This window comes from Podarcis muralis, chromosome 13 (assembly GCF_964188315.1).
Source record: "Podarcis muralis chromosome 13, rPodMur119.hap1.1, whole genome shotgun sequence".
In the NCBI taxonomy this organism is placed as follows: domain Eukaryota; kingdom Metazoa; phylum Chordata; class Lepidosauria; order Squamata; family Lacertidae; genus Podarcis; species Podarcis muralis.
This window is the reverse complement of record NC_135667.1, coordinates 1,182,738-1,320,483: the sequence shown is the minus strand read 5'-3', so window position 1 is coordinate 1,320,483 and position 137,746 is coordinate 1,182,738. Positions and strand designations below refer to the sequence as shown.

General features: G+C 52.0%; 8 protein-coding genes and 2 long non-coding RNA genes across 10 annotated transcripts; 3 read left to right on the top strand and 7 right to left on the bottom strand.

The window, feature by feature from the left end:
- Positions 1-675: 675 nt before the first annotated feature.
- LOC144325041 (uncharacterized) lies at positions 676-1,711 on the bottom strand. The gene is made up of 2 exons (XR_013390325.1): positions 1,518-1,711; positions 676-958 (listed from the first exon to the last, which is right to left on the bottom strand). It is a non-coding gene; the product is annotated as an uncharacterized LOC144325041 (long non-coding RNA).
- A 3,986-nt stretch (positions 1,712-5,697) lies between these two features.
- LOC144325213 (diacylglycerol O-acyltransferase 2-like) lies at positions 5,698-7,915 on the bottom strand. The gene is made up of 3 exons (XM_077917801.1): positions 7,785-7,915; positions 7,227-7,431; positions 5,698-5,873 (listed from the first exon to the last, which is right to left on the bottom strand). Exons 1-3 carry the CDS (start codon positions 7,833-7,835, stop codon positions 5,698-5,700), a joined length of 432 nt encoding a protein of 143 aa, XP_077773927.1. The 5' UTR covers positions 7,836-7,915.
- Positions 7,916-35,834: 27,919 nt separating this feature from the next.
- Positions 35,835-42,339, top strand: LOC144325040 (uncharacterized). Its single transcript, XR_013390324.1, has 2 exons — positions 35,835-37,772; positions 37,917-42,339. It is a non-coding gene; the product is annotated as an uncharacterized LOC144325040 (long non-coding RNA).
- Positions 37,898-42,779, bottom strand: LOC114582884 (2-acylglycerol O-acyltransferase 3-like). The gene is made up of 7 exons (XM_077916724.1): positions 42,646-42,779; positions 42,231-42,338; positions 41,061-41,131; positions 40,661-40,865; positions 39,833-40,004; positions 38,623-38,825; positions 37,898-38,067 (listed from the first exon to the last, which is right to left on the bottom strand). The coding sequence occupies exons 1-7, from the start codon at positions 42,710-42,712 to the stop codon at positions 37,913-37,915; spliced, it is 981 nt and encodes a 326-aa protein (XP_077772850.1). The 5' UTR covers positions 42,713-42,779; the 3' UTR covers positions 37,898-37,912.
- A 12,598-nt stretch (positions 42,780-55,377) lies between these two features.
- On the bottom strand, positions 55,378-67,111 carry LOC114583635 (2-acylglycerol O-acyltransferase 3-like). Its single transcript, XM_077917765.1, has 7 exons — positions 67,045-67,111; positions 65,694-65,801; positions 63,751-63,821; positions 63,191-63,395; positions 61,456-61,627; positions 56,212-56,414; positions 55,378-55,660 (listed from the first exon to the last, which is right to left on the bottom strand). The coding sequence occupies exons 1-7, from the start codon at positions 67,109-67,111 to the stop codon at positions 55,506-55,508; spliced, it is 981 nt and encodes a 326-aa protein (XP_077773891.1). The 3' UTR covers positions 55,378-55,505.
- A 9,769-nt stretch (positions 67,112-76,880) lies between these two features.
- Positions 76,881-85,573, bottom strand: LOC114583644 (transmembrane protein 272-like). The gene is made up of 5 exons (XM_028704930.2): positions 85,429-85,573; positions 83,181-83,290; positions 82,020-82,070; positions 78,483-78,674; positions 76,881-77,117 (listed from the first exon to the last, which is right to left on the bottom strand). The coding sequence occupies exons 1-5, from the start codon at positions 85,503-85,505 to the stop codon at positions 76,897-76,899; spliced, it is 651 nt and encodes a 216-aa protein (XP_028560763.2). The 5' UTR covers positions 85,506-85,573; the 3' UTR covers positions 76,881-76,896.
- Positions 85,574-85,699: 126 nt separating this feature from the next.
- On the bottom strand, positions 85,700-90,520 carry LOC114581658 (transmembrane 4 L6 family member 5-like). Its single transcript, XM_077916725.1, has 5 exons — positions 90,298-90,520; positions 89,555-89,620; positions 88,232-88,395; positions 87,003-87,192; positions 85,700-85,963 (listed from the first exon to the last, which is right to left on the bottom strand). The coding sequence occupies exons 1-5, from the start codon at positions 90,478-90,480 to the stop codon at positions 85,949-85,951; spliced, it is 618 nt and encodes a 205-aa protein (XP_077772851.1). The 5' UTR covers positions 90,481-90,520; the 3' UTR covers positions 85,700-85,948.
- Positions 90,521-91,987: 1,467 nt separating this feature from the next.
- On the bottom strand, positions 91,988-96,869 carry MBLAC1 (metallo-beta-lactamase domain containing 1). The gene is made up of 5 exons (XM_077917800.1): positions 96,692-96,869; positions 96,345-96,622; positions 96,118-96,201; positions 93,759-94,875; positions 91,988-92,491 (listed from the first exon to the last, which is right to left on the bottom strand). Exons 1-4 carry the CDS (start codon positions 96,867-96,869, stop codon positions 93,976-93,978), a joined length of 1,440 nt encoding a protein of 479 aa, XP_077773926.1. The 3' UTR covers positions 91,988-92,491; positions 93,759-93,975.
- Positions 96,389-115,118, top strand: TAF6 (TATA-box binding protein associated factor 6). The gene is made up of 14 exons (XM_028702057.2): positions 96,389-96,546; positions 99,053-99,227; positions 100,723-100,809; positions 102,499-102,652; positions 103,858-103,914; positions 104,208-104,327; positions 105,410-105,552; positions 107,173-107,250; positions 107,979-108,080; positions 110,013-110,195; positions 111,779-111,853; positions 111,956-112,081; positions 112,953-113,126; positions 114,115-115,118. Exons 2-14 carry the CDS (start codon positions 99,072-99,074, stop codon positions 114,715-114,717), a joined length of 2,058 nt encoding a protein of 685 aa, XP_028557890.2. The 5' UTR covers positions 96,389-96,546; positions 99,053-99,071; the 3' UTR covers positions 114,718-115,118.
- A 6,028-nt stretch (positions 115,119-121,146) lies between these two features.
- Positions 121,147-137,300, top strand: LOC114581660 (calpain-5-like). Its single transcript, XM_077916723.1, has 12 exons — positions 121,147-122,589; positions 124,133-124,264; positions 124,986-125,194; positions 127,992-128,184; positions 129,213-129,409; positions 129,929-130,006; positions 131,298-131,481; positions 133,007-133,132; positions 133,789-133,985; positions 135,205-135,326; positions 135,826-135,962; positions 136,851-137,300. Exons 1-12 carry the CDS (start codon positions 122,425-122,427, stop codon positions 137,028-137,030), a joined length of 1,920 nt encoding a protein of 639 aa, XP_077772849.1. The 5' UTR covers positions 121,147-122,424; the 3' UTR covers positions 137,031-137,300.
- Positions 137,301-137,746: the final 446 nt, after the last annotated feature.

The window sequence follows — 137,746 nt, the reverse complement described above, 5'->3', positions numbered from 1 at the left end:
CCGAGTAAGAGCTAGGCTTGCATGTCCAAATGATCTTTTCTCTTGCAGACAGCCTAGCTGCTCACCCGGAGGGCATGTGGGCAGCCCCCTCAAGCCAGCGCCATGGATTCAGGGCCTGTCAGGAGCTCAGCCTACACCCGAGTAGGACCCTGGCAGAGAAACATGCCCGACTGGCATGTTCTCTCCCTCCTGATCGATCGTCCGGGAGCTTCAAAAGCTTTCTTCAGCCCGGACCGATGCCAACCGACACCGCCACACTTAGGGATCCGCAGAGTATGCACATCATGCGTAACAGAACTCAGCATTTTGGCTAATCTACTTTATTTACATCTAAACACACACGGAGCACTGCAACATGGCTCCCTCTCTCTCCAGCATCAGACAGCAAAGAGAAAAAGAACAAAGGGCAATAGTCCCACTTCACGGAACACAAACATCCTGTCTCCGTCACTTCCCACTCTGTGGAGTCAAAACATACACCGTCATGTAAAAGACAACAATCCCATGACTGCAGTCATGGAGCAGGTATTCTAACAGGGCCACGGCCTGCTTCTCTGGCTGCCGGGCCCTGCAGACCTTGCCTTCATAATGCATGTGTGAATGAGACAACCAGCCTTGGGCTCCGCAGGCGAGCACAAAAAGGGGGTTCGGGCACCAAGGACCCAAGATCAGACATCAGGCACGGCGCCTTTTATTGGAAACAGTGTGTACAGACGGGGATGGGGGAACAAAGACTCCCGTGTGTCTCCCCCCATCACAACCCTGTGTCCCCTGATGCTGCTTCGGGTCAAGTCTGGGTCCCTCTAGGTGACGAGGAGCTGCTGGGAGGCCGGGAGGCCGCAGGATTCTTTATGGGCGTCAAAGAGCTCCTTCAGGGCCTCGACGTAGAGAGCGTGGAAGCTGTTCACCTCGTCCTCGGTGGGGCGCGGGCGGAGCGGGACCGGGATAGGCTTCCCCACTGCAGGAAGGAGAAGAAGCATGGGTGGTTGGGGGATCTGCTCTGCCCCTCGCCCCCCCACCCATGGCAGCCAGGGCCTCCCCACCCCAGCAGCTTTGCACCCTGGCCTTGGGTTTCAGGGGTGGCTTAAGTGCAGGAATGGATGGGACCCCAAGGGTCATTTAGCCCAACCCCTTGATTAATGGCCAACCAACCTCTGCTTAGAAACCTCCAAGGAAGGGGAGAAGGAAGTCGGTGTGTGTGTGTGTGTGTGTGTGTGTGTGTGTGAACACACACACACAATGGCAGCTCCCTCCATAGCAAGCCCCATAAAACGAGGCGGCTCGTTTGATTTCTGCAGAGGGGTTGGGCTTGATGACCCTTGGGGGTCCCATTCAACTCCACAGGTCTCCGATTCAGTTCGAAGAGAGGGCAAAAGGGAGATGCACCAGAACCTGCTGCTTTGTACGATGCTGAAGAGTTTATGGCTCTTTGCAATCAGGTTGGTGAGTTGGGGGGATTTTGGGGTGCAGGGCGAAGGCTAAGGAAGGGACGGGGAGCCTTGTGGGTCCTTGCCCACCACCGTGAGGGGGGCAGCCATGGGCAGGAGCCCCCAAGAGGTGCTGGAGAAGAGGCCCCTCCCGCTGAAGAGACAAGGGGCGAAGCCGATCAGCTGCTTGAAACCGAGCTGGAGGCGGTGAACGAAGCTGCCCTCGGGGAACCGGATCAGTCGGTAAATGTCAATCTCCCCAAAGGTGTAAACGGGCACCAGGTCAGCCCTGCGAGGAGGAAGGATTTACTTTCTGTTTTGAGAGAGGGAGAGACAGCATGTCGGTGCACTCTCCCGGGTCGTTGATTTATTTTGCTGCTGTACAATAAACCGCTTCTTAGATTAGAAGGAGCTGCGTATGAGGGTTTCTCTGCATGCCTCTGATTCCTACACACACACTTGCTATCTGTTATACTCTGCTGAAGGCAGGAGGAGCAGAGCGGCGCATCGGAAGAGTGCTGGACGCCAAAGCACTTCAGCTGTTCGCAGTCTAAACAGACATTCAACAGACAAAGTTATGGCTCATAACTCACAGGTTATGGAGTCAGCAGCCCAGGTGATTTGGCAGGCTCTTGAGAGGGTCCATCACAGAACCACAGCAGGAGCCAAGATCCATGTCACCAAAAGTTTGTTTGAGCTGAGGCTACATCCGGGGGACAGCATCAGAGAACATGTGACAAAAATGGTGGCTGTGTTATACTGACTGAGACAGTTAAACGTGAATTTTCCAGAAGATTTGAATGTTCACATTCTTCAGAGCTTACTAGACAAGAGTTATGACAATTTGTGCCTAACTCTAGAAGCCATGCCCCCTGCCGACCTAACGTTGCAGTTTGTCTCGGGTCGCCTATGCGATGAGGAGGAACATCGGCAGAGAGAGGGGCACGCTGGCCCGGGCAGTCCTGCTTCCAAGAGTGGGGGGGGGGCAGTGAAAGAGGACACCGTGAAGGCTTTTGCTACGAGATGTTATCGTTGTGGCTTGGAAACCCACCTGTGTAAACAGTCCCAAGGAAGCTGTACAGAATGCCTCTAAGGCCATTGCCCCGGGCAACCAGATTAGGGGAACGGACCGGTGTGGGAACGCAAGGAAAGGTCCCAGGGGAACTGACAGAGACGCAACGTCACATCATTTGGCGGTTTCCATGGGAACGGTGAAGGACAGCGACCAGAGCAATGTACAGAGCTGGGTGATCGAATGTGGAACTGCAGTTCCTGGATTGCAGAGCATGCAAGAAGGCAAAGGTAAAAATGAGCAGTTATCGTAGGTCTGACAGCGTAACCAAGAAACCTTTTGAGTTGGTTCATGCAGATATTTTGGCCTTATGCCTTTTTGCAAGTCTGGGTGCGGCTAAATAGGTTTTAACCTTGACAGATGATTACTCCAGAAACAGCTGGGTGATACCTCTGAAAGACAAGGGTGAAGCTGCCACCATGCTGAGGGAGTGGGTCACTGCAGTGGAACTCCAATTCTCACTGAGGGTTTCCAGTTTCCAGTCAGACCACAGTGGGGAGTTCACTGCATTGCAGAATTACTTTCGCCAGAAAGGGATACGTCACAGGTTGACGGTTCTGCACTCACCACAGGAAAACGGGGTGGCAGAAAGGCGGAACAGAACGCTCCAGGAAGCGGTGGAAGCGATGCTTTTCGACTCAGGCTTACCACAACGCTTCTGGGCAGAAGCAAAACTCTGTTGTAGGGGGCGCACCCTATTTTCTCTTGCATGGTAAGACACCAAAGGTACATTTCTTTCGTGTGTTTGGGTGTGAGGCTTTAGTTCTTGTGCCGAAAGCTAATGCAGGAAGGGTGGCCCCAGGTCCCAGAAAATGATATTTTGTGGGAATGAGCCAGGGACAAAGGGGTGGAGATTCGCTTATCCAGAGGGCAACCAGTCACAGGTTCTAGTCAGCAGGAGTGTTGAGTTTTGTGAGCAAAGTGGGTGGACAGGCATCCATGGGAATCCTGACATTCTCTCAGAGTTTGCTTGACTCTGCTGAAGAGGGAGAGTTAGTAACTGAACCTGCTGAGGATCAGGTCCCTGACCAGGAGCAGGAGAGGAATGGCCATCTCCAGTTCCTACCAGTCCAGCTAAGTTCAGAAGACGCAGTAAGTCAGAGGGGGAGTCTGCTGAGGACAAGGACACACATGCTGGTCCCAGTACCTCAGGGTGAGAGGGGGCATCTGACGTAGTGCCAAGGCGTTCTGAACGCTCTACGAAAGGGAAGCCGCCCAAAAGGTTCTCAGTCACTAGCGTGTGGGTTGGTTTGGCTCAATGTGAACCAGAAAGTTTTGAGGAAGTGCAAGAGTTGCCTCAGGCAGAAGCCAGGAAATGGCATGAGGCAATGGAGAACGAGTTGAACTCAATGAAGTCTCTAGGTGTGTTCTCCACCACAACACTGCCAGCAGGTAAACAGGCCATGAGCTGTCATTGGGTTTACAGAATTAAACCCATAGCAACAGGAGCACCACAGTACAAAGCTAGGCTAGTAGCTAGAGGTTTCATTAAGAGAAAAGGGCTGCATTACACTGAAGTGTATGCTCCAACTTCTAGGAGTGAAACTGTGCTTGCTACTAGCAGCTGCTGCCCAGAGGGGTTGTCAGGTACATCATTTTGATGTGGATGTTTCTTATTTGAACTCGGATCTGAAGGAGGATCTGTACATGCTACCTCCTCCAGGGTTCAGGGGCAATAAGCCAGATGTATTGTGGAAGTTACACAAATCCATCTATGGCCTCAAGCAATCGGCCAGAAACTGGAATTTGTGTCTGAATGAAACTTTGGAAAGTATGAGTTTCCGGAAGAGTCTTGCAGATAGCTGCCTGTACCTGAAGGGGTATTGGGAGAAAAGCAATAACAAACATCGACAGCATCTTAAAAAGCAGAGACATCACCTTGCCAACAAAGGTACGTATAGTTAAAGCTATTATTTTCCCAGTAGTGATGTATGGAAGTGAGAGCTGGACCATAAAGAAGGCTGATCACCGAAGAATGGATGCTTTTGAATTCTGGTGCTGGAGGAGACTCTTGAGAGTCCCATGGACTGCAAGAAGATCAAACCTCTCCATTCTGAAGGAAATCAGCCCTGAGTGCTCACTGGAAGGACAGATCCTGAAGCTGAGGCTCTAAGACTTTGGCCACCTCATGAGAAGAGAAGACTCCCTGGAAAAGACCCTGATGTTGGGAAAGATGGAGGGCAGAAGGAGAAGGGGACAACAGAGGACGAGATGGTGGGACAGTGTTCTAGAAGCTACCAGCATGAGTTTGACCAAACTGTGGGAGGCAGTGGAAGACAGGAGTGCCTGGCGTGCTCTGGTCCAGGGGGTCACAAAGAGGCGGACACGACTAAACGACTCAACAACAACAACAACAACCTGAAGGGTTCAGGAGAGACAGAGGAGCTAGTGTTGGTGTTTGTTGATGACACCATACATGTGGCTAAGACTGGTAAACAGCTGCAAGGTTTTGCCAAAGAACTTGAAAAGCATTTTAAACTCAAGAACCTAGGACCGTTAAAGGTGTACCTAGGCGTCCAGGTAGATAGAACCGAGCACGGAAGTTTCTTGCTCAGTCAGAACGGCAATATTGAACAGTTGCTTGTGAAGTTCAAGATGGCTGAGTGTGCAGGGGTCCGAACACCCATGGAAACGAGCTATGTGAAAGACAGTCAGCTCGGGGAATGTTCTGAGTTCGAAAACACTGAGATCTTTCAGTCAGCTCTAGGGAGTTTGTTGTATCTTTCCCAATGGAGCAGACCAGACATAGCATTTGCTACAAATCTGCTCAGCAGGGAAGCTACAAAGCCAGTGTGACTGCCTGGAATGGCATAAAGAGAGTGCTGTGGTATCTGCAGGATACCAAAGATTTCTGCCCAAAGATCTGTGGGGAGTGTTGCTTCCCCATCACCGTTTGGGAAGACAATCAACCCTGTTTGAAGTTGGCAGAGTCTGGACAGTTCAAGACCAGAACTAAACATTTAGACATACGTTTCCAAAATGTATGTCAGAGTGTCCAGACAGGCTTAGTAAAGCTGAAAACGGAGGGGAAATGTAATAAAAAATTACACAGCAAGGAAGGGCAGGGATCTTCAGTCCTCGCAATTGCTCATTGGGGCAAAATCCACTGGGAAGCACAGCCATGCTCACAAGGCCCGAGATATTGCTGACCTGCACCCAACACGCCCCCCCGGACCCCCGCTTGCCCCCTTGGTGCCCCTACCCATGTTGGAGCGCCAGGCGCACGAAGCCCTTCCTCCTGTGAAGGAGGATGCGCTGCTCTCCGGGGACGGTGTCCAGCATCTCGGACACGCCCCCCACCACGATGACCACCGCGTGCCCGGGGGGGCCACTCAGGAGGAAGTCAAGGGACCTTTTGTTGACCGGGACCACCCCTGGAAGTGGGAGAAAGCAAAGGTGCTTGTGAGTGTGAAACATCTCCAGGGGTTCCCTGCTTTGCAGAGGGTTGGACTAGAGGACCCTCGCGATTCTCCTCCAACTCTGAAATTCTGTGAGTTGGTTAAATGGCAACAGGGTTGCTGGCAAAGGATCAGCGTGTCTGGAAGTGGTTGGAGGAGAGACGGTGGCTAACCGATTGAGGCTGAATCCTGACAAGACAGAAGTATTGTTTCGGGGGACGGGAGACGGGCGGGTGTGGGGGACTCCCTGGCCTGAATAGGACAACTGTGCCCCTGAAGGACCAGATGCAAAATGCGGCAGCCAGACTGGTGACTGGGAGACCACATAACACAGGTCCTGAAAGACCTACATTGGTTCCTAGTACGTTTCTGAGCACAAATCAAAGTGTTGGTGCTGACCTTGAAAGCCCTAAACGGCCTCAAAGGCCCAGTAGACCTGAAGGAGCTTCTCCACCCCCATCGTTCAGCCTGGATACTGAGGTCCAGCACCAAGTGCCTTCTGGCGGTTCCCTCCCTACGAGAAGTGAAGCTACAGGGCAGAGGGCCTTCTCAGCAGTGGCGCCCGCCCTGTGGAACGACCTCCCATCAGATGTCAAAGAGAAAAACAATTACCGTAGATTATGGCGTATTAGGTGACTGGGCAGCTGCCAATTTGGGGGGTTGACTTATAGGCCCAGTCTTATACGGGGCAGCTTTGCTGGGCAGCAACAGTGGGTGGCAGGCTCCACTCCACACCAGGAGGAAGCCGCCCAGCAAAGAGAGCTTAGCATTGCAGAGCAGCTTACTCCCGGCGCAGAGCCTGCCACTCGCTGCCGCTGTGCAGCGAACCCATACCCATACCCATCAGCGTATAAGAGGACCTCTGACTTTTGGGGGAATTTTCCAGGATTAAAAAGTCATCTCATATGCCAGAATCTACGGTATCTGACTTTTAGGAGACATCTGAAGGGTGCCCTGTTTAGGGAAGTTTTTAATGTTTGGTATTTTATCGTATCTTTAATATTCTGTTGGAAGCCACCCAGAGTGGCTGGGAAAACTCAGCCAGATGGGCGGGGTATAAATAATAATAATTATCATCATCACCATCACCATCATCATTTGCAGAAACGCCCCTTTTTGTTTGCATAGGAGCAAGAATTGCAGGAAAAACAGACATTCTTGCTGGGGAATTCTATTCCCAGGGGCTCTGGGAGGGCATTCCTGAGACTGGGGTGGTTTCTCCCATTGGATGGGCCAGGCAGGGTTCTTGAAGGTGGTCCTTAGGGGAGGGGCCACCCCACTTCCCCACTTCCCCACCCCCCCAACCATTCCTCTCTCTGTTGGCCTCACCTGAGCTCATCATGTACTCCCGGTAGACGGGTATGCGGAACATCCCTGCGAGGGTGGCCAGGCTGGGACGGAGGCCAGGGAAGGTGCGGGAAAAGCCCGTGGCCTCGGTGCAGAAGGCGGAAAAGGCCCCCGCGCAGATGATCCCGTGGGGGTGGGAGCCCAGGACGTAGTTCCGCGTCGGGGGCAGCTCGGCCGTCTTCACCAGCTGCAAGGCAAGAGGGGCGAGTCCTTTGGCACTTGGACCCCCACCTGAATGTCAGAGGCAGTGCGCAGATTACATGGCCAGCAGCCTTTGACGGCCGCCACCTCCTCCTTCTCTGTGATCTGGTCTCCAGGGGTTCCAAAGACCCTGGGCATCCTTCGGAGGAAGGCAGACCCTCCGTCGCCCTGCCAGCCCCCTTCTCACACCTGAATGTCACCTTCAGAGGCAGAGCCCCGCTTTCCATTGGTGGGCATGCGCAGATTCCATGGCCAGCAGCCTTTGACGGCCGCCACCTCCTCCTTCTCGTGATCTGGTCTCCAGGGGTTCCAGAGACCCTGCCAGCCCCCTTCTCATACCTTGATGGGGAAATAATCCCGGTGGAGCTCCCAGACTCTCCAGCACCTCATCCAGTCACAGCGGCGCCCACCTGCGAAGGCAAGAGTCAGAGAATTGTGGGGTTTCAAGGGGACCCCCAGGGGTCATCCAGCCCAACCCCCTGCAATGCAGGAATTGCAGCTGAGGATTCCCTGGCAGGTGACCACCCAACCTCTGCTTAAAAATTCATTTATTTAGTTATGACTTAAAAGGTAAAGGTAAAGGTACCCCTGCCCGTACGGGCCAGTCTTGACAGACTCTAGGGTTGTGCGCCCATCTCACTCAAGAGGCCGGGGGCCAGCGCTGTCCGGAGACACTTCCGGGTCACGTGGCCAGCGTGACATCGCTGCTCTGGCAAGCCAGAGCCGCACACTTACTGATGCTTAATTTTACTGTTTATTATTGGATTCTAATGGATTATTGCATATGGCTTTACTTGGTATGTTATTTCAAAGTTATTCTGACTTTTTTATAGGATCTGATTGTTACTATTAATACTCTCTTGCATGATGTAGCTTAATCTGCAAGAACTTGGTTCTCTGCTTGCAACTCTCCGAGTTCAGCAAAGCCAAACAAGATCTATTGTCTTGGTACACTTGTATAGGACATTTCACAGAAACCCCGATGTCCTTAAACAGTTGCATCAACCATTCACAATCCATGAGTGAAAATGACAGAGCATTGAGTTCTGCTTCACAGGAACTTAGGCTCACTGTCGTCTGCTTCTTGCACAACCAGTCAAACAGGCAGTGGTTGTACATGTAGCATACTCCAGAAGTGCTTGTACCATCCGTGGTGTCACTTCCAAAACTTGCATCTGCAAAGATTTCAAGACCTCCAGTCTTCTGACTGGTGAACCTCAGCCTGTAGTGCAGTGTTTCCCAACCTTTTTTGGGCAAAGGCACACTTGTTTCATGAAAAAAATCTTGAGGCACACCACCATTACAGCCCCGTGACGTCAGCGCGCAGCGTCATGCCGGGAGGGACGCACGAAAGTGTAAGTTTCAATTTTTTCCCCTCCCCCTTGCCTTCCTTCTGTGCCAACCGCCAAAAAGCCAAGAAAAAAGCCAAGACTTTAGGGCAGCAGGTCGACACGGAAGAAGCTCCTACCTAAGGACAGGTGCGACGGCCGTGTCCTCTTCTGCCACACTTGGCAGCCCTGCCTCACGGTCGTGACTCCCACCCTGATTTCTCCCCGCAGGTCGAGCGGCACAGGCAGCCCAATGTGTCCAGCCCAGACACAAGCCCTGCTTCCCCACTCTAGATCCTGAATGCGACCAAGTGCTCTGGACTCCCGAGCAGGGTGGGAAAGAGGACTCGCATCTGGTAGCCTCCGGGCTCCTCGCCTGCTCGAGGGATGGCATTGCAGGCAAGCTATGTTGCGCCTGGTGCGGCCGGCACCCTTGGCACCCCCCACGCTACGCCACTGTTCCAACGTTCAGCTTCACTGGATGCCCACGAGTTATATTGTACGGAGAGAGGGATAAAAACTTTCCTCTCTGTCCACTCTCTCCTTGCCATGCCTAGTTTTGCAGGCTTCTCTCCTGTCGCCTCTTGCTTGCCTTTTCTCTAAACTAAAAAACCCAATGCTGCCGCCTTTCCTCAGGGCACCGGCTCCATCCCCTTGCTTAGATTCCCTCTACCAAAGCTGAAAGCAGCCTGAAGTTCCTCCTGATCGTGAATGGGAAACAGCTGGCGAAGCCGGCGGCCTGCCAGGGAAGGGATCTCTTCCTAACTCCTGCTCCACGGAGCCCGTTCCTTGCAAGCGCTCCCTGTCCCTCGGATGGCGAGCGCCTTTGGAAATGCGGAGCAGGCGCTTGCCGGCGAGCAGCCCCCCCCGCTCCTTCCCAAGCTAATCCTTTTAAAACCGAAAGCCCCTTAACCCGCTGGCGAGAGGCTTAGCCGGGCCTCGCCCGCCCACCGGCTTCCTCTCGGAGGTTTTTGGGGAGCGCGCGGCGAGGCCCCTCGGAGCTCTCCTCCCTCCCAGTCGGCAGAAGCAGCCGCCGCCTGGGGCTGGGCCGAGGGGATGGCGGCGCGTCGGGGTGCAGAGGCTGCCCGTGCCCGGCCAGGCGTCGGTGGCGGCGTCGGCACTGCTGCAACGGCTGCTCCTCCTGCGAGCAGTGAGTGGAGCGCAGCTGCGGCGGTGGCGGGGGGCGCGCTAGCGCTAGGGCGCAAGGCTGGCGGTGGCGGGGAGCCCGGCGGAGGAAGGAACTTGTCCCTTCCCTCTGGACTCGCGCCTCCCCAGATGTTGCGCCCGGTGCGGCCGGCACCCTTGGCACCCCCCACGCTACGCCACTGTCCCCATCGCCAGCCCCGCAAACTCGGGGGACAGCGGGAGAGGCACAGCGCGCCCTTGCCGCTGCCCCCCGACTTGGCTGGAAGGCTGGCAGGGGGAGAAGCCTGCTCCTCCCCATCGCCAGCCCTGCAAACTCGGGGGACAGCGGGAGAGGCGCAGCGCGCCCTTGCCGCTGCCCCCCGACTTGGCTGGAAGGCTGGCGGGGGGAGAAGCCTGCTCCTCCCCATCGCCAGCCCTGCAAACTCGGGGGACAGCGGGAGAGGCGCAGCGCGCCATCCCGCTGTCTCCCGACATGGTTTGGAGGCTGGCGGAGGGCTTCCTCCTCCCCCAGCCCCCCAGCCCCGCAAGCTCCCAGAGCGATGCCAAAGCTGCGCGCAGCTTCGGCATGGCTCTGGGTCCCGTTCTGGGGGAGGGGGAAGCTCGGGCTTCCCCCGCCCCAGCCCCACGCCTGGCGGTGGGGGAATAATTTTTTCCCCCTTTATTCCCCCCCGCCAATTTTTCCCGCGGCACACCAGGCAATGTCTGGCGGCACACTAGTGTGCCGCGGAACACCGGTTGGGAAACACTGCTGTAGTGCATAGTCCCTTTCAAATACCGGGCTATGCGCTTCAGAGCTTTCCAATCCTGAACAGTAGGATTGTTAGCATGTCTGCTAAGCAGGTTAGTGCTTACAGCAATGTCAGGTCTTGAGCATCTAGCAATGAAATTCAACTTGCCTAGAATGCATCTGTACAGCGTTGTGTCAGAAAACGCTTCAGCAGTACTATCTACCTGGTAACCTGTCACCATCGGTGTGTCTGCTGGGTTTGCATCAACCAAATTCAACCTGGTTAATACATCAGCAATTTTCTGTGTTTGGTGTACCAGAAAATTACCTGCTTGGTCCCTCTCCACCTGCAGAGAAAGATAGTTGGATACCTCACCAAGATCCTTCATGTCAAAGTGCTCCTTCAGCTGAGCTAGGGTGCTTTGGTAAAAAGCCTGATTCTTCCAAAACATCAGAAGATCATCAACAAAACATAAACAATACAATTTGTTTTGCCCCTCCTCCTTGACAAACACACATGGATCAGCTTTGCCCTGGTGAAAACCTAGAGAAAGCAACGTTTCAGTGAGTTTTGTGTTCCAACACCTAGCACTCTGCTTGAGACCATATAAGGATTTCCGCAGTTTACAGACCATTCCCTTCTGTATCTGCATCCCGTCAGGTGGAAGCATAAACAGCTCCTCGTTCAAAATCCCATACAAAAAAGCTGTATTAATGTCATGATGGGAAACATGCAGTTTCTCCTCCGCAGCGATCTTGAGCATCAGCCGAATGCTCTCATATTTGAGGGTGGGCGAGTAAGTCTCGTAATAATCCTGTCCTGGTACCTGTGAAAAACCTCTGGCAACCAATCTGGCTTTGTGTCTGACAACCTTGCCATTCTGGTCTGTCTTGGCCTTGAAGACCCATTTGCTGCCAACCAGTCTCATACCTGGGACTACCGGTACCAGTTCCCAAGTTTGGTTCCTGTTCAAGGAATCAACTTCAGCCTTCATGGCATTAAGCCAAGGCTCAGCATCTTTAGAGGTTAACTCCTGAACCTCTTTGAAGCTTGAAGGTTCCCACACCTTCTCTGAGCTACTAAGAACAGCAGTTGCCGTCTTAGCAAACTCATCAGCAAATCTCTTTGGACGTCTGCCTTTGGTTGCCCTTTCAGACCTGCGAAACAGACGCAAGTCTTCTGGACTCATCTCCTCTTTCTTAGGAGAAAAATGACCAATGGTGAACAGTGGTTCTTCTAGTTCATTGTCAGACGCATCAGATGGTCTGACTGAGGCCTTTGCGCTCTTGTAGTCTGCTGTGTCATCACTGTCACTGACACCAGCAGCAGCGCCGCCCACTGAACTGGAATCCAAACTCTGAGCATCATCATCATCATCCTCCCCAGTTTCCTCAGCTTTCTCAGCATGATCTGCTTTCTTCACATCACCTTCATCCTCCTCTGGGTAACTCTGGAAAATTCCCACATTTCCCCCCCACTTAGGATTGTACTCAACACTCCTTGTGAACTTAATGGACTTAGAGTCAGTCATCCATACCCTGTATGCACCTTTTTCGTACCCCATGAACAAACCATGTGCCCCACGCTTCCCAAGCTTGTTGCCCTGTGGGGAGTGTACCCACATGTCAGAACCGAAGATTTTCAAGTGCTTGACGTTCGGTTGTTTACCAAACATCTTCTCATACGGAGTACAACCAATAGGTGATGACAGTCTTCGATTAACGGTATAAACTACCGTTGACAGAGCTTCCCCCCAAAACTTATCAGGGAGGTTGGCATCATGCAACAAGGTTTTCATTCCTTGCAGCAACGTTTGATTAGCTCGCTCCGCAAGCCCATTCATCCATGGCGATCTAGGCGTTGTCAAGTCATGCTGGATTCCCTTCTCAGTCAGGAAAGCTTCAAACTGCTGAGAAGTGAATTCCCCGCCCCGATCAGAAAACAGACAGCCGATGCGTTTACCATGAGCATTCTCCAGCTAAGCACAGAATGCTTTGAACCTAGGAAATGCTTGTGATTTCTGCTCGAGCATAAACACATGAATGTACCTGGAAAAAGAATCAATTAGAACCATGAAGTACCTTGCTCCTCCCAAAGAGGGCGCAAGAGGACCAACCAGGTCTGCGTGCACTAGCTGGTAGGGTTTGGAAGCCTGCCTGCTAGACTCTTTGCCTTTTGGAGCAACCTTCACCTTGTTCTCTGCACAAGATACACATTTCATGTGATACTTACAAGGTTTGATGTTCAAACCTTCAACCAATCCAGGCATCTTGGCCAGCGCCTGCCAAGACATGTGACAAAATCTTCGATGTGCATCTTGAATGCATCCTGCATGAAGAACCTTGTTAGTTTGTGCAACACAACAAGAATCAGCATTAGACACAACAGCATTGTCATCATAAGTTATACAGAATAAACCATCTATAAACTTTGCATGCAAAATGTCCTCTTTGCCTTTCCTGATGACACAGACACTCCTCTTGAAGGAAATCTCAAAACCACGCCCAGTCAGCTGTGGGACGCTAAGCAAATTGTCCGCAGCTCCAGGAACATACAGTACATTACTGATGGTTGTATGCAAATTTGCAAGTTTCACAGTCCCTTCTCCTGCAATTTGCAACGTCCTTCCATCAGCCAGGTGGATCTCTCCTTCTTGAGGTGTGAAGGAGATAAACAGGTGCTTATCCTTCGTCAAATGGCGCGTGCAGCCTGAGTCAACAACAAATCTGGCTTTAGCCTTTGGAGCAGTCTTTGCAGCAAGCAAAACCTTGTTTTCCACTGGCGTGGGCTTTTGCAGCTTGCCCCCCTGCTCCTGGCAATCAGACTTGCCTTTAGCCTTTGGTGAAGCAATGCCAGCTAACAAAGCCTTGTTTTCCACTGGCGTGGGCTCTTCACCCTCCCTCTGCTTCGGGCCATCTGCAGGCATCTGTCTTTGTTTACCTCTGGCCTTCCGGCCTCTGCAAAGACGATGACCTTGTGTGATGGGATGGTGAGCTGCTTGTGCGTAAAATGCAAGTCCCTCAGAGTTTGATCAGGTTTTCAAACCTCTGCCTGTGACGGAGCCCCTCCAGCATGGCTGCGTCAATCGCTAGCAGAATCCGAAAGTGGTTGCTTTCGGAATCGTTTCCAACATAAAAGCTCCTTAACGGAAACACGTCTCCTGGACTCTCGGCGTGACAGTTTCCGGCGAGGAGTGGGTGTCCCTATAGGAGGTCCTGAGACCTCCCCACTGTTTTCGCTGGAAGCGTCTCTGAGCCATCCCTCCGACTCACTTTCCCTTGGAGTTCCTGATCTCCCCCTACTGGTTCCCTCTTCAGCTGCTACGTCTCTCTCAACCTCAGTGAGCCTTTGCACCTCCTGTCTTTCCGATGGCAGTTCCCTGACATCCACCTCCCCTCCAGGGCCCCCTTCACCCCCTCCCGTCTCCTCCCCTACGGGCTGTGAGGAGGTAAAACCCCTGAAAGAACCTTCCTCATCGTCCGAAGTTTCGAACACTTCCCTCCACTTGTTGCTGTCCCTGGTCTCTCGGTACTCCTCGTCATCGGAGTCCATTCCCTCTTCCAACTCCGACTCCGTGAATCCTTCCAGTTCCTCTTCCTCGTCGGTGGTGCCAAAATACTCCCTCCTAAACCTTGCTACCGGCTGTGGTTTCCTCGGGAATCTTTGGTGGAACGTTTCTGTTAAAACCTCGTCATTGACCTCCCCTGCAGTCACCCAGGTGTTTTCTGACTCCGGTTCCCCTTCCCACGCCACCAAATACTCCACCTGATTTCCCTTCCACCTAGAATCGAGGATTTCCGCTACATGATTGCTGCGTTCCCTTTCTTCCAAGGCTGGTCCCCTGGCGTGCTCCCCTTCACGTCCCCCCCTGTATGGTGACAGTAACGACCTGTGGAACACTGGGTGCAATTTCATGTGGTTGGGTAACCGGAGTTTGAAAGCCACTGGGTTGATCTGCTGAATGACCTCAAAGGGTCCCAATCTTTTGGGTCTTAATTTCTTACAACCCCCTTTGAACGGCAACCCTTGGGTTGACAGCCACACCTGATCCCCCACCCTTATGGTTTCACCTTCCCTTCTGTTCTTGTCTGCCTGCTTCTTATATTGTGCCTTGGCCCTTTCTAAGTTGAGCTGGAGCTGATGATGGATCGCTTCCATCTCTTCTACAAAATGTTCGGCCGCTGGAACGCTCCATCTCTCCCCTCCATCCCCTGGAAATGCCCTGGGGTGACACCCGTAATTAGCCAAAAAGGGGCTCATCCCTGTGGACACATTCTCCGCATTATTGTAGGCAAATTCTGCCAGCGCCAACTTTTCGACCCAATCGTTCTCTCTGCCATTGACATAACACCTCAGATATTGTTGGAGGATGCCATTTGCTCTTTCCGCCTGCCCGTTGGTTTCAGGGTGCCGGGCAGTCGAAAAATTGACTTTCACGTGCAGCAAGCTCATGAGCTTCCTCCAGAACCTGGAAGTAAATTGTTTGCCGCGGTCTGAGATCACCCTCAAGGGGGCTCCGTGCAACCTAAAGATGTGTTCTACAAACAACTTCGCTGTTTCTTCCGCTGTGACTGCATGTGAGCATGCTACAAAGTGGCACATCTTAGTTAACAGGTCTACTACTACCATGATGGCTGTTTTCCCCTTGGACTTTGGCAGATCTGTCATAAAATCTATTGATACCGCTTCCCAAGGCCGTTCTGGTGTGGGTAATGGTTCTAATAACCCTGCCGGCGCCCTTCTTTCCCCTTTGGCTCGCTGACATTGGTCACACCCTCTTACATACTCCTTTACATCTTCCCTCACCTTGGGCCACCAAAATTCCCTGGTAACCAACCACATGGTCTTGTGTTGCCCAAAATGTCCCGCCGTGGGGCTATCGTGCAACTGCTTGAGTACTCTCCCCCTCAATTCACCTTCTGGTATATACAGTGCCCCTTTGTAATACAATGCCCCATTTCTTTCCTCAAAACCTCCAGGTTTCTTGCCCTCCCCCCCGAGACCTCTGAGCTTATCCTGGGCATATTCATCATTTTCCGTTTCCTCTACCAGTTCTCGTTGCCCCACCAGCGCCGCCCCACACACCCAGCGGTCTTCAGGGATGACATGTCTCTCTTCGATTGCCCCTCCCCCTCCAAATACTCTGGTTTGCGTGAGAGAGCGTCCGCCCTGACGTTTTCTGGGCCTGGCACATAACAAATTTCAAAGTGGAATTTGGAGAATTCCTGTGCCCATCTCACTTGTCGTTGGTTGAGCACTCGAGCTGTTCTCCAATACTCTAAATTCTTGTGGTCGGTGCACACTTGCACCTTGTGTTGTGCCCCAATTAATAAATGTCTCCACCTCCGGAACGCTTCGTGAATGGCGAGTAGTTCCCTGTCATACACCGTGTAGTTCCTCTCGGATTTATTCAGCTTCCTCGAGAAGAAGGCACACGGTCTCCACTCCGACGTATTCCTCCCCGGTTGAAGAAGTACCGCCCCGATCGCCCGGTCGGACGCATCGGTTTCCACTCTCATGGGCTTTCGTAAGTCCACATGCAGAAGTTGTTCTTCCGAGGCGAAAGCCCTTTTTAGTTCTTCAAAAGCTCGCTCCGCCTCCGCCGTCCAAACAAATTTTTTCTTGCTGCTGAGGCAGTCGGTGATGGGCGCCGTCAAGTGTGCAAAGTTCTTGATGAACTTCCGATAAAAGTTCCCAAACCCCAGGAATCTTTGCACATCCTTCTTGGTCTTCGGTGTCTTCCATTCCAGTACCGCTTGGACCTTGCCTGGATCCATGGCCAATCCCTTGTCTGACAAGCGGTACCCCAGGAATTCCACCTCCTTGGTATGAAACTGGCACTTCTCCAGTTTCACCCACAGCTGGTTGGCTTGCAGTCTGCCCAACACTTCTCGAACGTCCCTCACATGCTGCTCCTCATTCTCCGAATACACCAACACGTCGTCTAAAAAGGCCACACAATTCTTGTAGAGCAAAGGTCCCAGGACGTGGTTCATAAAAGCTTGAAAGCACGCCGAGCCCGCTTGTAGACCGAAGGGCATAACGAGGTATTCAAAGGCTCCCAGAGGGGTGAACATGGTGGTCTTCCATTCATCCCCCTTCCTTATGCGTATCAGATTGTACGCCCCCCGCAGGTCCAGTTTTGTAAAAATCTTCCCCTTCCTCACCCTGGTCAAAATGTCATCAATTCGGGGCATAGGAAAAGCCAGGGGTTTCGACACTGCATTCAGGGCCCTAAAGTCCACTACAAGTCTCGGCTTATCTGTGTTTTTTTTGTCCACAAAAAACACTGGGCTGCCCCCCACCGCTCTGGACTCTCTGATGAAACCTCGCTTCAGGTTTTTGTCAATGAACTCCCTCAACTCCTGCATCTCCCTGTCTGACATGGCGTACAGCTTGCCCACTGGGAGTTGGGCCCCAGGGAGTAGGTTGATTTGACAGTCAAAGGGTCTATGCGGCGGCAGTTTGTCTGCTTCCCTTTCGCTGAATACGTTGCTCAGATCTGCGTATTGCGGGGGCACCTTCCCTTTGTCCGTTACTTCCGTCCCTGCCAGGGTGGCTCTGGCCCCTTCCGGAACCTTCCCCTCTTTGCAGTGTTCTAGGCAATGCGCTGACCCAAAGGAGACCACCCTCTGATGCCAGCCCACTAGCGGATCGTGTAGCGCCAGCCAGCTCATCCCCAAAATGATGGGAGCTCCTCCCAAGGTGGCCACGTTAAACGCTATCCGTTCGGTGTGCCTTGCCACCCTCATTATCATCGGGACAGTCTGTTGGCTAACTTCTCCTCCCAACAGCTCCCTCCCATCGATCGTGGTCACCTGCAAGGGGTTACTTAAAGGGATGGTCTGTATCTGGTGCTCAGCTGCAAACTCCTTACTCATGAAATTACAGGAGCTGCCTGAATCCAAAAGCGCCTTGATCTGTAGTGGGTGTCCGTTTGGCAGCTCTAGTAACACCTCTATCACTAAAGCAGGTCTGGGAGGTTCTGGCGTGGGCACTTTCACTGCTCTTTGGCCTGGCTGCTGTGCCCCGACGGTGGCAGCCAGGCGTTGGCTTTTACTTGCTCCTTGCTTTCCTCCTCCTTTTCCCCAACAGCTCCTGCCATCCCTTGCCATTCCTTTCTTTGTGGGCAGACTCTGGCAAAGTGCCCTGGCTGTTGGCAGAGATAACATTTCTTGGCGCTCTTTCCCTCCTTCTTCCGCCCTTCACTGGGATTTGAAACTGCGCGCGCCCGCGCTGTTCCAACTTCCATCGGCTCTGCCGGCGGGAAAGGTGGCTCTGGAATGTCTGGAATGCGGAAATCCCTCCAACGTTCTCCTTTCCCTTCCCGCCTTTCCAAAGCCCTCGCTTCCTGGCGCGCTCCTATGGCCTGCGCGGATTTGGTCAGCTGATCCATAGACTCCGCCCTGGGCCCCCGGGAAAGTTCATCTTTAACGGCCGAAGAAAGCCCCTCTTCGAAAAGCATCTGGATGGGTTCCGCCGATAGGTCCCACCCCAATTTATGAATCAACATAGTAAACTCAGTCCAGTACTCACGGACAGATCGGCTCCCCTGTTTGCAAGCCATTAACTGCCTTCGCACCACTCCCTGCTCAATGTCGCTGGAAAACATCAGGTCCATGGCACGAAAAAACTTCCTCGTGTCCTTTAGGATCTCATTATTCACTGCCATCAGGGGTCTAACCCAGTCCTTCGCCCCCGATTCGAGATGGCCAATTACAAAAGCCACTCGCGATTCCTCGTCGGGGAAGTCATCAAACTGCAGGTTGAGAGCGTATTGCATCTCTGTTCTAAAGGCATGATAGTTTCTGGGATCCCCCCCGAATTTCTGCACCAATCCTGGCACCTTTCTGGCGAGCGGGGTGGTTTTCTCCTTTCCCTTCTCTGCATCCTGAGCCCTCCTCTCCTCAAGCCTCGCCGTTTGCATGGCAAGCTGGATTTCCAACGCCCTGTACCTTTCTTCCAGGCTTGGACCCCCTCCAGCTGCTCCTGCTCCTCCGGTTCCGGCTGGGTCGCTCATGATGCCTCTCCCTGCACAATCTGGCTTTCGGGGACTTTCGGATTGCTGTGATGGGATGGTGAGCTGCTTGTGCGTAAAATGCAAGTCCCTCAGAGTTTGATGTGAAGTTTGGAACTTAACTGGTTAAGAAGTTCCCATGATGCCTCAACATTCTGACGTCAGTTTTTAGAAGCTGGGAGGAGCTTGGGAGGAGTTTCTGTCTCTTCCTCCTGGGTCTTTGAGGGGGAAAGTCGCAGTTTTTCCTCATGGCTGAGGTGAGCCCAGGAGATCCCTGGGGAATGTCGGAATAAAGAACTGAAAATGGACAAACCTGGACTCTGTGTGTGTTTGACAAAGGACGTGACAGTTTTTTTCCACCGCTGTGTTTATCTCTGCTAAGGTGTGACTGAGAGCTACCGGACTACGGAGCTGAGTGGCGCAGCTGAGGGAAGCGCGCCGGACCGGGCTGCCATAAATAGCTAATTGAGGACCAATAAATCAATTAGCGGGGTCCCAATATAACTATTGCCACAGGTTATGGGTACTAATCACCGCTTGTAAAACTGTCACTGGAGCTGCCGGAATGCGTTTGAAGTTCGGCAGGAGATGGTGGTTTTTTTTGCCTGGTGTTAAGAGGCAAGGAGTAGCTGCGGAGCTAAAAGCGGCTGACTGAAAGACACAAAGTGGTTGCCTGTGTTGCGGAGAGCTGAAGAGCAGCTGGAAAATCGTTTCTCCACGGAAGGGAGTGCCAGAGGAGCTTGTGATCTGTAAGTACAGCTTGGGGCCCCTTGGGAGAACGGAAGAGGATGGCAGGCTGCCAGGTCTTGGAGGACGTTCCATGCTCACTTTAAGAAGTTGGGCAACCTGGCTGCTGATCTGAAGTCTACTGTTCTGGGTGCCAGGAAGCCAGAGGCCGTTTGCCTAGTGCTCCAGGGAGTTTGTGAGGCTGGAGGCGGACAGCAAGGGCCGGGAGATGGCTGCTTCAGAACAGAAAGGCAAGATGGCGCTGACCACCTTCGTGAGAGCCGGTGCACGGCTGCGAAGGGCTGTGGGCCCCAGGGGGGGGCGAAGGGACTTTTGGCACTGTTGCTGTTGCTGCCAGGTTTGCAGAGTCTAAAAGGGCTGTCTGGGAGTGTGCTGTGAAGCTTCAGCAAAAGGCCAGAGCCCTGGAGAAAGAATACAAAAGCCTAGAGACGGCTGGAGCCCCTGTTCCTGATGCTTTAGCCTCAAGGAGTGCTGCTGAGCAGGTCGGGGGGGCGGACAATTCCAAAGGCACGTTCAAAAAGTTTTCCACTGTACGTGCTGGAATGAAGTGGAGGTTCAGAGGGGGCGGAGCTGGCAAGGAGTGCTTTTCCGGAAGAAGGAGAAGGAGGCCAGCGGGAGGAGCCCCAGGCAGTGTTTTTCCACTGGAGTTCGTCATTGCTACACGTGTAATGCAACGTGTCTGCGTGAGGAGCTTGGAGAGAGGCAAGCTGCTGGGAGCCCTTTACCTACCACTGGGGGTGCAGGAAAGCGTCCTGGGAGCCCTGGGAGCAGTGGGGGGGCGGTGAGCAGTAAAAGCACAGGAAAGCCTCTTTTTCCAAAGGCTGCCAAGAGATGTTTGCGTCGAAAGTCGAAGCCTGGGAAACAGGACACAGCTATAGGCTTCAAGGCCAGCCATCTGCTGCAGAGGGAGATACGTGCTGCAGAGTCGTCTGGGAACTCTGAGATAAGTCCAGTCTTCAGAGCAACGCAGGATGTTGCGGTTTCGGACGCTGCCAAGGACAGAGGCAGTGGGACGTTTGTTGCTTCTATGGCAACTGTGAAGAACAACTCCAGCCAGGACACGGTGACACGCTGGGTGTTTTGGATTCTGCTATCAGGCAGCACCTGATAGGCAAGCCTGCAGGCGGAATGCGGAAGCCTGCAGGGCTGTTTCAACAGGAACAATTGTTTTGTTCGCAGACGGAGCACAAAAAATCAGTCTGTGGTGTGGCTAACGTGTTTTTCTCTCCTTTACAGGAGGAGCAAGAGGTCTACGTTGTGCCGGGACTGAATTGTTGTCGGTTATCTGTATCTGCTCTAACGAAGCAGGGGTTCAAAATTTGCTTTGAAAATGACACCTGTTCCATTTTCAGAGGGGGCGACAACTGGTCAACATGGCGAAGAGCGAGAACAATTTCTTTGTTCTGGAGACACCTCTGGAGGGTGGTGGGAATGCTGGGAAAGCACAGGTGCAGTGTGCTAAGGTTCCCAAAGATGTGCAAAAGTTGCACAGGTGCACAAAAGGGTACAAACTCCGGAAATGTGGGAGGTCCCAAGGGTGCAGGGCATGCAAAGGTGCAAAGGTACTTGGTTTTCCCGGGTTTGGGAGGGTAGCCAAAGAAGCTTTTGAGCTTGTTCACACAGATCTGTCAGGACCCATGAGGTGTGAGAGTCTGGGTGAGGCCAGGTATGTGCCATCGCTGACAGATGACCACAGCCAGGTTGGCTGGTGTCTCTCTCTCAAATCACAGGGGGAGGCGGCGCAACTGATCAAGGATTGGGTTGCGGAGGTGGAACTAAGGTTTTCCACCAGGGTGCAAGGGTTCAAGAGCGACCGAGGGTCACAGTTTACTGGGTCTGCTCTGGAGGAATTTTTCAAGGAAAAGGGAATACGTCACCAGGTGACGGGTGCAAAGTCTTCTCAAGGGAGAAGGGAGGCTGTGGCTGAACCCGGTGAATGGGGATCAGGTCCAGAATCAGGGTTCAAAACCCGGTGATGGGGACCAAGTCCAGGGTCAGGGTTCAGGGCAGGTTTGGGCATCTCCAAGGGTTGTGAAAGGAGTGTCCAGGTGTGAGGCTTCATCTCCGGTAATGGAGAAAGCTCACGGACGGGTTGTCGAGTCAGAGGGGGAAGAGTCTGACGGAGAAGACACAACTGCTGGCTCTAATGGGTCAGTAGGGTATCAGGTCACAGGTGCGTGGAAAAGTGTCGCACAGTGTGATTCTGGGAGTGTTGAAGGGGTTCAACAGGTGCCTGGGAAAGATGCCGGGAAGGGGCACAAGGCAAAGGGGAAGGTGTTGAACTCAGAGGGTCTTGTCAGAATGGTTTCAGCAAGAGGGGGTGTGAAGTTTGGAACTTAACTGGTTAAGAAGTTCCCATGATGCCTCAACATTCTGACGTCAGTTTTTAGAAGCTGGGAGGAGCTTGGGAGGAGTTTCTGTCTCTTCCTCCTGGGTCTTTGAGGGGGAAAGTCGCAGTTTTTCCTCATGGCTGAGGTGAGCCCAGGAGATCCCTGGGGAATGTCGGAATAAAGAACTGAAAATGGACAAACCTGGACTCTGTGTGTGTTTGACAAAGGACGTGACAGTTTTTTCCACCGCTGTGTTTATCTCTGCTAAGGTGTGACTGAGAGCTACCGGACTACGGAGCTGAGTGGCGCAGCTGAGGGAAGCGCGCCGGACCGGGCTGCCATAAATAGCTAATTGAGGACCAATAAATCAATTAGCGGGGTCCCAATATAACTATTGCCACATTTGATCAGGTTTTCAAACCTCTGCCTGTGACGGAGCCCCTCCAGCATGGCTGCGTCAATCGCTAGCAGAATCCGAAAGTGGTTGCTTTCGGAATCGTTTCCAACATAAAAGCTCCTTAACGGAAACACGTCTCCTGGACTCTCGGCGTGACAGTTTCCGGCGAGGAGTGGGTGTCCCTATAGGAGGTCCTGAGACCTCCCCACTGTTTTTGCTGGAAGCGTCTCTGAGCCATCCCTCCGACTCACTTTCCCTTGGAGTTCCTGATCTCCCCCTACTGGTTCCCTCTTCAGCTGCTACGTCTCTCTCAACCTCAGTGAGCCTTTGCACCTCCTGTCTTTCCGATGGCAGTTCCCTGACACCTTGGTTCCCACGAGAAACAGAGCTTTCAGCTGCCGACTCCTTGGCTCCCCCTGGAGACTGGAATGCTGCCTGGGATGACATCACAGTCTGCTCCCCCTGCAGCTTGCAACCGGTGCCCTCAGCATCCCTGCATTCACTCGCATTCTGGGAAACAGCCAGGACCTCCGATGCAGTCAAACTCTGGGCATTCAAACTCTGAGCTGGGATGTCTGGCAGATGGGCAGCTTTCAAAGCATTCCACATCTCATGTGCACTGGCCTTGCCAGCCAGGGTGATTAACTCTTCAGGAGCTACTGAGAGCAAAATTATCCCAATTGCTCTCGAATCCTGTGCCCACCACTCATCTGTCACAGGGGCTGGGGGGTCCTCAGAAACGGTGTTCCACACTCCAAGCTTTCTCATCTGGCCCTCACAGTACCTTGCCCAGGTCTGATAGTTGTGGCCATTTAGCTTTAGTGGACACGGAGCTGCTTCTAAGGATTGTAAAAGATCCATCTCAGGTCTTTACTCGAGCCTGAGTCTTTATGCCTTCAAAGACTCCTTATCTTGGCAGCTCATTAATCACGATGCCTTTTGGCTCGGCTCCCAGGCCAATTAAGCCTTGCCGGACATCAAAAGCTCTTTGCATCGGCCCAACAGAAAAGCCTCTGCTCTCGCTGCTTTCGCTTTTCACATACCTCAGCAGTCTGACGCAGTTGTCTTACTCTCCTGTAAGTGCCGTGAATCTGGGCCCATAACCTTGTTGTTGGGATACTGCCAGGGAGATAACGTCCATCTGAGCCCCCAAGCCGGCTGCCGGACGATCCATTTGCCTCCCGTAGTCACGCAGTCAGGCAGTATCAGCATTTAGCGGCACGAAGCCTTAGAATCCACATTCCTAGGCTGGTGCACACTCTTTCAGCAGAATCCACGCAGCAAAAGATGCACAGCAGGAGAGCATATTTACAGTTTATTCAACATTGGTCAGAACAAAGGAAAGACATGTCCGTCTCCTTCAGCGTTCAAGCACAGACAGGCAAAACCGAAAGGAATAGCAAACATAAACATCCTGTAACAGGAAATACACAGACTCTGTGACTCACAGCCTGCTCCCTCTTAAGGTGGAACGGAAATATCCTAACAGGTGCGTTCTATGGGCCGGTGCATCCTATGGGGCGAAAAATACGGTAGATAACAGTAAATAGCATTGAGGAAAACAGGTTTGGGATGGTCGCAAGCTGCCCCAGGGGAAGGGGGTGAGTTGGAGGAGGAGGGGCAGGGCGAGACAGCAGCTCCAGCTGTGTGGGTCTGGGTGTGGGGCTCAGCACCCTTCTCAGACAAGGAGAGGCGCCTTTCACCTGACCTCCAGGTAGGGTTGGGGGCAGTGCTGGATTTACTTATAAGCTAAACAAGCTCTAGCTTAGTGCCCCACAAAAATTTAAAGGAAGAAAACCTGGATGTACATTTCCGAAATATAAGATAAAAAACAAATACAATAAAACCTACCTACAGGAACAGTGTTTTGTGTTGTGTAGGCTCCTGTGATGTAAGTCATGGGCCCCACCTGCTAGCCAGTTCCCTTAATTATCCCTGGTTTGCTCATTTCTATATATAGGGTACCTACGATCTGCATCTGGGACGCGGGTTGCGCTGGGGGTTAAACCACTGAGCCTAGGACTTGCCGATCAGAAGGTCGGCGGTTCAAATCCCCGTGACGGAGTGAGCTCCCGTTGCTCGGTCCCTGCTCCTGCCAACTTAGCAGTTTGAAAGCACGTCAGCAGGAAGGTAAACGGCATTTCCGTTCGCTGCTCTGGTTCACCAGAAGTGGCTTAGTCATGCTGGGCACATGACCCGGAAGCTGGACACCGGCTCCCTTGGCCAATAAAGCGAGATGAGCGCCGCAACCCCAGAGTCGGCCACGACTGGACCTGATGGTCAGGGGTCCCTTTACCCTTTACCTTACGATCTGCATGGACTGGTTGCATGGCTTGAGATACTTATTAGGTCCGTCAATTACCTTATAGCATATATTCAACACAAAAAACAGCACAATTTGTTGTGGACAAAGGACAGCTGGACATATAAAGGGCCCCATCACCTTCAGTGCTTAGGGCCTCATCAAACCCCAATCCGGCCCTGGTTGGGGGGAATCGAACTCACCTCTCTGTGGCGTATCCCAGTCGAAGATCCACCAGGCAAAATACAGGACGCTGATAGGCCAGAAGGAGGTGAAGAACAGGTAGACCAGGGGAACGGAGAAGAAGGGACCTGGGGGGGGGGGAGAGGGAAGAAGTCAAGGAGATTCTGTGGATTCTTGTTTTTATGTTGTATGCTGGATATGTGATTGCCAAATTCTGATTTGAAAAACCAAATAAATAAATTAAAAAAAAATATGAAACCAATATCACAATGTGGACTTCAAACTGGTTGTGGATGATATATCAATATATCGCCCAACACAACCCACAAGCAGCACTGGGATTCAGAGGCCCTGCCTGGGGCCACAACCCCAATTTCACGGGACCCCTGAGGATGTGATCTGAAGCCCCCCTAAACCGAAAAGAACATTTTAGGTTGGAAGGGGCACCCCAGGGCCATCTAGCCCAACCCCCTGCGGTGCTGACTCCCTAGTCCAGACTCACCTGGCCCAAATCTGCTTTGAAAAGAAGAGGGGGTTTGGCTTTTGGGGGAGGGGGGTGAAATAAAAAAAATTAAGGTCTTTTATATATATAATAAATGTTCATAAATGTACCAAGTAAACATGTACATAAATATATAAACCACATGTCTGAAGCAGCACAGGAAAACAGCCCGGAAACCATTTTGACCCCCAAACTGACCAAACAAATTCTCTGCAAGGTCGAAGGAAAATGGAAAAGCCTCCCCATTGTCTTTTCCTTCACAAATCCTGTCTGAAGGGTATGTCTGTGTATGAATAGGGTGAGCCTGTGACCTGGCCCAGGAACTAAGTATTTATCATTACAAAAGACTGGCCAGGCTCCCCAGGGTATCCAATCAAGTGAGCGTTAACAGGTAACCTGCTTGACAGGAGGTAAACTACGCACTCAGATTTCTGTTGTAGACCACCCCTTTCTGTGATGTAGTCATGATGTATATGGGGGTGGTCTTGGACTCCAGGGCGGCCAATTTAAAATGTCTATATAAAGGCGGGCACACCTTGGTTCGGGGTCCTCCTTTCCTCCTCCTTTCCTGCGTGTGAGGGGAGCACCCTGTTGCAACAGTTCAATAAAGATCAGGCTTACGAGCTGCTTTGCTTCTCAATATTCTCTGCTTGGCCTCTGTTCTTTTCTCCGACTGATGGAGAACCTGCAAAGGACTCTCTAAGGGCTCTTGTGTCCCCCATAAGGGAAGAAGGGCAGTTTTCCTTTTATTACAGGGGCCTGGCCTGCCAGAGGACCTCCCAAGGGCCATGGCCTCAGGAAGAGGAGGAGGCCAAGCTGCCCCTCTTCCCTGAGCACCCCCTGCCCCTCCCTCCCACCCACCCCAGCTCCCAACTTACCAAAGAAGAAGAAGGTGAGGACCCACTGGAAGACGCTAAGAGCCTCCAGGTGTTTCTTCAGAGCCATCTTCTGACCCTGGGTCTCAGGAAGAGATCCTGGGGGGGGGGATCAACAGGGGGGTTGTGGGGGGGGGAATCTGCAGCAGGACTCCAGCCAGGAGGGGCCCCTGCCTTGGCAGAAGGGAGAGCGTGAAGACACAGGTGTGTTCAGCACAGGTGGCCTTTGACCTGCATCCCACAGCCCAGCTGCTCCCCTTCAGCCGTGCCCTCAGGAAGGGGGCAGCATGTGGGGCGGAAGGAGGAGGAGGAGGAAAGAGGCTCACTTCTCCAGGAGAGGATGTTGTCTTGCCCGCGGCTGCAATGCACAAGTCTCTCTCTGCCGCCTGCACTTTGGTACCCAGGTGAGTCTGCGATAAGGATGCTGCTGGCACCCAGGTGAGGCAAAGGGGACCTGGCTGAGCTCTCCTCCTCCGAAAGGAGACAAGGTGTGTCATTTCATTCCTGACCTTAAAAAGGTCAAGCCCTGTGGCTCCCAAACTGGGCGTGCCCAGAGGACCTTCAGATTCTTTTGACTCCCAGCCCTGCCTGTCGCCTGCCTGGCTGGCCCTCGGCTCCCTCCCCTTGGCCCTCATTCCAGGGCCGCCCTGCCCTCTTGGCCCACGAGACAAAGGTTGGGGTGCCGGGATCGATTGCCCCATCTGCCTGCCTCCCTTCTCCAAACCACGGAGAACGGAGGAAGCTGTGCTCAAGGAGATCATCATCATCATCATCAAATTTTATTTATATCCTGCCCTCCCCAGCCAAAGCCGGGGTCAGAGCAGCATAAAATGCCACAAAAAGCAGGGAAGAACCGTTTTCAAAACAACAGACGCATTTCAAAAACAGTGGGACTTATGGTAGAACCATAAAGCGGTATAGTTGGAAGGGACCCCCAGGGGTCATCCAGCCCAACCCCTTGCAAGGCAGGAATCGCAGCTTTGGTGGCACTAGCTCTGGGGAAGAAAGAGTGCCTCTGAGCAGGTGAAGAGTGCTCTGAGGATCCGCAGCTGCAGCTGCCTCCCTTTCAAAGGGACCAAGCGCAGCTCTTCCTGATGGCCTTTAGGTGCCCCTGGAAGAAAGACAGGGTGAGAAATCACCGGGATTTCTGAAGCACCCTGTGGGTGGGGGTGTTGGGTGCAGTTAAAAGGTTGCCCCTCCTCCTCCTCCTGCCAGGCAGGGCAGTGAGGTCCAAGCTGACCTGAGCCTGGCGGGGGCAGAGGTAGAAATTACGCAAACCTTTTTCTGGCAAGGACATTGCTTCCTGCCTCAGGGCAGGGCAGCCTCTCTACAAATTAGCATTTATATATCCCAATACTTTCCTCCAGAAATCTGTAAGCATCAGACATTGCATAAGCATAGGCTTCAAAGAGGCGTATTCTCGTTTTGGCACCTCCAGCAACACGTCCTTGTAGATCATCCCTTTCTATACTGATGTATCGGAGCCCAATATTATTTTTGGTTGTGTAAGACGTAGTTTATAATCTAATGGCACATTAGGAAGGTAAAACACTGGTTTACAAAATATATATATATCAAAAAATCAAAACAATCCAATGAAAACATGAACACCCACAATTAAAATCCACAAATAAACATCAGGTGCCTGGAGGGCCTTCGGAATTCTGGGACTGTCCCTGGAAAATCAAGACACTTGGAGGGTATGGCAGGAAACTCTTAAGCTCGAGGTCGCGGGTTCGAGCCCAAGCTGGGCCAAAGGTTCCTCTTTTTCATTTTTTCATTTTCAATTTTACAAAGAATCAAAACTCAAACATCATATTTCCTTTGACTCCCCCGCCCCCCTTTGTGGACCCTTAGGTTACAATTCTTGTTCTGCATCTCCTCCCAGACTCCAGTTATTATAAGTCCTTACTCCAATCCATGATTCGAATTTTTAATAATAATAATAATAATAATAATAATAATAAATTTTATTTATATCCCGCCCTCCCCAGCCGAAGCTGGGCTCAGGGCGGCTAACAACAATCAAAATAATCCGACATTCTAAAACATTCATTATAAAATTAATTAAATCAAATTAAAATCAAATTAATGGCAACCATCAAGCCAAATTCTGTGCAGATTGCCGATTGCCAGAGGAGGGGCACTACACGTTTTCTGTCAAACCTTCAAGGGATTGTAGTTGCTTACAATAATTCTTTTCAAATGTATTTTAAACTCTCCCCATTCTTTATTGAAATTTCATTCTTCCTGGCTCCCAATTCTTCCGACGAATCCTGCATTGCGGGGCGGGGGGGTTGGACTAGATGACCCCCCGAGTTCCCTTCCAGCTCTACAATCCTATCAGTGTTCATAAGTTGCCCATATATAAAATAATAGAATAGCAGAGCTGGAAGGGGAGGGTCATTAGTCTACCCCCCCCCCTCCGTGCAATGCAGGAATATTTGGCCCAGCATGGGGCCCGAACCCATAACCCAGGAATGGGGAGGTGGGTTGGCTGGGGGTGGGGAGAGAGAGGAAAGAGACCCCAGCCAGGAAGAGCAGGGTTTTTAAGGAAGGGGGGGGGGAGGAGAGGGAGAAGACTGATTTCCACCTACCGTATTTTTCGCTCCATAAGACACACTTTTTTCTTCCTAAAAAGTAAGGGGAAATGTCTGTGCGTCTTATGGAGCGAATGCGTGGTCCCTGGAGCCGAATTGCCCAGGGGAGAAAAGCAGATCATGCTTATTTTTTTGAAAGAGGGAAGGGGGTGTTGAAACAAAGCCGCTGATCGGCAAGCAATCGGGAGCGAGATAAGGGAGGCTAGAGGTAAAGGAGGCTGCCTGGGAGGGGGGAGGTAAAAGCCCATGGATCCTCAGGATTTTTGCATTAAAGGTAAAGGTAAAGGTACCCCTGCCCGTACGGGCCAGTCTTGACAGACTCTGGGGTTGTGCGCCCATCTCACTTAAGAGGCCGGGGGCCAGCGCTGTCCGGAGACACTTCCGGGTCACGTGGCCAGCGTGACAAAGCTGCATCTGGCAAGCCAGCGCAGCACACGGAAACGCCGTTTACCTTCCCACTAGTAAGCGGTCCCTATTTATCTACTTGCACCCGGGGGTGCTTTCGAACTGCTAGGTTGGCAGGCTCTGGGACCGAGCAGCGGGAGCGCACCCCGCCGCGGGGATTCGAACCACCGACCTTTCGATCGGTAAGCTCTAGGCGCTGAGGCTTTTACCCACAGCGCCACCCGCGTCCCCTTTTTTTTGCATTGGGTCACCCCAAATTCACCACCAGATCACATAGCATGTCCATGACTACAGCCTGCACCCAAAAAATCACGCACCCACTGTTTTGTGGGGCCGCGATAGTGCAAAAACGTGGTTACAAAGCACAGATCCACATGGATCCTCAGGATTTTTGCATTGGGTTGTAGCCTTTCAGGCCTTTCCCACGGGTCGGGTGTGCATTGCTCCTGTCAGCGAGCCAAGAAAGTTGCAAGAAGGCTGATCAGCTGGATGCGCTGCTGGCGGCCAGGTCATCTTTTCCTGAGAAGAGGAGAAAGCTTTGTTCCTTTCAGCTACTTTGTGTTATGCTTTGTGTTATACAGCAGAGCTGATGCATTTTAGGTTTGCATCCTCAAAGAAAGAATTTGGGAAGTCTTGAGGCCTAGTTGGGGTGACCACACACTAATTGGGGTGACCACACAGTCAGGATTTGGGTATCCTGTCCCTTCATCCCCCCCCCTTTATTTTGGACAGCCTTCCGTCCCAAGGAGGCACTGGCTGATATTCTCGGGCTAGTGCTATAATCTGGGGCCGAACCATTCGTGACACCATTTTATGCATCATATTTTGCAAGCATTGCAAGAAGCAAGCTACACAGGAGCAGAAAAGAAGCAAAATTATCAATGGGCCTAGTAACGTCATTAAAAGTCCTCAAAACCACCCCAGGTTTGGAAGTCAATCAGTCCACCAGGACATGTCCCATCCATTCCAAGTAGGGACAGGGACATGGGCCACTTTTTCAATTTCTGCTGCCAAATTTCAAATAGCTTCAGCATGGTCAGAGATGTTAAAGCAACAGGCCCCTCCTGTCAAATTTAACGCAACACAGAATCCGCCCTGTCGCGCCAGGAGAAAGTCCAGCCCTAAGCGGAGCTGAAGGACTGGGTGGCGATTAACCGGAGGGCTGTGGCTGTGGCGACCATCTCTACTACCGCTTGGAGTCTTATTATGCAGTTTAAATTATAAATTGGCCCCCTTGCCCCTGTGATTTTTTTCTCCCCGATTCCATGAGGCCGGATCGTAATGGGCCACGATCCTTGCCCCAATTTTGGGAGCTGCCTCCTGCAACTGCTACTAGGTCAACCGAGCGTCTCCTCCGACGGGGTGCAGTGGCAATCGGCACACACCCAATACACATCATGTTCTTGAGCAGAGACAACACCTCCCCCTTCTGAAGCCCTTGCCAAGTGCGTCAGGCACGTAGTTAGATTACAGCCAGAAAGAGATCCTAGTGCGGACTCAGTCACGGTTGGCTGGGCTGGGATGGTGCGATTACAACAGGAGGTCCCCACATATGTCAGATTGTTACTGGCGCCCTCAGACTGGTTCACACAGAGCCATCCAGTAATTCGGTGAAAAGGGATAGAATGGTTCCATCAAAAAGAATAGTTTCCCAGAGGGCGGAAGCCAAAAATTGGGGGCGTAACTGAGGACTCATTCCGAGGCACAGGGAGGCGGGGCATTCCTCCCAAAGCATCTGTAGGTCCCAGAGTGCAGACCGTGCAATTGGTTCGGTTTGCAGAATAAGCCCCCATTTCAGCCATTTATTATTCGTGTTGTGGGCACCCCACTCCTGCATTAGCTGCTTGGTCACCTGAAGGGGTGTGGGCACGCTGACGGCCAGAGGCAGTAAAAATACCCTCATGGCCAAAACCATAGTCACCCACAGCCCTGTCTGCACCACTTGGGCTCAGGGATCTATTTATCTATTACCTAGTAGGTTCTTTGGGCCAGGGGGAGGCTTTAGGTAATTCCTGGAGGCTCCGGGTGGAGCTCTACCAGGTGGCAAGATAACGAATCGGGCTGGGGCGTAATTCCCTGATTGAATGTCCCACACAAATACCCTCCCCTGAAAGAGTGGCGTGAGTCTCGTTCTTGCAGGAGCAACTGGGTGTTCCATTGTGACTGGCAAGGTTTCAAAATCTCATGTTGGAGCAGCTTTTTGATGTGAGCTTGCCGCGTCCCTTCCAGAGTGAAACAGCACCTGGAGAAAAAAAACCTTTGACAAAGTTCCCAGAAAATTTTCACTTGCTTTTAAAGAAGTTACTCTTCAGGTCTTTGCTTAGAGGATCACTTTGCTTAGAGGACCATGCCCGGTTCCCTTTGCTCTCAAGGCTACGGTGGACGAACAACTGGACAAGCTGATCGCCCAAGGAGTTTTGGAGCCGTTTACCATGCCAAGTGGGAAACCCCCATCGTCATGCCTGTCAAGCCAGACGGGTCGGTGAGAATCTGCGCTGACTACAAGTGCACGATCAACAAGGCACTTCAGCAGCACGCTTACCCGGTTCCTGTTGTCCAACACCTGCTGCATTCCTTGGGTGAGGGTAAGGTCTTTGCTAAGCTGGACCTTGCCCAATCCTATCAACAACTGCCCATCGATGATGCCACTGCTGAAGCCCAGATGATCGTCACCCACCGAGGGGCAGTCCGTTGCCGCCGGTTGCAGTTCGGGGTGAGTGTGGCTCCTGGCATCTTCCAAAGCCTTATGGAGCATCTCCTGCAAGGGCTTCCGGGCGTGGTACCATACTTTGATGACGTCTTGATGTCCGCAGACTCACACCAGCAGCTGTTCGAGCGCCTCCGTGCCGTGCTGACCAGGTTCCAAGAGGCCGGGCTCAAGGTAAAGAGGGAGAAGTGCCAGATCCCCGTTCCACAGGTGGAGTTCCTGGGCTATCTTATCGACGCCTCCGGCCTTCACCCGACCACATCCAAGATCCGCGCTATCCAGCAGGCCCCCATCCCAAAGAACAAGACGGAGTTGCAGGCGTTCCTGGGACTGCTGAACTTTTATAACATGTTCCTGCCCCACAAAGCCACGGTGGCTGAGCCTCTTCATCGACTCCTCAGCACAAAGACGCCTTGGTCCTGGGGTCATCGGGAGACGGCTGCCTTCAACGCGGTCAAGGCTCTCCTTTCATCGGAGCGTGTGCTGGTACAGTACAGTGAAGCCAGGCCACTGGTCCTTGCCTGCGACGCCTCACCTTTTGGCATTGGCGCTGTCCTTAGTCACTGTTTTCCAGACGGAAGAGAAGCACCGCTCGCCTACTTTTCCAGGACGCTATCTCGTTGGCCACCCAGGAATCGTCAAAATGAAGGCGTTGGCTCGGTGTTACGTCTGGTGGCCTAACATGGACGATGCCATCACTGCCTGGGTGTCGCCTGTCAAGCGTGCCAAGAATCGAGGCCTGCACCACCGGCAGCTAAGGTACACACCTGGGAGACGCCAAAGACACCCTGGTCGAGGGTGCACATCGATCTGGCCGGCCCCTTTCATGGCTAGACCTTTATGGTAGTGGTGGACGCCTATTCCAAATGGCTGGAGGTGGCCCTGATGTCCTCCACCACTACCGAGGCCGTCATCCGGGTGCTGTGAGGCCTCTTTGCGACGCATGGGTGTCCTGATGTCCTTGTCTCCGACAACGGACTGCAGTTCACGTCAGGCACTTTTGAGCGGTATCTTTTGGGACTGGGTATCCGCCATGCCCTAACGGCACCATTTCATCCATCCAGCAACGGGCAAGCGGGGAGAATGGTGCGCTCAGCAAAAGAGGCACTGGCGCGCCTGGACCGGGGAGACTGGCACGAGCGGGTTGACGAATACTTGTTTGTGCAACACATCACCCCTCATGCGGCCACAGGGCGGAGTCCTGCCGAGCTGCTCATGGGCCGCTGCCTCAGGTCACCGCTCGACCGGATGCACCCGGACTTTGCCGTGGCCGAACCCCCAGGCTGTGCTAACGCGCCATGGTTATTTGTTCCAGGAAACCAGGTCTTTGCCCGGAACTATGTGGGGGACATTCCTTGGGTGACAGCCACAGTAGTGGGAGTCACTGGACCTCGCTCATACCAGGTGGCACTCGAAGACGGACGCTTGTGGCGCCGGCACATAGACCAGCATAGGCGCAGGGTTGGGGACTTGGACACTACCGTGGTGCCCCCAACTGCGCTTGTGGCTCCAGAAGAGACTTACGGATGGCGAGGCTTCACCTACACCTCCTTCGCAAACTGCCAGTGTGGAGCCGAACCAAGCCGCTTCAGAGGGTCTGCCAGACTTACCACAGACTCAGACCACTCCACTTGCGGAGGCTCCACCCACAGCAGCGGATCCAGGGGATTTGGTTTCAACGCCACCTAGGGTCGCACCACAGCCTCAGCAAGAATTGTGTGGCCCCCCGGACTTGGCTACCAGTCCCTGGCGGTCTGGCAGAGTTTCCAAGCGCCCAACTTATTTAAAGGACTATGTTGTTGGACATGTATCACTGTTGGTCTAAGTATGGGAAATGTAACCGATATGCTTTTGTGCCTAATTGAACCATTACGCGTAGTGCTGTATATAAGGAAACCATTACGATTGTAACTAACGCCTTATCTTGGTGGGGAGGGGTGTTATGTACTGAAGTTCTCACCCTGGGCCAGCAGGGGGATACTGTAGATAGTTTTCACTCAGGTCCACGTCAGTTATTTTAGGCGGGAAACCCTGGGTGGTTGTTGCTACAATGTTGACAGCCGGCTGCCTATAAAAGCAGGCTGCCTGAGCTGTTTGCAGTTCAGTTATGTCCAGCTTACAAAATAAAGAGCTGCTTTGGAGAAATCGCTGTGTCGTCTGCTATGTTCGCCCACAACTTAACAGAAGTGGTCTGTTGTGAATTACTCATACCAAAAAGTAGCTTAGAGCATCTAATATAGGAATTCAGTCAGTGGGCTCCCTTTATGGAGTTTTGCTGGCAAGCTCTGCATTTCGCTGGGGAAAGAGAAGGGCCCTGAGCAAAACGCTCTCGGCATGTATTGAAAAGTTTTTAAAAGCAGAGTACCTCTCAGCACGCCCAGAGGCCTTTGCCACACACCCTGAAAGGAGCGAAGTCAAAGACCTAAAGCCAAACTGACCCCCTTTAAGTGTAATTGGGCTTGTTCTCAAGGACCAGCTCCATCTGGGACGCAGGATGAGACCCTCCCTGCCCCTGGACTGTCTGGCCAGAGTGGTGCATGCTCTGGTTATCTCCCGCTTGGACTACTGCCATGCGCTCCATGTGGGGCTACCTTTGAAGGTGAGCTGGAAACTACAACTAATCCAGAATGCAGCAGCCAGACTGGGGACTGGGAGACCATATAACACCGGTCCTGAAAGACCAACATTGGCTCCCAGTACGTTTCCGAGCACAATTCAAAGGGTTGGTGCTGACCTTGAAAGCCCTAAATGGCCTCAAAGGCCCAGTATCCGTGAATGAGTGTCTCCACCCCCATCATTCTGCCTGGACGCTGAGGTCCAGCTCCGAGGGCCTTCTGGGGGTTCCCTCCCTGCGAGAAGTGAGGTTAGAGGGAACCAGGCAGAGGGCCTTCTCGGTGGTGGTGCCCGCCCTGTGGAACGCCCTCCCACCAGATGTCAAGGAAATAAAAAACTACCTGACTTTTAGAAGACAACTGAAGGCAGCCCTGTTTAGGGAAGTTTAAATGTGTGATATTTTAATGTATTTTTAATCTTTGTTGGAAGCCGCCCAGAGTGGCTGGGGAGACCCAGCGAGATGGGCAGGGTACAAATAATAAATTATGATTGTTATTATTGTTGTTGTTATTATTATTATTATGGAAAGCCCTATTTCGTTTTCTTGATTTAGGACGGTCGGTGGCAAAGAAAGGCAACAGCGCTGCAGAAACTCAAGGCCCAGTTTGGTGTGTTTCCTGACCCAACGTTACACGGCATCTTAAAATAAAAGAGAGCATGCACATCTGCAGGAACTGAAGCCTTTCCTCCTCTGTGGCCCCCGCAGGGAATCTGCTTAAATCACCAAATGAACAGAAAATGACAAAAATGTGTTCATTAACCCTTCCAGGTGTTGTGCAGCGGGGGAGAGGAATCTGACCCGCAGCATCTCCACGTGCATCTTGCTGCGCTCCTCTGTCCTGCTAGCTCTAGAGTCCAGCAACCCTTTGAAGGAGAGCAGCGCCAAGAGGAAGGAGGGGGGGAGAAGGACAGTTGGTACATTCCACGTCCTCCTGTTTCGACAAGTGACCCGAGTGCGCCTTCGGTCTCTATGCCAGGCCTTTGAAGCCTGTCTGGGCTACGACGGTTTCCTGAAGGAAATCAAGGAATGGCGCGGTCTGGCCTGGCCTCTCTCCCTCCTCCCCCGCTCCAGCAAGCAATGGTTCGGCCCGCAGCGGAGGCTATAAGAAGCGGCCGGACGTCCCTTTTTCCCGCGCGCGGGGGAAGCGGCGGTTGAGGGAGACGCTGAGGGCAGAAAAGCGCGGGAAGAGCGGAGCCAACCAAGTGAGTCAGGCTGGGGGGGGGAGAGATGGGGCTGATATGTGAGGCGGTTGGCCGACGAGGCGGGAAGCAGAAGGCCGAGGGGAGGCGCGGGCCTGGAGGGGGAGCGAAGGGAGCCGGATTCCCGCAGCCTCCGCCGGCTCGTCTCTCCCTCGGAAGAATCCCGGGCCCCCCCCTCCGCGGAGATGGTATGTCCCGGCTTTTAAAGGAGCCGCAGCGCCGCTGAGGGGGGAAGACGGCGCTTCCTTCGAAGGCCTCGGTCGGCGGAGGCTCCGCGCGGAGAAGCGCAGTAACGCCGAGGTACGAAAACTAGAGAAGCCCGGCGGGTAGAACTCAAGGCCCCGCCGCGCGCCCTGTTTCCCTTCCCCTGCTGGCCCCTGAGGGAGCTCCTCCTCTCGCGAGAACGGGCCTCTTCCCGCGTGGTCTTAGTGGGGGCGCAGAGGCCGGCAATGGCGGCGGAGCCTCGCGAGGAGGCGGGGTTGGCTGGGCTGGACGGAGCGGGGAGGTTTGGCAAAGGCACACGGGGCGCAGGGGCTCTTCTCCCGTTGTTTTTCCCTAGAGAAGAAAGGGTGGAGGTAGATGATGATGATGATGATGATGATAATAATTTATTTATGCCCCGCCCATCTGGCTGGTTTTCCCTAGCCACTCTGGGCGGCTTCCAGCACAATATTAAAATACTATAATGCATCAGACATTAAAAGCTTCCCTAAACAGGGCTGCCTTCAGATGTCGTCTAAAAGTCTGGTAGTTGTTCCTCTCTTTGACATCTGGTGGGAGGGAGTTCCACAGGCCAGGCGCCACCACCGAGAAGGCCCTCTGCCTGGTTCCCTGTAACTTGGCTTCTCACAGCGAGGGAACCGCCAGAAGGCCCTCAGAGCTGGACCTCTGTGTCTGGGCAGAATGATGGGGGTGGATTTCCTCCTTCAGGTATTTAATTAATTAAGTACTTAATTCATTCCGGAGGTCCATTCTTAACCTGAAACTGTTCTTAACCTGAAGCACCACTTTAGCTAATGGGGCCTCCTGCTGCTGCCGCGCTGCCGGAGCACGATTTCTGTTCTCATCCTGAAGCGTATGTAACCCAAGGTACCACTGTACAGGATGAGGTTTGGTGAGAAAGAAGCTATAGAGCAGCCCCCTTACAAACAGCCAGGCTTATTAAAATGCAGTATGCTGAGCTGCAGGAAATGCTAGTTCCTGTGGGGTCTGGGTAAAAGGTGGATCTACTTGGATCCTCCACTTTTTAAAAAATAACTCCAACAAATGCAGTGTCAAATCACACCTGGAAGGCACGCCTACAAACTGCACTATAAAAAACGTGGATCCAACACTTTGCCTTTGGCCTGAGACTCCTGGCACCCTCCTGCCCTGCCTCCACCCCACCCCGGCATGTCCAGCGTTGCTCCTGCAGTCAGAGAGTGGTCTTCGAGCCCCTCGGGCAAACAGATCCCCAAGCCCAGCTCCCCCTCCCTCTTTTTCCTGGCCCATAAGAGCAGGGCGAGGAGACTCTGGAGAGTCCCATGGACTGCAAGAAGATCCAACCTCTCCGTTCTGAAGGAAATCAGCCCTGAGTGCTCACTGGAAGGACAGATCCTGAAGCTGAGGCTCCAAGACTTTGGCCACCTCATGAGAAGAGAAGACTCCCTGGAAAAGACCCTGATGGTGGGAAAGATGGAGCGCACAAGGAGAAGGGGATGACGGAGGATGAGATGGTGGGACAGTGTCATAGAAGCTACCAGCATGAGTCTGACCAAACTGCGGGAGGCAGTGGAAGAGAGGAGGGCCTGGCGTGCTCTGGTCCAGGGGGTCACGAAAAGCCGGACACGACTAAACAACAAGAGCAGGGCCCCGTTTTCCAAGTAAGAGCTGGGCCTGCATGTCCGAATGATCTTTTCTCTTGCAGGCAGACAAGTTCCTGGCTGCTCACCCGGAGGGCATGTGGGCAGCCCCCTCAAACCTGCACCACGGATCCAGGGCCACGGCCTGCTTCTCTGGCTGCCAGGCTCTGCAAACCTCATCTTAATAATGCATGTGAGAATGAGACAACCAGCCTTCGGCTCCACAGGTGGGCACAAAAAGGAGGTTCGGGCACCAAGGACCCAAAGTCAGACAGCAGGCACGGCGCATTTTATTGGAAACGGTGTATACAGACGGGGATGGGGGGGCAAAGACTCCCGCGTGTCTCCCCCCATCACAACCTTGTGTCCCCTGATGCTGCTTCGGGTCAAGTCTGGGTCCCTCTAGGTCAGTGTTTCCCAACCTTGGGCCTCCAGCTGTTTTTGAACTACAATTCCCATCATCCCTGACCACTGGTCTTGCTAGCTAAGGATGATGGGAGTTGTAGTCCAAAAACAGCTGGAGGCCCAAGGTTGGGAAACACTGCTCTAGGTGATGAGGAGCTGCTGGGAGGCCGGGAGGCCGCAGGATTCTTTATGGGCATCGAAGAGCTCCTTCAGGGCCTTGACGTAGAGAGCGTGGAAGCTGTTCACCTCGTCCTCAGTGGGGCGCGGGCGGCGCGGGACCGGGATAGGCTTCCCCACTGCAGGAGGGAGAAGAAGCATGGGCGGTTAGGGGGTCTGCTCTGCCCCTCGCCCCCCACCCATGGCAGCCAGGGCCTCCCCACCCCAGCAGCTTTGCACTCTGGCCTTGGGTTTCAGGGGTGGGTTAGGTGCAGGAATGGAGGGGACCCTCGAGGGTCATTTAGCCCAACCCTCTGCAATGCAGGAATCCCTGAATGGGGCCAACCAGCCTCAGCTTAGAAACCTCCAAGGAAGGGGAGAAGGAAGTCGGTGTGTGTGTGTGTGTGTGTGTGTGCGCGCGTGCGCAATCGCAGCTTCCTCCACAGCAAGCCCCATAAAACAAGCCTGCTCATTTGATTCCAGCAGAGGGGTTGGGCTCGATGACCCTTGGGGTTCCCATCCAACTCCACAGGTCTCCGATTCAGTTCTAGGAGGGGGCGAAAGCACCACAACCTGCTGTTTTGTACGATGCTGAAGAGTTTGTGGCTCTTTGCAAGCAAGTTGGTGAGTCGGGGGTGTTTGTGGGGCAGGAGGCGGAGGCTAAGGAAGGAACGGGGAGCCTTGTGGGTCCTTACCCACCACCGTGAGGGGGGCAGCCATAGGCTGGATCCCCCAGGAGCGGCTGGAGAAGAGGCCCCTCCCACTGAAGAGACAAGGGGCGAAGCCGATCAGCTGCTTGAAACCGAGCTGGAAGCGGCGAGCGAAGCTGCCCTTGGGGAACCGGATCTGTCGGTAAATGTCGTTCTCCCCGAAGGTGTAAACGGGCACCAGGTCAGCCCTAAGAGGAGGAAGAGGAGGAAGAAGGAATGCCGGGTCAGGGAGAGCCTTTAATCCAACCAAGAACCTCGCGAGGGAGGCTAGGCTGGGGGAAGGCAGGGACCTTAGCATATGGAATTCACGGCCTGTTATACATTAAGAGAAAACTATCTTAAAATGCTGTACAGGTGATATTTAATGGCAGATAAACTGGCCAAGATTTATAAAAATGTGTCAAGTAAATGCTAGAAATAGTTAGATGGGTCGGTCTTCCATATGTGGTGGAGACCCAGGAAAGCGAAAGGCTTTTGGGGAAAGATATATAATGACACGGAGAAAATGTTTAAGTGGTTGTTCCCAAAAGACCAGGAGCTTTTCTTATAGGCATAATAGGGAGAGATGTAGCATAGAAGATGACTAAGCTATTTATTTTTGGTACAACAGCAGCTAGAATATTATATTCACAGAATTATATTAAATTATAATATTTGTTATAATATAATAAATAATAATAATTGGGGAAAAGAGAAGGTCCCAACGAAGGAGGAGTGGCCTTTGAAGGAAATGGACTAGGCAGAAATAGCAAAGCTCACAGCAAAATGAAGAAATCAGAATGATGAACTTTTTACCGAAGGATGGAGGCCGTTTGTGGATTACTTAAAAAACATTACAGTCAAATGAAATCGCGAACAGGACTCAAGATAAAAGCAGAAGAAGAAAAATGACAAAATAATTGTACTAATTTTTTTGTAATAGATGAAGATACAGCACAGTAGCTTTGAGTAAAAAACACTGTGTAGGTGGAAAGTCAGCGGAATTATTTGTTAGGAAGGTTACTGTGAAAATGTATGAAAGATTTGGTAATAAAAAATTATACAGCAAGGAAGCGCAGGGACCTTCCGTTCTCGCAAATTGCTTCATTGGAGCAAAATCCACCAGGAAGCACTGCCATGCTCACGCAGCCCGAGATATTGCTGACCTGCACTCAACACCCCCTCAGACACCCCCTTGTCCCCTTGGTGCCCCTACCCGTGTTGCAGCGCCAGGCGCACAAATCCCTTTCTCCCGTGAAGGCGGATGCGCTGCTCTCCGGGGAAACTGTCCAGCATCTCGGACTCGCCCCCCACCACGATGGCCACTGCGTGCCCAGGGAGGCCACTCAGGAGGAAGTCCAGGGACCTTTTGTTGACCGGGACCAACCCTGGAAGTGGGAGAAAGCAAAGGTTCCTTGCTTTTCAGGGGGTTGGACTAGAGGACCCTGGCGATTCTCCTCCAACTCTGAAATTCTGTGAGTCTATTAAAGGGCAGAAGTGTCGCTGGCAAAGGATCAGCGCGTCTGGAAGCGGTTGGAGGGCAGCTAACAGGTTGAGACTAAATCCTGACAAGACAGAAGTACTGTTTTGGGGGGACAGGAGGCGGGCAGGTGTGGAGGACTCCCTGGTCCTGAATGAGGCAACTGTGCCCACGAAGGACCAGGTGCGCAACCTGGGAGTCATTCTGGACTCACAGCTGTCCATGGAGGCACAGGTCAATTCTGCGTATTATTTGCGCAACCAAACACACCTTTTCTTTTGCACAGGAGCAAAGAATGGAAGGAAAAACAGACATTCTTGCTGGGGAATTCTATTCCCAGGGGCTCTGGGAAGGCATTCCTGAGTCTGGGGTGGTTCCTCCCATTGGATGGGCCAGGCAGGGTTCTTGAAGGTGGTCCTTAGGGGAGGGGCCACCCCACTTCCCCACCCCGACCGGCTAGAAGCACAAGAGGACGTCTCAGCCGCCTGTGGACTCCATGTGTCATGTTCCTAAGGACTTCCCTTGCCCCCCTTCCTTCTCCATTCCTCGCCCCGTTAGCCTCACCTAAGCTCATCATGTAGTCCCGAAAGACGGGCATGCGGAACATCCCTGCGTGAGCGGCCAGGCTGGGGCGGAGGCCAGGGAAGGCGCGGGGGAAGCCCGTGGCCTCGGTGCAGAAGGCGGAAAAGGCCCCCGCGCAGATGATCCCGTGGGGGTGGGAGCCCAGGACGTAGTTCCGCGTCGGGGGCAGCTCGGCCGTCTTCACCAGCTGCAAGGCAAGAGGGGCGAGTCCTTTGGCATTTGGACCCCCACCTGAATGTCAATGTGCAGATTCCATGGCCAGCAGCCTTTGACGGCTGCCACCTCCTACTTCTCTGATCTGGTCTCCAGGGGTTCCAGAGACCCCGGGCATCCTTCTGAGGAAGGTGGACCCTCCTTTGCCCTGCCAGCCCCCTTCTCATACCTTGATGGGGAAATAATCCCGGTGGAGCTCCCAGACTCTCCAGCGCCTCATCCAGTCGCTGCGGCGCCCACCTGCGAAGACAAGAGTCAGAGAATTGTGGGGTTGGAAGGGGACCCCCAGGGGTCATCCAACCCAACCCTCTGCAATGCAGGAATTGCAGCTGAGGAATCCCTGGCAGGTGACCACCCGACCTCTGCTTAAAAACCTCCACAGTAGGAGATCCTGCCACCTTCCGAGGGAGTCCGCTCCACTGAGGAACAGCCCTAACCCTCAAAAAGTACTTCCTGATGTGGAGTCGGAATCTTCTTTCTTGCCAAGTGAAGTCATGGGTTCAGATCCTGCCCTCTGGAGCTGCAGGAGACCTGCTAGCTCCACCTTCCATGGTCCTGTGGTGCCCTTGAAGGAAGGAGGTCTGGCTGAGGCTGGACCCCCCCCCCCCCCCGGCGAGACCTTCCTTCCTACAAAAGCCTTGGCATTGTTGTTGTCCAAATGTGTGTATTTTATTTTTAGGAACAGCAATGCAGTTTTAAGTTCTTGGATTTTACGAGTTTGTACACCGCTTGGAATGTAAGTCACGGAGACATTTTTGTATTTCAAATACTTGATTTATTATTGTTGTTGTTGTTGTTGTTATGTGTGTTGGAAGCCACCCAGAGTGGCTGGGGCAGCCCAGCCAGATGGGCAGGGTATAAATAAAATTATAATCAATCAATCAATCAACAATGAGGAGCAAGATGATGCTTGGGGTCCCTTCCAACTCTGATTCTATGTTATATTTTGGGGAGGGTTCTTTTGATTCGTGTCAATTACAGGATATCATGTGCTTTTTTATAGTAAAATTTAATAAACAATGATAAATACATAAATAAATGCAGCTGATTTTTCTGCCCTCCAGAGAGAGAGAGAGAGAGAAATGAAATGCCTTCTGCCATTGTGTCATTTATTGGAGGCTGTCTTGGAAAATAGAAAACAGTAAATAGCAGTGAGGAAAACGGGTTTGGGATGGTCGCAAGCTGCCCCAGGGGAAGGGGGTGAGTTGGAGGAGGAGGGGCAGGGTGAGGCAGCAGCTCCAACTGTGTGGGTCTGGGTGTGGGGCTCAGCACCCTTCTCGGACAAGGAGAGGCACCTTTCACCTGACCTCCAGGTAGGGTTGGGGGGAATCGAACTGACCTCTCTCTGGCGTATCCCAGTCGAAGATCCACCAGGCGAAATACAGGACGCTGATAGACCAGTAGGAGGTGAAGAGCAGGTAGACCAGGAGAATGGAGAAGAAGGCACCTGGGGGGGAGGAGGCCAGAGGCAGGTGAGGGGCAGGCCGGCCTCCAGGCTGAAAGCTCCCTGGGTGGTGGGGAGGTGTCTGAAGGGGTCCATCTAGGGCAGGCTTCCTCAACCTCTGCCCTCCAGGCCCCAGGAGGAGGAGGAGGCATAGCTGTCGACGTTCCCCTTTTTTTAAGGGAAATTCCCTTATTCCGAAAAGGATTCCTCGCAAGAAAAGGGAAAAGTTGACAGCTGTGGGAGGAGGCCAAGCTGCTCCTCTTCCCTGAGCACCCCCTGCCCCTCCCACCCACCCCAGCTCCCAACTTACCAAAGAAGAGGTAGGTGAGGACCCACTGGAAGACGCTAAGGGCCTCCAGGTGCTTCTGCAGAGCCATCTTCTGACCCTGGGTCTCAGGAAGAGGAAGAGATCCTGGGGAGAAAATCCACCGGGGGGGGGGGGCTGCAGCAGGACTCCAGCCAGGAGGGGCCCCTGCCTTGGCAGAAGGGAGAACGTGAAGACGCAGGTGTTTTCAGCACAGGTGGCCTCTGACCTGCATCCTTTCAAAGCCCAGCTGCTCCCCTTCAGCCATGCCCTCGGGAGGGGGGCAGGAGGAGGAGGAGGAGGAAAGAGGCTCACTTGTCCAGGAGAAGATGATGTCCTGTCCGTGGCTGCAATGCACAAGTCTCTCTCTGCCGCCTGCACTTTGGTCCCCAGGTGACTTGGCAATAAGGACGCTGCTGGCACCCAGGTGAGGTTGAGCTCTCCTCCGGGCTCCAGGAAACTTAAAAAGTCAAGCCCAGCGGTTCCCAAACTCTGTGTGCCCAGAGGCACCCTCAGATTCATTTATTTTGACCCCCAGCCAGGGCACTAGAGCCAATTGCTCCATCCCTAGCAGCCAATAGCTGCCTTGCTGGCCCTTGGCTCCTTCCCCTTGGCCCTCGTCCCAGTTCTGCCCCGCCCTCTTGGCCCATGAGACAAAGGTTGGGGTGGCAGGATCGATTGGCCTGCCTGCCCGCCTCCCTTCTCCAAGCTGCCTCAGATGGAGACCTTTGCCCATCTACCTTGTGCCTGGCAGCGGCACCAGTGCCTCTCCAGGGAGGAATTCCCTGCCTCGCCGGGAGATGCTGCCCTGGGGGCTTGGCAGCTGGGCCCTTCGCTACGGTCCTTCAGGAGCCGTGAGCCCAGGGGGAGGGCTGGCTGGGCAGATTTATGGGCCCCTAGCTGACAGTGGGACGCGGGTGGCGCTGTGGGTTAAACCACGGAGCCTAGGACTTGCCAATCAGAAGGTCGTGGTTCAAATCCCCGCGACGGGGTGAGCTCCCATTGCTCGGTCCCTGCTCCTGCCAACCTAGCAGTTCAAAAGCACATCAAAGTGCAAATAGATAAATAGGTACCACTCCAGCGGGAAGGTAAACGGCATTTCTGTGCGCTGCTCTGGTTCACCAGAAGTGGCTTGGTGCTGATGGCCACATGACCCGGAAGCTGTACGCCGGCTCCCTCGGCCAATAAAGCGAGATGAGCGCCGCAACCCCAGAGTCGGCCATGACTGGACCTAATGGTCAGGGGTCCCTTTACCTTTACCTAGATCACAGTGGGGCTGGAGAACCTTTGAGGGTCCATTCCAACTCTGCAATTATGTTCTATTATTCGTGGAATAATATCCCTGTGGAACGCCCTCCCAGCAGGTGTCAAAGAGAAAAACAACTACCAGACTTTTAGAAGACATCTGTATCAGCCCTGTTTAGGGACGCTGTAGTGAAGTTAGGAAATTTTGATAGACAAACTTTGGTCAAGCTGAAGAAAAGCACTGTGGGAAGACCAAAGGCCAAAGGATTTATGTGTCCTTGTTACCGTATTTTTCGCTCTATAACACGCACCTGACCATAACACGCACATCGTTTTTAGAGGAGGAAAACAAGGGAAAATATTCTGAATGAAACAGTGGATGTATCATTTTTGTGCTTCATGCTGTGGCCACAGACATGTGATCTGATGGTGAATTTGGGGTGGCCCAATGCAAAGATCCTGAGGATCCATGTGGATCCATGCTTTTTAACCACGTTTTTGCACCATTGCAGCCCCAGCCAACAGTGGGTGTGTGATTTTAGGGGGGCAGGCTGCTATGTGATCTGATGGTGAATTTGGGGTGGCCCAATGCAAAGATCCTGAGGATCCATGTGGATCCATGCTTTGTAACTACATTTTAAGTGGGGAGTGAAGGAAAAACACAGAAGGGACAAGAGAGCGGTGTGCAGAGAAGCAGCTGGCTAAGAATGCAGGAGAGGGATTTTACGGGAGGGAAGAAAGAAAGGCAAAAGTTTCCCCAAACCGAAGCCAGCTCTCTCTCTCCTGCATGTTTTCTGGCTGCCTGCGAGGAGCACGGAGAGGAATTAGAAGGAAAGACCTCTGCTTTCCCCTCTGCTTGCCTGGAGGGGAGGGGATTTGCCTGCTCTTTGTTCCGTTTGAGCAAACACAGCAACGAAACAGAGGAGGGTGGGCAGTAAGACCCTGAGGCAGAATGCAGGAAAGCAACCACTTCCTCTTTTCAGGTTTCCCTCTCGGACACAACGCACGATTGATTTTTGCTGATTTTTGTTCCTGCACTCCCCTAATCGGCTCCAGGGACACCCCCCCCCCCACATTCGCTCCATAACACGCACAGACATTTCCCCTTCCTTTTTAGGAGAAAAAATCTGCGTGTAATAGAGAGAAAAATACGGTACTTTAAGCTGCAGAGTAGCTGCTTCTGGGAGTGTGAATACTTATCGCATGCATCTGCAGGAAGGAAAACTTCTAGTTGATTAGTGGTGATTTAACACCTGGTTACTAAGTGTCCCCTGTGTGAATAAGGGCTATCAATCATTTTCATACTTTCTTTTTTTTAAAAAAAGTAATATTAATTAGAGTTTCAAATAGTACAAAAAAGAAAAAAAGAAAAAAAGCACAAAAAACAACAAGAAGAAAAAGATTCAACCTTTACAATCCAGATTTTCAATAACTTTTTTCCACAACTTCCCCTCACCTCCCCTTCTTGTATTCCATGTCCAAATATTTATCCAACAAGTTCTTATCCCTAAAATTTTAACCTTAATTTGTTATTATATTTAATTCAATTTATATATCAACTTTTAGCTTATATACATCAATCATTTATGCTTAAAAACTTTTTCTAAGGTCGACCCAGTTTCCCTTCCACGAATTCCCCATTTTTATACTAATAACAGCACAAAATTAAAAAAAAAAAATAATAGAAAAAATCAGACACCCTTTGGATTTCCAAACCCCACCCTCCCCTGGTTTCGATCCCCAAACCATTGTCCATTAGTCCAGTGTTTCCCAACCGGTGTTCCGCGGTACACTAGTGTGCCGCGAGACGTTGCCTGGTGTGCCGTGGGAGGGAGGCGGGCGAGTCGGGCGGCGAGAGGCGGGGCGGCGGCGGCGAGGATCCGCGTCGAGCCGGGGGCGGCTCCGCGGTGGTGGTGCCGAGGTTTCTCTCTCCATTCTCCCCTCTCACACACACAGAGGAAATAACACAGGATCAGCTGACAGGACCCGGCCAATGGGGTGGCGGCAGGGCAGGGCAGCGCACGCAAAAGGGAGGAGCGCGAGACAGCGGACGAGGAGGAGGCCGGCATGTCCGGGCAGCAGCAGCAACAACAGCAGCAGCAACTCCCGGCGACGGCTCCTCAAGCCCCGGGCAACCCTACTCCCTCACCAGCCTCGGCCGCCCTCCTGCTCCACCCGCCGCCGCCTCCCCTGCTGCCGCCGGCCACCTCGGCCCCGCCGCCGCCCCCTCCTCCGCCCGCTATCGCCGCCACCACCACAACAGCCGCTGCCGCCTCAGCTGGGCCCATGCCTGCCAGGAGCGGCGGCGGCAGCAGCAGCGCCCCGGCGCCCTTCCCTCCCGGCGTGACGCTGCGCGCTGACGTCACGGGGCTGTAATGGTGGTGTGCCTCGAGATTTTTTTCATCAAACAAGTGTGCCTTTGCCCAAAAAAGGTTGGGAAACACTGCATTAGTCCATCTACTATCAGCCTGGCAACCTCACGTCTGAGGCCCTTAAATCTCTCTCAGTCCCTCTCTGCCGGTTTCTTTGGAAGTCCTTTATATTTAACACCAAGTCTCGGAGGGGCACTATCCCTATAATGTCCATGTTCCTTCCAGCCAGACCTCCATGTTTAAAGGTGGAGCTCAAATCTTGTTTCTTAATCCTTTTAAGTCCAAATAACCCAAAGGCTCCAACTTCCACCTTGATCAAGTTTATAGTCCATAGATCTTCAGATCCCCACAAAAGGAGATCTTTCCACTCCTCATTTTTAAATTCAAACCAAATTTTCCTCTTCCAGTCCTTATTTTCTTTTATATCCGTCTTGACAGGCCTCCGGCTCTCCTTTGCCTTCTGCAGCATTGCAGCCCCTCCTTCCTGCTCCTCCTGTTCAGCATATATCTCTTTCTCCACTTCCTCAATTTTCTCTAATTTCTTTTCTTGTTCAGCTGCCTGGGTTTTGTATATCAAGTCCTTTTCCAGCTCAGTAGATACATTTACTGTTGACTTCGAAGTTATGGCACTTGTAGACAAAACATGACCTTGCTCATGCAACTTTCGCAACTTTCCCAAGAGAAAAACAACCTCGTCCAGGTCAGCTAGTATTTTCCGACCTATTTCCATTCTTGTAATGACCCTGAACCCCCTCTAGAGGGATTCTGGTTATTCAGTATTCCTTTCACTTCCAACCCAAAAGTCAAGTTAATTTGTTTCAGTCCTTCTTTAGGAATTGTTAATTTTATAGAGTTAGGAGGGAGCCCTGGGGAGATCTAGTCCAGCCCCGCTCCCCTCCCCAAACCAGGTGCACACGAACATAAGTTCAACTCCCTATACATAGACAGGTGCATACATGTCAGGGAGAGGCAAATGGGAAATGAGGAAAGGACAGAAATCAGCAGTTATAGGGAGCCTAGGGAGATTATCAGCAGCCAGTCGTCAGAGAGTCAGTCTGAAGAAGAGGGGGAGGAGGAGTGTGAGCCTGGGACAAGTCATGCTGTACACAGAGGAAGTAAGGGGAGGAGTCTTCGCAGGTTTGCATGCTGGGTAAAAAAAAGAAGGAAATAACTTTAGTGGGAGCAACTGCGCACAAGAGGAAGGAGGTTAATGGAAACGCTGGAGATGTACGTTTGAACTTTGTCAAATAAATCAATTGTTTGGAACTGGCTGGGAGCCCGGAGTCTTATCTATGGCCAGCTGGACAGCACTAAGCCTCTGACAATGCACAACATGCCAAAATATGGCGAGAAATCTCCATTTCCCCTGTAACCTGAAAACTGACCAATCAGGAGCCACTTCGTTTGACAGCCACCCAATCAGAAACAGCGCTGGCAGCCCCTTAAACTTCAAACCCCTTAATGGACAATGATAAGAAGAGCTGGGCAAATAGCAGACAAACTGTGCAGCGCTCAGAAAAACCCTCTGCAAAGAGCAGGTCAACATCTCACCCATCAAACAGCAGGGCTTAAAACAGAACCATGAAATCATAGAACTGTAGAGGTGGAAGGGACCACCAGGGTCATCTAGTCCAACCCGGTGCAACACGGGAATCTTTTGCTTTACAGAAAAGCTCAAGATACAGGTTGATCTGCCCACACTGAGTTGTTATCTCTGAGAAATGTAGAAAATAACAGGATATATTTACAGTGGTGCCCCGCAAGACGAACGCCTCGCAAGATGGAAAACCCGCTAGACGAAAGGGTTTTCCGTTTTGGAGGCGCTTCGCAAAACGAATTTCCCTATGGGCTTCCTTCGCAAGACGAAAGCCCATAGGGAAATCTCCGGGACAGCGGGGAAGCACAGCGCCTCTTCCCCACTGTCCTCGGACCTCCTCCGAAGGCTGGCGGTGGGGCGGAGAGACCTCCTCCCGCCGCCAGCCTTCCGAAGGCTGCTCCGAAGGCTGGCAGCGGGAGGAGGTCTCTCCGCCCCACCGGCAGCCTTTGGATGGCTGTCCTGAAGACTTGGGGTGGGAGGAGGGTTTTCCTTCCCACCGCCAACATTCAGCATTCTGAATGTTGGCGGTGGGAAGGAAAACCCTCCTCCCACCGCAAGCCCCAGGAACAGAGGAGAAGCGCTGCGCGCCTTCCCCTCTGTTCCCGTATCTGTCCTGAAGGCTTGTGGTGGGGAGAAAAGCCCTTCTCCGCACCGCCAGCCTGGCAAGCGGTCTCCATAGGAACACATTAATTGATTTTCAATTCATTCCTATGGGAAACTGCTTCGCAAGACGAAAAACTCGCAAGAAACTTACACAACCCTTTAAAAATTAGCTGATGAAGATGAATACGTCGAAACAGGGCCCTGTCCAGGTCTCTGATCCATAACTGACTTCTGACTTCTGCTCAAAGATTGAAACTAAGATCTTCACGTCGAATCTGACTATGGACTAACGTGAACTTTTCTCTACTCATGAACTCTTATCTCTAATACTGTAACGAATTATTGTGTTATACATATCCTTATGAGTTTGAGTTTGTAATCTTTGTTGTTTTTTTTATAAAATATTTATTGAATTTTTTTTAAGCAGCCAAATAACAAAATAACACATAAAAAACAGAAAAAGAATCAGAATAAGATTATATAAAAGACAAAGATAGAAATATAGAAAGAAAGTAAAAATAGAGTGCATATATTCATAAATCCACTTTCCATCAAACTTTGGACTTCCTCACATCACCCTTCCCTGCGTTCCCAACCAAGTAGTTATGTGCAGCAATTTGTTACCTTACTTCCATTTCTTATTTTATAAATCACCAATATTCAATTTCAACTTTAAAGTATGTTGGTCTTAAATTAAACTGCTTATAAGGAGCATAATATTACTTCAAGTTTCAACATTACCTTAAACATCACATATTCTCATATATCTTACAATAATTTTACTGCTGCCATGTTTCTTCCATTCGTGCATTCTCCTAACATTCATACAATTTGTAGTGTTTTTGTAAATAGTCCTTAAATTTTTTCCAGTCCTCTTCCATCGTCTCTTCTCCCAGGTCTCGAATTCTGCCAGTCATTTCAGCCAGTTCCATATAGTCTATCAGTTGCGTCTGCCATTCTTCCAAGGTGGGCAAATCCTGTGTCTTCCAATACTTAGCCATGAGTATTCTTGCTGCTGTTGTTGCGTACATAAAGAAAGTTCTATCCCTCTTTAACACCCCTTGGTCAACAATGCCCAGAAGGAAGACCTCTGGTTTCTTAAGGAAGGTATACTTAAATACCTTTTTTAATTCATTATAAATCATTTCCCAGAAAGCCTTAACCCTTGGGCACGTCCACCAAAGATGAAAAAATGTTCCTTCAGCTTCTTTACATTTCCAACATTTGTTATCAGACAGGTGATATATTTTTGCCAGCTTGACTGGGGTCATGTACCACCTATATATCATTTTCATAATGTTTTCTTTCAAGGCATTACATGCCGTGAACTTCACTCCGGTGGTCCACAACTTTTCCCAGTCAGCAAACATAATATTATACCCAATGTCCTGTGACCATTTTATCATAGCTGATTTGACAGTTTCATCTTGCGTATTCCATTTCAGCAGCAAGTTATACATTTTAGAAAGTACCTTAGTCTTAGGCTCTAACAGTTCTGTTTCCAATTTTGATTTTTCCACCTGGAAACCTAATTTTTAATCCAAATTGAAGGTCTCCTTGATCTGGGCATAATGTAACCAGTCTCGCACTTTACCCTTTAATTTCTCAAAACTCTGCAATCTCCAATTATCACCTTCTTTTTCTATTATCTCCCAATATTTCGGCCAATTGGCCTCCATATTGAGTCTTTTCGGGGCCTTGGCTTCCATTGATGACAGCCACCTTGGGGTCTTGTTTTCTAATAAGTCTTTGTATTTTACCCAGACATTAAACACAGCTTTTCTGACAATATGGTTTTTAAAAGCCTTATGAATTTTTACCTTGTCGTACCACAAATATGCATGCCATCCAAAAGCATTGTTGAACCCTTCCAAATCTAGGACATCAGTGTTCTCAAGGAGAAACCAATCCTTCAGCCAGCAGAAAGCTGCAGATTCATAATACAACCTCAAATCTGGCAGGGCAAACCCCCCTCTCTCTTTAGCATCAGTTAGTATTTTAAATTTTATTCGGGGCTTTTTGCCCTGCCAGACAAACTTAGAGATATCTCTCTGCCATTTTGTGAAACATTCCACTCTATCCACGATCTGTAGGGTCTGAAACAGAAATAACATCCTTGGCAATACATTCATTTTTATCACAGCAATTCGGCCCAACAAGGAGAGTTTTAGTCTCGACCAAGTTTCTAAGTCCTTCTTAATTTCTGTCCAACACTTTTCATAATTATCCTTGAATAAATTCAAGTTTTTAGAAGTCATATTAACCCCTAGGTATTTCACCTTCTTAACAATTTTTAAGTCTGTCTCTTTCTGAAACCTTTCTAATTCCTCAGTTGTCAAATTTTTCCCCAGGACCTTTGTCTTCTGTTTATTTAATTTAAAACCCGCCAATCGACGAAATTCTTGAATAAGTTCTAAAACTCTTTTCGTACTAGGGTCTGGTTCCTGCAATGTCAAAACCAGGTCATCTGCAAAAGCTTTAAGTTTGTACTGTTTGGCTCCGACCTGAATCCCTTCCACCAACCGGTCCCCTCTAATCATATTCAAGAGCACCTCCAGGACCGAAATGAATAACAAAGGGGAGATAGGGCAACCTTGTCGTGTTCCTTTCTGAATCTTAAAGTCTTCTGTCACCACATTGTTGACTATTAATTTAGCTTTTTGTTCTGAATAAATTGCCCCTATACCATTTTCAAACCCCTGTCCCACTCCCATCCCTTCCAAGTTTTGAGTTTGTAATCTTTGTTTCAGTTTGTAATCTCTATTTGAGTTTGTAATCCTTGTCAGAATACTTACTTTTGAATGGATTAGTTTTTGTTACAATTGACTGTTGATTTGCGGGTAGGGACCACTCTCACTATTGAAACTTATATTGGCCAGAGTTCGTGGTGTGCTTTTTTCTTGGTGTATTTAATAAGAAGAACTCCAACTTATTTAACGTCATTCTCTACTGACTGAGCTTTCCCAGGTTTGTGGAAATCATCATTTAAGTCAATAAAACCCTATTATATGAATGGAAAGCAATGGAAAAACACTGTAAATATCCAAACAAACTGTTTTATTTTGTACAGGAGGGTAGAACAAGAAATACAAAAGCATAAATAAAGTGTTTCTGAGCCGCAGTGCTGGGCAGAGCAGGAGTGGCCATGATCCCAGAAGCAGAAGAGCACCTACTCGGACCTTTTCCTCTCAGCTGTCAATGGGCAACACCTGATAAAGGGAAAGACAGAAAAATCATACTGTATACTCACAATATTGGCACAAGAGACTGGATGAGCAGAATTGAGCTGACATAACTGTAATGCCAAAAGGAATGTAAAATATTTGCTCCGAGAGGAAAAGGCAGGCAATACACTGACACCTTGACTGACAGCTGACAGGTAATGGACTCAAATGTCTGTCTGTCACTCCACCTGTTTTAAGGTGAAGAATAAGGTTTGTGGTTTTTTTAAAAATGATATTTATTGAAATTTTACAGACAAAACAAAGTTACAGAATAAAAAAGAAAAAATAAGAATAAAAAAAGAAAGTACAAAAATACAAAGAAAAAATACAAAATACATAAAAAACAAAAAAATAATAAAAACAAATCAATCTTTTCATGTCTTATATTTCGTTTACTTGTTTCCTGACCTCCTCACACCTCCCTTTTTTGTATTCCAGTTCACATGGTTAATTCAGCAAATCCTTTCCCTCTTTGTTTTTATCTTAATTCTATATCTTAACATATTAAAACTTCGTATCTTCATCTGATTATCAATCCATTTTTACATATTCTTTTTAACCTTGTTGCTAAAGCCGTTTCATTTCAATCCAACATCATCCTAACATTCATTAATTTTACAATGTTTCTGCAAATAGTCTTTGAATTTCTTCCAATCTTCTTCCACCAACTCTTCTCCCTGGTCTCGGATTCTGCCAGTCATTTCCGCCAATTCCATATAGTCCATCACTTTCATCTGCCACTCTTCCAGGGTGGGTAGATCTTGTGTCTTCCAATACTTTGCGATGAGTATTCTTGCTGCTGTTGTGGCATACATAAAGAGAGTTCTATCCTCCTTTGGCACCGATTGGCCAACCATGCCCAGGAGAAAGGCCTCTGGTTTCTTCAGGAAGGTATATTTAAATACCTTTTTCAATTCATTATAGATCATCTCCCAGAAGGCCTTAATCCTTGGGCACGTCCACCAAAGGTGAAAGAATGTACCTTCATTTTCTTTACATTTCCAACACTTATTGTCGGGCAAATGATAGATTTTTGCAAGCTTGACTGGTGTCATGTACCACCTGTATATCATTTTCATAATATTCTCTCTTAAGGCATTACATGCCGTAAATTTCATACCTGTGGTCCACAACTGTTCCCAGTCAGCAAACATTATGTTATGTCCAACATCTTGTGCCCATTTAATCATAGCAGATTTAACCGTTTCATCCTGAGTATTCCATTTCAACAGCAAGTTATACATTCTTGATAATATCTTAGTTTTGGGATCTAACAGTTCTGTTTCCAATTTTGATTTTTCCACCTGGAAGCCATTTTTTTTGTCCAAATTGTAAGCCTCCCTTATTTGATAGTAATGAAGCCAATCTCGCACTTTATCTTCTAATTTCTCAAAACTCTGCAGTTTCAGTTTGTCACCCTCCTGTTCCAAAATCTCCCAATATTTTGGCCGTGAAGAATAAGGTTTGAATGATGCTTCTCTGAAATGAATTGTAGGGGGAAAATGTAACTTCTAAAAGGAGTTACATGCCTTTGTTTGGGACTTATTCTTTCCGGGCTTAGAGGTTGAAATCTTATCGCAACAATAAAGACAAGGCTTAATAGCTGCTTCTTGCTTTCCTGTACCTGGCTGCGGTTTCTTGATTTATCCTGACTGGGGAAAGGACCTCGCGGGGTGCACTGCAACCAGGGGTACCCAGATTTCAAGTCACCTTGGCAACCACAAAAGGACGATGGGGCTGAACAGCCGCTTTTTGCTGGCATTTATTTCTCTGACCTGCATGAGGACCTCGGGGGATAACTACCCAGATTTCCACTCAAAACCAGGGTGCAAACTGGGGGTTGCCTCGGGGCATGCACAGAGTGCACACGATGGGTGGGCAAAGGGGAATGCTGAACCACGGCACTCTCTCCCATTCCCCTTTGGCCTGAGACTCCTGGCACCCCCCCCCCCCCGCCCTGCCTCCACCCGACCCAGGCATGTCCTGCGTTGCTCCTGCAGTCAGAGAAGGGTCCTCGAGCCCCTTGGGAAAACAGATCCCCAAGCCCAGCTTAAAGGTAAAGGGACCCCTAACCATTAGGTCCAGTCGTGGCCGATTCTGGGGTTGCGGCGCTCATCTCGTTTTTATTGGCCAAGGAAGCCGGCGTACAGCTTCCGGGTCATGTGACCAGCATGACTAAGCCGCTTCTAGCGAACCAGAGCAGCGCACAGAAACGCCGTTTACTTTCCTGCCGGAGTGGTACCTATTTATCTACTTGCGCTTTGACGTGCTTTCGAACTGCTAGGTTGGCAGTAAGCCCAGCTTACCCTCCCTCTTTTTCCTGGCCAAAGAGCAGGGCCCCTGTTAAGGAAAAATCTGGGTGCGAGGCTGCTCAGTCCCCCAGCTCATCGGGCAGAGCCCGCGGGTCCCTGTGGAAGAAAGGAAGGAGTCCAGCCAATCAGAGCAAATAGCTGTAGACCAAAGTTTATTGCGCAGTAGGTTCAAATAGCAAATTTTGAACCCCAACTTTTAAAACTTTCCCACCATATCCCCTAATACAGTTCGTACAGCATCATTGCTACATCACTGACATGTCACAAAAGGGGAGGGGTTAACCTTGGCAAACATGCCCAGACAAGTCCTTGGTACAAGATTATCATAAGCAGACATGGCAGGGCAAGACTCAGGTACAAGATTAGCATAGACAAATATGTCTTAAGTACCCACCACCCAAAAGTACAATAGAAGTTCCTTTGCATGTCTGGAGCCTGAGGCGAGTCAGGTGATGAGATTTGGCTTCCTTTGGCTAACAATGAGCCCAGCAATTGTCACCTCTGAGAACTTCCTGGAGTCCTTTTGCAAGGGGAAAATAGCTTTGGAATGGGGGGGGGACTGGGAAAGGAGATGATTTTATATTATTTTGAAGCTAGGTAACTTCCCTGAGCTGTCAAGTTGAAAGGATACATTCAGGCATAATATTATTAATATTTAACTTTAAAGATGTGCCCCCCCTGTAATTTCCGTAACAGCCCCCGTTTTCTGAGTAAGAGCTAGGCCTGCATGTCCAAATGATCTTTTCTCTTGCAGACAGGCAAGCTCCTAGCTGCTCACCCGGAGGGCATGTGGGCAGCCCCCTCAAGCCAGCGCCATGGATTCAGGGCCTGTCAGGAGCTCGGCCTACACCCGAGTAGGACCCTGGTAGAGAAACATGCCCGACTGGCATGTTCTCTCCCTCCTGATCGATTGTCCGGGAGCTTCAAAGGCTTTCTTCAGCCCGGACCGATGCCAACCGACACCGCCACACTTAGGGATCCGCAGAGTATGCACATCATGCGTAACAGAACTCAGCATTTTGGCTAATCTACTTTATTTACATATAAACACACACGGAGCACTGCAACATGGCTCCCTCTCTCTCCAGCATCAGACAGCAAAGAGGAAGAACAAAGGACAATAGTCCCACTTCACAGAACACAAACATCCTGTCTCCGTCACTTCCCACTCTGTGGAGTCAAAACATACACCGTCATGTAAAAGACAACAATCCCATGACTGCAGTCATGGAGCAGGTATTCTAACAGGGCCACGGCCTGCTTCTCTGGCTGCCGGGCCCTGCAGACCGTGCCTTCATAATGCATGTGTGAATGAGACAACCAGCCTTGGGCTCTGCAGGCGGGCACAAAAAGGGGTTCGGGCACCAAGGACCCAAAATCAGACATCAGGCACGGCGCCTTTTATTGGAAACGGTGTGTGCAGATGGGGATGGGGGAACAAAGACTCCCGCGTGTCTCCCCCCATCACAACCTTGTGTCCCCTGATGCTGCTTCGGGTCAAGTCTGGGTCCCTCTAGGTGATGAGGAGCTGCTGGGAGGCCGGGAGGCCGCAGGATTCTTTATGGGCGTCAAAGAGCTCCTTCAGGGCCTCGACGTAGAGAGCGTGGAAGCTGTTCACCTCGTCCTCGGTGGGGCGCGGGCGGAGCGGGACCGGGATAGGCTTCCCCACTGCAGGAAGGAGAAGCATGGGTGGTTGGGGGATCTGCTCTGCCCCTTGCCCCCCACCCATGGCAGCCAGGGCCTCCCCACCCCAGCAGCTTTGCACCCTGGCCTTGGGTTTCAGGGGTGGCTTAAGTGCAGGAATGGATGGGACCCCAAGGGTCATTTAGCCCAACCCCTTGATTAATGGCCAACCAACCTCTGCTTAGAAACCTCCAAGGAAGGGGAGAAGGAAGTCGGTGTGTGTGTGTGTGTGTGTGTGTGTGTGTGTGAACACACACACACAATGGCAGCTCCCTCCATAGCAAGCCCCATAAAACGAGGCGGCTCGTTTGATTTCTGCAGAGGGGTTGGGCTTGATGACCCTTGGGGGTCCCATTCAACTCCACAGGTCTCCGATTCAGTTCGAAGAGAGGGCAAAAGGGAGATGCACCAGAACCTGCTGCTTTGTACGATGCTGAAGAGTTTATGGCTCTTTGCAATCAGGTTGGTGAGTTGGGGGGATTTTGGGGTGCAGGGCGAAGGCTAAGGAAGGGACGGGGAGCCTTGTGGGTCCTTACCCACCACCGTGAGGGGGGCAGCCATGGGCAGGAGCCCCCAAGAGGTGCTGGAGAAGAGGCCCCTCCCGCTGAAGAGACAAGGGGCGAAGCCGATCAGCTGCTTGAAACCGAGCTGGAGGCGGTGAACGAAGCTGCCCTCGGGGAACCGGATCAGTCGGTAAATGTCAATCTCCCCAAAGGTGTAAACGGGCACCAGGTCAGCCCTGCGAGGAGGAAGAGGAGGAAGGATTTACTTTCTGTTTTGAGAGAGGGAGAGACAGCATGTCGGTGCACTCTCCCGGGTCGTTGATTTATTTTGGTGCTGTACAATAAACCGCTTCTTAGATTAGAAGGAGCTGCGTATGAGGGTTTCTCTGCATGCCTCTGATTCCTACACACACACACGCTATCTGTTATACTCTGCTGAAGCCAGGAGGAGCAGAACGGCGCATCGGAAGAGTGCTGGACGCCAAAGCACTTCAGCTGTTCGCAGTCTAAACAGACATTCAACAGACAAAGTTATGTGTGATGGCCTGGGATTCCGAGTCTGAGAGCGATCCGGAGGAATCCCAGCCGGCACAGGAGTCCCCGCCTCCAGGGCCGGCTGAACTGGGGCAAGGCCTAGATGCTGAGGAAACTCAAGAGCAGGCACCAGGTGAAACCATTCTGGCCCCAGAGGTGCTGGAAGACTCAGTGGCTACAGGTGAGCTTCCCCCGGGGCCCAGTAACCCTTCGGCCTCTCCTGAACTGCAGAGGCTTAGGGCAGAGAGGCGAAGGGAACTGGTGTCTCCCAGGAGGAGTGCTCGCCTTAAGGCCAAGAGAGGCGGGGCTTCTGGGGGCTGGGACCGCCCCCGGCCTTAGAAGAAGATAAAGGTCAGGCAGCCCGGTCCCAGGTTGCGGGAGCAACGGCGTTGTGGTGTATCTGCTTACCCAGTCCTTGATCTGCACTCCAAGTGTGCCTGTTCCTCGCCCGGCTTCCTGTTTCTGACTCTCCGGTGTTCCTGTTCCTCGCCTGGATTCCTGCTTCTGCCCTACCAGCGTTCCTGTTACCCCGCCCGGCTCCATGTCTCGGACCTCGCGTCTCTTCCAGTGATCGTCTACCCTGCTAGAGACTCTGGACTGATCTTGGGCTACGGTAATAGTACCTTATCCCCCCTGGGACCAGCACATTATGGCTCATAACTCACAGGTTATGGAGTCAGCCGCCCAGGTGATTTGGCAGGCTCTTGAGAGGGTCCATCACAGAACCACAGCAGGAGCCAAGATCCATGTCACCAAAAGTTTGTTTGAGCTGAGGCTACATCCGGGGGACAGCATCAGAGAACATGTGACAAAAATGGTGGCTGTGTTATACTGACTGAGACAGTTAAAGGTGAATTTTCCAGAAGATTTGAATGTTCACATTCTTCTGAGCTTACTAGACAAGAGTTATGACAATTTGTGCCTAACTCTAGAAGCCATGCCCCCTGCCGACCTAACGTTGCAGTTTGTCTCGGGTCGCCTATGCGATGAGGAGGAACATCGGCAGAGAGAGGGGCACGCTGGCCCGGGCAGTCCTGCTTCCAAGAGTGGGGGGCAGTGAAAGAGGACACCGTGAAGGCTTTTGCTACGAGACGTTATCGTTGTGGCTTGGAAACCCACCTGCGTAAACAATGTCCCAAGGAAGCTGCACAGAATGCTTCCAAGGCCATTGCCCCGGGCAACCAGATTAGGGGAACGGACCGGTGGGAACGCAAGGAAAGGTCCCAGGGGAACTGACAGAGACGCAACGTCACATCATTTGGCGGTTTCCATGAGAACGGTGAAGGACAGCGACCAGAGCAATGTACAGAGCTGGGTGATCGAATGTGGAACTGCAGAGCTGTTTCTGAAGGAAAAACAGTCGCTCTTGCCAATGGTTCCAAGAGACAGCTGACAACTGTTGGCTCTGTTTTTGTTCCTTTTTTGCAGGCTGAACTGGAAGCATTTGTGGTCCCAGGGATGAAATGCTGTCTATTGTCTGTGTCTTTAGTTAGAGATGGGTTTAAGGTTTGCTTTGAGAATAATACATGCTCTATTTCCAGGGGCAGGACTGGAACACTGAACAACATTCAGTGTTGAATGTCAGGCTATTCTGGAAACATCTCAAGCAGGTAAGGGTAACACTGGGTCAGCACAGGCACAGTGTGCAAATGTTCCCACTCACTATATGTGTCATCATTTGTGGCACAGGAAGATGTCCCACTGCAATTGGGGATATGTGAGAAAAATACCAGGGTGCACTGAGGGATGCAAAATGAAGTCATGTGCTAAGTTCCTGGATTGCAGAGCATGCAAGAAGGCAAAGGTAAAAACAAGCAGTTATCCTAGGTCTGACAGCATAACCAAGAAACCTTTTGAGTTAGTTCATGCAGATATTTTGGCCTTATGCCTTTTTGCAAGTCTGGGTGCGGCTAAATAGGTTTTAACCTTGACAGATGATTACTCCAGAAACAGCTGGGTGATACCTCTGAAAGACAAGGGTGAAGCTGCCACCATGCTGAGGGAGTGGGTCACTGCAGTGGAACTCCAATTCTCACTGAGGGTTTCCAGTTTCCAGTCAGACCACAGTGGGGAGTTCACTGCATTGCAGAAAGGGATATGTCACAGGTTGACGGTTCTGCACTCACCACAGGAAAACGGGGTGGCAGAAAGGCGGAACAGAACGCTCCAGGAAGCGGTGGAAGCGATGCTTTTCGACTCAGGCTTACCACAACGCTTCTGGGCAGAAGCAAAACTCTGTTGTAGGGGGCGCACCCTATTTTCTCTTGCATGGTAAGACACCAAAGGTACATTTCTTTCGTGTGTTTGGGTGTGAGGCCGAAAGCTAATGCAGGAAGGGTGGCCCCAGGTCCCAGAAAATGATCTTTTGTGGGAATGAGCCAGGGACAAAGGGGTGGAGATTCGCTTATCCAGAGGGCAACCAGTCACAGGTTCTAGTCAGCAGGAGTGCTGAGTTTTGTGAGCAAAGTGGGTGGACAGGCATCCATGGGAATCCTGACATTCTCTCAGAGTTTGCTTGACTCTGCTGAAGAGGGAGAATTAGTAACTGAACCTGCTGAGGATCAGGTCCCTGACCAGGAGCAGGAGAGGAATGGCCATCTCCAGTTCCTACCAGTCCAGCTAAGTTCAGAAGACGCAGTAAGTCAGAGGGGGAGTCTTCTGAGGACAAGGACACACATGCTGGTCCCAGTACCTCAGGGTGAGAGGGGGCATCTGACGTAGTGCCAAGGCGTTCTGAACGCACTACGAAAGGGAAGCCGCCCAAAAGGTTCTCAGTCACTAGCGTGTGGGTTGGTTTGGCTCAATGTGAACCAGAAAGTTTTGAGGAAGTGCAAGAGTTGCCTCAGGCAGAAGCCAGGAAATGGCATGAGGCAATGGAGAACGAGTTGAACTCAATGAAGTCTCCAGGTGTGTTCTCCACCACAACACTGCCAGCAGGTAAACAGGCCATGAGCTGTCATTGGGTTTACAGAATTAAACCCATAGCAACAGGAGCACCACAGTACAAAGCTAGGCTAGTAGCTAGAGGTTTCATTAAGAGAAAAGGGCTGCATTACACTGAAGTGTATGCTCCAACTTCTAGGAGTGAAACTGTGCTTGCTACTAGCAGTTGCTGCCCAGAGGGGTTGTCAGGTACATCATTTTGATGTGGATGTTTCTTATTTGAACTCGGATCTGAAGGAGGATCTGTACATGCTACCTCCTCCAGGGTTCAAGGGCAATAAGCCAGATGTATTGTGGAAGTTACACAAATCCATCTATGGCCTCAAGCAATCGGCCAGAAACTGGAATTTGTGTCTGAATGAAACTTTGGAAAGTATGAGTTTCCGGAAGAGTCTTGCAGATAGCTGCCTGTACCTGAAGGGGTATTGGGAGAAAAGCAATAACAAACCTAGACAGCATCTTAAAAAGCAAAGACATCACCTTGCCAACAAAGGTCCGTATAGTTAACGCTATTATTTTCCCAGTAGTGATGTATGGAAGTGAGAGCTGGACCATAAAGAAGGCTGATCACCGAAGAATGGATGCTTTTGAATTCTGGTGGTGGAGGAGACTCTTGAGAGTCCCATGGACTGCAAGAAGATCAAACCTGTCCATTCTGAAGGAAATCAGCCCTGAGTGCTCCCTGGAAGGACAGATCCTGAAGCTGAGGCTCGAAGACTTTGGCCACCTCATGAGAAGAGAAGACTCCCTGGAAAAGACCCTGATGTTGGGAAAGATGGAGGGCACAAGGAGAAGGGGACAACAGAGGACGAGATGGTGGGACAGTGTTCTCGAAGCTACCAGCATGAGTCTGACCAAACTGTGGGAGGCAGTGGAAGACAGGAGTGCCTGGCGTGCTCTGGTCCAGGGGGTCACAAAGAGTCGGACACGACTAAACGACTAAACAACAACAACAACCTGAAGGGTTCAGGAGAGACAGAGGAGCTAGTGTTGGTGTTTGTTGATGACACCATACATGTGGCTAAGACTGGTAAACAGGTGCAAGGTTTTGCCAAAGAACTTGAAAAGCATTTTAAACTCAAGAACCTAGGACCGTTAAAGGTGTACTTAGGCGTCCAGGTAGATAGAACCGAGCACGGAAGTTTCTTGCTCAGTCAGAACGGCAATATTGAACAGTTGCTTGAGAAGTTCAAGATGGCTGAGTGTGCAGGGGTCAGAACACCCATGGAAACGAGCTATGTGAAAGACAGTCAGCTCGGGGAATGTTCTGAGTTCGAAAACACAGAGATCTTTCAGTCAGCTCTAGGGAGTTTGTTGTATCTTTCCCAATGGAGCAGACCAGACATAGCATTTGCTACAAATCTGCTCAGCAGGGAAGCTACAAAGCCAGTGTGACTGCCGGGAATGGCATAAAGAGAGTGCTGTGGTATCTGCAGGATACCAAAGATTTCTGCCCAAAGATCTGTGGGGAGTGTTGCTTCCCCATCACCGTTTGGGAAGACAATCAACCCTGTTTGAAGTTGGCAGAGTCTGGACAGTTCAAGACCAGAACTAAACATTTAGACATACGTTTCCAAAATGTATGTCAGAGTGTCCAGACAGGCTTAGTAAAGCTGAAAACGGAGGGAAAATGTAATAAAAAATTACACAGCAAGGAAGGGCAGGGATCTTCAGTCCTCGCAATTGCTCATTGGGGCAAAATCCACTGGGAAGCACAGCCATGCTCACAAGGCCCGAGATATTGCTGACCTGCACCCAACACGCCCCCTGGACCCCCACTTGCCCCCTTGGTGCCCCTACCCATGTTGGAGCGCCAGGCGCACGAAGCCCTTCCTCCTGTGAAGGAGGATGCGCTGCTCTCCGGGGACGGTGTCCAGCATCTCGGACACGCCCCCCACCACGATGACCACCGCGTGCCCGGGGGGGCCACTCAGGAGGAAGTCAAGGGACCTTTTGTTGACCGGGACCACCCCTGGAAGTGGGAGAAAGCAAAGGTGCTTGTGAGTGTGAAACATCTCCAGGGGTTCCCTGCTTTGCAGAGGGTTGGACTAGAGGACCCTCGCGATTCTCCTCCAACTCTGAAATTCTGCGAGTCTATTGAAGGGCAAAGGGGTCGCTGGCAAAGGATCAGCGTGTCTGGAAGTGGTTGGAGGAGAGACGGTGGCTAACCGATTGAGGCTGAGTCCTGACAAGACAGAAGTACTGTTTCGGGGGACGGGAGACGGGCGGGTGTGGGGGGACTCCCTGGCCTGAATAGGACAACTGTGCCCCTGAAGGACCAGATGCGCAGCCAGGGAGTCATTTTGGACTCACAACTGTCCATGGAGGCGCAGGTCAATTCTGTGTCCAGGGCAGCTGTCTACCAGCTCAACCTGGTACGCAGGATGAGACCCTCCCTGCCCACAGACTGTCTCGCCAGAGTGGCACATGCTCTGGTTATCTCCCACCAGGACTACTTCAATGTGCTCTATGTGGGTCTACCTTTGAAAGTGACCTGGAAACTACAACTAATGCAAAATGCGGCAGCCAGACTGGTGACTGGGAGACCACATAACACAGGTCCTGAAAGACCTACATTGGTTCCTAGTACGTTTCTGAGCACAATTCAAAGTGTTGGTGCTGACCTTGAAAGCCCTAAACGGCCTCAAAGGCCCAGTAGACCTGAAGGAGCTTCTCCACCCCCATCATTCAGCCTGGATACTGAGGTCCAGAGCCAAGGGCCTTCTGGCGGTTCCCTCCCTACGAGAAGTGAAGCTACAGGGCAGAGGGCCTTCTCAGTAGTGGTGCCCGCCCTGTGGAATGACCTCCCATCAGATGTCAAAGAGAAAAACAATTACTGTAGATTATGGCGTATTAGGCGACTGGGCAGCTGCCAATTTGGGGGGTTGACTTATAGGCCCAGTCTTATACGCGGCAGCTTTGCTGGGCAGCAACAGTGGGCGGTGGGCTCCACACCACACCAGGAGGAAGCCGCCCAGCAAAGCGAGCTTAGCATTGCTGGGCAGCTTCCTCCTGGCGCAGAGCCTGCCACTTGCTGCCGCTGCGCAGCGAACCCATACCCAGCGTATAAGAGGACCTCTGACTTTTGGGGGGATTTCCCAGGATTAAAAAGTCGTCTTATATGCCAGAATCTACGGTATCTGACTTTTAGGAGACATCTGAAGGGTGCCCTGTTTAGGGAAGTTTTTAATGTTTGGTGTTTTATCGTGTCTTTAATATTCTCTTGGAAGCCACCCAGAGTGGCTGGGAAAACTCAGCCAGATGGGCGGGGTATAAATAATAATTATTATTATCCTCATCATCATCATTTGCACAAACAAAGGCCCCTTTTCTTTTGCATAGGAATGAAGAATTGCAGGAAAAACAGACATTCTTGCTGGGGAATTCTATTCCCAGGGGCTCTGGGAGGGCATTCCTGAGAGTGGGGTGGTTCCTCCCATTGGATGGGCCAGGCAGGATTCTTGAAGATGGTCCTTAGGGGAGGGGACACCCCACTTCCCCACCCCCCAACCATTCCTCGCCCCGTTGGCCTCACCTAAGCTCATCATGTACTCCCGGTAGATGGGAATGCGGAACATCCCTGCGAGGGTGGCCAGGCTGGGGCGGAGGCCAGGGAAGGTGCGGGAGAAGCCCGTGGCCTCGGTGCAGAAGGCAGAAAAGGCCCCCGCGCAGAAGATCCCGTGGGGGTGGGAGCCCAGGACGTAGTTCCGCGTCGGGGGCAGCTCGGCCGTCTTCACCAGCTGCAAGGCAAGAGGGGCGAGTCCTTTGGCATTTGGACCCCCACCTGAATGTCAGAGGCAGTGTGCAGATTCCATGGCCAGCAGCCTTTGACGGCCGCCGCCTCCTCCTTCTCTGTGATCTGGTCTCCAGGGGTTCCAAAGACCCTGGGCATCCTTCGGAGGAAGGCAGACCCTCCGTTGCCCTGCCAGCCCCCTTCTCACACCTGAATGTCACATTCAGAGGCGTGCCCCGCTTTCCATTGGTGGCATGCGCAGATTCCATGGCCAGCAGCCTTTGACAGCCGCCACCACCTCCTCCTTCTCCGTGATCTGGTCTCCAGGGGTTCCAGAGACCCTGCCAGCCCCCTTCTCATACCTTGATGGGGAAATAATCCCGGTGGAGCTCCCAGACTCTCCAGCGCCTCACCCAGTCACAGCGGCGCCCACCTGCGAAGGCAAGAGTCAGAGAATTGTGGGGTTGGAAGGGGACCCCCCAGGGGTCATCCAGCCCAACCCTCTGCAATGCAGGAATCACAGCTGAGGAATCCCTGGCAGGTGACCACCCGACCTCTGCTTAAAAATTCATTTAATTATGATGTGCTGATGTTCAATTTTAGTGTTTATTATTGGATTCCAATGGATTATTGCATATTGCTTTACTTGGTATAAATTATTTTAAAATTATTGTGACTTTTTATTTAGGATCTGATTGTTACTATTAATACTTGATGTTTTATTATTATTGTGTGTGTGTGTGTGTGTGTGTGTGTGTGTGTGTGTGTGTGTGTGTTGGAAGCTGCCCAGCCAGATGGGCAGGGTATAAATAAAATTATAATCAATCAATCAATCAATCAATCAATCATGAGGAGCAAGATGCTCCTTGGGGTCCCTTCCAACTCTGATTCCATGTTATATTTTTGTTGGGGGGGGGGTTCTTTTGATTCGTGTCAATTACAGGATTTTGTGTGTGTTTTTATAGCAAAATTTAATAAATAATGATAAATACATAAATAAATGCAGCTGATTTTTCTGCCCTCCATACAGAGAGAGAGTGAGAGAGAGAGAAATGAAATGCCTTCTGCCATTGTGTCATCTATTGGAAGCTGTCTTGGAAAATACCGCATTTTTCGCCCTATAGGATGCACTTTTCCCCCTCCAAAAATGAAGGGGAAATGTGTGTGCGTCCTATGGGGCGAATGCAGGCTTTCGCTGAAGCCTGGAGAGCGAGAGGCATCGGTGCGCACCGACCCCTCTCGCTCTCCAGGCTTCAGGAAGCTATCCACAAGCCTTGCGAGCCCGGGGGAGTTCCCATGGGCTCACAAGGCTTGCGGGCAGCAGCCTGCAGCCTGAAGCACGGGACGCCCTCCGGAGGACGCCTGGAGAGCCCCAGCGCCAGCCCCACAAGCTCCCGACATGGTTTGGAGGCTGGCGGTGGGGAGAAGAGCGCTTCTCCCCGCTGCCGGCCCCACAAGCGCCTGGGGGGAAATATATATTTTTTCTTTATTCCCCCCCCCCAAAAAAAAACCTAGGTGCATCCTATGGGCCGGTGCATCCTATGGGGCGAAAAATACGGTAGATAACAGTAAATAGCAGTGAGGAAAACAGGTTTGGGATGGTCGCAAGCTGCCCCAGGGGAAGGGGGTGAGTTGGAGGAGGAGGGGCAGGGTGAGGCAGCAGCTCCAGCTGTGTGGGTCTGGGTGTGGGGCTCAGCACCCTTCTCAGACAAGGAGAGGCGCCTTTCACCTGACCTCCAGGTAGGGTTGGGGGCAGTGCTGGATTTACTTATAAGCTAAACAAGCTCTAGCTTAGTGCCCCACAAAAATTTAAAGGAGGAAAACCTGGATGTACATTTCCGAAATATAAGATAAAAAACAAATACAATAAAACCTACAGTGTTTTGTGTTGTGTAGGCTCCTGTGATGTAAGTCATGGGCCCCACCTGCTAGCCTGTTCCCTTAATTGTCCCTGGTTTGCTCATTTCTATATATAGGGTACCTACGATCTGCATCTGGGACGCGGGTTGCGCTGGGGTTAAACCACAGAGCCTAGGACTTGCCAATCAGAAGGTCTGCGGTTCGAATCCCTGTGACGGGGTGAGCTCCCATTGCCCTTTACCTTACGATCTGCATGGACTGGTTGCATGGCTTGAGATACTTATTAGGTCCGTCAATTACCTTATAGCATATATTCAACACAAAAAAACAGCAACAATTTGTTGTGGACAAAGGACAGCTGGACATATAAAGGGCCCCATCACCTTCAGTGCTTAGGGCCTCATCAAACCCCAATCCGGCCCTGGTTGGGGGGAATCGAACTCACCTCTCTGTGGCGTATCCCAGTCGAAGATCCACCAGGCAAAATACAGGACGCTGATAGGCCAGAAGGAGGTGAAGAACAGGTAGACCAGGGGAACGGAGAAGAAGGGACCTGGGGGGGGGGGGGAGAAGATTCTGTGGAATCTTGTTTTTATGTTGTATGCTGGATATGTGATTGCCAAATTCTGATTTGAAAAACCAAATAAATAAATTTTTAAAAAATATGAAACCAATATCACAATGTGGACTTCAAACTGGTTGTTTATGATATACCGATACAGTATATCGCCCAACTCTACCCACAAGCAGCGCTGGGATTCAGAGGCCCTGCCTTGGACCACAACCCCAATTTCACGGGACCCCCGAGGATGTGATCTGAAGCCCCCCTAAACCCAGAAGAACATGTTAGGTTGGAAGGGGCACCCCAGGGCCATCTAGCCCAACCCCCTGAGGTGCTGACTCCCTAGTCCAGACTCACCTGGCCCAAAGCTGCTTTGAATAGAAGAGGGGGTTTGGCTTTTGGGGGAGGGGGGTGAAATAAAAAAAATTAAGGTCTTTTATATATATAATAAATGTCCATAAATGTACCAAGTAAACACGTACATAAATATATAAACCACATGTCTGAAGCAGCACAGGAAAACAGCCCGGAAACCATTTTGACCCCCAAACTGACCAAACGATTTCTCTGCAAGGTCGAAGAAAAATGGAAAAGCCTCCCCATTGTCTTTTCCTTCACAAATCCTGTCTGAAGGGTATGTCTGTGTATGAATAGGGTGAGCCTGTGACCTGGCCCAGGAACTAAGTATTTATCATTACAAAAGACTGGCCAGGCTCCCCAGGGTATCCAATCAAGTGAGCGTTAACAGGTAACCTGCCAGACAGGAGGTAAACGATGCACTCAGATTTCTGTTGTAGACCACCCCTTTCTGTGATGTAGTCATGATGTATCTGGGGGTGGTCTTGGACTCCAGGGCGGCCAATTTAAAATGTCTATATAAAGGCGGGCACACCTTGGTTCGGGGTCCTCCTCCTTTCCTCCTCCTTTCCTGCGTGTGAGGGGAGCACCCTGTTGCAACAGTTCAATAAAGATCAGGCTTACCAGCTGCTTTGCTTCTCAATATTATCTGCTTGGCCTCTGTTCTTTTCTCCGACTGATGGAGAACCTACAAAGGACTCTCTAAGGGCTCTTGTGTCCCCCATAATGGGAAAAGGGCAGTTTTCCTTTTATTACAGGGGCCTGGCCTGCCAGAGGACCTCCCAAGGGCCATGGCCCCAGGAAGAGAAAGAGGCCAAGCTGCCCCTCTTCCCTGAGCACCCCCTGCCCCTCCCTCCCCCCCCAGCTCCCAACTTACCAAAGAAGAAGAAGGTGAGGACCCACTGGAGGACACTAAGGGCCTCCAGGTGTTTCTTCAGAGCCATCTTCTGACCCTGGGTCAGGATCCTGGGGGGGAGGAAATCCACAGGGGGGGTTGTGGGGGGGGGGATCTGCAGCAGGACTCCAGCCAGGAGGGGCCCCTGCCTTGGCAGAAGGGAGAAGACACAGGTGTGTTCAGCACAGGTGGCCTCTGACCTGCATCCCAAAGCCCAGCTGCTCCCCTTCAGCCGTGCCCTCAGGAAGGGGGCAGCATGTGGGGCAGGAGGAGGAGGAGGAGGAGGAAAGAGGCTCACTTGTCCAGGAGAGGATGTTGTCTTGCCCGCAGCTGCAATGCACAAGTCTCTCTCTGCCGCCTGCACTTTGGCAGCCAGGTGAGGCAAAGGGGACCTGGCTGAGCTCTCCTCCTCCGAAAGGAGACAAGGTGTGTCATTTCATTCCTGACCTTAAAAAGGTCAAGCCCTGTGGCTCCCAAACTGGGCGTGCCCAGAGGACCTTCAGATTCATTTCTTTTGACTCCCAGCCCTGCCTGGCACCTGCCTTGCTGGCCCTCGGCTCCTTCCCCTTGGCCCTCATCCCAGGGCCGCCCTGCCCTCTTGGCCCATGAGACAAACGTTTGGGTGCCGGGATCGATTGCCCCATCTGCCTGCCTCCCTTCTCCAAACCACGGAGAACGGAGGAAGCTGTGCTCAAGGAGATCATCATCACCATCATCAAATTTTATTTATATCCCGCCCCCCCCCCCAGCCAAAGCCGGGCTCAGAGCAGCATAAAATGCAATAAAAAGCAGGGAAGAACCGTTTTCAAAAGAACAGATGCGTTTCAAAAACAGTGGAACTTACGGTAGAACCATAAAGCGGTATAGTTGGAAGGGACCCCCAGGGGTCATCCAGCCCATCCCCTTGCAAGGCAGGAATCACAGCTTTGGTGGCACTGTAGCTCTGGGGAAGAAAGAGTGCCTCTGAGCAGGTGAAGAGTGCTCTGAGGATCCGCAGTTGCAGCTGCCTCCCTTTCAAAGGAATCAAGCGCAGCTCTTCCTGATGGCCTTTAGGTGCCCCTGGAAGAAAGACAGGGTGAGAAATCACCGGGATTTCTGAAGCACTCTGTGGGTGGGGGTGTTGGGTGCAGTTAAAAGGTTGCCCCCCCTCCTCCTCCTCCTGCCAGGCAGGGCAGTGAGGTCCAAGCTGACCTGAGCCTGGCGGGGGCAGAGGTAGAAATTACGCAAACCTTTTTCTGGCAAGGACATTGCTTCCTGCCTCAGGGCAGGGCAGCCTCTCTACAAATTAGCATTTATATATCCCAATACTTTCCTCCAGAAATCTGTAAGCATCAGACATTGCATAAGCAGACGCTTCAAAGAGGCGTATTCTCGTTTTGACACCTCCAGCAACACGTCCTTGTAGATCATCCCTTTCTATACTGATGTATCGGAGCCCAATATTATTTTTGGTTGTGTAAGACGTAGTTTATAATCTAATGGCACATTAGGAAGGTAAAACACTGGTTTACAAAATATATATATATCAAAAAATCAAAACAATCCAATGAAAACATGAACACCCACAATTAAAATCCACAAATAAACATCAGGTGCCTGGAGGGCCTTCGGAATTCTGGGACTGTCCCTGGAAAATCAAGACACTTGGAGGGTATGGCAGGAAACTCTTAATCTCAAGATCGCGGGTTCGAGCCCAAGCTGGGCCAAAGGCTCCTCTTTTTCATTTTTTCATTTTCAATTTTACAAAGAATCAAAATTCAAACATCATATTTCCTTTGACTCCCCCGCCCCCCCTTAGTGGACCCTTAGGTTACAATTCTTGTTCTGCATCTCCTCCCAGACTCCAGTTATTATAAGTCCTTACTGCAATCCATGATTTGAATTTTTAATAATAATAATAATAATAATAATAATAATAATAATAATAATAAATTTTATTTATATCCCGCCCTCCCCAGCCAAAGCTGGGCTCAGGGCGGCTAACAACAATCAAAATAAGCCGACATTCTAAAACATTCATTATAAAATTAATTAAATCAAATTAAAATCAAATTAATGGCAACCATCAAGCCAAATTCTGTGCAGATTGCCGATTGCCAGAGGAGGGGCACTACACGTTTTCTGTCAAACCTTCAAGGGATTGTAGTTGTTTACAATAATTCTTTTCAAATGCATTTTAAACTCTCCCCATTCTTTATTGCTTCCTGGCTCCCGATTCTTCCGACGAATCCTGCATTGCGCGGGGGGGGGGTTGGACTAGATGACCCCCCGAGTTCCCTTCCAGCTCTACAATCCTATCAGTGTTCATAAGTTGCCCATATATAAAATAATAGAATAGCAGAGCTGGAAGGGGAGGGTCATTAGTCTACCCCCCCCCCCGTGCAATGCAGGGATATTTGGCGCAGCGTTGGCTTGAACCCATAACCCAGGAATGGGGAGGTGGGTTGGCTGGGGGTGGGGAGAGAGAGGAAAGAGACCCCAGCCAGGAAGAGCAGGGTTTTTAAGGAAGGGGGGGAGGAGAGGGGGAAGACTGATTTCCACCTACCGTATTTTTCGCTCCATAAGACGCACTTTTTTCTTCCTAAAAAGTAAGGGGAAATGTCTGTGCGTCTTATGGAGCAAATACGTGGTCCCTGGAGCCGAATTGCCCAGGGGAAAATGTCTGTGCGTCTTATGGAGCAAATACGTGGTCCCTGGAGCCGAATTGCCCAGGGGAGAAAAGCAGATCATGCTTCTTTTTTGAAAGAGGGAAGGGGGTGTTGAAACAAAGCCGCTGATCGGCAAGCGATCGGGAGCGAGATAAGGGAGGCTAGAGGTAAAGGAGGCTGCCTGGGAGTGGGAGGTAAAAGCCCATGGATCCTCAGGATTTTTGCATTGGGTCACCCCAAATTCACCACCAGATCACATAGCATGTCCGTGACTACAGCCTGCACCAAAAAAATCACGCACCCACTGTTTTGTGGGGCCGCAATGTGGCAAAAACGTGGTTACAAAGCACAGATCCACATGGATCCTCAGGATTTTTGCATTGGGTAGTAGCCTTTCAGGCCTTTCCCACGGGTCGGGTGTGCATTGCTCCTGTCAGCGAGCCAAGAAAGTTGCGAGAAGGCTGATCAGCTGGATGCGCTGCTGGCGGCCAGGTCATCATTTCCAGAGAAGAGGAGAAAGCTTTGTTCCTTTCAGCTACTTTGTGTTATGCTTTGTGTTATACAGCAGAGCTAATGCATTTTAGGTTTGCATCCTCAAAGAAAGAATTTGGGAAGTCTTGAGGCCTAGTTGGGGTGACCACACACTAATTGGGGTGACCACACAGTCAGGATTTGGGTATCCTGTCCCTTCACCCCCCCCCCTTTTATTTTGGACAGCCTTCCGTCCCAAGGAGGCACTGGCTGATATTCTCGGGCTAGTGCTATAATCTGGGGCCGAACCATTCGTGACACCATTTTATGCATCATATTTTGCAAGCATTGCAAGAAGCAAGCTACACAGGAGCAGAAAAGAAGCAAAATTATCAATGGGCCTAGTAACATCATTAAAAGTCCTCTAGGTTTGGAAGTCAATCAGTCCACCAGGACATGTCCCATCCATTCCAAGTAGGGACAGGGACATGAGCCACTTTTTCAATTTCTGCTGCCAAATTTCGAATAGCTTCAGCATGGTCAGAGATGTTAAAGCAACAGGCCCCTCCTGTCAAATTTAACGCAACACAGAATCCGCCCTGTCGCGCCAGGAGAAAGTCCAGCCCTAAGCGGAGCTGAAGGATTGGCTGCCAATTAACCGGAGGGCTGTGCCTGTGGCATTGGCGACAATCTACTACCGCTTGGAGTCTTATTATGTGGTTTAAATTATAAATTGGCCCCCTTGCCCCTATGATTTTTTCTCCCCGATTCCATGAGGCTGGATCGTAATGGGCCACTATCCTTTCTGGAGGCCACGATCCTTGCCCCAATTTTGGGAGCTGCCTCCTGCAACTGCTACTAGGTCAACCGAGCGTCTCCTCCGACGGGGTGCAGTGGCAATCGGCTCATAAATCCACATGGGAGGAATTAAAGAGGCTGGGAAGCACACTCCATACCATCCCTTTGGCAGGATATGATAAGACAGCTTTCCACACACCCAATACACATCATGTTCTTGAGCAGAGATACCACCTCCCCCTTCTGAAGCCCTTGCCAAGTGCGTCAGGCACGTAGTTAGATTACAGCCAGAAAGAGTTCCTAGTGCGGACTCAGTCACGGTTGTCTGGGCTGGGAAGGTGCGATTACAACAGGAGGTCCCCACATATCTCAGATTGTTACTGGCACCCTCAGACTGGTTCACACACAGCCATCCAGTAATTCGGTGAAAAGGGATAGAATGGTTCCATAAAAAAGAATAGTTTCCCAGAGGGCGGAAGCCAAAAATTGGGGCCGTAACTGAGGATTCATTCCGAGGCACAGGGAGGCGGGGCATTCCTCCCAAAGCATCTGTAGGTCCCAGAGTGCAGACCGTGCAATTGGTTCGGTTTGCAGAATAAGCCACCATTTCAGCCATTTATTATTCGTGTTGTCCAAGAGGAAGGGGTATTTGTCAGTGGGTTTTATGATTCCTTGCAGTCGTTCAGTTACATCTTGGATCTTAGCCCCGGGGAGACAGCACACTTCCCGAGACATCTTGTCAGGCCCACAGATCACTGCTTCTGTTCCCCTCAGTAGGGAATCCCCTATCACCACCACACGCCTCCTCTTAGGTCTGGTCGGGGTTCTTCTGTGAGCTGTCCGTTCCAAGGTCACCTGCACATTCCCTGAGGACTGACTTTGCTGCTCGTCTTCATATACCTGATCGACTGTAATGAGGGAGAGATCCTCAAATGGAGTCTGCTCTTCGTCTTCCATGCTAGGGGAGAGGACCTCAAAGCGATTGTGTATTTCTAAACAATCAGAGCGAACCCTGGGCCTCCTACTTCTTTGAGTCACGTTTCTCCATATATCTGGCTCCTGTGTTGGTGAACTAGCCTCCTTCTCAGGGGAGTCCCCTGTCTCCTCCTTGGTGGAGATGGTGTTCTCTGTTGCTTCCAAGAAGAGCTCCAGCTCTCTAATTCTTTGGAGCGTAGCTACACGTTCCTCCAGTTGCTGGACTTTGTCTTCTAAGAGGGCAATCAACATACAATTGCTGCAGGTAAAGCTGCCTGCAACCTTTGGCAAGATGGCAAACATTGCGCAGGAACCGCAGGCGACTGCAGCTGTTCCCTCACCCTCCATCTTGAAAACGTGCCATTGGGGGTGGCTACAGTGTTCCTCCATCTTAAAAAGCGTGAAGACAGGACAAATAACGCCCCTAAAAAAAACAACAACCTAGGTCTCCCCCAACAAACGTTTGAGACTAGCTCCCCTAAATCTGAAAGGGCGCACCGCTGCCCTACAAGCTCTGATAAGCTCCTCCCACAGCTCATCACCTGCCTCAACAGAAGCTCTGCCCCCTCTGACCTTTGCACAGGGAGAGCAGCTAATCAGCCACAAGAAACACACACAAGAAAACCCTTTGTGTTCCTTCTTCAGCTGCTGCCCTACAAGCTTCGTGTTGTGGGCACCCCACTCCCGCATTAGCTGCTTGGTCACCTGAAGGGGTGTGGGCACACTGACGGCCAGAGGCAGTAAAAATACCCTCATGGCCAAAACCATAGTCACCCACAGCCCTGTCTGCACCACTTGGGCTCAGGGATCTATTTATCTATTACCTAGTAGGTTCTTTGGGCCAGGGGGAGGCTTTAGGTAATTCCTGGAGGCTCCGGGTGGAGCTCTACTAGGTGGCAAGATAACGAATCGGGCTGGGGCATAATTCCCTGATTGAATGTCCCACACAAATACCCTCCCCTGAAAGAGTGGCGTGAGTCTCGTTCTTGCAGGAGCAACTGGGTGTTCCATTGTGACTGGCAAGGTTTCAAAATCTCATGTTGGAGCAGCTTTTTGATGTGAGCTTACTGCGTCCCTTCCAGAGTGAAACAGTACCTGAAAAAAAAAACCTTTGACAAAGTTCCCAGAAAAATTTCATTTGCTTTTTAAGAAGTTACTCTTCAGGTCTTTGCTTAGAGGATCACTTTGCTTAGAGGACCACGCCGGGTTCCCTTTGCTCTCAAGGCTACGGTGGACGAACAACTGGACAAGCTGATCACCCAAGGAGTTTTGGAGCCGGTTGACCATGCCAAGTGGGAAACCCCCATCGTCATGCCTGTCAAGCCAGACGGGTCGGTGAGAATCTGCGCTGACTACAAGTTCACGATCAACAAGGCACTTCAGTAGCACGCTTACCCGGTTCCTGTTGTCCAACACCTGCTGCATTCCTTGGGTGAGGGTAAGGTCTTTGCTAAGCTGGACCTTGCCCAATCCTATCAACAACTGCCCGTCGATGATGCCACTGCTGAAGCCCAGATGATCGTCACCCACCGAGGGGCATTCCGTTGCCGCCGGTTGCAGTTCGGGGTGAGTGTGGCTCCTGGCATCTTCCAAAGCCTTATGGAGCATCTCCTGCAAGGGCTTCCGGGCGTGGTACCGTATTTTGATGAGAGAATGGTGCGCTCGGCAAAAGAGGCACTGGGGCGCCTGGACCGGGGAGACTGGCACGAGCGGGTCGCCGAATACTTGTTTGTGCAACACATCACCCCTCATGCGGCCACAGGGCTGTTACGGAAAAATCTGGGTGCAGGGCTATTCTGCCACCCAGCTCGTCGGACTAAGTAAGTCTGCGGGTCCCTGCGGAAGAAAATGAGCTCAGCCGGACAGGAGCAAACTGCAGGAGATCCAAGTTTATTGCGCAACAGGTTCAAGACAAGATTGAACCCCGAGAATGGGGCGACATAAACTTTTAAAAGTTCCCTCCAAGTCCCAGATTACAGTGCAAGAAACGTCATGAATACATAATGAGAAGGTTGGGTTTCACGGATTGCATCGTGAATATATTACACACGTCATGAATATGTTTACAGAGAGGTGGGGTTACACTGATTAACATTTAAGACAAGGGAGGGGGGGAATGTGCAGAGTGAGGGATATACATAAATAAACATTTCTTGAGTACCGGTGGTGGCAGGACAATGGGACAGTGATATGCATCGTCTGCCACCTGGTATTGCCCGGAGGAAGGGATAGGCAGGACGATCTGACAGGATTAAGAAGTTCCTGTGTACGTGACTTGTCGTCTCGAAGATTATGGAGGTAGGGGTAGCAACATGGAGTCTAGAGGCAACTGAGTTGAATGTCACCAGGATGGAGAAAATCGGAGTTGTGGTTGATTTTATATCAATTTCTAAAGGTTTCAATGCTTTCCAGCCCATTCTGTATTGTTAATCAAAAGCGGAAACAGAACGGATACATTGTAACAGGAATTTGACAGTTTTACGAGGTCTCTGGTTTCGGATCCATTGTTCTCGCAGCGGGGGGGGGGCGTCAGTAGCTTGTCTGGTTAAATGAGGCGTGCAAGAGCTCCCTGAGCTAGCTCCTGCAGGACGAATGCACGGCTGTGATTGGCTAAAGCGTGGCTCGTTTTATGAATGGGGGATACAATATGATACGGTCGACTCACGTTAGGAATAGGGCGAGAGAAAGGCATAGGAAAGATGGGGCTTATTCCGCCCGCGTGAAGACAGGAAAGAGAGCCTTTTATTTACAAGGCAGGGGTACAGTGTGGTGCCTATGCAATGGTGCGGGGGCTGAGGGTTCGAGGCCGGCTGGGCACTGCAGGGGCCATCGCCTCGGACCCCTTCAGGGAGCGGTGGGGAAGGATGGGTACCCCCCCCCCTGTTCTTTCCGTATCAGGGCGGAGTCCTGCTGAACTGCTTATGGGCCGCCACCTCAGGTCCCCGCTCGACCGGCTGCACCCGGACTTTGCCATGGCCGAACCCCAAGGCTGTGCCAACCCGCCACGGTCATTTGTTCCAGGAAACCAGGTCTTTGCCCGGAACTTTGTGGGGGACATTCCTTGGGTGCCAGCCACAGTAGTGGGAGTCACTGGACCTCAGTCGTATCAGGTGGCACTCGACGACGGACGCTTGTGGCGCCGGCACATAGACCAGCTTAGGCGCAGGGTTGGGGACTTGGACACTACTGTGGTGCCCCAACTCCGCTCGTGGCTCTGGAACAGATACTTACAGATGGCGAGGCTCCACCTACATCTCTCTCGCAGACTGCAGGCGTGGAGCCGAACCAAGCCACTTCAGAGGGTCTGCCGGACTTCCCACAGACTCAGACCACTGCCGTGCCTGACATTCCACCAACTCCACTTGCGGAGGCTCCACCCACAGCAGCGGATCCAGGGGACTTGGTTTCAACGCCACCTAGGGTCGCACCACAGCCTCAGCAAGAATTGTGTGGCCCCCCGGACTTGGCTACCAGTCCCCGGCGGTCTGTCAGAGTTTCCAAGCGCCCAACTTATTTAAAGGACTATGTTGTTGGACATGTTACACTGTTGGTCTAAGTATGTGAAATGTAACCGATATGCTTTTGTGCCTAATTGAACCATTACGTGTAGTGCTGTATATAAGGAAACCATTACGATTGTAACTAACGCCTTATCTTGGTGGGGAGGGGTGTTATGTACTGAAGTTCTCACCCTGGGCCAGCAGGGGGATACTGTAGATAGTTATGCAAATGAAGGATCGAAAAGTGACGTTCAGTGTTTGGATAGTTTGTATGCAAATGAAGGATCGAAAGTGACGTTCAGTGATTCGATAGTTGTTACAGTAACAAGGTACTGGAGCTCTATATAAGCAGGCTGACTGAGCCCTTCAGTTCAGTTCTGTTCCAGCTTACAAATAAAGAGCTGCTTTGGAGAAATCGCTGTGTTGTCTGATATGTTCACCCACAACTTAACAGATTCAGCATGGACTGAAACAAAGGACAATGATCAGCTCTTCCCTCTGGGGGCAGGAAACTGCAAAGTCCCCTCTGTCACCTCTGGAAAGTACTCATGGGGAGGGGGAAAGGGGGAACCAGCCAGGTGACAGGACACTCAGGTTACCACCACCACCCCTCCCTCAACCCCTCCTTTCTGTGATGTACGTATCTGAGGGGTGGTCTTAGGTTACACCCCTTCTGTGATGTATGTGTGATGTATCTGGGGGATGGTCTTGATCTACAGGGTGGCAATTTCAAAAGTCTTTATAAGACCTTGCCCACCATTTTTCTGAGTCCCTCTTCTCTCCTGCAAGTGAGGGGAGCACCCTGTTGCAACAGTTCAATCAAGGCCAAGCCTACAGGCTGCTGTTTTGCTCCAAGTTATCCTAGTTGGTGTCTTTGTTTTTGTCCAAGGGAGCCCTCAGATTTTCCCGGTAACAATGCTCAGAGGAAATCTGATTGTTTCTTATGAACACTGTAAAGGGTTCTTTTGTTAATAAAACGGCCTGGACGAGGGGGTGGCGATACGCACTTCCTCCCAGAGTCTTGCTGGTCAAGCCTCATGTGTATTTTATTAATCAGAGTCCAATCCTTCCTTGCTTTTGGGAAGCAACATGTTCTCTCTTCCATGGGACAGCCCTTGAACTCCTTCAACCGTTCCTCATCAGGCTTGGCTTCCAGACCCTTGATCATCTCTTGTCAATCTCCTTAAACCGTGGCACCCAGACCGGACACCAGGTTCTAGTTGGGGTCTGGCGCGAACCAGCCTGTAACCCCCCCCCCTGAAAAACACACCTGTGCCATGGCTGCCTGCCTGGGTAGTTCCTGGAGTGGAGGGCATTGCTGAGCTGCCTTGGCCCCCTCCCTCCCCCAGAGGGCAAGAGAAGGAGGAAATTATGCAATGGCAGCTTTAATAGCATAAAATGTACACCCCCAAAGAAAGACCCACCCCCCACCCCAAGGGCTGTCAAAGGCGCTGCCAAGTGCCACACCCCCCGCGCGGCCGGACGGCGTCGTAGATGAAGAGGCCCAGGAGGACGCAGAGGGCGAAGAGCAGCGCCACGGCCAGGACCACGTAGACAGCGGTGGTGACGGCGAAGGCGAAGAGGAAGACGGTGCGCTGGCAGAAGGCGGGGCGGCCGGCCGGGTCGTAGTTGGGGGGGTAGATGGTGTAGACCCACACGTTGCCTGTTGGGAGAACGGTGTGATAGGAATTTTGAGGTCTTAGATATATGTTCAATGTTCATAAGTGTACCAACCAAGCACGTACATAGATCAGCACAGGAAGACTGACCTGAAGCCATTTTGATTCCCAAACCGACCAAATGATTTCTCTGCAAGGTCGAAGGAAAATGGAAAATCCTCCCCATTGTCTTTTCCTTCAGAAATCTTGTTTTTAAGGGTATGTCTGTGTATGAATAGGGTGAGCCTGTGACCTGGCTCAGGAACTAAGTATTTGTCATTACAAAAGACTGGCCAGGCTACCCAGAGTATCCAGTCAAGTGACCATTAACAGGTAACCTGCCAGACAGGAGGTGAACAACGCACTCAGATTTCTGCTGTAGACCGCCCTTTCTGTGATGTAGGTATGATGTTTCTGGGGGTGGTCTTGATCTACAGGGTGGGAATTTCAAAAGTCTTTATAAGGGCAGGCACACCTTGGTTCAGGGTCCTCCTCCGTCTCCTGCGTGTGAGGGGAGCTGAGGGGAGCACCCTGTTGCAACAGATCAATAAAGATCAGGCTTACGAGCTGCTTTGCTTCTCAGTATTCTCTGCTTGGCCTCTGTTCTTTTCTCCTACCAATAGGGAACCTGCGTAAGGAGACTATATGGGCTCTTGGATTCCCCATAAGGGAAAAGGGCAATTTTTGTTTACAACAACGGGAGGCTGGGTTAAAGTGGGGGGGGGGGCAGGCGCAGACAGGCACCCAGCTCAAGGGCACAAGCCTCCATGCAAAACTCAGAATCATAGAGCCTGAAGGGACCCCCAAGGGACATCTAGACGAACCCCCGTAGATTTTGTTGGGGGGCGAACAAGGGACTTGGGCGGGGAGGAGTAGGGGTCCCGTCGCTGACCAGCAGCTCTTCCCCAGATGCTTTTCTGCAGTGCTGCCCCCCCCCCCAAGCGCAGGTATCGGCATGTACGATGGCACCAAGACGATGCCCCTTGCGCCCCTTTCAAGCAGGGAAGCACCCGCCTGCCTGCCCATCCGAGGCAAACACACAATTCATTTGTGGGAGTTCCATCGAACCCCCTTTCTGAAGACCCCTGTTTTGAATGGTTCATGGGAGTCAGAAGGGGCACCCAGAGGCCATCCAGCCCAACCCTCCAGGATGCGGGAATCGCAGCTTAGGCATCCCGGCACACCTCCAGGGTAGGAGCGATGGAAAGCCCTGGGCTCCCTTTTATGGGGAAAGGGCAGGTTTCCGCCCGGAGCAGGGCCAGGCCAGGCCACACACACCACCTTTGATTTCCACTTCTTAAACACCCCCTTCTGCCGGGCAGCCGTTCCCACCAGGTATGTGGGGAAGAGGCAGGTGGGGGGAGACTCACCTGCCAGGAACCAGATGCAGAGGAAGAGGCAGCAGGCGGCCCGGAAGCGCTGTGCCCAGGGATTGGGTCGGTCCGTGCCATCCCCGCAGGGCAGGCAGCTGAGCAGCAGCAGCAGGAGGACGACCGCACTCAGGACGATCAGGTAGATGGGGATGAGAGGCTGCTGGGGGCACTGGCCCAGGTAGACTGCTCCTGCAGGTGGAGGCACAGCGGGAGAGGCTCAGCGCCCGGGAACCCCGGACTCTCCCCCTACGGGACCGCCTCTCCTGGTCTGCCCTGCAGAGGACCTTGAGGTCCACGAATAATCATAGTTTAGAGGTCCCTAAGGAAGTCAGACTATCCTCCACCAGGGCCAGGGCCTTCTCAGTGGTGGCTCCGACCTGGTGGAATGCTCTGTCCCAGGAGACCAGGGCCCTGCAGGATTTAACCTCCTTCCGCAGGGCCTGTAAGGCAGAGCTATTCCGCCTGGCCTTTAATTTGAATTCAGCCTGATCTTTTATTTCCCTTCCCTTCCTTCACCCGCTCTGAGACCCCACAGCTAATTCTCCCCTGGTCTCCTCGCTGGTCCAAATAGGACCAATTCAGCCAGCTAGCCCTGGGGATTATCTCATGCTTATTTCCCCTAAATTGATTTTTGAATTTTATTGTTATTCATGTTTTCATACTGTATTTCATGCTGCTTTTATAATTAAGTGTTTTAAATTTGTTGTTAGCTGCCCTGAGCCCGGTTTTTGAACCAGGAAGGGCGGGGTATAAATAAATTATTATTATTATTATTATTATTATTCCTCCTGGCCGCAGATGTGGACCCCCCTCCCCCACTGCTGCCCGCCCTTTGGGTGCAGCCCATTGCCAGGGTAGGGAGCCAGAAGGAGGTGGCCCACCCCAAACGGCAACCCCAAGAGGGCAGCGTGGCTTAGTGGTTGGAGCGCCAGATTTCTACCTGGGAGAGACCAGGGTTCGAATCCCTCTGCTCAACCACGTAGCTCGCTAGGTGTGACATTGGCGTAGTCTGCCTCGCAGGGTCGTTGTGGAGATTAAAGGAGGAGGGTAGAGAACCTCGTATCCCGTCTTGAGCATAAATCAACCAAACACAATCCTATTATGGCAGCAGGAGGAGGAAGATTCGCACCCGGCTCCAGGATGTTTGCCAAATAATCAGAGTTGGGGGAGAGCTATGCAGGCCACATGCAAAACCCCAACCAACCAGCTGAACAGCCACCGATCAGGGATTTTTTCAGTTGGGATTCCTTTATTGCAGGGGGTTGGACTAGATGACCCCTGGTGTTCCCTCCCTAGTCTGGCCACAAACCAGGCCACAAGCCCAGCCCAGCGAGTGTTTCTGGATGAGCCACTTAGCAACACTGGCTACTGCCCAGAGCTTCCCTGAGCTGAGCTGGAGCTGGGTGCGAAACACTTCCCTCGCTTTGAGCTCAAGGTTTTTCTGCTCTTATCACTTTCAAGGTTGCATTTCCTTATCGCATTTCCTTCAGTTGCATCTGTACTTGCAGTTCTGAGCTGTCACAGATTGCAAGATAGCTGTTGATTTCCTGATGAATTAGTTGCCGCACATCTGCGGTAGGGGAAGGTTTGTGCATGTTGTGGAAAAAGAATACGAACCGTAGAAAAAACCAAGCATTAAACACTGGTAGAAATATATCTAGACCCGTGCATAAAATCTGTTTAAAACATAACAGATAATGACAATAAAAACAGCACAGCTCCAGCCCTTTCTTTAAAAGCAGCCTGTTCCCCAAACAAGGAAATCTCCAGTCTGGCTTCTCCAGGGAGAGAGTGGCCAAATCGTGGAACTGCAGAACTGGAAGGGAACCCAGGGGTCATCTAGACCAACCCGCGCCTGCAATGCAGGAATCTTTTGCCCAAGGCAGGACTCGAACCCACAACCCCAAGATTGTGAGCAATTAGGTATAAATGCTTTGTGCTGCCAATGCCCTTGCCCTGCAATGCTTTCTAGCTGAATCGGATCGGGTTAATATCGCCTTCCTTTAGTGGGTCGTGCAAGCAGCTATTCTGAATAATGCTTTTGTGCGCATGGTTTGGGGATGTTGGGGTGAGTTTCTAGAACTATGGGGAGGCAAGGACTCAAAAAAAACCCTTGGGGAATCACTGGTCTTGTCAGTAGCAATGCATTAGCAGGTTAATCCGGGTTAATGCATTTTAATGTTGTATTTTAATCTCGTTTTTTAAGCTGTACTTCAATCAATTGTTTTTATATTTGGTGTTAGCCGCCCTGAGCCTGGTCTTGGCTGGGGAGGGCGGGGTATAAATAAAATTTATTATTATTTTTTATTATTAATTTTAGCTCTGCTTTTAACACTATCCTCCCCCATAGACTGGTGTCCAAGCTAGAGGCGATTGGACTCTCCAACTCCACCTGTCTCTGGGTTTTGGATTTTTTGTCAGAACGTTCTCAGAGGGTTAGAGTAGGGTCACATATGTCCACAGCCCTTAGCCTTAACACCGGCTCACCACAGGGTTGTGTGTTGAGTCCCCTGCTCTATGCTCTCTATACGTATGACTGTACAGCCATCTATTCCAGCAACAAAATCATCAAGTTTGCTGATGACACTACGGTGGTAGGGCTCATTTCAGGAGGGGATGAGTCCGCCTATCGGGACGAGGTGGAGCGGCTCTGTGTTTGGTGTGGAGAGAACAATCTGGCTCTTAATACGGCTAAGACCAAGGAATTGGTGGTGGATTACAGGGGAAAAAAGGCGGACATTCAGCCCTTGTATATCAACGGGGAACGGGTGGAGAGGGTGGCGGAATTCAGGTTTTTGGGAGTAACTATCGATCAGGGCATGACTTGGAGCGCAAATACCACTGCTCTGGTGAAGAAGGCCCAGCAGAGAATTTATTTCCTCAGACTTTTAAAGAAGAACAATCTGAGTGAGAGACTGCTGGTGTCCTTCTACCGAGGCTCCATAGAGAGCATTCTTACATACTGTATTTGTGCTTGGTTCTCCAGTTGTACAGCTAGGGAGAGGAAGGTGCTCCAGAAGGTCATAACCACAGCCCAAAGGATTATTGGTCATCCTCTCCCATCTTTGGAAGAACTGTACGGTTCCCGTTGTCTTAGGAAAGCAAACAACATCCTGCAGGATTCATCTCACCCGGGACACAGTCTGTTTGCACTACTGCCTTCTGGCAGGAGATATAGAAACATCAAGTCAAGGACAAATAGACTGAAAAACAGTTTCTATCCAAGAGCTGTGGCCTTTTTGAATGCTGTAACTCGATAGTGTGACCTGGGAGTTTGATGGGTGTTGGTGTGGGTGTGGCTGGAATGTGGTTTGTTTGGTTGTTGTTGTTGTTTTGCTTTTGTTGTTTTTAAGGGATGGCATCCAATTTCGTTGCACTTGTGCAATGTTGCACTTGTGTAATGACAATAAAGAATCTATTCTATTCTATTCTATTCTAATCTACAGGTGCAGAGACAGACAGACAGACAGGCAGACAGACAGAGATCGAGTCTCTGCGCAAGGAGAGCATTGCACATTATTTTTCCCGACTCACCTACAACAATCCCAGCAATGGTCGGGGCAGCGAACAGGATCTTCACCAGAACTGAAAGGAAGAAAAAAAATCTGAAATAAGAGATTTAATGGCGGATTGGTTGCAATATCGCCAGGGAAACAATGACTTTAGCAGCTAATAAAAGTTTGGGTTCTCTCTTGTTGGGGGCTTCCATCTTGTTCCACCTGGTGGCAGGTGGGAGTTGTGATAAGAATTTTGAGGTCTTAGATATATGTTAAATGTTCATAAGTGTAGCAACCAAGCACGTACATAGATCAGCACATGAAGACCGACCTGGAACCATTTTGATTCCCAAACTGACCAAACGTTTTCTCTGCAAGGTCAAAGGAAAAGGGAAAAGCCTCCCCATTGTCTCCTCCTTCACAAATCCTGTCTTAAGGGTATGTCTGTGTATGAATAGGGTGAGCCTGTGACCTGGCTCAGGAACTAAGTATATGTCACCACAAAAGACTGGCCAGGCTCCCCAGGGTATCCAATCAAGTGAGCATTAACAGATAACCTGCCAGACAGGAGGTAAACAACGCACTCAGATTTCTGCTGTAGACCGTCCTTTCTGTGATGTATGTATGATGTTTCTGGGGGTGGTCTTGATCTACAGGGTGGCAATTTCAAAAGTATAAGGGCAGGCACACCTTTGTTCTGGATCCTCCTCCTCTCCTGCGTGTGAGGGGAGCACCCTGTTGCAACAGATCAATAAAGATCAAGCTTACCAGTTGCTTTGCTTCTCAATATTCTCTGGTTGGCCTCTGTTATCTTCTCCTACTAATAGGGAACCTATGTAAGGACTCTATATGGGCTCTTGGATACCCCATAAGGGAAAAAGGGCAGATTTTTGTTTACAACAGTACAGGGCTTCCACCTTGTTTCACCTGGTGGCAGGTGGGAGTCCTGTCGCAACAGCCTTCAAGAAAGACCAAGCCGACTGGCTGCTGTTTTGCTCTGGGATTCCTGACTGGGGTCCTTGTTTTTTGCCCAAGGGAGCCCTCAGATTTCTCCGTTCACAGCGGGGAGCAGGGTCCAGGGAGAAGGACCTTGCATGATGGTCACTGCTCACAGACGCATCGCAGGGGGTGGGATGGATGACCGCTGGGGGCCCCTTCCAACTAGACAAATTTGGGAAGGGAAGAGGCGGCGACTCACCCATCAGGACGGAGTGGAGCGTGGACTCCTCTGTGGCCTCCAAGAGGGCCGAACGGCTGCCCTCCAGCAGTGGGGTCTCCTCGGGCATGGTGTCAACAGAAGCTGTGAGCCTAGGAAATAAAAACCGGGCAGGTGGAAAGGGCAGGAGCATCTCTTCCCCCACCCCTCCAAGCTTTAAGTAGCCTTTGCTTCTCTCTTAGGGGCTGCTGGGACCAGGTGTGGCCCGGCCTCACCTGCACCTGGGAAAGAGATGATTGTGCTTTTGCCCTTGCAGGATCAGGCCCCGACATCCTGCCTGCAGTCAAGGGAAGGGAGGGCAGGTGAGCTGAACACTAAAATACAATAATCTATTAAACATTAAAAACTTCCCTAAACAGGGCTGCCTTCAGGTGTCTTCTGAATGTCAGGTAGTTCTTTATTTCCTTGACATCTGGTGGGAGGGTGTTCCACAGGGCAGGCGCCACTACCGAGAAGGCCCTCTGCCTGGTTCCCTGTAACCTCACTTCTCGCAGGGAGGGAACCGCCAGAAGGCCCTCGGCGCTGGACCTCAGCATCCGGGCAGAATGATGGGGGTGGAGACGCCCCTTCAGGTATACTGGGCCTTTGAGGCCGTTTAGGGCTTTCAAGGTCAGCACCAACACTTTGAATTGTGCTCGGAAATGTACTGAGAGCCAGTGTACGTGTTATGTGGTCTCGGCGGCTGCTCCCAGTCCCCAGTCTGGCTGCCGCATTCTGGATTAGTTGCAGTTTCCAGGTCACCTTCAAAGGCAGCCCCACGTAGAGCGCATTGCAGTAGTCCAAGCGAGAGATAACCAGAGCATGCACCACTCTGGCGAGACAGTCTGCGGGCAGGTAGGGTCTCAGCCTACGTACCAGATGGAGCTGGTAAACAGCTGCCCTGGACACAGATTTGACCTGTGCCTCCATGGACAGCTGTGAGTCCAAAATGACTCCCAGGCTGCGCACCTGGTCCTTCAGGGGCACAGTTGCCCCATTCAGGACCAGGGAGTCCTCCACACCTGCCCGCCTCCTGTCCCCCAAAAACAGTACTTCTGTCTTGTCAGGATTCAATCTCAATCTGTTAGCCGCCATCCATCCTCCAACCGCCGCCAGACACTCACACAGGACCTTCACTGGTTCTGATTTGAAAGAGAGGTAGAGCTGGGTATCATCTGCATATTGATGGACACCCAGCACAAACCCCCTGATGATCTCTCCCAGCGGCTGCATGTAGATGTTGAAAAGCATGGGGGAAGAGGATAGGCTTCAACGGAAGGATACCTTGGCATGCTCAGAGGAACTCCCGCCGTAATTATCCCTTCCTCGGTTGTGGCCGAGGCCTGCCGTTCTGCCCCCCGCGCCCCACCCAGGACCCTCTCCCTGGGCCCTGCTGGCACCCTGAGCTCAGCACCCAAGCTCTGCGGTGGGATTCAGGAAATCCTGTCTCTTTTCCTGCCCCGGTGCAAACTGGAGGAAGGAGCAAGCGGGGGGAGGATGGGGGCAGGAAATCTGGGGGGAGTGGGGGGGTTGAGCTGGGAGATGGGGCCCTGCCCCCCCCGTAATTAATTTTATTATTTTCTTTACATATTCTTTTCTTACAAGTTCGTGACTTCCCTCCCTTCAGTTGGTATCCCATATCCCATCCATTCGCCTATTTTATCTTTCAATTTCCTATCCTCTACATTGCAGGAGTTCCTTCAGTCCTCCTGGTGCCTTTAGTTTTACACAGCTGCCCTTTAAGCATACAGTAAATTTACTCCAATTTTCTTGGAATCTCCAATCGTCCTGATCCCGAATTATTCCGGTCGGTTTGGCTAACTCCACGTATTCAGTCTGCCACTCCAAACCTCTTTTGATTTCCAATTTTGGGCCGACAAAGTCCTTGCAACAGCTGCGGCATACATAAATCATCTTTTATCTTAATCTCCTTTACCATTGAGCTGAGTAAAAAAGCTTTTGGCTTTTTGGAGAAGGTAAATTTTAATATTTTCTTAAGTTCATTATAGACCGGGGCGCTTTTCTGGGATCAGGGTGAGTGCGCTGGGTGTTCAAAAAATGAGGGGCCCACCCTATAGCCCTCTTATTTTGAGATAGGGGGCCACCCATGGCCCTGCCTAGCCACCCTAGACCCTCCAGGAGACCCCAAAGCGTGCCCGGCTCACCTGCCAAAGCCCCCCAAGCCCACACTGCAAGGTTAGGGTTGCCCCCAGGGCCGAGGGAAGGGGGTCTGCCCCTCTCTCTCTTTTACCTGCGTCCGGGGAAGATGTGCGCAAAGGACCTCGCAGCCCAGGGACCCCGATTTTGTGGGGAAACCTCACCCTTCATCTGCCACCAGCTGACTCTCCCCACTTCCTGCCTCGCCGTGGGGTGGGCGTTGGGTGGGGCAGGAGACCCTGGTGACGGAGAGACCCCATGACCTCTTCCTGCCCACGCTGGCCCAGCCCAGCCCCTCTTATCATCAACCTTTGCTTGGGCTCTATCTCAGAGCAGATGGAAAGAGGCCGGTGACGCAAGAGGACTCGGAGGCGGAAGAAAATGCTTTATTGTGGCTGCTCTGATTCGGAAGGCAGAGACAGAGAGAGAGAGACGGAGGGCAAAGGTGCTCCTCTCGCTTCGACACAGAAGCACCGGATTGCAGTGAAAGAATCACAGAAGCGTCATGTTGGGACCCCCGGAGGTCATCCAGCCCAACCCGCTGCAATGCAGGAATCTCAGCTAAAAATAAATCACGGGATGGCAGAGGGGGAATTCAGGAAGCCAGCGAGGGATCAGTGGTAGGTTTCCTGGAAAGACAAAAACAAGGCAGAGCGTGAATGTGGGGCGGAGAAAGGGGCTTTCTGTGGGGAGCGGGGCAGGCCCCAGGCTTCCCTTGCCAATGCTGGCTTTGCAAACTGGGCCCAGTCCAGCTCGGCGGCACTGTCCCTTCGAAGGACCACAGGGGCGCCCCTCTCTAGCTGGCCAAGGGGGCCCAAGGCAGAGCTACGGATCTTGTGGAGATGGCGGGGACCCCAAAGGTCATCTAGCCCAACCCGCTGAAAGGCAGGAATCGCGGACTCCGCCCTGTCCTCACTTTAAGCTCTCCATCTCGCTGCTGGGACACGTTGGTTAGGGCAGCAGCAGCAGGAGGAGTTGGAAGCAAGGAGGGCACCCAGGAAGCCCTCAGGAAAGAGGGGGTCCCCCCAACACGCCCCATTGCTGCCTCCTCCTCCAGAGAAAGGGGGGCTGCTGGAGGTTCTCCTGCGTCTCCCCCCGCCTATCTTCCTGCGAGGCCTCTGCTCACAAAGAGCCGCAATCCCACTGAGTAAATAAATAACTAAATAATAATACCGTATTTTCCCGTGTATAAGACGCCCCCATGTATAAGATGCCCCCTATTTTGGGGGACTCCAAATAGAGAAAACGGGGGGGGGGGGGGGAGAGATTGTATCCATGTATAAGATGACCCACAATTTTGAGCACAATTTTTGAATAAAAAACCCCTGGTCTTACACACGGAAAAGTACGGTAATTGTTTTATTATTAGCTGGATATTAATTAACTAACCTTGCATGCCACCTTTCACCTGTAGATCTCAGGGCGGTTGACAACATAAAGACACCAGCACAACATACCAGGAAGAAGAAGTACAGAGCAATAACTACACCCTCCTCCATAACGGGGGGTTGGTCTAGAGGACCTTTGGGTTCCCCTCCAGCTCAACCGTTCTGTGGTTCCAGGAGCTCAGGGGGCCTTCCTCCGCAGGGCTGCTTGCGACTGGGCTCCCCCCCCCCCCAGGTTGGGCTAGGGAGGCGGCTGCCTTTGGGGGGGCTGCAGTGAACCCACCTTTTCTTCCTCGTTGCAGGTTCCGCAGACGCAGCCGAAGAGCCCGTTGAGGATCTGCAGGGTGCAGAGGCAGAACTCCACCAGGCCGGAGGCCAGGATGATGGAGAAGAGGATGACGTTGAAGCGGGTGACGCCGGGGGGGTCCCGGCAGACGTCCCACAAGCTCGTGTCAAAGAGGTAGTTTTTCTCGCTGGAAGAGAACGGGGCAGAGAGAGATGGGCAACCTCGTCACGCTCACAACTGTCTCCCTCGCACAAGCCCTGCACCCCTTTCCTTCACCCCTGAAGGAGAGGCAGTGAGGGCCCCCAAACTGGATGGCGAGAAAGATTCAGGGAGGAGGAGAGGGCTATGCAGGGCTGCTAGCCCCTAGGGGGTTATGCTTCTGGAAACCGCAGGAGGGGAAGAGTTGGTCTTGTGTTCGAATCCTGATTGCGGATCACCTGCGAGAACAAACGGGATGCTGGACCAGGCGGGCCGCTGATCTGACCCAGACTTAGGATGGGAGAAAACAAGGAGGGCCATGGCAGGGCCCCACCCTGGGTTAAAGGTAAAGGGACCCCTGACCGTTAGGTCCAGTCGTGGCCGACTCTGGGGTTGCGGCGCTCATCTCGCTTTACTGGCCGAGGGAGCTGGCATACAGCTTCTGGGTCATGTGGCCAGCAGGACTAAGCCGCTTCTGGCGAACCAGAGCAGCGCACAGAAACGCCGTTTACCTTCCCGCCGGAGCAGTACCTATTTATCTACTTGCACTGGGATGCTTTCGAACTGTTAGGTGGGCAGGAGCAGGGACCGAGCAATGGGAGCTCACCCCATCACAGGGATTCGAACCGCCGACCTTCTGATCGGCAAGTCCTAGGCTCTGTGCTTTAACCCACAGTGCCACCTGCGTCCCTGGGTTAGGAAGAGACAAAAAAAGCTTTAAGTCAGCAAAGCTGATCTTGAAGGGGCATCCTCTCTTTGCCTCCAGCGACGCTCCATTTCTACACATCTGTACATAAATCAAATACCAACAAAAAGTGGCTTTGTACCTCCAGAGCTCTTTCCTTCAAAGGGAGCCTGGTTTGCACAGACCCTGGAACTCCCTGCCACTTGAGACGCCCGGCGCGAGTAATGTCTCCTTTAAAATAAATCAGAAACTCCGCCGTGCCTGCTCTGAAGGGTTTCCCCTGTGCCGAAACTGGAGGTAGCTGAAGCCACTCCCCACAACACCCTCCAGACCCCTGGCTCACCTGAAGTCCTCCAGGCTGCTCTCAAAGGGGCGGCCCCACTCCAGCGTCCCGTTGGCCAGGGGGTACTGACACATGGGCCCGTGAACAAGGCCCAGAGAGGAGGTGGCGACGGCGTAAACGCCTCCCAAGGCCCCCACAGCTGCGAAGATGATCGAAAGGCACATCTGGGGAGGAAATGTGGGGCGGGGGTTAGTGGCCAGCCCCAGGGAAACAAGAGCCCTGAAGGTGGGACTTGGTTCTGGGTGGAGCACCAGTTCCCCCTGGTATTTAATAATAATAACGATAATAAAATAATTCTATTTATATCTTGCCCTCCTCAGCCAAAGCCGGGCTCAGAGCGGTGGAACAGCTCTGTCTTGCAGGCCCTGAGGAAAGACGTCAAGTCCCGCAGGGCCCTAGTCTCTTGGGACAGAGCCTTCCACCAATCGGGGCCATGGCCGAAAAGGCCCTGGCTCTGGTTGAGGCCAGCCTAACCTCTCTGTGGCCTGGGACCTCCAAGATGTTTTTGTTTGAAGACCGTAAGGTCCTCTGTGGGACATACCAGGAGAGGCGGTCCTGTAGGTACGAGGGTCCTAGGCTGTATAGGGCTAATATTGTTATGAGTTTCACCCCCTAAATTCCTGGTTCCAGTAGGTGCTAGGATTTAACCCATGCTTGGAGTCTTATTCGAGTGCCAGTCCTGAGATTTAGCAAGTGTTGCCAGCATGTTCGAACTCCCGTCTCACGGACGCTGGCTTGGCCATGTCCATGGAAGAGGGCAGTATCCTGCAAAGATATTCTCTACGGGGAGCTGGTTTCTGGTACCAAGCCCCTTGGCAGACCAACTCTGCATTACAAAGCTGTCTGCAAACGTGACACGAAGACTGGCAACATCAACCCCGCCGTGTGGGAATCCCTTGCAGGAGATCTCGGTGCCTGGAGACGGGTGGCCAAGTTCATAGCAATGAACAGAGAAGAAATGACCGCCATAGCATCAGATGTGCCTCATTCCCAAAAGGAAACACGGATGGAAGCGCCTGGAATCTCGCGCCGCTCGGAGACTGGGGTGGAGTGCAGCAATATATATATTTATTTGGGGAGGGGGCTTTGAAATAACAGCATGGGAGCGCAGAATGGGGAGGGTGCCGAGAATGGAGAAAGGGGACGTTTCATGGCACTGCAGGGGGCCTGGACGAGGACGACCCGTGCGTTCCTTGCCACTCTATGGTTTTATGAGGTTTTTGCCTGGGAGTTTGTGGCACTTTGCCCGCCCCCGCTCCACGCTGGCATGTGCAAACAAACAAGGGGGTGGGGAAAAGCAGAAGTTTCTGCCCCACATCTCACCCCGCAGCGGTTCCCACAGCAGCCTTTGCGCCCGGTGGCCTGTATGTGGACGGCTGGAACCATCACCTGGGGAGGAGAGAAAACTTGTCAGCTCAAGAAACGTGATCAAAATGTCCCCCCCGAAACACACAGATTATGCTTCCCCATAACCACAACATCCTCCCCCCATTCTGGACCCACAGCCCAGCTGTTGGCACTGGGTGTGAGCAGGGCAGCCAGCCTGGCATTCAGATCCCATTCCTGCAGGAGACAGATCATGCCCTCTCCCTTAGTCCTCACCCACCCACCATAAGGGGGAATTCTTAATCTGTATGGCAAGTGGCCTGCTTTTCAGGGTTGGCGTGCAGCTGATTAAGAACTGTTTTCCAGCTTTACTCTACTTATCACACTCACACACACAGTCATGAGGTGGTCGCAAAACCCACTAAAGGCAATTCTCCACCGAGATGTGGTAGCCGCAAGCCCTGCCTTGCCCGGGGTTGGACTGGATGACCTTTGGGTCCCTCATGCCACGATTGCGAGCAAAATGAAAACACCTCAGGAGGCAAAACTGCGCAGGATCCTTCCCTTAAGGGCCGTTCATCCTGCTTGTGTCCCAGAGAGAGTTGAAGAAGGGGGAGTAGGAGAGAAAGAGCCGGGTTTTGGCACAGGCCCCCCCCAATATCCTCTGCCAGATTATTCCTTCTGTTGCAAAGACCGTACAGGATTCCTAACAGCGGCTCCCTCTTGCCGTGGAACCTTACCATGATGCCGCCTCCGATGATCCCGCCCAGGTAGAGGATTTCGGGGGTCAGGTACTCTCCCCAGTGGTGGACATACTGGGTCTTCCAGTCTGGGAAGGCAAGGACGATGTTGCACACAATGCACAGGAGAGCGAAAGGCCAGAGGGCAGCCCCCAGCACGCGGGAACAGGCCCCCGTGCACATGGCAACGCCGAAATGGGGCTCTGCGGGGCAAGAGGCAGCCTTATATGCCCGTGGGGTGGCGGGGTGGGTGGGGGTGGCACCCGGCAGACTCAAGAGGAGGAACTGGGGAAAGTCTTTGGACTTTCTCAGCGCACTTGGCTCGTAAATGCCACCTTTGTCCCCTCGGATGCCGTCAAGCTAGTGGGGTGAGCAGATAGTGGCGCTGGGGGCAAGGGGTTCCTGGGCGCGGGCAGAGCCCTCTCCTCTAAAGCATGAGTCAGAGAGGCATAGAGGTGGAAGGGACCTCCAGGGGTCATCCAGTCCAACCCCCTGCAAGTGCAGGAGTCGCAGCTGATGCGATGGCCGCCCGACCGCTGCTTAAAAGGAAGTAGAAGCTGCCCCCTTCCGAGGTCACAGAATGATAGAGCCGCATTTCTCTCCTAAAATCTACAGCCCGCATTACTGTAAAAAAAGAGAAAGACCTCTCACAGCAGTTTCACAAAAGGATAAAATGACCAAGAAACATTTTCAAGGCTTTAACGTACCCAACGTTAAAAGACTGGACACTTTCTAAGCATCTGGGACGGCTTGTCTAAACAAGGAAGTTTTTAGATAAAGAGAAGAGGGAAGGTTCCTGCTTGATATCATTCGTATCAACAGGCAGGGAGTTCCAGAGTGTGAATGACCCACTTCTTACAAATGTGGAAGGGGTATTGCGCCAACTCCCCCAACCAAAGCCGTCAATCTTGCAGGTAAACTGGTCCCAAGTTGTTAAGGGCTTTTTGTGTGCTAATAGTAATGCCTTGAACTTGGCCCAGTAGCAAACCGGCAGCCAGTTCAGATTTCTGGCACAGGTGTTGTGCACTGACAAGGCCTCCGTCCCGTCAGCAATCGTGCTGCAGCATCCTGCACCAGCGGCAGCTTCCAGATCAAGAGTAAGGGAAGCCCCACAGTGAGCGCATTGCAGTAGCCCAGCCTTGAAGTAACGAACGCATGGATCACTGCAGAGTTGGGAAAACCTCCGAGGGCTATCTAGTGTGGGATACACAGCTGTCAGTCAAGTCCAACATTCTGAGAGGACTAACTGCCTCTGTGTGGCAGGCAGTTTTGTCAGTTGGTTGGTTGCTGCAAGGAGTGTTAACTGGTAACTGCTCAGATGCAGTCTTCTCATGACTCACTTTGTTGTTGTTTAGTTGTGTCCCCCTCTTCGTGACCCCCTGGACCAGAGCACACCAGGCACTCCTGTCTTCCACTTCCTCCCGCAGTTTGGTCAAACTCATGCTGGTCGCTTCGAGAACACTGTCCAACCATCTCGTCCTCTGTCGTCCCCTTCTCCTTGTGCCCTCCATCTTTCCCAGCATCAGGATCTTTTCCAGGGAGTCTTCTCTTCTCATGAGGTGGCCAAAGTTGTGGAGCCTCAGCTTCAGGATCTGTCCTTCCCGTGAGCATTGAGGGCTGATTTCCTTAAGAATGGAGAGGTTTGATCTTCTTGCAGTCCATGGGACTCTCAAGAGTCTCCTCCAGCACCAGAATTCAAAAGCATCCATTCTTCGGCGATCAGCCTTCTTGATGGTCCAGCTCTCACTTCCATACATCTCTACTGGGAAAACCATGGCTTTAACTATAAGGACCTTTGTTGGCAAGGTAATGTCTCTACTTTTTAAGACGCTGTCTAGGTTTGTCATTGCCCTTCTCCCAAGAAGCAGGCGTCTTTTAATTTCGTGGCTGCTGTCACCATCTGCAGTGATCATGGAGCCCAAGAAAGCAAAATCTCTCACTGCCTCCATTTCTTCCCCTTCTATTTGCTAGGAGGTGATGGGCCCAGTGGCCATGATCTTCGTTTTTTTGATGTTGAGCTTCAGACCATATTTTGCGCTCTCCTCTTTCACCCTCATTAAAAGGTTCTTTAATTCCTCCTCACTTTCTGCCATCAAGGTTGTGTCATCTGCATATCTGAGGTTGTTGATATTTCTTCCGGCGATCTTAATTCCGACTTGGGATTCATCCAGCCCAGCCTTTCACATGATGAATTCTGCATATAAATTAAATAAGCAGGGAGACAATATACAGCCTTGCCGTACTCCTTTCCCAATTTTGAACCAATCAGTTGTTCCATATCCAGTTCTAACTGTAGCTTCTTGTCCCACATAGAGATTTCTCAGGAGACAGATGAGGTGATCAGGCACTCCCATTTCTTTAAGAACTTGCCATAGTTTGCTGTGGTCGACATGACTCACTACTATCTAGTATATAGTTTATTTGTTATGTAACCTAAGCCTGCCTTCAGGAACAACTCTGTAAAACCTGAATGAATCTGATAATAAAGTAGTTTATGTTAATATGATTCAGAGTCATGTGTGTTTTCTTTAAGAGGGACAGAAAGGGATTATCAACCAGGAAGGTATTGATAGGACTCAAACGAGTTAGCAACCTGCTTGACGCTGCACAAACTCAAACAGGGGACCGTTTAAACTCTGCTAAATTATATAAACGTTCCCACATCTAGTACAACCTCCTGCAACACAGGGATCCTGCGTCCTGCCCACCACCTCCAGACCACTAAGGGGATAAAATCAAGAAGCAAAGGAACAAGATCCAGAAGAGGCTCAAGCAAGCTAGCCAAGGCGCATCTGGCAGGGGGGTGTTAAAACAAAAAAGGCCATCAGGGTCACTAAACAGAGGGAGGAGGGTCTTCTGTGGCCACTGTCAAGGTGTTTCTGGGCGCAGTTAGTACAAGGGTTAGGTAAAGGTAAAGGGACCCCTGACCGTTAGGTCCAGTCGCGGACGACTCTGGGGTTGCGGCGCTCATCTTGCTTTATTGGCCGAGGGAGCCGGCGTACAGCTTCCGGGTCATGTGGCCAGCAGGACTAAGCTGCTTCTGGCGAACCAGAGCAGCGCATGGAAATGCCGTTTACCTTCCCGCCGGAGCGGTACCTATTTATCTATTTGCACTTTGACGTGCTTTCGAACTGCTAGGTGGACAGGAGCACGGACTGAGCAACGGGAGCTCACCCCGTCGCGGGGATTCGAACCTCCGACCTTCTGATCAGCAAGTCCTAGGCTCTGTGGTTTAACCCACAGCACCACCCTTAGTACAAGGGTTAAAAGCCCAGAATTAATTGGAATTCAGGTACTTGAAAATATTTATTTATTTCATAGAATTGTAGAGGTGGAAGCGACTCCTAGGGTCATCTAGAAACCTCACGCAGGAATCTCAGCTAAAGCATCCATGGCAGATGGCCATCCAACCTCTGCTTAACACCCCCCCCCCCGAATTTCCACTGTCAAACTGTTCTCACCGTCAGAAAATTCTTCTTGACGCTGAGTCGGAATCTCCCTTTTTGGAGCTTGAAGCCATTGGTTTGGGCCCTGCGCTCTGGAGCGGCAGAAAAGAAGCAGGCACCTTCTTCCACGGGGCAGTGCTTGAGATATTTGAAGTTGCCTCTCATATCTCCTCTCCGTCTCCTCTTTAGCAGGCTAAGTGTCCCCACCGCCATCAACCGCTCCTCACAAGGCTTAGTTTCCAAACCCTTCATCTTCTTGGTCACCATTTTTGTTGGGGGACGCAGAGCAGCTCTGCAGCTCTTGGCTGGGGCTGTAGAGTCCACCCAGACCCTCCCCTCGAGACCCACCTCCTTCCCTGAAGACTTGGAAGGGTCCTCCATGCCCTGGCACAATGAGGTCCGCCATGCCCAGGGCACGGGCCCTGCTCCCTGCCTGCCGCGCTGGGTCCTCACTAAGCGGCTGCCACTCTCCTTCGTCTCCCTCGCGCTCAAAAAGGTCTCCTGCCACCAGGACGTCCCCCAGGGAAGTGCCGCGGACCAGCAGGCTGACGTCGTTCCCCGTGTGGCCCGGGGTGGGCAGCACCTCCAGGTGCCCCGCGTGGAGTGGGTAGGGGAGCCCCCGGCGCAGATCCGTGGGGAGGTAACGTCCATCAGGCCGGCTGACGTCCGTGCCCACGACCAGCAGGGCCTCGGGGAAGAGGTTGAGGTTGCCCACGTGGTCCGAGTGGCCATGGGTGCAGACCACGTGGCGGACGTCTTGAGGGGACACGCCCTGCTCGGCCAGCCCCGCCAGCAGCCGCTCACGGCCCCAGGGACCTCCTGTGTCCACCAGGGTGAGCTGGGGACCCAAGACCAGGGAGACGGTCCCGTCCGCTCGGGTGCTGCCGTCGCAAAGCTCCTCCGAAAAGCCCTCCTGAAGGACCAGCACCGAGTAGGGGGAGCCGGGGATCAGCCGTGCGGGGAAGGGGGCTGTCCGTGGCTTCGAAGAGGTGGAGGCCGGGGAGCAGAGAGCCATTGAGAGGGAGATCCGGAGGGGAAAGGGTCCGGGGGGGGGTCCTTTCTTTCTGTCTGGTGGAGGGACGGTTTGAGGGCAAAATTCCCGGCGGGTCCTGGCAAAGCAGATCTTGAAGACCTTTAAGAAACAGGATAAGGAAGTTAGAAGGGTCCCCCCAAAGTTCATCTAGCCCAGGGGTCAGCAACCTTTTTCAGCCGTGGGCCGGTCCAACATCCCTCAGAGCTTGTGGGGGGCTGGACTATATTTTTGGAAGGGGAAATGAACGAATTCCTATGCCCCACAAATAACCCAGAGATGCATTTTAAATAAAAGCACACATTCTACTCATGAAAAAATACTCTGATTCCCAGACCATTCACAGGCTGGATTGAGAAGGTGATTGGGCCGCATCCGGCCCACGGGCCATAGGTTGCCTACCCCTGATCTAGCCCAACTGCCTGTGACACAGGGATCCTTGACCAGGGGCTGGGGCAACTTTGGCCCTGCTTGCCAACCTGGCAGAGATTTCTGAGGCTGCCCTTTGCCAGGAAAGGATCAGACAGCAAAATAATAATGATAAATTTTTATTTGTATCCCGCCCTCCCCAGCTGAGGCCGGGCTCAGAGCAGCTAACATCATAAAGACAACAGAATATGCATAAAAACAGACATCAATTCATTAAAATACACTAGCGTTGCTAGTGGCCCACCAAGCCCCCGGAGAAATGAGGACACAGCACCATCCATGGCAACATCAGGGGTGAAAGGAGACCCCCCCCCCGCCCACCTGGCCCAGGACAACGGGCCAGATGCGTGCAGGTGTGGTCCCCCCAGCCTCCCCTGAATCCAAAACCACTCAGGCTCATCCAAGAGGATCAGGCAGAGGAATAGAAGGTAGGCTGGGGCTAGTAAGAGGTGCCACCGCAATGGCCCTTTGCTCCCTTGACTTTTGGGGGCAGGAAAGGTGCCCTGAGAGGCACATGCCTGGAATCCGGGGTGGGGAGATGGTGGCTGTGGAGTTCGCCTCCCCCCCTGGCAACGTGAGAGCGGGGCCTTCTCTGTGGTGGCTCCCCGTCTGTGGGATGCTGCTCTGCCCAGGGAGGCTCCCCTGGCGCCTTCCTTGCATCTCTTGAGGCACCAGGCTGACCTGCCTGCCTCTCTCTCTCTGGCTGTTGCTCCTTACGCATCCCCCCCCCCCTTTTTTTCATACCGTAAACCACCTTAGAGAGAGGCAGGGGAATTTAAGAAATAAATAATTTATTCATACCTGTCAAACCCCCTTTAACAAAGAAAAACAAAACCGAGAACCGCTGGAAAAATACGAAAATTGGGGGAAAAAAGCAATTAAATTGCAAGCAAACAGCGAGAGAAGTAAATACACCTGTAGACTCTTTTCTATTTCCCACCTCGTGACGTCACGTCCGCCGCACGCACCGGAAGTACGCGCGCTCACGCAGGCGCCGCTCTAGCACCTCCTCCTCTGTGCTCTTGCCGCAGCGTCTTCCTCCGCCAATCCTGAGAGGAGGAGGAGGAGTGCGCATGCGCATGTGGATAAAAAACCCACCCCGACCAACCAGGCGCCGGGGCGAGGAAGGAAGCTCCGCCCACCTCCTCCTCCTCCTCCTCCTCCACTTGCCGCGGCGCCCTTTGAGCGGCGTCACAGTGGGCGGGGCTTGGGTCTCCCCGTCGCGGGGCAGGGGCGCCGTCGGATGACGCCGCCTGGGTCGGGCTACCGTATATGCGGGTGTAGGGGCGCCGCCCGGAGGCGGCGGCTGGACCGTATTTGCGGCCAGAGAAGCCTCCGCCGGCGGTAAGTGGCGCGCCGCGGGCTGCGCTCTGCACATGCCCCGGGGGCCGCTCCTCCGGGGCAGCGGGCGAGCCGCTTCCTGCATGGCGGGGGGGGGTGGACTAGATGGCCTCTGGGGGTCCCTCCTCGGTCCCCCGCGCAGTCTCACCTCCTGCCTGGCCGCTCGGCCGCTCCTTCTCCCCCCCCCCCCTGGTGGTCCCGCCGCCGCCTCTCCGTCCGGCCCCCTCGCGAGCCCGGCAGCTCAGGGGGCTGGGAGGGGCTGGGGCGCCGGGCTGGCATTCAGCTGCATCGGCCCTTGGAGCGCCCATTCCCTCCTCACCTCCCATGGCTTGTTGTCGTTTAGTCGTGTCCGCCTCTTGGTGACCCCCTGGACCAGAGCACGCCAGGCCCTCCTGTCTTCCACTGCCTCCCGCAGTTTGGTCAAACTCATGCTGGTAGCTTCGAGAACACTGTCCCACCATCTCGTCCTCTGCCGTCCCCTTCTCCTTGTGCCCTCCATCTTTCCCAACATCAGGGTCTTTTCCAGGGAGTCTTCTCTTCTCATGAGGTGGCCAAAATATTGGAGCCTCAGCTTCAGGATCTGTCCTTCCAGTGAGCACTCTGGGCTGATTTCCTTCAGAATGGAGAGGTTGGATCTTCTTGCAGTCCATGGGACTCTCAAGAGTCTCCTCCAGCACCAGAATTCAAAAGCATCCATTCTTTGGCGATCAGCCTTCTTTATGGTCCAGCTCTCACTTCCATACATCACTACTGGGAAAACCACGGCTTGAACTATCCCATGGCTATTCTGCTTCTCTTCCGCCACCTGAAGGAGCCCAGGGTGGCAAGTGGCTTCACAGTAATAGTTTAAAAACTGTAAAAGCAGTGGCTTATGGGTTGCCCAGAAGAGCATCATTCAGCCACCAGAATACCTAGTATTTAGTTTTCCTTCCAAAAGCCCCTAATAATAATACAGCGGTACCTCAGGTTACATACACTTCAGGTTACAGACTCCGCTAACCCAGAAATTGTGCTTCAAATTAAGAACTTCGCTTCAGGATGAGAACAGAAATCGTGCTCCGGCGGCACGGCGGCAGCAGGAAGCCCCAATAGCTAAAGTGGTGCTTCAGGTTAAGAACAGTTTCAGGTTAAGAAGGGACGTCCGTAACGAATTAAATACTTAACCCGAGGTACCACTGTCTGGCGTTCCGTGTGCGACCTCTGCATCTGGTGTCTATTGATACCACAAGTGGTTGGTTGGTTGGGGGGGGAGGTGCGCGCGCAAGAGAGGGATGGTGTGATCCTGTGCACGTGCAGCAGGCGGGCCAGCGCTTTTGCATTCTCTATAGTCCATGGCTGAGAGTTCCTTCGGCTGCACTGCACAAGGTGAGCGACTCAGGTGAGGCAGCTGTGAGCCGGGGGGGGGGGGGAGGTTGGCCGCCCCCTGCTTTCCCTTTTCAGCCATTACACTCTGAGGCAGGACAGAGAAGTGCCCATTTTGGACCTGGGGAGCCTCATTCTGCCGCCCCTCAGGATTGAGACGGGCAGCTGCTGAGGCATCTCTCCTCCAGCCTCCTTGGTTGGGGGTCAGCCCTGACTAGGTTTTGAAATGGGCTCCCACGTATTTAATGTGCATTATCACTAGCATTGCAAGATATGTTTGGAAATAGATCCATCAGGTTTAAAACGAATTACAGTAAGTATGTAACCAGAGGTACCACTGTAATAATTTATTATTCATACCCCGCCCATCTCGCTGGGTTTCCCAACAGAATATTAAAAACACGACAAAACATCAAACATTAAAAACTTCCCTAAACAGGGCTGCTTAGTGAGGGAGAGATTGTGGGCAAGTACAGTGGACGCTCAGGTTGCGAACGTGATCCATGCGGGATGCACGTTCGCAACCCACAGCGTCCACAACCCGCAGCGGCGCGTCTGCACACACGCGGGTTGGGATTTGGTCTTCTGCGCATGCGCAAAGCGCAATTTATTGCTTCTGCACATGTGCGACCGCCGAAACCTGGAAGTAACCCGTTCCAGTACTTCTGGGTTTCAGCAGTCCACAGCCCGAAAAAATGCAACCTGAAGCAGCTGTAACCCGAGGTATGACTGCATTGCAGTTCAGCATTGGGGGTCTCTGGCCTGCAATGCGTAAAACTACTTCCATTTGTTACCCAGATTACCATCTCCATATCTTCTTGGCTTTCCTCAGCTGCCTCTGTTTCTTTTCCGTGCTCCAAAAAATAATGAGTTCACAGTTAGGTTTTGTTATGTCGGTTTTGTTTCTTAGCATGTACTTCTTACGTGTCCACAGAAATCTCCATGAAAATCAGTTGGCAAAGCAATAATAGCAGGGGGCGCAGCAGCACATCTCCAGGGAGGGCGTTACGCCAGCGGGGAGCCACCACTGAAAAGGCTTCGCTATGGGTTGGCCAATGTTGGGGGCTGAGAGGGTTGAGGCAGAAGTCTGCCTGGAGTGAGGGATGCCGGTGACCAGAGCAGATCTTTGTGTTCTTTCCACCCGCAGGGGCAGCCGTTGAGCCAAGATGGCGGAAGAGAAGAAGATGAAGCTGAGCAACATGCAGCTGCCCACCGAGTCCATGAAGGCCATGGCCGAGTCGATGGGCATTGGGCAGGTCCCTGAGGAGACCTGCCAGATGCTGGCGGACGAAGTCAGCTACCGCATCAAGGAGATCGCCCAGGTCGGTACTTGAACACAAAGTTCAACTGCGGAACTCCCTCCCACAGGATAGCTTAATAATAATAATAATAATAATAATAATAATTTTATTTATACCCCACCCTCTCCAGCCAAGACTGGGCTCAGGGCAGCTAACAACCGATTGATTGAAATACAACTTAAAAACAAGATTAAAATACAACATTAAAACATTAAAATGCAGCCTCATTTCAATAGAAACTCAAATCAAAAACTTTTTGGGGGGATGAAAACATCAGGTCTTCACCAAGGCTAGCTTTGAAAGTGGATGAGCAAACAAACCAACCCCTGTGTTGCAAAATATGAATCAGCAATATCAAAAGCAACACGATGGCCGGAAACAATTACAATGTGGAAAACTTTATGGAATAATTCAAAACATCAAAACTAGGAAACTGAAGTCTCTGCAAGTCCTGTTTCGTTGAATTCTTCATCATGCATGAGCCCTGTTCCGGAGTTTTTTTCATTCTCATGTATATTATATCTATTCGGGAAAAAAGATTGTTTAATGAAGAAATTACATATCTTTCTACTTACAAGCGTTGAACTAATTGGCTGATGAAGAATTCAACGAAACATGTCAAAATATTGTTATAAAAATGACATGTTGATAGGCTTAGAGTAAAAAATGTCAGCAATAACAAAACCAATAAAGAAAGAAGGAAAATCAGAATTTAACAAAAATAACTTATTATAGAATGCAGGGGGGGGGGAAGTAGAAAGAGATATAAAGAAGTCGAATTGCTGTGGAGGGAAGTAGAGGGTGGCTGGTGGGTTTTATAATTAAGTGTATAATTATGCAGCTGTTGTAATTTAGGTATTATATTTTATGTGAGGGAATCATTGGGAATTTTGGTTATTATATATATATGCTAAGTTGCAATAAAGATCTTTGAAAATTAAAAAACGAAGCAGTAGTTGTTATCCGTAAACACTGTTTCAGAGTTCAGAGTTGGACGTCAGAATCAGACATTTGCTAATTATACAAAGCTGTTCACAGCTTGCTTTCTGCCAGGTACCTTGATTCATTTAAAGACTTGCTGAGACGTTCAAAGACTTCAGCTTGTTAGTTTTGATGTTTTGAATGATTCCATAAAGTTTTTCTCATTGTGATTGTTTCTGGCCATTGTGCTGCTTTTGAAAGATGACGGAGAGGCCTTTCAAGGGCTACCAGCCACGATGGCTTCGCTCTGACGCCAAGTTTGGAGGCAGTAAATGCTCTTCTCATGTTCAAATAAAGACTCGCAGGACCCCAAAGGTTTGTGGGGCTGTGCGTTTCACCTCCGCTCACCCTGCTTGACTTCTAACTGTGCAGGGCCCAGAAAGCGTCAGTGTGCCATCGGTTGATTGGCAGGCGGTTGCCCTGCAGGGTTTGGGGAGGTGGGTAGGGGAAGAGGGAGTGGAACCTCCCCTCTTTGAGGCGCACCCAACCCTTTGCCCGGTCTCTCTTTTCCCCGCTGCGACTTCCACCCGCTCAGGATGCCTTGAAATTCATGCGCATGGGCAAACGCCGGACCCTCACCACCGGAGACATCGACTTGGCCCTCAAACTGAAGAATGTGGAGGTGAGTGTTTGGGTGGGGTGGGCAATTTCGGCAGGGCTGGGGGTGTTTGTGCGGAAGCAGAGCCATCTTCTCGACCTGCATGTTCCTGCGTTGTATGGGGGGTTGGACTAGATGACTCGTGGGGTCCCTTCCAACTGGGATTGTGTGTTCATTGCTGCCTCAGAGAAATTGGCATAGTGGCTAAGGGGTGACCCCACCTCTATTTGGGGGTTATTTTTTATTACACATACAACTGAAACTCGAAAAATTAGACTATTGTGGGAAAGTTAATATATTTCAGTAATTCAGCTTAAAAGGTGAAAGATATTAAATAAATTAAATATATTAAATATACTTAAATAGCTTAGATATATTAAAACTAATATATGAGGCGCTGTGGGTAAAAGCCTCAGCACCTAGGACTTGCCGATCGAAAGGTCGGCGGTTCGAATCCCCGCGGCGGGGTGCGCTCCCGTTGCTCGGTCCCAGCTCCTGCCAACCTAGCAGTTCGAAAGCACCTCCGGGTGCAAGTAGATAAATAGGGACCGCTTACTGGCGGGAAGGTAAACGGCGTTTCCGTGTGCTGTGCTGGCTCGCCAGATGCAGCTTTGTCACGCTGGCCACGTGACCCGGAAGTGTCTCCGGACAGCGCTGGCTCCTGGCCTCTTGAGTGAGATGGGCGCACAACCCTAGAGTCTGTCAAGACTGGCCCGTACGGGCAGGGGTACCTTTACCTTTACCTATGAGGTAGACTCATAACATGCAAAGCGAGATACGTCAAGTCTTTATTTGTTATAATTGTGATGATTATGGTGTACAGCTGATGAAAGCCCCAAATTAACCATCTCAGAAAATTAGAATATTGTGAAAAGGTGCAGTAGCTTTTCCACAACACCCTCAATGGGTTCCTGAGCCTTGAAATGGTCTCTCAGTCTGGTCCAGTAGGAAGCACAATCATGGGGAAAGCTGCTGATCTGAGAGTTGTGCAGAAAGCCATCAATGAGACCCTCCATAAGGAGGGAAAGCCTCAAAAGGTAATTTTCCACAATATTCTAATTTTTCGAGTTTCCATCGCAGCCACGTGGGTGCCAAATTCCTTACATTTGGCGGCATCTGTAAACGGACGAGACCCTTTTCTTTATTTCACTGCCTCTTTCGTTGTGTCAGTTGTGTTTTCATGCCCCAGGTACAATTGCGTCCCTTTCATTCTCCCCAGATTTTGACCCTGTTCTCGAAAGCTCCTTGTGTCGAACTTAACAGTACTTTCCCATCATTATTTGCTTTTTCTCCTGGTCCATGTCATAGGAAAGAACTAAAAATGAATGAGCGATCCTAGATTCATAGAATTGCAAAGCTGGGAGGGAACCTCAGTGTTTCCCAACCTTGGGCCTCCAGCTGTTTTTGGACTACAACTCCCATCATCCCTAGCTAGCAAGACCAGTGGTCAGGAATGATGGGAATTGTAGTTCAAAAACAGCTGGAGGCCCAAGGTTGGGAAACACTAAACCCCTGCAATGCAGGAATATTTTGCCTAACGTGGTGCTTGAACCCTCGACCCTGAAATTGAGAGTCTCCTGCTCTACCAGCTAAGTCGGGGTTGGGTGCCAGGCGGCATTTTGAGTTGGATTCAGGGAGGGAGGCAGCAGGGCCTTATCCGGGGTGACCCCTTTTGGGTCCTTGACCCACTTCCTTCCTCTGTTTCTGCCACAGCCGCTGTACGGCTTCCACGCCCAGGAGTTCATCCCCTTCCGCTACGCCAGCGGCGGAGGGCGCGAGCTGCACTTCTACGAGGAGAAAGAGGTGGACCTGAGCGACATCATCAACACCCCCTTGCCTCGCGTGCCCCTCGACGTCTGCCTCAAAGGTGAGGTGGGGGTGGGAGCCCAGGGGCTGTGTGGCACTCAGATCCAGGGTGGGCTCCGGGGAAGGTGGGTGCCTTCTGCTGGCAAAGCAGCGTTCATGCAGGAGGAGAGGGCGATGGAGGGCAACCAGGCACAACGTTTTAATGTTGTATTTTAATCTTGTTTTTATTATTGGTTGTTAGCCGCCCTGAGCCCGGCCTTGGCTGGGGAGGGCGGGGTATAAATAAAACTTATTATTATTATTGTTATTAATGGCTAGTCACTGCCCTCCACTGTAGTGATCAGGCGGGATGGCTAGGAGGAATTATAAAAAATATGGAGCAAGCCATTTGTGCCAGCAATGAAAGCATTGACTGGGTTTGAGCCATTCTGAGAAGATTTCTGATCAATCCACGCCTCTGCATCCTTGTCCAATTTCTCTTGCTTGGCAAGTCACATACACAGACCAGTGGCTTCACCGGGCGTCCTCCGTACATGAAGATAGTAGGTTACTTTGATGTAGTAGTTACTGTATTTTTTGCTCTAAGAGACTCACTTTTCCCCTCCTAAAAAGTAAGGGGAAATGTGTGTGCGTCTTATGGAGCGAATGCAGGCTGCGCAGCTATTCCAGAAGCCAGAACAGCGAGAGGGATTGCTGCTTTCACTGCGCAGCGATCCCTCTTGCTGTTCTGGCTTCTGGGATTCAGAATATTTTTTTTCTTGTTTCCCTCCTCCAAAAACTGGGTGCGTCTTATAGAGTGAAAAATACAGTAGATCTTAAGGGCCAGGAAGAGAGTTCACAAGGATACTGCCGTCCTTGTTATTATAATCCTTGTTGTTATTCATGTTTTTATACTGTATTTTATGCTGCTTTGATAATTAAGTGTTTTAAATTTGTTGCTAGTTGCCCTGAGCCCAGTTTTTGAACCAGGAAGGGCAGGGTAGAAATAATTTTTATTATTATTATTATTCTTGACCCTTGGCAGTCCCTTCTGGCCCTGGTGTGAGGGACCTTAAAATTGTAGACTTCGAAAGTACCCCAAGGGTCATCCATTCCAACCCCCTGCTATGCAGGGATCTTTGAAGAGGTGTTTTCCAAGCGTCTGGGAGAAGCGACTCTTGAGATCCGCGCTGGGATCCTCAAGCTTGTGGGTCGGCAGCTGAGCAAAAGCGTGTGAAGGTTTGCTTCTCTGTTTCTCTCTGAGGTTTCTTTTCCCCTCTCTCGTAGCCCACTGGCTGAGCATCGAGGGGGTCCAGCCCGCCATCCCTGAAAACCCACCCCCAGGTGAGTCGCCTGCTTCGGTTGATGCCGTGAATCTGATGGGGCACTTTCTTTTTTAAAAAAATCATTTTTATTAAGTTTTCCACTTTAACAATCCAATCCAATCACATTAAATATTCCAAATTATACATATACATATCCAATAATCCAAATATTCTGCCAAATTTAATGGGACTTCCCATGTTAGGAGCATTCTCTCTGTTTGGTGCACATTAGGAAGTCAATAAACGAAACTTCATTTACACAAAGAAGCAGCAGACCCTGACCTCAATCCATCTTTTCCCCTTCCTCTCCAGCCCCGAAGGAGCAGCAGAAAACAGAGGCCACCGAGCCCCTCAAGGCAACGAAACCAGGACAGGAGGAGGACGGCGCCCTCAGGGGCAAAGGGCAGACCACCGCGGCCCCCGATGGCAAAGGTCAGGCAGGGCAGCAGTGCTCTGTATTTTGATAAATGTTTGCCCATTTATTTTTTTGATGGAGTTACCAGCTTGGTGGATCAGGGGAACGCTGTGGATGTAGTGTATCTTGATTTCAGGAAGGCTCTTGTCACAGTCCCCTGTGATATTCTTGCAGAGAAGCTGCTAAAATGTGGACTGGGCAAGGCACCGTATTTTTCGCTCCATAAGACACACTTTTTTCTTCCTAAAAAGTAAGGGGAAATGCCTGTGCGCCTTACGGAGCGAATGCGTGGTCCCTGGAGCCAAATTGCCCAGGGGTGAAAAGCAAATCATGCTCTCTTTTTTTGAAAGAGGGAAGGGGGTGTTGAAACAAAGCCGTTGATTGTTTGCCGATCGGGGAGAGAGATAAGGGACGCTAGAGATAAAGGAGGCTGCCTGGGAGGGGGGGGTAAAGACAGCAAACTTGCAAAGGGGGGGAAACAGGAAGACCAAAGCAATGAGGAGAGAAATTAGAAGAAAAGGGGGAGCAAAAAAGGAAAAGACACTAAGGCAAACAAGAGGGAAAGGAGTGTTGAAAGGAAACAGCTGATCTGTGCTATCGGGAGAGAAATAAGGGAGGCTAGCAATAAAGGAGGCTGCCTGGGAGGGGTAGGTAAAAGCCCATGGATCCTCAGGATTTTTGCACTGGGTCACCCCAAATTCACCATCAGATCACATAGCATGTTCATGGCTACAGCCTGCAGCAAAAAAATCACGCATCCACTGTTTTGTGGGGCCGCAATGGCGCAAAAACCTGGTTACAAAGCACAGATCCACATGGATTCTCAGGATTTTAGAGACTTTGAGTCTAAGAGTTCATTTTGAACTTGTTATCGTTTGAAGGAATTCTATAACGATTGCCTGTTACGTATGTATATGGTCGTCGTGTTGCCTAGACATTGTTGACCTGCGTAAGGAAGCTGGAGGGGTCAGCCAGATGGAGATGTCCGTCATCAACCAACCTGGCGCCCACAGATCTCCAGCTGGTTAATTGGACCCGCGCCAGCTGCCAAACCCTTTGCTGCCCCGCCGTGACCCTGCCCTCCTTCCCTCCCTGCCAGGCAAAGAGAAGAAGGGCCCCCTTTTGGAGGGCGCCCCCCTGAAGCTGAAGCCTCGGAGCATCCACGAGCTCTCTGTTGAGCAGCAGCTGTACTACAAGGAGATCACGGAGGCCTGCGTGGGCTCCTGCGAGGCGAAGCGGGCGGTGAGGAACCGTGGAAGGGAACCCCCGAGATCCTCTAGTCCAGCCCCCTGCACAAGGCAGCAGTCGCAGGAGTTGGGGACCTGCTCCTGCCCAGAGGAAAGCCGGCTCTGAATCCAAGCTCAGCTGGCTTAGGGTAGAGGAAGAGCCTGGCAGCAGGATCAGGCCAGCGGTTGGCCATCTGGTCCAGCACCCTCTTCTTGCAGTGGGCAGCCAGGTGCCCGTTATGGGAAGCAGGCAAGCAGGATCTGAGCACGTGCACCCTCTCCTCTCCTGTTGTTGCCAGCAACTGGGATTCAGAGTGCCTGCTGTTGTGGCAGAGCGTGGCCATTGTGGCTTGGAGCCCTCTTTCCTTCCTTAATTTGCCTAATCCTCTTTTAAAGCCAGGTTGGTGGCCGTCCCAGCCTGCTGTGGCAGGGAGTTCCACAGCTTAACCCTGCGCTGCATGAATAATAATAATAATATATTATTTGTACCCCACCCATCTGGCTGCGTTTCCCCAGCCACTCTGGGCGGCTTCCAACAAAGACCAAAAATACACTAAAATGTCACACATTAAAAACTTCCCCGAACAGGGCTGCCTTCAGATGTCTTCTGAATGTCAGGTAGTTGTTTATTTCCTTGACATCTGAAAGGAGAGCGTTCCACAGGGTGGGCGCCACCACCGAGAAGGCCCTCTGCCTGGTTCCCTGTAGCCTCACTTCTCGCAATGAGGGAACCGCCAGAAGGCCCTCGGAGCTGGACCTCAGCGTCCAGGCAGAATGATGGGGGTGGAGATGCTCCTTCAGGTATACTGGGCCTTTGAGGCCGTTTAGGGCTTTCAAGGTCAGCACCAACACTTTGAATTGTGCTTGGAAAGGTACTGGGAGCCAATGGAGGTCTTTCAAGAAGTGCTTTTATTTGTCCTGAATCTTCTTAGCTCTCCCTCCACCACCGCAGTGCCTTGGAGAAGGGGGAGTGAGGGGCTCGTGTGGCCAGTTTATACAGTAGTACCTCGCTGTGAGTCCGCCCCACTTAGCGTCCATTTTGTGGAACGTCCGCAGCAAACCTGGAAGTACCGGGACGGGTTACTTCTGGGTTTGCCGCTTGCGCATGTGCAGAAGCGCAAAACCGCTCACTTGGGTGCGCAGAACAGGGTTTTGTTGAGCGTCCGGGGCTCTGGAACGGACCCCAGACTCAAAACAAGGTACCACTGTAATCCCACCCTGGAGCCCTCCTGCTGGTGACTTGGACTACAATTCCCAGCAGCCAGTATTCCCAGCGCTGATGCATCATGGGAAGTGGAGTCCAACACTTTTTGAGGCCTGTGGCTGGAAACCACAGGAAGGGAGACCATTGCTCTGTTGCTCGGATCCTGCTTGTGGGGTTCCCTTTGGGGTGTCTGGTTGTGAGACCAGGATGCTGGCCAAGTTTCCTACGTTTCCCACGTGGAGCCTCCATGGACAAAGCCAGTCTACCTCAGAATGGCGGAGAACAAGAGCGGGAGGAGACGGCTGCCCTTGCACCCTCCTTGGGGGCTTTCTTCCCTTTGGGGTCTTGGGTCGGCCACTGTGAGGATGCCAGTGGCCTTATTCCGGCTGTAATGCCCTCCCTGATTCCTGACGCTCTGCCTTTTTTCTGCAGGAGGCTCTTCAGAGCATCGCCACAGACCCCGGCCTGTACCAGATGCTGCCTCGCTTCAGCACGTTCATCTCCGAAGGGGTGAGGGGCTTGGGTGCAAAGGGGGGTTGGATTTTAGAAAAGTCATGGGCATGCCATGTGATCTGATGGTGAATTTGGGGTGACCCAATGTAAAAATCCTGAGGATCCATAGGCTTTTACATCCCCATTCCCAGGCAGCCTCCTTTATCGCTAGCATCCCTTATCTCCCTCTGGATCCCACCGATCAGCTGCTTCCTTTCAACACTCCCTTCCCTCTGGTTTGCCTTAGTGTCTTTTCCTTAGCTGGAGCAGTTTTTTGCTCCTCCTTTTCTTCTAATTTCTCTCCTTATTGCTTTAGTCTTCCTGTTTCCCCCCTTTGCAAGTTGGCTGTCTTTACCTCCCCCTCCCTGGCAGCCTCCTTTATCTCTAGCGTCCCTTATCTCTCTCCTGATCGGCAAATGATCAGCGGCTTTGTTTCAACACCCACTTCCCTCTTTCACAAAAAAGAGAGCATGATCTGCTTTTCGCCCCTGGGCAATTCGGCTCCAGGGACTACGCATTCGCTCCATTAGGCGCACAGACATTTCCCCTTTCTTTTTAGGAAGAAAAAAGTGTGTCTTATGGAGCGAAAAATACAGTATACCATTTCCCAGAAAGCCTTTACCAATGTACATGTCCACCACATATGGAAAAAGGTGCCTAGAGGCGTATCTCTGTAGCTGCCAGCTGCCTTTCCCAGTCTGATCTGGAGCCCCTCACCTGAGGTCCCTGTCCCTGCCTCCCTCCAGGTGCGGGTGAACGTGGTACAGAACAACCTGGCTCTGCTGATCTACCTGATGCGGATGGTGAAGGCCTTGATGGACAACCCCACCCTCTACCTGGAGAAATACGTGAGCCTCTCTCTCTTCTCTCTCTCTCTCAGGGATGGAGGGACCATTAAGCAAAATAAGCCCGTTCTTAGGGCATCAGAGTAAGGGGGGAACCACAGACATGGTCCATGGGCCACATGGTGCCACTGAACCAGGTTCCACCGGTGGGGGGGGGAGAAAAAGGCTGAACTTATTAAATAAGTGTAGGAGACTATATCGAGCGTGCCTCATCTAAATGCTTTGGTATACAGTGGTGCCTTGGTTTACGAACGTAATCCGTTCCAGAAGTCCATTCTTAAACCGAAGCCTTCTTAAACCAAGGCATGCTTTCCCACAGCAGCGGGGGACTCAATTTACAAATGGGACACCCTCAACAGGAAGCGGAACATGTTCTTATTCCAAGGCAAAGTTCACAAACCAAAACACCTACTTCCGGGTTTGCAGCGTTCTTAATCCAAGCTGTTCATAAACTAAGCTGTTCTTAAACCAAGGTACCACTGTATTTGCCTTGGTGTATGTTTAACAAGAACGGTCACAAATGGCTCAGCTGAGCGTTCCTTTTCTCAGCTAGAAATCTCAGCAGAGCAACTAGGCAAGCCGGACGCCTGTTCTCGACAAAGTACAGAAGCAGGTGTGTTACGTAAGATTAGTTTTGAGGATCCGATCAAGGTGAAAATTACCCTAACCCACACATTCTTTTATAAGCAGTTGTTAACAGTCGTCCACAGGTTTACCATACCCATTGAGTCAATCACCCATCTCCCACTACCCTTCTGAGAAATACCCCACCCCACCCTCCCACTATATACAAGGGTCTGGCGACTTCTGTTTCAGTGTATCTGAAGAAGTGTGCATGCACACGAAAGCTTTTACCCAGAGCAAACTTAGTTGGTCCATAAGGTGCTACTGGACAATTTAAAAAAACATTTTCATTCTTTTATAAATTATATTATCTGAATAAATACAAAATGTAGCAGGCTATTAATATTTACGTATCAACTCGTTCCAGATAATCGTCATACAGCAGTACCTCTGGATGCGAACGGGATCCATTCTGGAGCCCTGTTTGCATCCTGAGTAGAACGTAAGACACGACTGCGTGTGTGCGGGTTGCGTTTTGCCGCTTGCGCGCATGTGTGTGACGTCATTTTGAGCGTCTGCGCATGCTCAAGCGGCAGAACTCGGAAGTAACGTGCTCCGTTACTTCTGGGTTGCTGTGGAGCGTAACTTGAAAACGCTCAACCTGAAGCACCTTTAACCCAAGGTATGACTGTATTGGGACGCAGGTGGCGCTGTGGGTTAAACCACAGAGCCTAGGGCTTGCCGATCAGAAGGTCGGCAGTTCGAATCCCCACGACGGGGTGAGCTCCCGTTGCTCAGTCCCTGCTCCTGCCAACCTAGCAGTTCGAAAGCACGTCAAAGTGCAAGTAGATAAATAGGTACCACTCCAGCGGGAAGGTAAACGGCGTTTCCGTGCGCTGCTCTGGTTCGCCAGAAGCGGCTTAGTCATGCTGGCGACATGACCCGGAAGCTGTACGCCAGCTCCCTCGGCCAACAAAGCGAGATGAGCGCCACAACCCCAGTCGGCCATGACTGGACCTAATGGTCAGGGGTCCCTTTACCTTTACTTATGACTGTATTGGTCCAAAAAAAGTCTCTGTCTGCAAGCAGCTTGGGTTTTTATTATCCTTTGAATTAGGTATATACAGGGGCACCAAAATCTTTTTGAGTGCGAACGGTCTTAATCCAGCCCTGCTCTCTCTGGGGGGCCACTGGGCAGGTGGGTGAGCCTCTCCCTGCTGCTAGCGGGTCTTAGCCTCTGGCTGAAACGGCCCTTCCTCTTCCTCGTCCAGCCCTGGGTGTGGGGGGGTGTCTTGGGGTGCCCCAAAGTGAATCGGGAGCGGGCGCTGACCTTAACGCCATGGGCCTCTTTTCTTCCCCACCCCCTGGCAGCTCCACGAACTGATCCCGGCCGTCATGACCTGCATCGTCAGCCGCCAGCTGTGCCTTCGGCCGGACGTGGACAACCACTGGGCGCTGCGGGACTTCGCTGCCCGGCTCATCGCCCAGATCTGCAAGAACTTCAGCACCACCACAAACAACATTCAGTCGCGCATCACCAAGACCTTCACTAAGGTGCATTTTAACGCCGGAACGCGCGGGCCTCCGGTGGAGCTGAGCGTGGGGAGGTTGAGTTGGACTGTGGAACACCCTGCCACTGCAGGCAGCGAGGGGCACCGTCTTGGAGGGCTTTAAAAGAGGGTCGGGGGAATTCATGGCGGAGGGCAGGGCTATCGAGGGCTCCCAGGACGTTTCCGAGCACAAGTCAAAGTGTTGGTGCTAACCTTTAAAGCCCTAAACGGCCTCGGTCCTGTATACCTGAAGGAGTGTCTCCACCCCCATTGTTCAGCCCGGACACTGAGGTCCAGCACTGAGGGCCTTCTGGCGGTTCCCTCCCTGCGAGAAATGAGGTTAGAGGGAACCAGGCACAGGGCCTTCTCGGTGGTGGCGCCCTCCCATTAGATGTCAAGGAGATAAAGAACTATCTGACTTTTAGAAGACATCTGAAGGCAGCCCTGTTTAGGGAAGTCATTTATGTTTTATGGTGTTTTTAATACTCTCTTGGGAGCCGCCCAGAGTGGCTGGGGAGCCCTGGCCAGATGGGCAGGGTATAAGTCATAAATAATAATAATTATTGTTGTTGTTGTCAGGGTGGCTCTGCTTTGCCTCCCCAGTCGGAGGCAGTGATGCTTCTGAATCCCACTTCCTGGAAAATGCAGGAGGGGGGAGAGTTGCTCTTGTGTTCGAATCCTGCCTGCAGCTTTCCTATAATAGGCACTGGTTGGCTGCTGTGAGAACAGAATGCTAAATGAGCCCCCTTTGGCCTGATCCACCAGCCAGGCTCTCCTCCTGTTCATATAATAAATAATATATATTTTTTATTTGTACCCCGCCCTCCCCAGCCAAGACCAGGCTCAGGGGGGCTAACACCAGATATAAAAGCAATGGATTAAAATACAACTTAAAAACAAGATTAAAACACAATGTTAAAACGCAGCCACATTTCAGCAGAAAATCAAAAACTTTTTGGGGGATGAAAACATCAAGTCTTCAAGGCCAACTGTCCAGACTGGTCCTAAAGGTAAAGGGTAAAGGGACCCCTGACCATTAGGTCCAGATGACTCTGGGGTTGTGGCACTCATCTTGCTTTATTGGCCGAGGGAGCCGGCGTACAGCTTCCGGGTCATGTGGCCAGAAGGACCAAGCCGCTTCTGGCGAACCAGAGCAGCACACGGAAACGCCGTTTGCCTTCCCGCCAGAGCGGTACCTATTTATCTACTTGTACTTTGACGTGCTTTCAAACTGCTAGGTTGGCAGGAGCTGGGACCGAGCAACAGGAGCTCACCCCGTCGCGGGGATTCGAACCGCCGACCTTCTGATCGGCAAGTCCTAGGCTCTGTGGTTTAACCCACAGCGCCACCAGCGTCCCTTCCAGACTGGTCCTACATGGGCCAGAAAAAAGCCAGGGAAGACCCCAAATAGGAGTTCCATCACAGGAAAGGAAAGAGGGGAAGGGATCAAGTTGCTTCCAAGCCAAAGGCCAAGGCGGGACAACTCTGTCTTACAGGCCCTGCGGAATCAGATCAAAATACGCATTTTGGGAGCCCCCTCCCCTACCCCTGACTCCTCTCTCTCTCTCTCTCTTCTTCCCCCACTAGAGCTGGGTGGACGAGAAGACCCCCTGGACCACGCGCTACGGCTCCATCGCAGGGCTGGCTGAGCTGGGGCACGACGTGAGTAGCCTGAGAGCCGGCTATGGGCACGGCAGGGGCATCCCGGGGGGGCAAGCCAGGCTCACATCTCCCCCCTCACTCTCTCTCCTCCTGCCTCCCCAGGTGATCAAGACCCTCATCCTGCCACGGCTGCAGGTGGAGGGGGAGAGGGTCCGCTCCGTCCTCGAGGGGCCGGTCGTCAGCAACATTGACAAGATCGGGGCCGACCACGTCCAGAGCCTCCTCTTGGTAAGGGGGCAGCCGGCGGGGTGTGTGTGTTGGGGGGGGGGGCTGCTGCCGAATGGCTTGCGTGCGTACAGAGAAAAAGCTGGTTCCAAGCACAGGGAGAAGCTGTGGGGAGGAAAATATAGGTTACCCATGTGGGGTAATTGATCGGCTGGAGCCCTAGATCCAAAGTGTGGGGCCGGACAATCTCTCCAGCAAGAGGGGAGCTCCCAGAAAAGTATTAAGGTCACAGAATCATGCAGCCCAGTGATGAAGCATGAGGAATACAGTAGAATTGGTTGGAAGGGACACCAAGGGTCATCTAGTCCAACCCGCTGCAACGCGAGAACCTTTTGAACCCACAACCCTGAGATTAAGAGTCTCATGCTCTACCGACTTAGCCGTCCCCTATATAGGCAGTTAGATCCTTTAAACATCCCATTTAGTCCACTTAACGGCGCTGCCCTTCTCTGCCCCTCTCGCAACGAACAGACCACACCGTTAGTAAGCTTAAACTCTTTACTTACAAACTTCAAAGGTCAGATTCATGTGTTACTGCATGCGGCAAGGAGAACAACATGGGTGGGAGATTCAGAAAAATATTTCTGAGCGCACGGTCTGGGCAGTACATCAATCTCCTCCTGCGCAACTTCCCTGCGCTTGAATCCTGCTTGCTGGCTTGCCAAGGGCATCTACTTGGCATCTGTGAGGGCAGGACGGGGGGATAGGCTCCAAGAGCTTCAGGGCTCTTCTGCTCTTTCGATGGAACCTCCACATCCAGGGACAGTCTTTCTCAATTCCCGGGTTCTTAGTCGCTTACGGCTGCCGCGAGGGCGGGATGCTGGGCTTGGGTGGTTCTTCTTAAGTCTCTCCTACGTCCTCCCCGCCACTGCAGAAACACTGTGCTCCGGTCCTGGCGAAGCTGCGCCCCCAGCCCGACAACCAGGAGGCCTACCGGGCGGAGTACGGGGCGCTGGGCACGCTCCTGTGCACCCACGTGGTCAAGGCTCGCGCCCAGGCAGCCATGCAGGCGCAGCAGGTGAACAGGACCACCCTCACCATCACCCAGGTAAGGGCAGAACCCCCACCCCCAAGCACCCACGGGCTCCGGGTCCCACCCATGGCTGCGGTTCCCCTCTCCCTTCATAATCATAATAAATTTTAAATAAATATTTAAATTTTATTTAAACAGGCAGCCCTGTTCAGGGAAACTTTTAATGTTTAATAGGTTACTGTATTTTAGTGTTTTGTTGGAAGCCGCCCAGAATGGCTGCAGAAACCATCCAGATATGCGGGGTATAAATAATAAATTATTGTCACTATTATTATTATTAGGGCCTGGAACAAGGGCCTGGGGTCTGTGGTGTGCACGCCTAGGATCCATTAGGAAGACTGGGTGCCATCTGTGCATGTGCAGAGTGCATCTGCCCCGCCACTGAAGGAACTCACACTCAGTAGTGGTGCCCGCCCTGTGGAACTCCCTCCCACCAGATGGGAAAAAACACCTGCCAGACTTTTAGGAGACATCTGAAGGCAGCCCTGTTTAGGGAAGCTTTTCATATCTGAAGGGCTATTGTATTTTAACATTTTGTTGGAAGCCACCCAGCCAGATGGGCAGGGTATAAATAAAAAATTATTATTACAGTGGTACCTCGGGTTAAGTACTTAATTCGTTCCGGAGGTCCGTACTTAACCTGAAACTGATCTTAACCTGAAGCACCACTTTAGCTAATGGGGCCTCTCGCTGCCACCGTGCCGCCGGAGCACGATTTCTGTTCTTATCCTGAAGCAAAGTTCTTAACCTGAAGCACTATTTCTGGGTTAGCAGAATGTGTAACCTGAAGCGTATGTAACCCGAGGTACCACTGTATTATTATTATTATTATTATTATTATTATTATTATTATTATTATTATTATTATTATTCCTCCCCAGCCAAACACCAGCTATAAAACAATTGATTGAAATACAGTTTAAAAAACAAGATTAAAATGAACCTGGGAGGGAAAATCTAACCCCACCTGTGATCCTCTCTCTGTCTCTCTGTCTCTCCGCAGCCTCGCCCCACGTTGACCCTGTCCCAGGCCCCCCAGGGGGGCTCCGGCAGCGCCTCGCGGGCCCCCAGCATCATCAAGATGCCCGGCTCCCTTGCCCTCCCCATGCAGACGCTGGTCTCTGCCCGGCCGGCCACCCCCACCCAGCCCTCCCCGCCGCCCACCAAGTTCATCGTCATGTCCTCCTCGGCCTCCGGGACGCCCACCTCGCAGCAGGTGATCACGCTCAGCGGGGGCCCCGCCTGCACCTCCACCTCCCCCGTCACTACCACTGTGCCCAGCACCCAGCCCCTGGTCAAGCTGGTCTCCGGCGGGCAGGCCGCCCCCAGCCCCCCTGTCTCGGGCAGCGTCCAGAAGTACATCGTGGTCTCGCTGCCCGCCGCCGCCGAGGGCAAAGGAGCGGGGGCCGCCCAGCTCTCGCCCTCCTCCTCCTCCTCCTCGGGGGCTGGCGGCTTGGCCCTGGCAGGCGGCATCAAACAGGAGCACGTCGAGAGCCCCCCGCCCCCCGGCAGCAGCGCCAGCACCTCCGCCGCCACCGCCTTCCTGGCCAAGGCCAACGGGGCGCAGGGCTTGGTGCCGGAGTCCCCGCAGACGCCCTCCCTGTGAGGGAGGCCAGGCACGTCCCTGGATCGCAAGACGGCTGGGGGGGGGGGGGAGAAGGAGGCCGCAACACGGCACAGCACCTCCCCTTGCCCGCTGCGTGCCAAGGAAGGGGGGCAACGGTGGTATCTCAACATCTTCTGCGTGACGTTAAGGGTCTATTCTCTCCCCACGTTTGGAGCGACTTGGGGGGCAGAGGAGGAGGAATCGAGACTCTTGCGTGTTGTTTTTTCTGCCTGCGAGCAGCGGGGCCGAATTGGGGGGGGGGCGTGTGTGTGTTTGTGAACGTTGGGGGGGTGTCCCACGTTTGGTGTAGTAGGAAAGCCCCCTCTGTCCTTTCGTCTGTGTCGCAGAACTGTAAATAGATCCTCTTTTAAGTTCCAATAAACTCGACTCTTCTACCTGTCTGTGAGAGTGGTGTTTGCCCTCTTCCCTTGTGGGATCCCCCCCCCCCCCCAAAGAAATCTAGGACGCAGTAAAAGGAACCCCCTTCCTCTTGAAAGGCACGGGGAGATTGTGATGGCCACCTGGGCTTGGCAAGGCAGGCCCAACTCAAAGCAGGCAGCTGTGAGTGCGGCAGATGCAGCTCCCATCAGAGAGTCCTAGACTTGGAAGGGACCCCGAGGGTCATCCAGCCCAACCCAGAAATAATAATGCAGGAATTGCAGCACGGGAATCCCCGACAGGTGCCCACCCGGCCTCTGCTGAGAAACCTCTGAGGAAGGAGAGCCCGCCTTCTTCTGAGGGCGCCCGGCCCTCTCTCCTACCTTCAGGAAGTTCTTCCTAACATCTGCTTGGGAGAATCTCGCTGGGGTGGACGACACTGCAGGGAGCCCAGTTCTCCATCTGCTGCTCCTGTGTGCATATGAATCCCTTGCTTTTGCTGCATCCTGGCGCTTTCTTGGCACGCCAGTCCAGGGCGTGGGGGATCCTGGCTCCCCGACCGGTTCTGCCAGCTTCCTGTGGGGCTCCCTGGTAGGTCTGGATGTGGGCCTGCCCCGCTCTGCAAGCTCCAGCCTGCGCCTCCCACAAAGAGGAAGCTGCGCTGGACCCACCGGGAGGAAGCAGGTGAGAGGCCTCACCTTTGCCCACCTGTAGGGAGAGGAGGGGAGGAGGAGAAGTCCCTTGGGTGGGACCAGAGGCAGAGCGCCAGGCCTGGGAAAATGGTTTGTGTAAAAGCACCCATGCCAAAAAGAGCCTGGGGCAGAAGCGAGAAAGGGGTGCCTCTGGAAGAACTTTCTGAGGGTGAGATCCTCAGAAGGGGGTGGCCTCTCCTTCGTGGGTTCTTAAACAAGGGTTTGGGTGGCCAGGGATTCCTGCAGCGCATGGGGTTGGACTAGATGGCCCCTGGAGGTGCCTCTGCAATTCCAGGGCTGATTTTGAAGCCCCGCAGGTTGGACGCCCTCGCTGCCTCCGGAGATGGCGAATGCCACCACTTTTGGCTGGCAAGGGTCCTCTAGTTGTCCAGCCCTCTGCGACGCACGGTGCCCCTCACCGCCTCCCGTCGGAGAGGGGCAGGATCCGACCTGCCTTTCCCACGGACCCCTTCCTAGCCCCGCACCAAGGCCGTTTATCGGAGGCGAGGCTTCCAGGACGCGCGAGTACCCGGGCGCACGGCGGCAGCAGCCTCCGTTCCCCACAAACACGCGGACACGTCTGGGGCTCACTGGGCGACGTCTTTACTGACCCGGGCGGGCGAGGCCCCCCCTGGCCGCCTGACGGGGGGCGTCTGGCTGCACAGCTCCCGGAGCTGCTGGGGGAGCAGCGTCGCCTGTCCGCCCTCGCCCAGCACGCAGGGGAGCCAGCGCGCGTCGTAGACCACCTGCCCTCGAGGGGCGCCGCCGCAGCTCCCTTTGGGGACTTCGCCCTTGGAGTCCGTGCGCAGGATCAGGATCTTGGAGGGGCAGGGCGCGCGCAGGCGGCGCTCCCGAGGGGACGGCGAGCGGCTCAACACCTGCTGCCGCGAGCGCCGGTGCCGCCCCGACGGGTCCTCCAACTCCTCCGGTTGCTGCTGCTGCTGCTGCTCCCGCCGCCGGGCGCTGCTCGACGGCTCGGGGCGCTTCCCGTCGATCCCGTCTCGCCTGGAGCCCCGACGGCTCACTCCGCTGCCGCCGCCGCCGCCGTCGAGGGCCGCCCGGCTGGAGCTGTGTCTGTGCGTCTCTGGACGAGAGGAGGCGCGGTGGGTGCTGCGCGCGCTCTTGGGGCGTCCGCCTTCTGCAAATTCGGGTGCGGGGGGGAAGAGAGAGAGAGAGAGAGGGTGAGGCCCCAAGGAGGAGGGTCCCCAAATTGCTGCTCCCTCTCTGTGCCCCCGTCCCAATTTGGAGCAACTCTGCGCACCCCCATCTGCGGACCTTTCCGTGCGCCAGAGGCACTCGGCCATTCCGGTACCCAAAGTCACACCGGCCCACCGAGGGGAGGTTTTTATTGCATGAGAGTTTTTTTGGAACTGCCTGCTTTTAGGAAACGGCGACAGCAACGCCCTCGAGCGGTTTACCAGAAAAATATACCGTTACCCAGGGAAACGGGGAATAACTTGCAACCCGACTTTAATGCGCGCAGGACAGAATGCAATTTCTAAGTCCCTGGCGCCGGAAGTGGTGCCCTTGAAGGCTCCTGCCTGGTGTCAAAACGCAGGGAGTTCCGAAGTTGTATGTGCTGCCGCACTATAGGTTTCGTGCAAGGGAAGCCCTTCCAAGGGAGCATTGCAGGAAGGCGCTCTGCACATGCTTGAGAGCAGCCCGCCCTATGCACCTAACTCCAGCTGCTACTGGGCTGAGTTCTGCTGGGGTTGCAAGCCGAGGAAGCAGGGGCTGGTGTTTTCCTGCCTCAAGCACAACAGCAAAGACACTCTCTCTCTCTCTCTCTCTCTCTCTCTCTCTCTCTCTCTCTCTGTGTGTGTGTGTGTGTGTGTGTGTGCATAGCAGCCAAAGTCAGCCAAGTCTCGGAGGTCCCGGGCCACAGGGAGGTTAGGCTGGCCTCAGCCAGAGCCAGGGCCTTTTCAGCCGCGGCTCCAATCTGGTGGAAGGCTCTGTCACAAGAGACTAGGGCCCTGCGGGACTTGACATCTTTCTGCAGGGCCTGCAAGACAGAGCTGTTCCACCAGGCCTTTGGCCAGGGCACAGTCTGACCCCCTCTCTCCTTCTGTAATCCTCATAGAACTCTAGCCCAATGGTTGCCATTAATTTGATTTGAATTGATTTTAGAATGAATTGATTTTAGAATGTATTTCAATTAATTGACCGTGATTTTATGTAAACTGTGTTACTTTTACTGTTGTTAGTCGCTCTGAGCCCGGCTTCAGCAGCTGGGGAGGGCGGGATATAAATAATAATAATAATAATAATAATAATAATAATAATAATAATAATTATCATCATCATAATCTGAGCTAGAGAATCCTGCAAGCAGCGGGTTTTCTTTCTCTTTCCCTTACTTTTTAAATGCAACTCTTAAAATGCATTTTCTCAGCACCCCAAAACCAGTCGCCTGAGGCGGCCACCTCACTCTGCTGAATGGGAGGGCTGGGCCCTCTTGGGTGCAAGTGACTCTGCCCCCCAGTCACGAGTGTAGCCAGGATTCTTGTTGGGTGGGGCAGGACTTTTGTTGGAGGGGGGAGAACCAATGAGGTTGGTCAGTTAGTTAAGTGTTTCTATTGTTTTGCTGAAGACAGGAGTGCCTGGCGTGCTCTGGTCCAGGGGGTCATGAAGAGTCGGACACGACTAAACGACTAAACAAACAAAGTTTTTCAGTTTTTCCTTGACTTTTGATTTGCACCCTGTCTTGGACCTAAAAGCAGAGAGGGAAGAGAATCTCCCATCCCACACACCATGGGGCTCCCGGTACCACCTCCAGCTGAAAGGGGGGGCACTGTAGCCTTGGGTTCAGCCCCCCCCACCCCTGACAACACACCCAGCTAGGCCTGGCAAACCCCAGAGAACCACTGCTGCTGCCGGCCCGTGCAAACAGTGCTGATATAGATACACCCAAGGGGGGCTTGGGGAAATCCTCACCTGGGATGGGGTGAAGAGACAGGAGGAACCTCAGATCTGCTTTTAACTGCAGTGCAGACAAGCCCCAGAAGTTTGGGAAGGGGGCTTTTCTGGGCGGGAAGATGGGCAAAGGGAGGGAGCCTGGAAGAAGCTGCCTGAGGCTCCAAGCTAGGCCAGCGGCGCCTAGACAGCGCCTGGACTACAACTCCCATCACCCCCTTTCAGCTCGTGGTTGAGGGAGGTGGGAATTGCAGTCCAGGCAACACCCCGGAGAGCCCAAAGTCAAAGAACAGGGCCCTACGCCCACTGGCCAGCCACAGCTCTCCTTGGGTTGCCGATCTGCCTGCATATGCCGTCAGGACTCGAACTCAGGGCCTGCTGCAGGCAGAGCAACACAGGCCATCCTGGACTGTGCAGAGTCCAGGCAAAGCTCCATTGTGGGGTCCCTGCAGAGTCTGGGGGGGAGCATCTTTCAGGGGCTGTGATGTGAATGGGGATCGTGGTCCAAGGCTGCCCCTGTGTTGTTCCTCCCCCCCCCCCCGCCTCTGGTGGCTCCCCAAGTTTTCTCATCCCACAAAAACCGACTCCCCGACCTCGGCTGCTTGTCGGCTCCAGCGCCTCTTTCGCCTCCTGCTCCTGCTTCTCTCTCTTGCGCTTGCTCCGGGGAACCTCTTTGCTGCTGAAGGGCGGCGGAGGCAGGCAGAGCTGGGGGGGGGGGCAAGAAATAATAATATTAATAATAATTCCTTTATATCCCGCCCATCTGGCTGGGTTTCCCCAGCCACTCTGGGTGGCTCCCAACAGAATAATAATAGTGATAAAAGATCAAACATTAAAAACTTCCCTAAACAGAGCTGCCTTCAGGTGTCTTCTGAAAGTCAGATCGTTGTTTATGTGGGTGTTCCAGGCAGGCGCCACCACCAAGGAGGCCCTCTGCCTGGTTCCCTGTGACCTCACTTCTCCTGACCAAGGCGGTTCCAGTCCCATGATGAGGCCTGAATCCTGACTCAAAGGGATCCAAATGGTCCGCATCCTCCAGGTGTGCCTGGAGTCGTTCAGCAACCACCCGCTCAATCACCTTGCCCAAGAATGGTAAATTTGAGACCGGGTCTGGGAACGCTCCTTCACAGAGGAAAGCATTCCCCGCCCCACAGAGCCCATCGCCCAGCCCCTCCCTGCTCACTTTTATGAGGCCAGGTCAGCAGGTCCAGTGAGCGGGGCATCAGGTGTCCTCCTCCAACAACCAGTCCCAGCTTCAGGTGGGCCAGCTGGGCTTGGGTCGTTCCTGCATTTCAGGGGGTTGGTCTAGATGACCCTTAGGGGTCCCTCCCAAATCTACAGGTCTACAATTCTTGAATTTCCTGCCCCAGAGCCAGAGGGAGGAGGTCAGGGGTGGATTCCGGCACCCCTAGCTGGCCACTGTTGGCAGCTGGAGACTTCATATTTGGGGGTGTTAACAGAGAAATCTGAGGGCTCCCTTGGACAAAAAAACAAGGACCCCAGCCAGGAATCCCAGAGCAAAACAGCAGCCAGTCGGCTTGGTCTTGATTGAAGACTGTCGCGACGGGACTCCCACCTGCCACCAGGTGGAACAAGGTGGAAGCCCCAAACAAAAGAGAACCCAAACTTTTATTAGCTGCTAATCACCATGTTAAAGGTAAAGGTCAAGGGACCCCTGACCATTAGGTCCAGTCGTGACAGACTCTGGGGTTGCGGCGCTCATCTCGCTTTACTGGCCGAGGGAGCCGGCGTACAGCTTCCGGGTCATGTGGCCAGCAGGACGAAGCCGCTTCTGGCGAACCAGAGCAGCGCACGGAAACACCGTTTACCTTCCCGCTGGAGAGGTACCTATTTATCTACTTGCCCTTTGACATGCTTTCGAACTGCTAGGTTGGCAGGAGCAGGGACCGAACAACAGGAGCTCACCCCGTCACGGGGATTCGAACCGCTGACCTTCTGATCGGCAAGCCCAAGAGGCTGTCTAGGACCATGAAGGTTGGCATGCCAACTGGGTAGGGCTCCTGTAGACGTGTTGGCATGCTCAAGGGATTATGGCTGCCCTGTATCAAACCACCCCCCTTTGATAGTTCTTCCTTCATAGAGGAAAATAAAAGTGGAACGGTACAGATCCGATGCACGGGTGATTTTCTATGAATTTATAACAGAAGTGTCGCGTATGTCATGTGTGAATGTGTGTGTGTGTGTGTGTCAAGTTTGTACAAACTGAATGATTGGGGGGTGTTTTTTACTGCAACACCTGTGAGCCAGTACATAGAGACATTTATCAGTGAATTCTTACATTTGGTATTGTGCAGCAAAGGCCCTTTGAATAGATAGGAAGAAACTGTGCTGAAGTGTTTTGTGGGGACAAGTCACAAAAGTGATTGTTCTGATTTGGTAGTGGGCTGCATGTGCATGATATCTGCTGGAGGGGCAACCCCCCCCCCCAACCTATGCATAAATTCCTGCAATAGGGGGCTTTGGCCTAACAGGGCATTACTCCCCCCCCCCAAACCCCTCGCCCGTCCTCACCAGAGCAATGACGTTGTTGGCTACGCAGAGCAAGACCAGGCCTCCCAGAAACTTGATGGCCAAGTCCCCGACCTCCTGGCAGGAGCTGTGCTTGGAAGACATGGCAGGAGGTGGGCAGCCATTGCAGACTGAGGACCAAGAAACCAGCCGGTGGGGAGGGGGGGGCAGGGAGGAGAAGCCATTGTGAGGCGGCAGCGGTGATCTCACAGTAGGAGAGGAGGGGGCAGCGAAGGCCTGGCATTGTGTGGGGTCTTCCCTCCCTGCCCTATAAGCCCCCCGTTGACCCGCGAAAGGCAAACTCTCAGGAATTTTTAAGGAATTGACAGGCTGCGTTGATTCCTGTGTTGCGGGTTGGGATGGATGGCCTTTAGGGGTCTCCCTTCCCACTCAGCAATTCCGTGATTAGATTTCGAAAGAATAAAAGTCAAATCTGCCTCCTATTTTTTCTTCTTCCTGTTTTATTCTGTCGCTTTGGGGGCTGCTGCTGCTTCTTTTTGAATTTGCATTTTATTTATTTGTTAACATTCTTATATTACATCGGTAAACGTTGTCCTATTACATTACAGGACTTACTGTAATATAATTTCCAACGTGTATACAAAAATTATATACAAATTTTATGTACCTAGAAAGAAAATGAAAAACAAAAAAAGAAAGAGAAAAAACAAAAACCAATCCCCCCCCAAATCATATACATACCAACACACTAGACTGTCTTTCCCATTGTATATTCCTTTTTTGCAAATGAATGTACGATACAATACGATATCTTTATTGTCATTGTCCCATACAGAACAATGAAACTGAAAAATCTACATAAGACATTCAAAACCCCCTAAAAACTCTGAAACCCCATTTTAAAATACAATATGCTCCTATAGAGACTCCTTATACTGCGCTTAAAACCAGAATTGTATTTGGGTAGAAACTGTTTCTCAGGCGGCTAGTCCTAAGAGAATGTACTCTTATTATTGTCTATTTCTTTACATATTATCTAATACATTCCTAGATCAATAGGTGCTCTTAGTCTTGTTTCTCAATGTCAATCAAATGCTAGCTATGCAAATTTGCCTCCTAACCTGTGTTTTTGTTCCATTTACCCCCATAATTCTGACCCAGGGTCCCTCGTCCCTCCTTCAAGGGCTGGAGCCCCCCGCCCTATGTCCCCCCCCCCCCATCTCTCTAGGTCGCCATGCCTTCCAGGCTGAAGTTCTTCCGGGGCCAGCGCTACCAGCGCCTGAAGAAGCGCTGCCTGCAGCAGCAGACCCTCTTTGAGGACCCCGAGTTCCCGGCCACCAACGCCTCCCTCTTCTACCGCAGAGACCCTCTGCAGGGAGTCTCCTGGAAGCGCCCCGGGGTGAGCAGGAGACAGGGGCGCCTAGTGGTTAGAGCGCAGGAGAGGCCAGGGTTCACATTCCCCCACTCAGCCCCCGTGAAGCTCCCTTGGGGGGTGGTCTCCCTGCCTCTCTCAGGCTGGCCTCCCTCGCAGTGTTGTTGCAGGGATTATTGAGAAGGGGAGCCCCCCTTGAACTCTGTGGAATCACGGAATTGCAGAGTCTCAAGGGACCCTCAGAGGCTCTCTAGTCCAACCCCGTGTGCAATGCAGGAATCTTTTGCCCAACATGTGGCTCGAACCCACAACCTTGAGATTTAAGAGTCTGCGAACTGAGTTATCCCTGTATTAGGAGGGAAAAGTGGGGTGGGAATTAAATGAATACATAAATATGGGGCCTTGGGGTGGGATGGGGAATCTTACTGTACCCAAAGGACTTCAGCTCGGCAGACCCCCATAGACATGGGGTCCCCTCCAAGAGGAGGGTGTGTCCTTGACCCCAAAGGGGTGGGTGGGAGAGAGTGGGGGCCTGGGCAGGTGTGGGGGACTCCCTGGTCCAGAATGGGGCAACTGTGTCCCTGAAGAACCAGGTGCGCAGCCTGAGAGTCATTTTGGACTCACCGCTGTCCATGGAGGCGCAGGTCAGTTCTGTGTCCAGGGCAGCTGTTTACCAGCTCCATCTGGTACGCAGGATGAGACCCTCCCTGCCCACAGACTGCCTCACCAGAGTGGTGCATGCTCTGGTTATCTCCCACCAGGACTACTGCAATGTGCTCTACGTGGGGCTACCTTGGAAGGTGACCCAGAAACTGCAATTAATCCAGAAAGTGGCAGCTAGACTGGGGACTGGGAGTGGCCGCCGGGACCACATAACACCTTCACTGGCTCCCAGTATGTTTCCGAGCACAATTCAAAGTGTTGGTGCTGACCTTGAAAGCCCTAAATGGCCTCAAAGGCCCAGAATACCTGAAGGAGCGTCTCCACCCCCATTGTTCAGCCCGGACACTGAGGTCCACCTCCGAGGGCCTTCTGGCGGTTCCCTCCCTGTGAGAAGCCAAGTTACAGGGAACCAGGCAGAGGGCCTTCTCGGTGGTGGCACCCGCCCTGTGGAACGCCCTCCCTTCAGATGTCAAAGAGAACTACCAGACTTTTAGAAGACATCTGAAGGCAGCCCTGTTTAGGGAAGCTTTTAATGTTTGATGTATTACGGTATTTTAATATTTTTTTGGAATCCGCCCAGAGTGGCTGGGGAAGCCCAGCCAGATGGGCGGAGTATAAATAATAAATTATTATTATTATTTTATTATAATATATAAAGCAGGGAAGGCAGGAGCGTCATTTCCCACATTGCCAGGGTTGGACTAGATGCCTCTGGGTGCCTCTTCCAGCGCTATGATCCGTGGGATGCTGCCTCCGGCTTCTGCTGCTTCAGCTGCAGACCTGGCAGGGCTGTTTCAAAGGGGGAGGTGGGTGATGAGAAGCCCCCTGGGTCTGCCAGGTCCTGCCCCATAATGGGGGGCGTTTGGGGTTCCAATGTCCAGAGAGCCTCTCTCCCTCCCTTGGCCAGGAGCTGTGCACTGACCCCCGGCTCTTTGTGGACGGCATCAGCCCCAGGGACCTGCACCAGGGCAGCCTCGGGAACTGCTGGTTTGTGGCGGCCGCCTCCTGCCTGGCCAGCGAGCCCAGCATCTGGAAGAAGGTAGGGGCCCCTCCTTTGCCCACTCCCACCCCCCTTCTCTGCCCCCTCTCTGCCCAAGCAGACACCAGCCTCTCTCTTGTTTGCAAGCGGGATCTAGCCGTGATGTGAACCGGGGCTGGTTGGTTCAGGCCAGGGTGCCTCTGGGCATGTGCAGAGTGCTCGAAAGAGAGATGCAGCCCTGTCCAGAGGGCTGCCCTCTGAGGGGTGTCCGGGTGCCAGGCCTGCTGCGCCCAAGCAGAATCCAGTTCTTCTCTTTGTTATTTTTAAAATTAATTAATTTAACATACAGTAATTATTACAAAATGTTGCAAATAAATACATATATATTTCAGATAAGCACACATATGTAAAAAAAGAGAAGAAAAGAAAAAGAAGAAAAAATAAAGAGAAAAAGTCTCTCTTTTTTTAAGACAAACAAACCCAGATCCTAGCCTTGATTCTGGCTTCTTTGAGTGCCTCTGAGCATGTGCAAAGTGGCAAGGATCCATTAAGGGTTTGGTCAGTCAGCCAGCTACAAATCCACCTAACAGCTGCCTCATCGCCCCCCTCTTTTTACCAGCTTCCTCACGAGAAAATCCTGGCCACTTTGTCAAAAGCCTTCCTGAAATCAAGATAAACTATGTCCTCAGCATTCCCCTGATCCACCGAGTTTGTGTCTCTGCCTTTTTCTTTGGCCTCCTCCTGCCCGAGTCCAAAGCCCTTCCTGCTTCTCTTCCCTCAGGTCATCCCCAACCCCCGGGAGCAGGATTGGGACCCTCGCCGGCCCCATGCCTACGGCGGCATCTTCCGCTTCCGCTTCTGGCGCTGGGGCAGCTGGACAGAGGTTGTGGTGGACGACCGGCTGCCCTGCCGCCAGGGACAGCTCCTCTTCTGCCGCTCGGCCGAGCCCCGCGAGTTCTGGAGCGCCCTCCTGGAGAAGGCCTACGCCAAGTGGGTGGGGCAAAATGGGTGGGGAATTGGGTGGGGGGGTCTTCTCAAGGGCGTAAGGAGAGACCTGCTACTGGATCAGGCCAGCTGGTTCAGCTTCCTGGCCTCAAAATAGCGGAAGGACCCCAGGATCCTAGGGAGCGAGATATATTGGCAAAACCTATTGGTGTTTTGCAACTTTCCGACTCGTTGCAGGACCTCAGCCAGAGCTAGCAGAGTCAACGCAGAATCCACGGAAGCAATTGGCGACTTGGCTGCAGTCAGGATAGACGAAGCAGGAACTAGGAACTTGTAGTTAGGTGTTTATTACAGTGGTACCTTGCAAGACGAAATTAATTCGTTCCGCGAGTTTTTTCTTCTTGCAAGTTTTTTGTCTTGCGAAGCACGGTTTCCCATAGGAATGCATTGAAAATCAATCAATGCGTTCCTATGGAAACCGCCTTCAGTCCAGGTCCAGGGACAGTCTGTCCCCCAACCTCTTCTGAAGGCTGGGGGGGGGGGGGGACAAGGGCTGTTCTTCCCACCCCCAGCCTTCAGAAGGCTGTTCTGAAGGCTGGCGGTGGGAAGAAAAGCCCTTCTCCCCACCTCCCGCCCCGCAAGCTCCGGGGACAGGAGGGCTTTGCTGCCGACCGCCAGCATTTTAAGATCGCCCGGGACAGCGGAGAAGTCTCCGCTATCTCGGGAAGGCCGGTGGGGGGGAGCAAAGACTTTTGCCCCCCGCCGGCATTCAGAAGAGGTCCAGGACCTCCTCTGAAGGCCGGCGGTGGGAGAAAGTCTTTGCTCCCGACCGCCAGCATTTTAAAAGAGGTCCCCGGAGATTTCCCTATGGGCTTTCTTCTTGCGAAGCAAGCCCATAGGGAAATTCGTCTTGCTTGCGAAGCGCCTCCAAAACGGAAAACCCTTTCGTCTAGCGGGTTTTCCGTCTTGCGAGGCGTTCGTCTTGCGGGGCACCACTGTATATACAGCGGACTATACAGGAACACCGGGACACGGGTGGCGCTGTGGGTTAAACCACAGAGCCTAGGACTTGCCGATCAGAAGGTCGGCGGTTCGAATCCCCACGACGGGGTGAGCTCCTGTTGCTCAGTCCCTGCTCCTGCCCACCTAGCAGTTCGAAAGCATGTCAAAGTGCAAGTAGATAAATAGGTACCGCTCCAGCAGGAAGGTAAACGGCGTTTCCGTGCGCTGCTCTGGTTCACCAGAAGCGGCTTAGTCATGCTGGCCACATGACCCGGAAGCTGTACACTGGCTCCCTCGGCCAATAAAGTGAGATGAGCGCCGCAAGCCCAGAGTCGGCCACGACTGGACCTAACGGTCAGGGGTCCCTTGACCTTTACCTATTTACAGGAACAGAACACAGACCTTTTGCTAGCTCTCTCTGACACAACTCACAACTCCTGCACTCACTGACACACTGAACCCCTGAACACTGAACTAACACATTCCAGTTAGTAGGCCATTCATTATCACTCCCTTGAGACAACTTGACCAGTCAGGGAGCTGTCTCCATGTCTCTGTTATCACCAGGCAGACTTACTCCTTCACATGACCTTCTGGCTGTCTGCCAGACCTTAATTGACTGTGTGAGTAGCTGCACGTACATAGTTTCCCAACAAAATAGACTGCCTCTGCACCTGGAGAACTTCTGAAGAGCCCCCATTGGCTGCTGGATCCGGCCAATGGGGGCCCATCTAGCCCTGTTCTCACAGTGGCCAAGTGGATGCCCCAGTGCGGAAGCCTGCGGTCAGGATTCGAACACAAGAGCGCTCCCCCGTCCTGCGATTTCCTGCAACTGTGATTCAGAAGCTTTGACTGTGGACGCAGAGCAATAATCGATAGCTCTTTCCTCCTCCATGAATTTGTGTGATCCTTTTTTAAAGGCATCCAGGTTGGCTCCTGTGGCAGGGAGTTCCGCAGTCGCAACGCAGGAATCGCGGCTCAAGAACCCCTGACGGACAGCCGTCAGATGTCATGTGGCTCTTTTTATAATATTCCAGAGTACTTAAAAAAAAAAAAAATCTAATCTAGAAAAACGAATGGGAGAAGGGGAAAAGTAAAAGGAAAGGAAACACAGAAAAATGAAATGGCTTCTGATTCTCCGCCCACCAGCTAAATATACTAATATATTTGCTCAAATTAATATCCAGCTATTCTATTTTCTATCAACCATTATGTTTTGCCAGATATTATTATTTATTATTATTTAATTTTATTTATACCCCGGCCAAGACCGGGCTCAGGGCGGCTAACACCAGCTATAAAAACACTTGATTAAAGTGCAACTTAAAAACAAGATTAAAATACTACTTCAAATGCAGCCTCATTTCAGTGGAAGCCCAGATCGAAAACTGTTTGCGGGGAGAAAACGGCAAATCTTCACCAAGGCCAACTCTCCAGACTGGTTCTACGTGGGCCAGAAAAGACAGTGAAGTCCCCAAATAGGGGTTCCATCACCAAAGGAAAAGGAAGTTAATTTAAAGTCCACTTTCAGTCTTAATAAATGTCAATAATGGGCTTCGCAAGTGTGGGGAGGGCGGCTGGGGTGCTCAGACCCCCCTCCTGACAGACTCTCCATTGGGGCAGCTGTCTGGCCGTAATTCCCCCCCCCCCCATTCAAGGGCTGTGTGGTCGAATGGTTAGGGCACCTGCTCTGAGGATGGGCCTTGTTCCTTTGCCCCAAAGACCGGTCATTGGGGAGTGACCAGCACACCCCAGCCCCAACTTCAGCATTGGGGGGCCCCCTCCCCGCTGACCACTGCGCATTCCAGCCCGCCCACCCTTTCCTTCCTCTCCTCCCCAGGCTGAATGGGTGCTACGAGGCCCTGGAGGGCGGCAACACGGCCGAGGCGCTGGTGGACTTTTCGGGGGGCATTTCGGAGCCCCTGGCGCTGGACGAGGGGGGCTTCGGCACGGACCCCGAGAAGCGGAAGGAGCTCTTCCAGCAGCTGAAGAAAGCCCACGCCCGGGCGGCTCTTGTCAGCTGCTCTATCCGGGTGAGAAAAGAGGCCGAGGTGACGGAGAGGCAGCGCGGCGCAGTGGTTAGAGCGTGGAAAGAGACCAGCGTTCGATTTATCCCGGCGCTCGCTGGGTGTGACCCTGAAGGCCAGACTCTGACTCTTGGCTTTCCTTGCAGGGCTGTTGTTGGGGATTGAATGAGGAAGGGGAGAGAGAGAGGGAAAGGGTTGGGATATCAGTGCAATAAATAAATTAAATAAAGATTAAACTAGCATTATAAGTAAATAGAGAAGCAGGGGAGAAGCTCAGCACCCGCTGCTGCTGCGAAGGCTTGCAATAAATAAATAAGAAATCAGTAATAAACTGGGGGTGTCTGTGTGCTTCAGTTGTGGTCTGGTTGGGCCACAGGGTCGGCGTTCTTTGTCTCCCCCCCCCATTTTTATTTCTGCTTTTCAGATATATACATTTCACTGATTTTACAATCCTTTTGACATTTCAGAACCTGACTTCCTTCCCCCTCTTTCTCCGGTTCCTTAAATTTATTTTTAAACATCTTCTTCATATCCAAATTCACTTAACTTGCTCGTTTATCTTCTTCCAATGTTTACTCTTACGTAACTGCAGGTTATTACAATAAGCCTGCCAGTGTTTTTTTACCTGCTTGCAATTTACCTGTAAATAATTCAATAAACCATTTCCACTCTTTTATAAAAAAGTTCGTTATCTGGATTTCTTATTCTTCCAGTAAGTTTTGCCATTTCTGCATATTTTTGTATCCATTCTTCCTTTTGCTGGGAATTCTCCTTTCCCTTTTTGGGCAAATAACATTCTTGCCGCTGTAGTTGCAGACATGAATAAGTTTCTGTACAATTTAGGTAGTTCTAACCCTATAATTCCCAAGAGAAAGGCTTTGTTGTTTTTTTACAAATGTTATTTTAAACATCTTTTTCGTTTCATTGTATATCGTTTCCCAGGAAGCCTTAACCTTCCTGCAAGACCACCACGTGGCGTTCTTTGTCTTGCACGGCCGTTCTCTGAATCTCTCTGTGTTGTGCCCCCCCCACAGTCCCTCCCTGGCGAGGGGCCCGAGGCCGAGCTGCCCTGCGGCCTGGTCAGGGGCCACGCCTACGGGGTCACGGCGGTCAGGACTGTCCACCTGCGCCGGAGGAACCTCCTGGAGCTCTTCAAGGTCAAGAAGCTGCAGCTGATTCGCATGCGGAACCCCTGGGGGACGGTGGAATGGAACGGGGCCTGGAGCGACAAGTAAGGGGGGGCATGCGGGAAGGCTGCCTTTGGGGTGGGCGGAAGGGGCCCGGGGGGGGGGAGAAGTCAGCCCCCTTAGTCGCAGAATAATGGGCCTGTAGAGATAAGAGGGGGTCCCAGCGGTCATCTAGTCCAACCCCCACAATGCAAGAATCTGGGGGGAGCAGCCAACCCCCTTAGTCGCAGAATTATGGACCTGTACATACTGTACAGATAGGAGGTGGTCCCAGCGGTCATCTAGTCCAACCCCCACAATGCAAGAGTCGCAGTTGAAGAATCCCTAAAGAGATGGTTGCCTGATCTCTGCTTAAAAACCTCCAACAGATCCTAGAATGTAGAGTGGGAAGGGGAACCCAAAGGTCATCCAGCCCAACCCCTTGCAATGTAATGTGGTGGGCTCCCCCTGGAGGGGAAAGGAGACCAGGTGGGCTCTGGGGGGCTGTTAGAGAGGGTCCTGCTCAAGGGGCGGAGGGTTTTGTCCTGTCTCACTTCAAACCTCCCCCCCCCCCCACTTCAAAGGTCCCCAGAATGGCAGAAGGTGAGCCAGAGAAATCGGAAGCAAATGGGGGTCACCGTTCGGGACGATGGCGAATTCTGGTAAGTTTTGGGGGGTTTTGGGGGGGTCTCCATTGGTCTCTCTGTGATTGTGGTGGCCCTCGGGGTACGATCCTGCAAGGCTCCCTTTCAGGGTCTCTAGGACAGGCAACGGCAGACTCTGGCCCTCCAGATGTTTGGGACTACAATTCCCTTCATCCCTGGCCACTGTTCCTGTTAGCTAGGGATGATGGGAATTGTAGTCCCAAACATCTGGAGGGCCGGAGTTTGGCTATGCCTGTGGAAAGACCCCAAGGCAGGCTGGCCCCTCTTTCCCTCTCCATGGGGCAGCCCCTGCAGCCCCACTCCCAGCCTGCCAAGACCAGACTCTGACAGCTGATGGATTGATTGACTGACTGATTGATTGATTGATTGATTGATTGATTGACTGACTGACGGATAGTATTTCTGTTCCGGCTCAAATGAGCCCCAGAGCAGCTCACAAGCAACAAATAACCACACAACGTCAGTAATTGCAACCGATAAAACACTATATTAGTAAAACAGCAAACTAAAAAAATAGCTGGACATCACAATTGGAGCATGACACACCATCTGATTAGCAAACCAATAAGGCGTTTATAATCTCTGAAGCAATATTCACTAAATTGCAACTAAAAAATAAGCTGCAAAGGACACTGACAAACTGGAACGTGTCCAGAGGAGGGCAACCAAAATGGTCAAAGGCCTGGAAACGATGCCTTATGAGGAACGGCTAAGGGAGCTGGGCATGTTTAGCCTGGAGAAGAGGAGGTTAAGGGGTGATATGATAGCCATGTTCAAATATATAAAAGGATGTCATATAGAGGAGGGAGAAAGGTTGTTTTCTGCTGCTCCAGAGAAGCGGACACGGAGCAATGGATCCAAACTACAAGAAAGAAGATTCCACCTAAACATTAGGAAGAACTTCCTGACAGTAAGAGCTGTTCGACAGTGGAATTTGCTGCCAAGGAGTGTGGTGGAGTCTCCTTCTTTGGAGGTCTTTAAGCAGAGGCTTGACAACCATATGTCAGGAGTGCTCTGATGGTGTTTCCTGCTTGGCAGGGGGTTGGACTCCATGACCCTTGGGGTCTCTTCCAACTCTATGATTCTATGATTCTAAGTCTACACACCCCAATGTTTCGTAATCTTTCGTTCTCTTTGCTTCATTGAGAGAGTGTGTTCAAGGAGCTCCAGGCGGCTCGAGTAAGTGAGCCAAGCCACACACATGTACAGGAAGGTTGAAGGAGAATATTTCCGACCTCACCAGCCCCAGCCTGACTCTTCTTCCCCGTCTCCCTGACTTCCCCGGCAGGATGAGCTTTGAGGACTTCTGCGCCCATTTCACAGACGTCGTCATCTGCCGCCGCATGAACACGGCGAGGCTGAGCTGCCGGCGGAGCTGGGTGGAGGGTCTGCAGTTTGGGGAGTGGGACCCCCAGAAGAAGCGGGCAGGGGGCTGCCTCAACCACCGGGACACCTTCCTGGAGAACCCCCAGGTGATTTGGGGGAAGCGATGGACGTTCTGGGACCGAATATTTCGAAAACCTCATCAATGTCAGTTGTTTGCAAGCTGAGAATAAGGGTGGCAGGCTGAGTTCTTTTTTTGAGCGTTTTATTTCTTTTGCTTAGTAGGCCTTAAACGCCCTTCATTTTCTGTCTCCATTTTAGCTGCTATTCCTGCATTGCAAGGTGGGTTGGACTAGATGTCCACTGGGGGTTGCTCCCAATTCTGCAGTTCGATTATGTAAATTATTAAATTTGTATACTGCCCTCCATCCGTAGATCTCAGGGAGGTGCACAGCATAAAAATGCAGGATAAAAACGCAAAATACCGTATTGGCCTGAATATAAGCCGCACCTGAATATAAGCTGCACCTTTAAAATTCGGGGGGGGGGGGGAAGACAACACGCGAATATAAGCCGCTCCCTTAAAATTCCGCAGGCACTCACACCTGTTCCGTTTTACCGTATATCTGTTTCAGCAGCGATATCGTAAAAGCCCATTTTTGTAAGGTTGCAAATTTAAGCCACACTTTAACTTTTCACGGTCGGAATTTGGGGGGGGGGGGGGAGGTGAAGCTTATAGTCAGGCCTATACAGTCATAACTCGTCTTGCAAATGCTTCATGTTGTGTTTTTTTTGGGTTAAGAACATGGCAAACCTGGAAGCGTTTATTTCAGTGTTTCGCCACACACGCAGAAGCGTCCTGTGCAGTTCGCGCATGTGCAGAAGCACTCTATCGCGCTTTGCACATGCGCAGAAGTGTCGCTCTGGTTACGGACTTTTCGGAGTGTGACACCACCTCGGAATGGACAGTGTCTGCAGCCAGAGGTACCACTGTATGGTACATAATAAGAATAAGAACAAGAACAAACCAATATATATGTTGTTGTTGAGTTGTTTAGTCGTTTCCGACTCTTTGTGGCCCCCTGGACCAGAGCACGCCAGGCCCTCCTGTCTTCCACTGCCTCCCGCAGTTTGGTCCAACTCATGCTGGTCGCTTCGAGAACACTGTCCCACCATCTCGTCCTCCGTCGTCCCCTTCTCCTTGTGCCCTCCATCTTTCCCAACATCGGGGTCTTTTCCAGGGAGTCTTCTCTTCTCATGAGGAGGCCAAAGTCTTGGAGCCTCAGCTTCAGGATCTGTCCTTCCAGTGAGCACTCAGGGCTGATTTCCTTCCGAATGGAGAGGTTTGATCTTCTTGCAGTCCATGGGACTCTCAAGAGTCTCCTCCAGCACCAGAATTCAAAAGCATCAATTCTTTGGCGATCAGCCTTCTTTATGGTCCAGCTCTCACTTCCATACATCACTACTGGGGAAACCAGAGCTTTGACTATACGGACCTTTGAACCGGCAAGCCACTCCAGTATCCCTGCCAAGAAAACTCCATGAACAAAGACTGTGTGTGTGTGTGTGTGTACGTATTAACAGATATATATATATATATATATATATATATATATATATATATATATATGCAGTCAAAACAATAGGCTGACGTTTTCTCTCTTCTCCCCCCAGTTCTTCTTTGACGTGTCTGGGGTTCGAGACTCGGTCCTGATCTCGTTGCAGCAGGAAGACACCCGTCAGCTCCGGGGGTCTGGCTCTGGGGGGCACAACCTCCCCATTGGCTTCGAGCTCTTCAGCGTGAGTCCAAGCACCTTGTTCTGGGGGGCGTGGGGGGGCGCGAAGCTCTTGGGGGGGGGAGTAGGGCGGTTCATTAAAAAACTTTTTATTTTAAATGCCTGCTCCAAATGTCTTAGCCTGGCTTCGCCTGGGGAGGGTGGGATATAAATAAAATCATCATCATCATCTTGCTACACTAGGGATTATTTAGCTATATCTGAAATTTCACACTTATCAGTGAATATCTTGACCCTGCTCTGCTGAATTGAAATTTCATCCTTCACGACATAGAAAAACGGCCAAGTAAATAGCTATTTTCATAGAGGAGGGTCAAGATATTAACTGATATGCATGAAATTTCAGAAATAGCTACACAATCCCTAGTGTGGTAAGATAAGACCTTTGGAGAAGGCATTTTCAAAACAAAGCTTTTAATAAACCGCCCTGGGGGGAGGCCTTGCCTGACCTGGCAGGGGAGGGGCTGAGGAGGGGGCGTTGGTGCTGCAATTTGAATTGCAGAGTTGGAAGGGACACCCAGGACTCATCCAGCCCAACGGAGGCCTTTGAGCAGAAGCCACCCCCTGGTGATTGTCGAGCGGCGATTCCTGCCTTGCTGGGGTTGGGCTGGATGACCTCTGGGTTCACCTCCCTGTTCCATGTAATTCCCTTCCTCGCAGGTGGAGCAGAACCGGACTTGGCGCCTGCACCGCATCCCACCCCGAACGGCCGGCTCCACCTACATCAACTCCCGCAGCGTCTTGCTCCGGGCGGAGGTGCCCGGGGGCCGCTACGCCCTCCTGCCCACGACCTTCGACCCCGGCCAAAGCAGCGCCTTCCTCCTGCGCATCTACAGCGAGCGCCCGGCCAGGCTGCGGTGAGCAGTGCCCCTCGAACCCCAGTCTCCCTCTCCCTCTGAGCATCTGCAGAGTGCATTCGCCTCGCCTGACGCTTGGCAACTTGCGATTTCACGATGGTGACAAGTGTTCCTCTGGGCATGGGCAGAGTGCCTTTCCCTCTCGACAGATGGAGCCGGTTGTGGGATAACCTAAAGACAGAGGCTGGTGGGGCTTCTCTCCTTGGCAGTGTATTTAATTTGAAAGCACCCCCCCCAAAAAACGATTCCTGGGAGCTCACGTGCCCCTCGCAGACCCCTGGTTCCCAGGGTTGTTGGCAAACTGCAGTTCACAGGGGAGTTTAGTGAGTGGGTGGGCTTTGGACAAAGAGGCCCTAAGCAGGGATTGCTGGGGGGTGGACTGGATGACCCCTGGGAGTCCTGTAATAATAATAATTAATAATAATAATAATAAATTTTATTTATACCCTGCCCTCTCCGGCCAGAGCTGGGCTCAGGGCAGCTAACACCAATAAAATTTCAGTAAAAATGTAAGAAAAAAAGAAAAAAAGGGGGGAAATTTAAAAAACAGGTTAAAATGCAATTTTAAATGCAGCCTCGTTTTAAAAGTCAAAACCATAAGGGGAGGGAAACATAAGGGTCAGACTGAGTCCAAACCAAAGGCCAGGCAGAACAGCTCTGTCTTGCAGGCCCTGCGGAAAGATGTCCCACAGAGCCCTACTCTCTTGTGACAGAGCGTTCCACCAAGTTGGGGCCACTACTGAAAAGGCCCCTAGTTGAGACCAATCTAACCATCTTGCAACTTGGGACCTCCAAAATGTTGTCATTTGTGGACCTTAAGGTCCTCTGCGGGGCATACCGGGAGAGGCGGTCCCGTAGGTACGAGGGTCCTAGGCCGCATAAGGCTTGAAAGGTCAAAACCAGCACCTTGAACCTGACCCCGTACTCCACCGGGAGCCAGTGCAGCTTGAAAAGCACTGGGTGAATATGCTCCCGTGGCAAAGACCCCGTGAGGAGCCTTGCTGCAGCATTCTGCACCCGCTGGAGTTTCTGGGACAGCTTCAAGGGCAGCCCCGCCTAGAGCGAATTACAGTAGTCAAGCCTGGAGGCAGCCTTCGCATGGATCACTGTGGCCAGGGCGGGGCGGGAAAGGTAAGGGATCTATGTTCCTGTAAGGCTATTCCCCCCCCATGTTAGAATAAAAATACACTTATTTCCCTCCCCCTCTGCGCCCCCCCAGGGCCGTCAACCGCAATGACCCCCCACTTCCGCGCTGCAGCTGCTGCTCCGGATCCCACCAGCTCATCACCTCCGTCTGGGTCCATCGGGCCGTGGGGCTGGCGCTCCCCAACTCCAGCAAAGGTGAGCTTGCGACGACTCCTGCATTGCAGCGGGTTGTTCTAGATGACCTCTGGGGGGTCCCTCCCAACTGTACGGTTCTGTGATTCCAAAGAAAGACACTCCCCTCTCCCAAATGCCACCCCTTTTGGGAGCCTTGACCAGAATTGCAGAACGGTGGAGTTGGAGGGGGGACCCTGAGGGTCATCCAGCCCAACCCCCCTGTGATGCTGGAACGGCAGATTGTTCTGTGGATCTCGCTGCCACAAGGCGGGTGTTGAGGGCATGCCCTAGATGGCTTGCCAAAAGGCACAGGGTGAATTCAAGGGGGAGGAGACGCCTGCCAGCAGCTCTAGGCTGTGGTGCAGAGCCTCCACATTCAGGGATAGTCTACCTGTGCCCAGGGGGGCGGGTGCTGGTGAGGGAGGGGCTCTTGAGGAAGACCTAGGCCCCAGGAGAGGGGTCCCCCAAGAGGCCTGGGGGCAAATGACTGGGGTGTGTCCCCCTCCCTCTCTCTCTCCAGCCCCAGATGTCTACGTCAAGGTCTGCTCCGAAGGGCAGGCGGTGCGATCCTGCCTCCACAAGGCCAACTCCAGCCCAGACTTCAACTTCAAGGCCGTCTTCTGCCGCCGGCGCCCGCAGAAGCCCATCCGCATCGAGGTGAGTGGAATTGGGGGGGGGGGGGCGGACACGGGCAGCAACATGATCTCCCACCTGTTGTGCTCCGAAGGCATGGGAAGGATTGGACCCTGATTAATACAATACACACAAGGCTTGGGCAGCAAAACTCTGGGAGGAAGTGCCAATAATCATCTGCCACACCCTGACCCAGCTCCCTTTTATTAACAAAAGAACTTTTAACACAGCATTTAAAAAAAAGCCTACCACATGGGGACAAAGTTAAAACTACAAAGAACTAATTTGAGCATGCATACGTTTTGGGTAAATAAAACAGGAATGAAGGAGGAATGAAAACAGGAATGAATGGAGGTCATAGGTAAAGGGACCCCTGACCATTAGGTCCAGTCGTGGCCGACTCTGGGGTTGCGGTGCTCATCTCGCTTTACTGGCCGATGGAGCCGGCGTACAGCTTCCGGGTCATGTGGCCAGCAGGACTGAGCCGCTTCTGGTGAACCAGAGCAGCGCACGGAACGCCGTTTACCTTCCCGCCAGAGCGGTACCTATTTATCTACTTGCACTTTGACGTGCTTTCAAACTGCTAGGTTGGCAGGAGCAGGGACCGAGGAACAGGAGCTCACCGCGTTGCGGGGATTCGAACCACCGACCTTCTGATCGGCAGGTCCTAGGCTCTGTGGTTTAACCCACAGTTCCACCCGCGTCCCTCCTGGAGGTCAGAAACAGGCAGTAAACAGGAAAGGAAGGATGGCGAGGAAAGATAGTATTTACCAAGCCAGAGGGTTATGTAAGTGGAGGTACTACTGTAGTTTTCTTTCAATTCACAACACGCCGTAAATTACAAATCTGTTTTGCATAACCCTTCCCAATCTACCATCTCACATTCCTCTCCTTTTGTTCCCCGCTCCACAGGTGTGGGCCAGGCGGTTCCTGCGCAGCACCCGGCTGGGGTACGTCAAAGTCTTGGCTGCGGAGACCCCCCCGGACGCCGGAAGTGGGCAGGTGCTGCGGCTGCAAGGGGGACCCCCTTCCTGTCCCCCGGGCTCCATCCTCGTGGAGACCTCCACCAGCTCCGACCTCCTGGCTCTGTGAGCTCGGCCGAGGAGCCCTTTGTGGGCGCCAGGGACTGCATTGGGTGCCCGCCTAGGGGTGGGCATGTTAGGATATAGTTCCATTCCACCTTAAAAGGGTACAGGCATGACTGTTGTGTATCACATGCCTGTTTACTTCCAGCACTATCTGCTGGGAACATCCGTTGTATGTTGCTTTTGCCATACTGCTGTTTTGCCGGAGACAAAGGGATGCAGACATGTTTTCCTTTGTTCCTGAACTATGCTGAATAAATGCTGTAAATAATGCTTACATCTGCCTCTGTCCGCCTCATCCGCTGTGTGATGGTTTACACACTCTGCTGACAGAGTGTGCACAAGTCTCTGAGCGTATCTGAGGCTCATGTCCCTGGCTGACTGATGCTGTTCCACGGGAGACCGGTGATCGTCCGGAGCAAGCTGGGGGCCTGCCTGATGCCCCCGTCTCCCCGGCAGTATCCCAACAACATGGTTTCGGGCCCAGATCCATGGCGCTTACAGGAGAGTAAGACTGCTGATGGCTGCAGTCTGATCCTGGCAGCGACAGGGGCATGTGAAGCGAGGCTTTTCTGTGCCGCGGCAGAGACCTGTAGGCACACACGCAAGGACCGCTGTCCTGCTCAAGAAGAAGCTGTGCTGCTTGTTGTCATTTATTTCTGTTGCGTTCCAAAAGCAAGGAAGGGTTGGACTCTGATTAACAAAATACACACGAGGCTTGAC

Coding starts and splice junctions, on each gene's coding strand:
- MBLAC1 (XM_077917800.1), bottom strand. CDS start 96,869: ATGGGAGGTGAGGAGGGAATGGGCGCTCCAAGGGCCGATGCAGCTGAA. Junction 96,202..96,344: donor AGGAGGAGGAGGAGGAGGAG/GTGGGCGGAGCT, acceptor AGGAGGTGCTAG/AGCGGCGCCTGCGTGAGCGC. Junction 94,876..96,117: donor AAATAGAAAAGAGTCTACAG/GTGTATTTACTT, acceptor TGTTTCTTAAAG/GTCTTCAAGATCTGCTTTGC.
- LOC114581660 (XM_077916723.1), top strand. CDS start 122,425: ATGCCTTCCAGGCTGAAGTTCTTCCGGGGCCAGCGCTACCAGCGCCTG. Junction 124,265..124,985: donor AGCCCAGCATCTGGAAGAAG/GTAGGGGCCCCT, acceptor CTCTTCCCTCAG/GTCATCCCCAACCCCCGGGA. Junction 135,963..136,850: donor AGAAGCCCATCCGCATCGAG/GTGAGTGGAATT, acceptor CCCGCTCCACAG/GTGTGGGCCAGGCGGTTCCT.
- LOC114583644 (XM_028704930.2), bottom strand. CDS start 85,505: ATGAAGGGTGAGGTTTCCCCACAAAATCGGGGTCCCTGGGCTGCGAGG. Junction 83,291..85,428: donor CACATCTTCCCCGGACGCAG/GTAAAAGAGAGA, acceptor TTTATTTCCTAG/GCTCACAGCTTCTGTTGACA. Junction 78,675..82,019: donor CATTGCTGGGATTGTTGTAG/GTGAGTCGGGAA, acceptor CTCCACCTGCAG/GAGCAGTCTACCTGGGCCAG.
- LOC114581658 (XM_077916725.1), bottom strand. CDS start 90,480: ATGTGCACGGGGGCCTGTTCCCGCGTGCTGGGGGCTGCCCTCTGGCCT. Junction 89,621..90,297: donor TCATCGGAGGCGGCATCATG/GTAAGGTTCCAC, acceptor TCTCCTCCCCAG/GTGATGGTTCCAGCCGTCCA. Junction 87,193..88,231: donor AGCAGCCTGGAGGACTTCAG/GTGAGCCAGGGG, acceptor GTTCTCTTCCAG/CGAGAAAAACTACCTCTTTG.
- TAF6 (XM_028702057.2), top strand. CDS start 99,072: ATGGCGGAAGAGAAGAAGATGAAGCTGAGCAACATGCAGCTGCCCACC. Junction 105,553..107,172: donor CCTGCGAGGCGAAGCGGGCG/GTGAGGAACCGT, acceptor TTTTTTCTGCAG/GAGGCTCTTCAGAGCATCGC. Junction 107,251..107,978: donor GCACGTTCATCTCCGAAGGG/GTGAGGGGCTTG, acceptor GCCTCCCTCCAG/GTGCGGGTGAACGTGGTACA.
- LOC114582884 (XM_077916724.1), bottom strand. CDS start 42,712: ATGGCTCTGCAGAAGCACCTGGAGGCCCTTAGCGTCTTCCAGTGGGTC. Junction 41,132..42,230: donor CTGGGATACGCCAGAGAGAG/GTCAGTTCGATT, acceptor TTGTCTTCGCAG/GTGGGCGCCGCAGCGACTGG. Junction 40,866..41,060: donor GGGATTATTTCCCCATCAAG/GTATGAGAAGGG, acceptor CTTGCCTTGCAG/CTGGTGAAGACGGCCGAGCT.
- LOC144325213 (XM_077917801.1), bottom strand. CDS start 7,835: ATGAGGTGCTGGAGAGTCTGGGAGCTCCACCGGGATTATTTCCCCATC. Junction 7,432..7,784: donor GGGATTATTTCCCCATCAAG/GTATGAGAAGGG, acceptor CTTGCCTTGCAG/CTGGTGAAGACGGCCGAGCT. Junction 5,874..7,226: donor GGAGTACATGATGAGCTCAG/GTGAGGCCAACA, acceptor TCCCACTTCCAG/GGGTGGTCCCGGTCAACAAA.
- LOC114583635 (XM_077917765.1), bottom strand. CDS start 67,111: ATGGCTCTGAAGAAACACCTGGAGGCCCTTAGTGTCCTCCAGTGGGTC. Junction 63,396..63,750: donor GGGATTATTTCCCCATCAAG/GTATGAGAAGGG, acceptor CTTGCCTTGCAG/CTGGTGAAGACGGCCGAGCT. Junction 61,628..63,190: donor GGAGTACATGATGAGCTTAG/GTGAGGCCAACG, acceptor TCCCACTTCCAG/GGGTGGTCCCGGTCAACAAA.